Source organism: Eublepharis macularius, chromosome 13, assembly GCF_028583425.1.
Source record: "Eublepharis macularius isolate TG4126 chromosome 13, MPM_Emac_v1.0, whole genome shotgun sequence".
Lineage (NCBI taxonomy): Eukaryota > Metazoa > Chordata > Lepidosauria > Squamata > Eublepharidae > Eublepharis > Eublepharis macularius.
Genome location: NC_072802.1, coordinates 55,974,208 through 56,115,756, shown reverse-complemented (window position 1 = coordinate 56,115,756; position 141,549 = coordinate 55,974,208). Strand labels below are relative to the sequence as shown.

General features: G+C 46.1%; 6 protein-coding genes and 1 gene segment (V, D, J or C); 2 read left to right on the top strand and 5 right to left on the bottom strand.

Moving 5' to 3' along the window:
- Positions 1 to 17,762: 17,762 nt before the first annotated feature.
- On the bottom strand, positions 17,763 to 19,034 carry LOC129340968 (immunoglobulin lambda variable 6-57-like). The segment is given in 3 exon segments: positions 17,763 to 17,876; positions 18,465 to 18,799; positions 18,938 to 19,034. Coding segments are annotated over 3 exon segments (495 nt in total).
- A 6,287-nt stretch (positions 19,035 to 25,321) lies between these two features.
- LOC129340967 (immunoglobulin kappa light chain-like) lies at positions 25,322 to 36,610 on the bottom strand. The gene is made up of 6 exons (XM_054995863.1): positions 36,568 to 36,610; positions 33,514 to 33,848; positions 30,016 to 30,064; positions 29,530 to 29,664; positions 25,956 to 26,285; positions 25,322 to 25,377 (listed from the first exon to the last, which is right to left on the bottom strand). Exons 1-6 carry the CDS (start codon positions 36,608 to 36,610, stop codon positions 25,322 to 25,324), a joined length of 948 nt encoding a protein of 315 aa, XP_054851838.1.
- Positions 36,611 to 47,299: 10,689 nt separating this feature from the next.
- On the bottom strand, positions 47,300 to 54,419 carry CHCHD10 (coiled-coil-helix-coiled-coil-helix domain containing 10). 2 transcript variants are annotated; one of them, XM_054996367.1, is made up of 4 exons: positions 54,234 to 54,419; positions 51,829 to 52,048; positions 48,807 to 48,957; positions 47,300 to 47,573 (listed from the first exon to the last, which is right to left on the bottom strand). In XM_054996367.1, exons 1-4 carry the CDS (start codon positions 54,278 to 54,280, stop codon positions 47,554 to 47,556), a joined length of 438 nt encoding a protein of 145 aa, XP_054852342.1. In that variant the 5' UTR covers positions 54,281 to 54,419; the 3' UTR covers positions 47,300 to 47,553. The 2 variants fall into 2 exon arrangements, with proteins under 2 accessions (XP_054852342.1, XP_054852341.1); XM_054996366.1 differs by having other exon boundaries at positions 51,829 to 52,051; positions 54,234 to 54,412.
- A 4,707-nt stretch (positions 54,420 to 59,126) lies between these two features.
- LOC129341256 (phosphatidylethanolamine-binding protein 1-like) lies at positions 59,127 to 67,724 on the bottom strand. Its single transcript, XM_054996368.1, has 4 exons — positions 67,458 to 67,724; positions 61,665 to 61,774; positions 60,924 to 61,024; positions 59,127 to 59,432 (listed from the first exon to the last, which is right to left on the bottom strand). Exons 1-4 carry the CDS (start codon positions 67,593 to 67,595, stop codon positions 59,215 to 59,217), a joined length of 567 nt encoding a protein of 188 aa, XP_054852343.1. The 5' UTR covers positions 67,596 to 67,724; the 3' UTR covers positions 59,127 to 59,214.
- Positions 67,725 to 75,868: 8,144 nt separating this feature from the next.
- Positions 75,869 to 100,664, top strand: VSIG10 (V-set and immunoglobulin domain containing 10). Of its 3 annotated transcripts, XM_054996606.1 has the most exons (9): positions 75,869 to 75,982; positions 79,022 to 79,306; positions 84,907 to 85,212; positions 89,303 to 89,581; positions 90,827 to 91,120; positions 94,885 to 94,995; positions 95,858 to 95,870; positions 96,947 to 97,080; positions 98,287 to 100,664. In XM_054996606.1, the coding sequence occupies exons 1-9, from the start codon at positions 75,919 to 75,921 to the stop codon at positions 98,349 to 98,351; spliced, it is 1,551 nt and encodes a 516-aa protein (XP_054852581.1). In that variant the 5' UTR covers positions 75,869 to 75,918; the 3' UTR covers positions 98,352 to 100,664. The 3 variants fall into 3 exon arrangements, with proteins under 3 accessions (XP_054852581.1, XP_054852583.1, XP_054852582.1); XM_054996608.1 differs by lacking the exon at positions 84,907 to 85,212; XM_054996607.1 differs by lacking the exons at positions 94,885 to 94,995; positions 95,858 to 95,870; positions 96,947 to 97,080; positions 98,287 to 100,664 and adding an exon at positions 92,745 to 93,010.
- A 2,973-nt stretch (positions 100,665 to 103,637) lies between these two features.
- WSB2 (WD repeat and SOCS box containing 2) lies at positions 103,638 to 116,645 on the top strand. Its single transcript, XM_054996532.1, has 9 exons — positions 103,638 to 103,753; positions 107,226 to 107,397; positions 109,443 to 109,675; positions 110,579 to 110,713; positions 112,274 to 112,374; positions 112,853 to 113,025; positions 115,131 to 115,244; positions 115,710 to 115,817; positions 116,311 to 116,645. Exons 1-9 carry the CDS (start codon positions 103,684 to 103,686, stop codon positions 116,471 to 116,473), a joined length of 1,269 nt encoding a protein of 422 aa, XP_054852507.1. The 5' UTR covers positions 103,638 to 103,683; the 3' UTR covers positions 116,474 to 116,645.
- A 2,649-nt stretch (positions 116,646 to 119,294) lies between these two features.
- Positions 119,295 to 139,471, bottom strand: RFC5 (replication factor C subunit 5). Its single transcript, XM_054996707.1, has 11 exons — positions 139,381 to 139,471; positions 135,198 to 135,262; positions 127,890 to 128,026; positions 126,518 to 126,597; positions 126,262 to 126,335; positions 125,595 to 125,754; positions 125,151 to 125,232; positions 123,951 to 124,080; positions 121,806 to 121,883; positions 121,363 to 121,417; positions 119,295 to 120,784 (listed from the first exon to the last, which is right to left on the bottom strand). The coding sequence occupies exons 1-11, from the start codon at positions 139,434 to 139,436 to the stop codon at positions 120,688 to 120,690; spliced, it is 1,014 nt and encodes a 337-aa protein (XP_054852682.1). The 5' UTR covers positions 139,437 to 139,471; the 3' UTR covers positions 119,295 to 120,687.
- Positions 139,472 to 141,549: the final 2,078 nt, after the last annotated feature.

The window sequence follows — 141,549 nt, the reverse complement described above, 5'->3', positions numbered from 1 at the left end:
TCTTGGAACAGAAAGGGGGAAACCCTGGATCTGCCTCTTCCTAGAAGACCCAAAGACACATGCTGGCCCGGTGAGACGGGAAAAAAGGAAAGCCATAGATGTGGCGGGAAAGAACACTGAGATGAATAGCACTATCTCGATGCCATAAACCAAGAACTCAGCCACAGAGAGACTCGTTCTGGAAAGGGGAGAGAGGTTCAGTTCAGGCGTAAAGGGTAACCATGGTTGACTTTAACCAGGGCTTTTTTTCAGCAGTAATGTGGAGGAACAGAGTTCCGGAACCTCTTGAAAATGGGCACATGGCTGGAGGCCCCGCCCCCAGATCTCCAGACAGAGGGGAGTTTAGATTGCCAGCGGCGCAGAGGGCAATCTAAACTTCCCTCTGTCTGGAGATCAGGGGGCGGGACCACCAGCCATGTGACCATTTTCTCTGAGGGCAACCCCCTGAGTTCCACCACCTCTTTTCCCTGAAAAAAAGCTCTGACTTTAACTATGATTAGTTTATGGAAACAGGATTCAGCTTGCAGACAACCATTTGAATCCTGGGTTGTCTCAACAAATTCTGGTTTCATTGGCTTCATTCTTTTCCCTTCCTACCCTCCCAGCTAGTAACCCAACCTGCACTGCAGTAAATGAAATCCTGCCTTCAAGTCATAGTTGACTTATATTGACCCCTGGTGGGATTTTCATGGCCAGAAAATAACAGAGGTGGTTTGCCATTGCCTGCCTCTCCAACAATGGTCTTTGTTGGAGGTCTCCCATCCAATTACTAACCAAGGCCGACCCTGCTTAGCTTCCAAGTAAGAGAGGTGCCAAAGAGCAGACCAGGATTAAGCCAGAATATTTGCGTTCATATATCCTGTGAAACGATCTTTTAGACTAATTGGCTTTGATAAACGAACTTCAACCTACCATTTTGAATTCTGGTTTAAGGCACCCTAATTAACAACATTTAATGAAATATCCTACATTCCAACAGCCAAACTAACCAACATTAGCTTAATTAAGCCACTGCTTTTGTGTGTTAGATGAAACTGCAGAAGTCCACTTTGCCCTGCACTCTACCACCTTCTACAACAGCATGACCCCCCCAAGCAGGACCAAATAAGTGGCCCCCAGGCTGTGGCCTGAAATATCCATTTTTCTTTCCTCAACTTTTTCTCTTCTACCTGCTACTCTGATTAAGAGTTCTGAAGGACCTCAAAGCTTTTGTGTCATTTTGGGTTGGTCTTAATATATGTTATTACATGGATTTTGTTTGTGGTTTTGTGTGACATCTCAACTGAGCCACAGTCACAGCCAGGGCTATGTAAACGTCAAGTTCCAGAGAATTCCTCAGAGCATCAATGGGCACGAAAGGAGTAGACCTGAGTTTTAGACTAGAGCTGGACAGGTGTAAAGGCAACGATGGGCGTTTTTAAGTGGAGAAGCTGGGCCCTGCAGAGGATGCTGAATGCTTCCCCACCCCATTTCAACAGGGTAGTGAAACCACATCTGTGCCCCTCCAGGATCAAAGCAGATGGGGACGGGGTTGCAAAGGAAAAGGTTGCAGGTGGGAGTTGGGCTCAGCACACACACACCCCACACACACTCTTCTGCTTTCATACCCTCTCTCTGTTTCACATCCGTTCAGTGTGACATGCAGCCTGACACAAGACTCATGAATGGTACCATCACCTCTCACATCTAGTGAACCAGACTGGTCACAGGACACTCTGCTGTTGTGTCAACCAAGCACAACCAATGCAAAGCACATCTGCTGCAAGGAGGTTTTTGTCCCACTTCCCCATGTGGTTGTATCATCGTGTGCTTGCTGCTGCTGTCATAAGATAAACAGTAATAATTGGCCTCGTCCTCTGCTTGAACGTTGGAGATGGTTAAGACGGCGGCATTGGCAGAGCCATCAAGGGAACCTGAGAATCGGTCGGAGATTCCTGAGGCTCTATCATCATCTGTATATATGAGCAGTTTCGGACGACTGCCAGGCATCTGCTGGTACCAGGAGTTAGAGTAGCTGCTTATGCTCCCGCCACTTCTTGTACAGGAGATCTTGACTGTTCCTCCAACAGGGGCTGACACAGAGGGCGGCTGGTTCATCGTAAATTGTGCATGGCAACCTGGAACCAGAATCAGCGGCAAAAATTAAGTGGAATGAAAGAATCACAGTGATTTTCATCAGTGTTGCCTTTAAAAGGGGGGCACAGAAAGTAAGGACAGCTGGCAAATTAGGTATTTTAATTAAGCCTCTGTCTTACCCCAAAAGTAAATGAGAAATAGGAAGAGTACTGAGGCGTTGGCCATGATGATTCCCAGCTTCCTTGAACAAAGAGGATCCTGGCTATAAGTATCCCAGACTCACTTCCACAGCTGAGTTAAATTCCCTAAACTTTAAGATGTTTCCCTGTATGCAAATATTGTCAAAGCTCATTGGCTGCTATTGGATAACTCATTTCCCTCCTGGGGCATGAAGGGCCTGCCGAAAATCTCCTCCCAAAACTCTGAAGAAGATCCTTATAAAGGTTAATTTTGCATCCTTGTGATGTCAGAGTTTGACAATCCACTGGCCAGAATTGCTAGAATGAAAGTATTGAGATTCGGCAACCCAGATTGCGTGACTGGGGAGGGGATGGCATCTATAACATTATTGAATTCCCTGAATTATTTCATGAATGCTGAGAACTGAGGGGGGGTCCCAAACTGAGGAAGTGGAGTGGAAGGGATGTGTGAGTTTATGACTTGTGTCTGTAGTAGGAAAGGCATAGGAGAATATTGGGCCAATACTGGCTTCTTTCACTGCAAGCGCTTTATCTTATTCTATTAGCTGAGGGGCAAATGAGGACCAAGAGGAGGGCCACAGCCCAGGCCGTGGAGAGGAGTCCAGGCACACGCTGTATGCTCAGTGAGACAAAGAGGTCTGTGCTTGGGACTCTCTGATTTGCTCTTTAAAGGGGCAGGGTGTTTGCCTCCCTGTCCCCCACCAATCACTGGGCTGTTCAGCCAATCAGAATGAGGGTGAAGTTCCCCTGCAAGCGGCTCCAATACGGTAATTTAGTAGGTTCTGGGAATCCCTTCCTGAAGGATCAGAGGAGAAAGGTGACCATGAGGAAGATGCTGATAAATGTAAAGCAAGAATGCAGGAAGGAAATAACCTAAGTAGCCACTCCATGGCTGCTTCCACACACATTGGATAATCCACTTTCAATACTCTTTAGTGAACATTTGAAACTGATTTTCCATGTGTGGAACAAAAAATCCTCTTCAAAAGGATTGCGAAAGTGCATTGAAAGTGCATTATTCAATGTTTGTGGAAATGGCCATTGTCTCATGCTAAGAACACAGAAACGGTTTCCTCAAGAGAAAAGAGGTACAACTGGAGCTACAATCCTATTATATGTCTACCTCAGAATAAAGTCCCAATGAGCATAAATTTAATGGGGCCTATTCCAGAGTAAAACATGTGAGATCCAGCTACAAAGCTATAACCCTTTGCATCATTAAGAGTTCTATTGAACTCGGTGGGGCTTACTTTTAGTAACTCGGTTGATGTAACTCTCTTCAAGGCTTTGCCTTGCTATGGAAAAGCAGGTCATACTAGCCGCTGATCCTCATAACTTTTCTTGGGGTGTCTTTGCACTTACCTGTTGACTTTTCTCCTCTGAATGGTGTGGTTGATATGCATCAAGCAGTCATGTGAATGTGTTCGGCATACTCACAAGAATCAAATGTTACCAAACTGCGGTGTCAGTCTGGAACTTGAAATTGCAATGGGCACAATTTGCGTACAAATTCAAAGCTGGCTCATATGGAAAGAAGCCAGCCTCATTTGACAATAGTCCAAGAAAACGTTCCTCAAAGGGCTTACTCATCCATTCCACTTTTTAAAGTTGTACACTTTTTTACATGTGGCCTTAAAATGTAACACAAGAATGAGACTCACTTTTGGATCCAGGTGGTTTGTACGGGAATGATTGTCAGAATGCCAAGACTGGCTACAGTTCTTTGTTTGGTGGCCATTTGATGGGTTAATTTCCGATATTTGGAAAAAGCCCGAAAAGACTCAGAACTTGGTGCAATACAGCCACATTTATTAACCACTTATTTTATTGAGTATCAGGGATATAAATATTTTAAATAAATGGATATTATTTGAGTTCACAGAAAAGTGACGATTTCTTCAAATAGCAAAATTAAGAATATATGTTATGGAAGAAAAACTTCCAGTACAGGAACTGGAAGGTTCAAATTATGGTTAAACAATCAAGGTACAATTGTATTCTGGTATAGTGGACTATTTCTGACATTATGACCTCTGCTGCCCCCTGTTGACAATTTTAGGACAGTTGAATTTTTTAAAAAAAAATTAAATTGCTGTTTCCAAGGAGAAGAATAGAAAAGAATAGATTCAGGGGCTGGAGCAATGAGACTATTTGACTGCTGACTGCTGTACTCCCATTCTTTCTTGGATCCTCACAAGTCAGCAAGGTGTAGTGGCTAGAGTCACTGCCGGTGCCAGGGTTTCTGGAACCCGTGGCCGCCCCCCCTGCGCATGCATGCAGTGCACGCGCATGCCCCCAGACTACATGATGATGTCACCACATGTCATAGTACAGCCTGAGCTTGACGAGTCCTCTGAGGAGGAGGAACTGGAACAGCTGACGCTTGCTGACAGCCTTGCTCCTCCTGGGGAGGAGCAGCCTGTCTCCCAGCAGCCGACCACAGCTGAACAGTCAGAGGCTGAATCCCAGCCAGAAGTTCCCCTTCCCCACCCAGAGCCACCGGCCCAGATGCAGCCAGCTTCCTTATCCCCTCCAACATCTCCAGACTACCGAGAGCAACGTCGGCATAGCAGGGACAGAAGAGACTTACAGACCCGACGTCAATCTGCACGTCTCCGGGCTCTGAACAGGCCAGCCTTCTCAGAGGAAGGAGGGGCTTCAGAGGAGGAGACTTGAAGCAGCTGTGCGAGCTGACCGAATGCCCTTAGATTATAAAAGCCAGAGGGAGGGCTCCCTTCAGCGTGGCTTCAACGAGTTCTCTAAGCTGCTCCTGTACTGCCTGTGTTTGCTCCTTGGAACTGTCTCTCTGACCTCCGACCCGGCCTGTCCTCGACTACTCCCTTGATTTACGGACTTTGCACATTCCTCGCCTTGCCAGCTGGACCTCGTTACCTGTCAGCAGCACTCTTAAGACTCGGCAACCTCTGGAAGCAGGACATCACATGATGTCATCACGCAGCAAAGCCGGGCCCATTGGCTGGCAGGTGGCTGGGGCAGCGTGTGGAGGCTGCCCATGCTCCACACTCCACCCGGCCGCCTGCCATGCCTGACCCATGGCTGCTGCGCCTGGCTGGGGGCATGTGGCGGCAGTGGCAGCAGTGGCGGCATGGGACTGGCCAGCTGCAGCAGCTGCAGGCCAGCCATGCCAGCTCCGTGGCATGTGCCTCTGCGGCACCCCCCGGCGCCCCCTCCAGCCCCGCGGCACCTGCGGCGCCCACCTCACCACCGCATTGGTAGTGCTGACCCTGGCTAGTGATAGATTAGGTGCCGGGCAACTCAGGTTAGATTCTTTAATCTGCGATGGAAGCTTGCGGGTGATCTTGGGCCCGTCAGTCTCTCAAACTAACCTACTTCACACATTTCTTGTGAGGGAAAAAATGGAGAAGAGGAGAATGATGTAAATCACTTCTGGTCCCCATTGAGGAGACTGGTGAGGTATAAATGAAATAAAATGAAAAATAAAATGAAAACTAAAGTCCTGGCTGGGGTGGGGGTGGGGGCGCTACTGCTTACAGACGACTTTTCTCTTGAGCTCTGCTTTTTCAGAAAAAGGGTTTATTATGGGCAAAAACTTACATGTCTTCAAAGGCCAGTGGGTTTTCTTTCTGCAACAGTTTTGCAGGGTGTTTGGCTAGATAGTGGAATTTTAAGAATTCAAAGGGTGGAAAACATTCAGTGCTGAATGGATGCTGCTCAGCTATTTTAAACCATCCTTGAATTTTCATGTAGTTTTATCGACACCCTGTCTAGGGTTGCCAACCTCCAGGTGCAGTCTAAAGATCTCCCAGAATTGCAATTGATCTCCTGAGCACAAAGCCCAGTACCCCTGGAGAAAATGGCTGCTCTAGAGGGTGGACTGTATGGCTCTATAGCTATGCTAAGTTCCCTCCCCTCTCTACGCCCCACCCTTCCCAGCCTCCACCTCCTAAATCTCCAAGAATTTCCCAACCTCGAGTTGACAACTCTAAACTTCACAGTGTAATCCCTAAATAGAATTAGAATGTTCAATGGAATCAGAAGGGCGGGGCTTTTTTTCTGGGAAAAGAGGTGGTAGAACTCAGGACCGCACAATGATGTCACTTTGGGTCAGCTGGAACAAGGGGGGGGAGTTTTTAAAAGTTTAAATCGCCCTCTGGGAAAGTGGTCACATGGCCGGTGGCCCTGCCCCCTGATCTTCAGACAGAGGGGAGTTTAGATTGCCCTCCGTGCCAGTGGAGGCCAGGGAGCCTTCAAAGATGAAGGCTCACAAATGTTTAGGTGTTTCCCAGTCCTGCTCCACAAGGCTGCCAGGAAGTGATAACCCTCTGTCCTTCTCTCCCTGACAAGTTCACCATCCCTCTTTCAACCTCTCCCTCTCTGGAACCTCTCAGACCCCTCCCAACAACCTCTCCTGTCCTGTCTGTCCCATCCTTTCCACAAAGGCAGGAAGGTGGGTCATGTCAGCTGCCAGCGCCGCAGAGAGCAATCTAAACTCCCCTCTGTCTGGAGATCAGAGGGCGGGGCCACCAGCCATGTGACCATTTTCAAGAGGTACCAGAACTCCGTTCCACCGCATTCCTGCTGAAAAAAAGCCCTACAGAAGGGTATAATTGCTTGGGATTACACTCTGAGTTACTTATACAACCTTCAGCTGCATTTCAGTGGCCCAAATCCTGCCTTGGCAGATCAGCTCAGCAATCTTTCTTAGCCCTGCCTCTGTCTCTAAGAAGGACCCTATTAAAATCCCCTCAAATATTCACCAGTGTGCAGTAAGGGAAACCATTCATGCTGCAGCAACTGGATATTAGTACTATTCTTCCAAACCTAGATATATGAAAGGATGGGGCTGGGGAAAGGAAAAATTAGGGGTGGGGGGCTTATTTGCCAGGTTTCTTTCCTTGTTTTTCCAATGGAAAAAGACATTTAGGGAAGTTCTTTGCGTCCCCCCATTATGGAGGAAGGTGGGGTATAAATATTGAAATAAATGGTCAACGTAAGTAATATGAAGATTTTTATATAAGACAATATTCAGCATAAGATGATGACTCTTATTGAAACTGTAGACATACAACATATTTTCAAGGATATGTTTGCTGGTTAAATGAGATTAATATTGTTCACAATTAACTTGCTATAATGTTAATATAATGTTGAAGATTTCAATGTTTTCAAGTTAAAGTTAATATCCAAATATGCCATTAGTCCTATAGTGATTCTATAAGCCAAATAACACACTTTCTTTTCTTTACTACAAAATTTCATTTTTCTATTTTCAACAACTTTCGTTTTTTCCTACTTTCATGCAGCAGAAATTAATGTGTATGTACAAAGTAGCAGGTTTCACTCTCACATATTAGATATATTCATCACGTTGCTTGTAGAAAACCAAGGATCCTAAGGACATTTTGCTGGGCGTAAGCTCTATGGAATAAAAAGGGCTTACAGCTGAGCAGACCTGCTTAGAATTGCTCCCTAAAGCATCTATAATTTTAAATTTCAAAAGTGAAACAAACAGTACAATGTTACATGCTATGTTATAAAAGATGTGATTTATGTAGCTTAAGCAGTAAAACGCATTTAAATTTTGATAAGAAAGTATTGCATATATTTTTCATTTCCCCCAAACACTCCATTCTGCACCTGCAAAAAACCCTTTTATTCAGTGGCTTACAATTTAGTGAGAATTTTACATCACCATGCAAGTAGTCAGCAATAAAAATCCATGGTTCAGTTCTCTAAAACATGTGGAGCTTTTCCCCCCACTATAAAGAGCTTTCTTTGGCGATCTTGCACTCTGTTTGTGGTACTCCCCAGTCTGGATTATGTGGCTTGACAGGTGGCAGTCTTCACTTTGGGAATCATTCAGGTCTGAGTCTGTCCCTTCCAACCTTCAAGATTCAAAGAACTTCAAGCACAAATCAGTGTTACAAGTAAATTTTCTCCACTCTCAACAGTGGAGGATTTTGTCTCCCTCCTCTGAGATCAGACTTGATCGTTGTGAAACCAGAGTGGGCTACCGTACCAAGTGCCACAGTAATACTCAGCCTCGTCTTCAACCTGGACATTAGCGATGGTCAAATATCCAATGTTCCCACAGGTAGAACCGCTGAACCGATCTGGGATCCCTTCTCCCCGCGTGCTGGTACCATAGAGCACAAAACGAGGGGCCTTGCCAGGTCTCTGTTGATACCAAGAAATTACACCAGTGTTGCCACTGACCAAGCATGATAATATAGCTGTTTCTCCCTGGGACACAGAGACCAAGGCAGGCTGAGTCAACGTTGCCTGGGAACTGACACCTTTCCAAAAACGAAAAAAAATGAAAATAATACTTAGATTTTAATTCTGTATTCTCAAGTACCTCAAAAGCATTGGATCCCTATTATAAACCAACAATATAAATGTCTTTTCTAGATAATTTGTAGGCTTATGTGCATCAAATAAGTTCTCCACATCCTTACCTGGGCAGTAACTGAGAACTGCAAGGGAAAACAGGGCCCAACCCATGGTGAGCTCTCTAAAGGAGAATGACTTTCTGAAAAAAGCAGATCGCTAGCTGAGACCTTCCTCCTCCTTTCTGAAGCCTTCCACAGCCCCCAGTACATCCACATGCAAATTTGTTTTATGGTCACTGGCTCTGCTAGAATTTCACTTCTTCATTCAGAATATGTGACACTGAACACAGGGCAAAGAAGATTTCTAAACAATAAATAAAGAGACACTTTGGCCAGGATAAAAATGCAGCAGCAGAGGAAGGCAAGTAAGGGAAAGGGGGGAAAGATGTTTTCTCCAGTAAGGTGTAAAGTCACAAGCACTTAAGTTTAGCCTTGGAAGTGCCACTTAAGAATATCCTAAAATGAGACCTGGAGAGGAGGAGAGCTAGTTTGAAGCCAATTAGGCAGGATACGCTGGCCTTTATTCAAGAAATAGGAAAAGAAACACAGAATCAGGGCTTTTTTCCAGCAGGAACACGGTGGAATGGAGTTCTGGCACCTCTTTAAAATGGTCACATGGCCGATGGCCCCGCCCCCTGATCTCCAATTGCCCTCAGCGCTGCTGTGCGGAAGGCAATCTAAACTCCCCTCTGTCTGGAGATCAGGGGGTGGGGCCACTGGCCATGTGGTCACCAAGGGCGTTCCACCACTGAGTTCCGCCACCTCTTTTCCCAGAAAAAAAGCCCTGCACAGAATCCATCTAAAGTGTCATTCTAAGTTCAGTTAGACCCTTTGGTGTCAGGACAGGAGGATTAGAAAGCCCTTTGGGTCATCCACTGTGCCCAGGCTGCAATGCATTCAGATCTAAGCCAAACCAGTCACAGACTATATTACAGGGCAGAGAAAGTTGTTTCCATTACAACTCACTATGCAAGAGTGAGCTGAAAAACCACAGAGAGAACCCATGTCTATTAAACTTTCTCTTGCATCACTTCACACCACAGGTGTGTCTGCCCATGTGGGGAGACTGTGCCAACAGCTCCCCCTAAAGGTTAGAGCTAAGATAGTCACCATCACATAGAATTCTTACAATCTTTAAAAGGAGTGATACAGCATTTTTCATTCCCATTTATTTCAAAGGGAGAATTAAACAGATGTTTCACATCCTTCCACTAGAACCACTGAAAAGAAAAGAAAAACCCTTCATTTTAGGGCATCTTGCACACCCTGACATTTTGAAAATTTATTTACTGGGGCTACGTACCAGAATTAGTTTATAGTTTAACAACTGAGTATGAACCCTGAGTTGGATATTTGTACTATGATGCAAAAAAAATAATAATTTGTTTTTAATGTTAATAACATCAAGTTTTATCCAGCTATCCCCTGGATGCTCAAATCGTTGCCAAATATTATCGAGAATTTGGCTGGCTTTATCATTGAACAGGTGTTTAGTACTTTGGCAAAAAGTTTATGATGTTCACCAGTAGCTGCAGATGATACCCTTAAGAGGCCATTCTTTGGCAGCAGTAGGCTGAAGCAGTGCCTGCTTGTCCCCTCTTGTGTCCTTCTAGACCTGTAGGTGAAAAAGGCATTACAAAAGGCACCATATAAATCTTCAGTGCTCTGTCTCTGTAGTACAGTCCCTCAAATTTCATGATGTTCAGGAGTATGTGAGGAGTGTAACAATTCTATTTCACTATCTGGCTTGCACTTGACATTGATGATATTTTATTTTGGCCTTTGACATTTCACAGTCAATATTCAACGTTATTTGATAGGTGATGCGTAACACTGTTTGACTCGATGGTAATAACTGTTACAAAGTACATAAATATTTGACAGATAACATGGCAAAGGGGCCCTGACTGGAAGCGCTTTAAGATATTTCTGACTGGATACCTGCAGAAATTAAAACAATTACAAGGTCCCAAGTTCTAATGTACTTACGTTTTTAATTCTAAGTTAAAATTTCACATCCAAAATTCAACGAAAAATCAGAATTTGGAGTGGCTTTTCTAATATTGTTCTGAATATCTGCTAGGCCTAACCGCATCCCTCCCTGTCTCTCAGCCTTAACTTGAGGCCTTATACACTGCATGAGAAACAGAGAGTTTGCCTTCTGATGCATGAGGAGAGGGAAACAGTGGAAACAGTGGAGGGTTTTTGTCTCACTTCCCCACCTGAATGAGTGGCTGTGGTTAGTGCTCCCAGTCCACAAAGCACAGTAATAATCAGCTTCATCTTCTCCCAGGGCCCTGGTGATTGTCAAGGACATCATATTCCCAGACCTCGACCCACTGAAACGGTCCGGGATGCCAGGCAATCGGCTGCTGGTGCTGTGCATAAGAGCTCGTGGTTCTTGTCCCAGTCTCTGTTGAACCCACCGAGGATAATTGCCATCAGAGATGGTTCCACTACTAAATTTGCAAGACAGGGTGACAGTCCCCCCTAGAGAGACAGTCTCTGAAGTCTTCAGGGACTGCAGTTGCTGGAAACTTGGACCTGAAAGAAAGCACAGGGTGATGCAGCAATTTCACAAAGGGCAAGGTCAAATACTGGCACAGCTGGCGATCAAGATTAGGAAGTACTACTGGGTTTCCTTTAAGTATGATTTATTTCATTCAGCCAAGGAATTATTCTCACCAATACAGACAAGGATTGCAAGGAGAAGCAGGGCCTGCGCCATTGCAGAGAAACCTGATCAGTCAAATCAGCAGGATGGATCTCTGATCGTCATCCTTTTGTTCTCTCTTAAGTTCCCCAGATCAAGAGCACATCCCCTTCATGCAAACGAAGTGCTCATTAACTGCTGTTCCCTGGCACAAGTCAGGCTTCAGAACAAGCAGTGGGCTAGGGGCTGTACTGTGATGGACAGTATTCACAGCTGGCTATTAAGAGTAGGAAGTATTTCTTATTTCATTCATCAAAGCAATTATTCTCACCAAAACAGGCAAATATTGCAAGGAGAAGCAGAGCTTGAGCCATTGCAGAGGAACCTAATCAGTCAAATCAGCAGGTTTCTAGTTGGCTTCCTCCCATTCTCTCTTAAATCCCTGAGATCAAGAAAGCATCCCTTTTATGCAAAAGAGGTGCTCTTTAACTGCTGTTCCCTGGCACAGGTCAGGCTTCAGCTCAAGCAGTGGGTCAGGGGCTGTACTGTGATGGACAGCATGCATTCTGGTGAAATAAGCTAAGGCACCAAGTTATAACATCATCACCTGAAGCAAACATTTTTGTCACAAGGAAGCTGATACTTCAGCAGCTACCCTGTTTCTTAAAAACAAGGGTTTAGCGGTACCCAGTCCAGGGTACCACCTTTCCCCAAGGGTTAAGCACAACTCAGGTCCACGGGTTCAGACAATTAAACCACGAGGCCTGGAGGAATTCAGGATTCTGGAAGCATGGCTTCCCCCCTCCACACACACACCATGGAAGAAAAGCTCTCTAGCTTGGGAACAAATGGCTTCTGCTCTCTCCTCCTCTTCACTTTACAGGCAGAGGAATTACACCTGCTGTTTGGAATAGTTGGTCAATTCATTTTTAAGTCATATGAATAGGATGGGATCCCATGCAAAACTTGCAGGCAGCATTTATTCCCACAATGTCTGCCTCCTTTTTTTCTGGCATAGCAGAAATTCAACAGGCAATGCTTCTCCTGGCATGAGGAAGGTATAGTGAAGGAGGCTGTTTTCCTGTTAAATTTCTGCCTGGTGCTCTACAGAAAAAGCCTCAGTAGCCTTATCAAAGGAAATGCAGTGGCTGTCTACTTTTAGAGATTCTAGGCCAGCCCACTTTATGGACACCATGGTTTGGGAACCAGAGTTCCAGTCACATATCGAGAACACAAGAGTTGCGTGTCTCTCCTTTTATTAATTTTTCAGCCTAAATTGAAAATCCTTGAAGAACAACACCTTTTCTCCTGGGAGGAAACAACAGCAGATGCAGCGGGCATTTTTCTCACACTAAATTCAGCTGCCAGCCTCCAGGGGAGGCCTGGAGAGCTTCTGGGATTGCAAACAATGTCCTGATTACAGAGATCAGTTTCCCTGAAAAAATGGCTGCTATGGATGGTGAACTCAATGGCATTATACATCTCTAAGGACCCTCCTCTTCCCAAACCCCATCCTCCACCCACCCCAAATCACCAGAAGTTTCCCTACCTAGAGCTGGCAAATCAAGTGTCACCGCAGTCTGTCGCAGCTACAAAAAGCAGCCTTGCTGCAGTTTCCAGCTAACAGTTCTGTCATGGTTCACACACAAAAAGAGTTAAGAAAAGTAGAGACTATTTCTCTTCTTCATCTGGCTGTTCACACAACGCAATCCTAGTCAGTTTTGTCTTTTTGCCAGGATCTCGGTGATGGTCAGAAACATTGTGTTATCTAACAGACAAAGGAATTTGGAAATCACAGGTAGAGTTGGCAGGTGTTCAGTTTTCACCAGGAAAGTCTGGTATTTGAGGGGACTGTCTGGGGGAAATGTTCCCCAAATACTGGACACCTGGCCCAGCCCCTTTCCCTCCCCTGTCACCCAGCATGTCCACCCAGTCTCTGCAGCCACGCAGTGCTGCCAGCAGCCTAGGGAAGTGGCAGCCAGCCTGGGTGCCCAGAAGTGGGTCATCGTGATGATGTCACTTCCAGCAGTGATGTCACCGCACCAGCCAGGAGCATGTGCGTGCTTGCGCAAACGATTGTTAAAACAAAAAAGGGGTCGTCCACACACTCCTGCCTGGGGTGCAGTATTATTCTGGACCCCACCTGGCAACCCTAGTCACAGGTGACATTTGAAGACATTTCAGATCTGATGTCTTCAGAAATCAAACCATTAAGAGGTCCCAATAGGTTTAATGCACTCAGGGTTTTTTTCCTTCTAAGGGTAAATTTCACATTCAGGAAATAATTAGACAGTGGAGTAGCTGTTCTAATATTTCTCTGAAATATTAGGCCCTAATTGCCGTCCTCCCTGTCTCTCAGACTTCACTCAAGATCTCATTCACTGACAGGGAAGACCAGGGCTTTTTTTCAACTGGAACGCAGTGGAATGGAGTTCCAGAACCTCTTCAAAATGGTCACATGGCTGGTGGACCCACCCCCTGATCTCCAGACAGAGGGGAGTTTAGATTGCCCTCCACGCCACCAACTCTGTCTGGAGATGAGGGAGCGGGACTACCGGCCATGTGACCATTTTCTCCACGGGCAACCCACTGAGTTCCACCACCTCTTTTCCCAGAAAAAAAGCCCTGGGGAAGACAGTCTAATATAAGCAGTTCAACTTCTATTAATGCATAAGGACAGCAAAAGGAAACAGTGGAGGGTTTTTGTCTCACTTCCCCATCTGAATGAGTGACTGTGTACAGGACTCCCTGTCCACACAGCACAGTAGTAATCAGCTTCATCTTCTGCCAGGACTCCGCGGAGTGTCAGGGACATCGTGTTCCCAGATCTTGACCCACTAAAACGGTCCGGGATGCCAGGCAGTCTGCCGCTAGTGTTGATTATGATAGTTCGTGGAGCTTTCCCAAGACTCTGTTGGACCCACCGAGGATAATTGCCATCCGAGATGGTTCCACTGGCATATCTACAAGACAGGGTGACGGTCCCCCCTACAGACACAGTCTCTGAAGGCTTCAGGGACTGCAGTTGCTGGAAACTAGGACCTGAAAGAAAGTACAGAGTGTTGCATCCATTGCAAATATCAATTAGCTAGCTAACAATTAAGACTTCTTTGAAGTATTTCTGCATTTCCTTCAAGGATGTTTTAGTTCATTCACCAAATGCATTGTTCTCACCAATACAGACAAGAATTGCGAGGAGAAGCAGGGCCTGAGCCATTGCAGAGAAACCTGAGGAGTCAAATCTCTGATTGGCTTCCTCGTTCTCTCTTAAACTCCTAAGGTTAAAAGAGCATCTCCTTCATGCAAATGATGTGCTCATTAACTACTGTTCCCTGGCTATATAGAACAAGTAGTGAGAAAGAGGCTGTGCCCTGTTGGTCAAAAGGGTCTTGTCTCAGAGCTCTGGAACTTCAGCGCCATTAAAGACGGCATCAGTTACAAAACCTGCTTGAGCTAGAACAGGGGGCTTCAGAGGTGGGAGAAGCTCTCAAATTAAGGGAGAACTGTCCAGAACGCAGATCAGAAATGTGGTTTCAGTCCCAGGGGTTGCATATGCAAAACTATGCTTCTGTGCATGTGGTTGTCCCTTACTACTGCCTAACCGCATCTAGCCATCACATATAAGGGGTCAGAGATGTTAAACATCTTCTGAACTTCACCCCCTGGATTTCTCATTTTATAAATTAAGTTCTGTCTAAGAAGTATAAAATAAACAGGAACAAAATAAAGCCCTCCAATTCAGTGTCCTCGGTTGCTGGGTCACAGGTTGGAGGTCACTGTTTTACTTCGAAATGTTGCAATTGGGAGATAACCATGACTTCTCCCACCTCCTTTTCTTATACTTCCATTATCCACCCTTTCCAGCATGCTGTGAGAAAGGATGAAGGAAAGGATGGGGAGGGGAAATGGATGAATCTGTGGCTGTCTCAACCCTCACTGCAGTGTCAGATTTAAAGAAAAAGGGATTCCCCCCCCCCCACCAGGTTGTCCTCATCAACCTGGTCTGTCCATCCCCTAGGATGGTTGCTTTCCCCCAGCAGTTTATGAATGCCGATCGTCTGGAACAGATAATGGACAGGACCAGTGTTAGCCTTCTTATTGGAGAATATCATTGCCACAATGGGGAAATCTTTTTAAAAAATTGTATTAGGCATGTGCCTAAGTGGTAAATGCATGGCTTTTAAAGGGGAAAGGGGGAGAAAATAAACAAGCATATTTTCAAGAGGTGTGTAATTCGAACTGGCATGGGATGAGGGGCACATTGCATTGGTTCCATGGGTGATGATGACCAATAAGCGCTTGAACAGCATTTTAAAAAGAAATTTCCATTAGATGAAATCAGTTCGCAGGCTCAGCTACTCAGGTGATCTTTGAGCACGACGGGAAGCAACATGACATCACAATCATGTGCCATCAGAATCTCATGACAGGAAGAGGTGGAGTCTTGTCTGTGTGAAAACGGAATCTTCTCCACCACTGAATATCACGTTTTCTCACGCGAGTTTTGCGCGACGTCATGCGACGTCGCGCAAAACTCGCGTGAGAAAACGCGATATTTCGCGTTTTCCCCGCAACGTGGCGCGACGTTCCGGGGGCCAGTAAGCCGTCTGGAAACGGCCCTTGTCATGCACTTCCGCTCTCAACAGATGCATACTAGCAGCAGGGCCTTTCAAAAAAGCTGCAGAAAAAAAATGGTGGCTTATTTGGGGCTCACATGCCAGAAGGTAGAGGTCAACAACTCGCTTGATGGGTTAAAGATCATTGATGTAGCCCACTGTAATGACCAGCTCAAAGCCACCCAGTGAACTTCATGGGGGAATAATGATTCAAACTTGCGTCTCCGTTCTCATGCAGCACTCTATAACCTCTGGACTACACTCACTTTCTTTAATGGACTAAGAAATCTGGGATCAGGGAACCTATAGGACAATCTGCTCCTGTACAACAATAAAATGTGTCATAGTTCAATTGTTCTATAATAGGAATGTAAAGGCGATTGCCCCAAATGCCTGTTTGCATGACAAAAGCCCCTCCTCTGCTCTTTTTCCTCTGCATGAACAGCAGGAGGGTTAACATGGAAGGACTGGAACTCTAAGATCTTTTCAAGCATCGCTATGAATATTCTCTAAGACTTTCCAGGGGACGGGGAACAGAATTCACCCTGTGTTAACTTAAGATATACAGTTCCCTCTCCATGGACAACTAAGGAAGGTTTTTAATCGCAAGCCTGCCCATGGAGTACACCTCTCTATTGCCTTTCTGTTATTCCCTCAATTTCCATGCACATTCATAAGAATATTTAATAACAATCCTGCAATATAGTAGGGTGCTTTTTAAGAGCATTCCAACTTCCCAAGTGTTCCTTGTACTGGTGAAATTAATAGATAACAACAACAATTAGGGTGTCAATTTGAGTCCAGAATCCCCCTCCCCATTTGCTGTCTCTTCACATCAGGTTTCTCTGCCCACAAAAGCTAAAGGTTTCTGGCTCAGTTCCCCATGAGGATGAATCACTGTGAAACGAGTTAAGCTTATCATCCCATGCAACGCAATAATAATCAGCATCATCTTGGGCTTGAACTCCTGTAATGACTAAATTCCAGAGATTGCTGGAAGAATCAGGGGAGACAGAGAATCTTTCAGGGATCCCGGAGCCCCTGCCTTGGTCACTGCTGGTGTAATAGTGGTATAGAAACAGTGGGGCACCCCATGACTTCTGCTGGATCCAGGAGACCCTCTTTGTACTTATGCTGTAGCCACTGCTTAGAGCACGAGATCATGACTGTCGATCCTGGAGCTTTGATCACCGAGGTTGGTTGGGTCACCACTAGTTGGGACGAGGAACCTGCAATAGGATAACAGGCAATGTTACTAACAACCTGGGTTGACATGTATGCATCCCTCTAAAAAAACAGCAGCAACTGATTTGCCCTCACCTGAGAAAAATGCCCCCAGGAAGAAAACCAAAGGAAACCACATCACGGTCATAGTACGATAGCATCATACTGATCACCTTCTTTAGAGTTGCCAGGTCCCCCTCTAGTAAATGGTGTGTGGGGGGGGGGGTAGGTTCTTCCTTAAAGTTGAAGGGCTTACCAACAACATCATTACATTGCCAGTGATGCACTACCATCACTCCCCATGTGCCCAGAATTTGGGGGAAACACTGTGATTTAACCATAGAATTTTTCTGAAATGCTAGAGTGTCCCCAGCATCCCTCCAGCAATGCACTGACATGACTTTCAGGCACATGGAGAGTGGCATCAGTGCATCAGGCTGCCGATGACATGCTCCCCCACCCCCCACTATTCCTGACATTTCCCCCCCCCCCTGCCAGCCAGCTGAACAACAGCAGAAAGGGAGTGGGAGGTCCCCTGACCTGGGGGATGGCAAATCTAGCCTTTCTGGGCTGGGGACTGGAATTTTGCATGGGTTCCTGTCTTACCTGCAGGATAGTTTCAGAAGGTAGTGATGGGGGGCTGCTGCTCAGACCCTGGTGTTATGGTCAATTCATAGTCCAGGCCCACAGGCCCAAACCGAACAGCAGCCATTTTTCTTTTACAGAAGTTTCTCTAGCGATAGCAAGAGAGAGCAATTCACAGTGTTCATCAATTACTCAAAGCCACAGTTGGCAGCCCAAGAGCTTCAGCCTCCAGCACATTTTACAACTTCTTTGGCCCCAGTGAGCCTGCAAGGCACTCAGAGATCAAAGGAAGAACAACAGGGCACTGGTTTTCTTATTGATAGGTATCAAGGTGCGCTGTACCTTTCAGAATCCTCCCTAGAGACAAGGGGCAGATCCCAGCCTCTCAGGTGACATGGGCCAATTCAAGGTAAAAAAGGCAGGAAGCCCTAGAAAGAAGATACAAGAGCAGCCCTTTGTTCCAGGTTCCCACCCTTTCTTTGGGGCACCCAGCTTAAGCTCTTACAGTGCTTTCCTCTATACACCCCACCACCATAAACATCTACTCTTATGTATTTAAATACTTTCCCTGTTTCACATCCGTTCAGTGTGACGCACAGCCTGATACAAGACTCATGAATGGTACCATCACCTCTCACATCTAGTGAACCAGACTGGTCACAGGACACTCTGCTGTTGTGTCAACCAAGCACAACCAATGCAAAGCACATCTGCTGCAAGGAGGTTTTTGTCCCACTTCCCCATGTGGTTGTATCATCGTGTGCTTGTTGCTGCTGTCATAAGATGAACAGTAATAATTGGCCTCGTCCTCTGCCTGAACGTTGGAGATGGTTAAGACGGCGGCATTGGCAGAGCCGTCAAGGGAACCTGAGAATCGGTCGGAGATTCCTGAGGCTCTATCATCATCTTCATATATGAGCAGTTTCGGACGACTACCAGGCATCTGCTGGTACCAGGAATTATAGTAGCTGCTTATGCTCCCACTGCTTCTTTTACAGGAGATCTGGACTGTTCCTCCAAGAGCGGTTGACACAGAGGGCGGCTGGTCCATCGTAAACTGGGCATTGCAACCTGGAACCAGAATCAGTGGCAAAAATTAAGTGGAATGAAAGGATCACAGTGAGTGAGATGATTGTCAATATTGCCATTAAAAGGAAGACAGTAAAGACAGCTGGCTAATTAGGCATGTTAATTAAGCTTCCATCCTACCCCCAAAGTAAGTGAGAAACAGGCAGAGCATCAAGGCCTTAGCCATGGTGAGAGATTCCCAGCTGCCTTGGAGAAAGAGGTTGCTGGCTACAAGAATCCCCTTCCTCAGCTGAGTTCGGTTCCCTGAACTTTAAAAGGTATATGCAAATATTGTCAAAGCTCATTGGCTGCTACCGGATAACTCATTTCCCTCCAGGGGCATTAAGGACCTACCACAAATCTCTTTATAAACAAGATCCTTATAAAGGTTAACTTTGTTTCCCTGCAATAAAACAGTTTGAAAATCCATCAGCCACCGTTGCTAGAATTAAAGCAATTAGGAGGGAAACCATGTATCACATTATTTAATTCCCTTAATAATTTCAAGAATGCAGATAATTGGTCCCCCCCCCCGCAAACGAGAAGGGGCTAGAGTGGAAGGGGTGTGTGATCATTAAGGGTCGATCTATGTATTGGGGAAAGGGGGCTGTGGAGCCACTCACTCCTATTTGCTTGGTTACAGTTTCCTTAAATTGCCCCGTTTGTATTTCCTCCCCAGGGACCCTCTGGTAGAAGCCTTGTGCTTCGGACGGTGACACCAGGTGCTGGCTCACCGATGCACTTTCCGCCCAGCCTTTGGAGAAGCTGGTTACTGCCAATAGTTCATATTGCATCACCTGTACTTTCTCCCTAAGTACATTCCACCGGTGCCCGGTGGGCTGGGTCGCGTCACCTTCCCACATCGTTCCGACAGAGCTTATATCCACATTATCCCAGCTTAGTAGCTCGGTGCGGGGAATTGACCAGTCCTGTGGCGTTCCCTCTCCGCTCTCCATGAGCTGAGGTGCTTCAACTAGACACCCCGCCGCTTCATCCCACACGTATTGAGAGATCACGCTAGTCCTAGCATCATAAGAGACTTCCGTAGTGGGCCCCCACCACGGATCTCCACTGATCCTGGTCCCTTGGACCTCCAGCACGGGGGATAATTGGGCCTCCTGGCCAAACACTCCAGACGGGTGCAGAAACATTAGTCCCAAAGCTCCTCTCCCGGCTTTCCCGGGGTCAAGGTCCCCACTGGAGAGGCACTGGTACCGAGGTCACAGGTGGAGCACCTCTTCCTATGCTGCTTCTAGGACGGGCTCCAAGTGCGTTCCAGGGTACTCCTCCTAACGAGACCACCTCGACATCAGTTTGCAAAGGAGTCTCTGCACCCTCCGTTCCAGGAGCAGGAGATTCATTCGGATTAAATCCGGTATCCATCCTTCCCAGGTGGGGGTTAGGGAGAGAAGATAAGATTCTCAACAGAATGTCAGTTTATGGAAATCAAGTTACTCTGATTTTATCTCCCACCCCTTCTGCAAGAAATCCAAGGTCTCTTGAGTCAAAAGGTTCTTTATTGAAAGATTATATTCAAAGTACAGGTGTCCATAATTAATTCAAAGGCATGAGAGCTTCTGGCTGACCATGAAGCTTTGTTGAGAATGACGTGTTAGTTACATGTTGCAATATATCAAAACCTCCGGCTATTCTCCTCCCCCCCCCCACTACCCATCTACAATGGAGGCCTGGGAAGGCTTGAGATAGACTCCTCCAAGGTCGTCGTCTACTGCTGGTAGATAAGGCCTCCCTGGGAACACAGCTGGTCCTCTGTGAACCTGTGAACAAATAACACTGGAAAACTTCAGAATGAGAAAGCATCAGAAAGCAATATGGCATTACTGTGGCTAATCCTGACACCTATTTGCATGACAGAAGCCCCTCCTCTGCTCTTTTTCCTCTGCATGGACAACAGCAGGAGGGTTAACATGGAAGGACTGGAACTCTAAGATCTTTTCAAGCATCGCTATGAATATTCTCTAAGACTTTCCAGGGGATGGGGAACAGAATTCAAGCTATGTTAACTTAAGATACACAGTTCCCTCTACATGGACAACTAAGGAAGGTTCAGTGTGACACACAGCCTGATACAAGACTCATGAATGGTACCATCACCAATCACATCTAGTGAACCAGACCAGTCACAGGACAGACGGGCGCGGAAACATTAGTCCCAAAGCTCCTCTCCCGGCTTTCCCGGGGTCAAGGTCCCCACTGGCGAGGCATTGGTACCGAGGTCACAGGCGGAACACCTCTTCCTATACCGCTTCTAAGACACGCTCCAAGTGCATTCCAGGGTACTCCTCCTAACGGGACCACCTCGACATCAGTTTGCAAAGGAGTCTCTCCACCCTCCGTTCCAGGAGCAGGAGGTTCATTCGGATTAAATCCGGTATCCATCCTTCCCAGGTGGGGATGAGGGAGAGAAGATAAGATTCTCAACAAAATGCATGCTCAGAGGTACTTCTTTATTAGTGTATTACTGTATTTATTACTGTACTTTATTACTGTAGTATAGATCTTAAGGCCAGTAGTCAAGTGCCTCCAAACATGTGCAGAATGTATTTCCATTTTCCAAGCTACAGCTTTATCCCCACAAGTCTTGCCACCTTTTTCTGGCAGAGCTCCTGAGCCTTTTAACCGCTACAAGGCAAGCAGAAATTCAACAGGCAGTGCTTCTTCTGGCGTGGGAGCGAGATAGTGAGGGAGCCTGTTTTCCTATTAAATTTCTGCCTGGAGCTCTGCAGTTAAAGCCTCAGAAGCCTTACAAAAGCAAGACGGGTGACTATCTGTCAACATTTAGAGACTCTGGGCCAGCCCTCTTCATGGACACCATAGTTTGAGAACCAGTTCATCGAAATACAATCCTGCCATCTTGTGGCAAGAGTTATGCGTGCCTCCTGTTGTTAACGGCCAGTTGTTATGAGGGTCGCTTCACTTTTTTCAGTCCCTGAAGAATATCACAGTTTCCCTTGGGAGGAACAAGAGCAGGTGTGGCAGAAATAATGTATGCTGGTTGCAAGGTGCATGAATAAGAACAGTTTCTATGCCATCTTACTGACATTTGGCCAAGCACGCATAGGAAACAGGGCCTAGAGGGGCACGCAGGCCTGATCCTTCCTGATCTCCCATCTATGTACTGACTGTTCAAGCATGCATATAGCCCTTCTCTCTCCCACACAGATACACATGTCCAACTTAACAGTGGCTAGTGTTGCGTTCCCCACAGCAGTGAGCCATTTTCCTCTCACAGGATCCACCTGCCAACATCCAGGAGACTATGCAAACAAACGGGAATTCAACCGGTAAATCAGAAACTGACAAAACAACAAACCGGAAGATACAATAATTACAAAAAGTGCATATATTCTTATAATGCAAAGTGCAAGGTGCAATATAAATAAATACAATTGTGGTACAATAAAATAAGAACAAGTTCACAAAGTATTCCGTCTCCAAAGTCCGTCCATGACAATAATTATACCATTTTCAGGCTTACATAAGCAATTAATTACAGAAGGTACATCGCTCCACAAGGGTACAGATGGGCGCAGCAAGGTGAATGTAGATGACTCAAATTAAGCGGTCACCAGTCCCGTGTTGGGTTTAGTAATGCCGATGGGCCATATGCCAACGGGATGATGCGGGGCACAATTTCCAATTCCCATTTCGCATGTCTTCTTCTCGGGCCATTTTCCTCTCACAGGATCCACCTGCCAACATCCAGGAGACGCCAGGAGATTTTACAGAATTGTAACTGATTTCCAGACTACAGTTTGTCTGGAGAAAATGGCTGTTTTGAGGGTGAACTCTATGCATTAATCTCCCCAAACCTACTCTCTGCAGGCTCCACTCCAAATCTTCAGAAATTTCTATACCTGGAGTTGGCATCCCTAGCGGTCACAGCAGTTTGCTGCAGCAACAGAAAGGGGCCTTCAGGCACCTTCTAAACTAACAGATCTGTCATAGTAAGGAGAAGAATATTGCCAATGGTGCCCCTTCTTCACTGGTTTTAAATACTGGATTCTGCAGGTGTTGTGTTTCCCCACAAATTCATATCTATCACTCTTCTGTCCAATACCACACGGTTCAGCTCCTGCCTGATTAGTGAGGGTTTTGAAATTAATTCTGATGAGACACAACTGGATCTTCCCATCATTTCATTAATTAACTAAAACAGCCGTGAAGAGGCACAATCAGAATAGAAACGAATGTGGGCAAATTCTCTCACCCCAGGATAACTTGGTTATGTGAGCTTTCCTGCCAAGTGGAAGGTTCTGTGTATCCAGGGCTTTTTTTCAGCAGGAATGTGGTGGAACGGCGTTCCGGCACCTCTTGAAAATAGTCACATGGCTGGTGGCCGCACCCCCTGATCTCCAGACAGAGGGGAGTTGAGATTGCCCTTCGTGCCAGCGATCTAAACTCCCCTCTGTCTGGAGAGCAGGGGGCGGGGCCACCAGCCATGTGACCATTTTCACAGAGGGCAATTTAAACTTTTAAAAACTCCCCCCTTGTTCCAGCGGACCCAAAGTGACGTCATTGTGCGGTCTTGAGTTTCCCAGAAAAAAAGCCCTGTGTGTATATGTGGTACAATATATGATACAGTGTGTGGTAAAAGGGCCAGCTGTCTACTCTCAAAGTGGGCCAGAATCTATAGCATAATTTGAGGGACAGGGGGTAGCAACACCACCTTATCAACAGGAGCTGGTGGGATAAGAGCCCTGCCAGATCCAACTAATGATCCGCCTGTCCCGGCATCCATTTAGCCACAGTGACTGTTCAAGGGGAGGAATAAGAATGGAAAATACAGAATTGGAAGAAGTAATGCTACAAGAAGGCAAGAAACAAATCTCAAAGATCTATAAGATACTTCTAAAATGGTACACTGAGGATGAAACAGTGAAAGTACAGATGGTGAAGTGGGCAATAAATTTTCATAAAGAAATAGCAATGGAGGCATGGGAGCACTTGTGGAAGAATACAATTAAGATTACAACGTGTACGAATATTAAAGAAAATGTATACAAGATGATATACAGATGGTACCTAACACCAAAGAAAATTGCGCTGGGGAACGCTAAAATGTCAGATAAGTGCTGGAAATGCAAAAAGCACGAAGGATCATTATACCATATGTGGTGGACTTGTGAAGTAGCAAAGCAGTACTGGGGAGATATAATAGAAGCAATTAATGAGGTGTTACAAACCCAAATGAATAAGAACCCAGAACTGCTGCTACTAAACTTGGGAATGGAGAATGTTCCAGTGCAAAATAGAACATTGTTATTTTATATGACAGCTGCAGCAAGATTACTGTATGCGCAGAAATGGAAAGTGCAAGAAGTACCTACTGTAGAGGACTGGATTTACAAATTGCTGTACATGGCAGAGATGGATAAAATGACAAGAAAACTTAAAGACCTGGATCCGGGACAGTATTTGGCGGACTGGGCGAAAATGAAACAATTTTTGGGAAAAAAATGGGATGTGAAAGGAGAACTGTGGCAGTTTGAGAACTTTTGAAACAAGACATTTTAAACAGAAGAGAGAAGTGACTTTACCATTAAGAATTTATATCTATTTTAATCTAAGATTGGATTATAATATAGCAGAAGAGGGATGAAATTTAGAACTGATTTTTTAAAGAATAAGATAGGGAGGTTATGATAAGTAATACCTTTATCAGAGTATATGAATAAGGGAATAGTTAAACAAATATACTGATGGGGCATACTATATATACTATTATGTTGGTAGATTAGATTGTATATTATATAATGAATGTGCAGTATGGTGCTGTGTGCGGTGCCACATTGGTGGCAGGGTGCACAGTAGGGGTGTTAATACATATTATAATGACAATAGTATATTTGATAGAATATATGTTTAAAAGAAATAGAATATGTTTAAACTAAGACTTTTGTTATATATTATATTATATCATACTGGTCTATATTGAGGGGTATAAGATTTATACTATATTGATAGTATAATTGATAGATGTATATTATACTGATAGAATATTTGATAGTATAATTGATAGAAGCATGCTATATTGATAGGGTATTTGATATATATGATAGAATACCTGGAAAAAAAATTAGAATGTGCTTAGACTAAGGGAATTATCAAGTAATAAGAGGGGGTAAGGGTTGGAAAGCTGTTGGAAGTCGATAGAGAGGGGGGAGGAAAAGGGTGGGGGATAGGGTTAATTAGATATTGAGGGAATGTATGTATTGAATTTGAAAAGTATACTCACCAATAAAATTTTCTAAAAAAAAAAACATTTAGCCACAGTGACCAACCAATTGCCACAAAAGGTCTGCAACCAGAGGAAATCCTCCTTCTCTTTTTGCCACCAGCTATTGCTAGTTAGAGGTACGTTGCCTCTGAGCATGGAGGTTCCATTTAAACATTCGTTATCCTAAGAACAGAGGCTGATATATGAAAGCACTCTTGATGCATACAAAAGGGAAGAAAATCAAGAAGATTTATCCTCCTCTCTGTTCTCCACACAACACAGTCCTAATCAGTCTCATCTTCTGACAGGGCCTCTGTGATGGCCAGAGACGTTATGTCATCTACCAGAGGTACAAAGACAAAGGTATTGAACACTGACAGTTGACACTTTAAGATATTTTACCTGCAGAAATAAAAAAATTTAAGAGGTCCCGAAAGAACTAACAACAACAACATTCGATTTATATACCGCCCTTCAGGACAACTTAATGCCCACTCAGAGAGATTTACAAAGTATGTCATTATCCCCATAACAAAACACCCTGTGAGGTGGGTGGGGCTGAGAGAGCTCCAGAGAACCGTGACTAGCCCAAGGCCACCCAGCTGGCTTCAAGTGGAGCAGTGGGGAATCAAACCCAGATCTCCAGATTAGAGTCCCCTGCTCTTAACCACTACACCAAACTGGCTCTAATATACTCATGCTTTTTATTCTGAGGTAAAATTTCATATTCAAAATCCTAGTGAAAAATCAGAATTTGGGATGGCTTTTCTAATACTTCTCTGAGTAGTCACTGGACCTACTGCAGCCCTTTTTGTCTCTTAACCTTAGCTCCAGATCTCATTCAGTGCAAGGGGAAGAGTTTGGCTTCTATTGATGCAGAAGCACAGCAAAGGAAACAGTGGAGGATTTTGGTCTCACTTCCCCACCTGAATGCACAGCTGTGCCACCCGCTCCCAGTCCACACAGCGCAGTAATAATCAGCTTCATCTTCTCCCAGGGCCCCGGTGATTGCCAGGGACATCGTGTCCCCAGATCTCGACCCACTGAAACGGTCTGGCATGCCAGGTACTCTGTTGCTGGTGTTGTATATAATTACTCGTGGAGTTTTCCCGAGCCCCTGTTGAGCCCACCGAGGATAATTGCCATCAGAGATGGTTCCACTACTAAATTTGCAAGACAGGGTGATGGTCTCCCCTAGAGAGACAGTCTCTGAAGACTTCAGGGACTGCAGTTGCTGGAAACTTGGACCTGAAAGAAAGCACAGGGTGATGCAGCAATTTCACAAGGAGGCAAGGTCAAATACTGGCACAGCTGGCGATCAAGATTAGGAAGTACTTCTGGGTTTCCTTTAAGTATGTTTTATTTCAATTCAGCCAAGGAATTATTCTCACCAATACAGACAAGGATTGCAAGGAGAAGCAGGGCCTGCGCCATTGCAGAGAAACCTGATCAGTCAAATCAGCAGGATGGATCTCTGATTGGCATCTTTTGTTCTCTCTTAAGTCCCCCAGAACAAGAGAGCATCCCCTTCATGCAAACAATGTGCTCATTAACTACTGTTCCCTGGCGTACATCTGGCTATAGGACAAGCAGCGAGAAAGGGGCAGTACCCTATTGGTCAAAGGTTCTCATCATGTCTTCGCTCTGGGACTTCTGTGCTTGTAGAGATGGCATCAGTTACAGATCTACTAGCCCCGTGGCGCAGTGGTAAGCTGCAGTACTGCAGCCCAAGCTCTGCTCATGACTCGAGTTCGATCCTGGCAAAAGCTGAGTTCAGATAACCTGTTCAAGGTTGCCTCAGGCTTCCATCTTTCCGAGCATGGTAAAATGAATACCCAGTTTCCCGGGGGTAAAGTGTAGATGACTGGGGAAGGCAATGGCAAACCACCCTGTAACAAAAGTCTGCCAAGAAAATGTCATGATGCGATATCCCCCCATGGGTCAGTAATGACTCGGTGCTTGCACAGGAAACTACCTTTACCTTTTATCTAGACCCAGATCAGGGGTTGACAGTGGAGGAAGCATTCAAATTGAGTGAAAGCTGCCCAAAACTCATCCCAGGAATGTGTTTTCAGTCCTAGAAATTACAGTATTTATCCACATGCAAGAGTAGGTTTTTTCCAGGTACGACATCAAAAAAAGAACGGTTTTTCTTAAATTTGCATACAGTCATGTCCAATACTAAAATCAAACATTTTGTGTACAACAATTTTGGTGTACGGGTTATCTTACATTCAGGATCATCTGCTTTTAGTAAATATGGCAGTGCAAGAATATTCAAATCTGTAAGACACTAGAGTGTGCTTCGGTACATGTGCAAAGTGGTTTTCCCCCACACCATATCTACATAACGACATCTAGCAGTCACATTAAAGAGTTTAGCGATCTGTCAGGAGCCCTCCTGCTTCTCCACCCTCCCAAGACCCCCATTCCCTCCCTCCCTGCCATTCCTCCCCAGACCCCTTCTGCTTCTCCCCCCTCCCCCATTGCCTCCCTACTTGCCATTTCTCCCCATATCTTCTGCTTCTCCACCCTCCCCAAACCCCCTTTGCCTACATGCCATCACTCCCCAGACCCCTCCTGCTTCTCACCTCTCCCTAGACCCCCCCCTTGCCCCCCCTGCCATCCCTTCCTAACCACACCCCCCCTCCCCAGCCCTCCCCAGCCCCAGCTTTCTGGAGCCCTTTGTATTTATTTGCACAACGAGCTCTGTTTTTTAGTTAATTATAGTATCCTACTGATCACCTTCCTCAGAGTTGCCAGGTCCTCCTCTAGTAAACGGTGTGGGGGGGTAGGTTCTTCCTTAATGTTGAAGGGCTTACCAACAACATCATTACATTGCCAGTGATGCACTACCATCACTCCCCATGTGCCCAGAATTTGGGGGAAACACTGTGATTTAACCATAGAATTTTTCTGAAATGCTAGAGTGTCCCCAGCATCCCTCCAGCAATGCACTGACATGACTTTCAGGCACATGGAGAGTGGCATCAGTGCATCAGGATGCCGATGAGATGCTCCCCCACCCCCCACTATTCCTGACATTTTTTCCCCTGCCAGCCAGCTGAACAACAGCAGAAAGGGAGTGGGAGGTCCCCTGACCTGGGGGATGGCAAATCTAGCCTTTCTGGGCTGGGGACTGGAATTTTGCATGGGTTCCTGTCTTACATGGAGGATAGTTTCAGAAGGTAGTGATGGGGGGCTGCTGCTCAGACCCTTGTGTTATGGTCAATTCATAGTCCAGGCCCACAGGCCCAAACCGAACAGCAGCCATTTTTCTTTTACAGAAGTTTCTCTAGTGATAGCAAGAGAGAGCAATTCACAGTATTCATCCATTACTCAAAGCCACAGTTGACAGCCCAAGAGCTTCAGCCTCCAGCACATTTTACAACTTCTTTGGCCCCAGTGAGCCTGCAAGGCACTCAAAGATGAAAGGAAGAACAACAGGGCACTGGTTTTCTTATTGATAGGTATCAAAGTGCGCTGTACCTTTCAGAATCCTCCCTAGAGACAAGGGGCAGATCCCAGCCTCTCAGGTGACATGGGCCAATTCAAGGTAAGAAAGGCGGGAAGCCCCAGAAAGAAGATATAAGAGCAGCCCGTTGTTCCAGGTTCCCACCCTTTCTTTGGGGCACCCAGCTTAAGCTCTTACAGTGCTTTCCTCTATAAACCATGGCTATAGAGCTAGCCCTAAGTATGCTCTGGTCTGTAATTGTGGACGTGTGTGCCTGAATAACATCCTGGGTTCACCTTGTCTCTGTCTTTGTAGCATACGAAATCTTTGCCTTCTCTTATGTGCTGTGTATTTGTACCATCTCTTGCCTTCTCCCAAAGCAGATAAGACTCCTGCTTGCCTCTCAGAACTTGGACTTGATCTCCGCAGGCTTTGAACGAAGGAGCTGAGCACCAGAGATTAGCCAAGAGCCCTCTTTCAAAGTTCACACTTGCCTTTCCCAAGGAGTGGTTTTACATAGAAAAACTGAGCCCTGTGGGGGATACTAAAGGCTTCCCCACCCCGTTTCAACAGGCAGGGATGAGACTGCAAAGGAAAAGGCAGCAGGTGACGGGTGGGTTTAGCACCCCACCCCCATCCACACCTGCTCTTCTGTATTTAAATACTTTCCCTGTTTCACATCCGTTCAGTGTGACGCACAGCCTGATACAAGACTCATGAATGGTACCATCACCAGTCACATCTAGTGAACCAGACTGGTCACAGGACACTCCGCTGTTGTGTCAACCAAGCACAACCAATGCAAAGCACATCTGCTGCAAGGAGGTTTTTGTCCCACTTCCCCATGTGGTTGTATCATCGTGTGCTTGTTGCTGCTGTCATAAGATAAACAGAAATAATCCGCCTCGTCCTCTGTTTGAACATTGGAGATGGTTAAGACGGCGGCATTGTCAGAGCCGTCAAGGGAACCTGAGAATCGGTCAGAGATTCCTGAGGCTCTATCATCATCTTGATATATGAGCAGTTTCGGACGACTACCAGGCATCTGCTGGTACCAGGAATTATAGCTGTCGCTTATGCTCCCACTGCTTCTTTTACAGGAGATCTGGACTGTTTCTCCAAGAGCGGTTGACACAGAGGGCGGCTGGTCCATCGTAAACTGGGCATTGCAACCTGGAACCAGAATCAGTGGCAAAAATTAAGTGGAATGAAAGGATCACAGTGAGTGAGATGATTGTCAATGTTGCCATTAAAAGGGAGACAGTAAAGACAGCTGGCTAATTAGGCATCTTAATTAAGCTTCCATCCTACCCCCAAAGTAAGTGAGAAACAGGCAGAGCATCAAGGCCTTAGCCATGGTGAGAGATTCCCAGCTGCCGTGGAGAAAGAGGTTGCTGGCTACAAGAATCCCCTTCCTCAGCTGAGTTCGGTTCCCTGAACTTTAAAAGGTATATGCAAATATTGTCAAAGCTCATTGGCTGCTCCCGGATAACTCATTTCCCTCCAGGGGCATTAAGGACCTACCACAAATCTCTTTATAAACAAGATCCTTATAAAGGTTAACTTTGTTTCCCTGCAATAAAACAGTTTGAAAATCTGTCAGCCACTGTTGCTAGAATTAAAGCAATTAGGAGGGAAACCATCTATCATATTATTTAATTCCCTTACTAATTTCAAGAATGCAGATAATTGGTCCCATCCCCCCCAAATGAGAAGGTGCTAGAGTGGAAGGGATGTGTGATCATTAAGGGTCGATCTATGTATTGGGGAAAGGGGGCTGTGGAGCCACTCACTCCTATTTGCTTGCTTACAGTTTCCTTAAATAGCTCTTTTAATTGCAACTCTGCTGCTCTGTTGAGAAATAAGTGGTAGCTGCTCTTCTCCTGGTCCTATCATCTTCCCCCTTCCCTCAACTGCTGTGTAGCATATCTGGAGTCCTCCCCAGGCCCTGTGATGATAATCTTTTCCTCTCTCATTTTATTGAAAGTAAAGATTGTTTCCACACATACATTTACCATGTAAACTGAAAGGTTTTTTCCCCCCGAGCTTCCACACAATATTGTAATGTAATCATTCACAGTCCAGGCTTTCCGCTGCCTCACTGCATTATCCCCCCAAACCTGTTGTGGTAAAATCTTTCTAGAAACATTGTACTCAGAATTCTTGGTCATGGTGTAGACGGGAAGGTACACATTTTTTAACATTCCAACCCATATTGGAACCATTCTCCCTCAGTATCCACCCACACCAACTGTTCCCCACACCACCAGCAGGCTTTATGCTGCCTTTTTAAATAAAATAGTAGTACCTATATTTGTAGTGTTTTAACACTAGAGCGATACATCAACTACTTTTTTTTAAGTCAGAAAATACTCTTATTTAATTAGTGTTTATTTTACTTTCTGTCAATTTCACCTCCTCTTTGGGGAGACGAAGATGAAATTAACAAACACTCTGAAAGTTGATCTCTGCTGACTCTTATCTTTTTAAACTACCCTCCTGTAGAGAGGTGAATTTTTATACTACGCTTCCCAGCTAACAGTGTCTCTGCTAGTCTTTCACTTCTTCACTCAGAATATGTAACATTGACCAAATAGTAAATTTGCAAAAAAGAAGTTTTGTAAAGAGTAAGTAAAGAAACCCTTTGACCGGGATAGAAATGCAACTGTGGAAGAAGGTAACTAAAGGATGATGGTGATGGGGGTGTGATTTCTCCAGTAAGGTGTAAGGCTGCAAACACTTTTTAAAGTCTTGGATATGCCACTTCTGAATATTCTAAAATGAGGCTTGGAGAGCAGGAGAACTCTTCTGAAATCAAATGGGCTAGATATATTGACTTTATATTCAAGAAACAGGAAAAGAAACACGAAACATGAAATCTATCTACAGTGTTATTCTAAGCTTAATTAGACCCTTTGATGTCAAAGGACTTAGGAAGGCCGTCTAGTCATCCACTGTGCCTAGGTTGCAATGCATTCATGTAAATCAAACCAGAATACCAAACTCTGAGCAGAACCACAAGTGACAAAAGGCACAGATTGGACACTTGTCTGCTTCCCTCAAGTTTTGATGGGAAATGTAGGCATCCTGGTCGCACAGCTTCACTCTCTGACTGCTGTCCAATGGACTTTTCAACTGTCACTTGTCCAACATTCCGCCAAGCTGCCTACATTTCCCATCAAAACTTGAGGGAAGCAGACAAGTGTCCAATCTGTGCCTTTTGTCACTTGTGGTTCTGCTCTATATTACAGGGCAGAGAAGGATGTTTATTGTCATGACTCACTATGCAAGATTGTACAGAAAAACTGCAAAAAAGAACTCCTGTATCTCAATCTTTCTCTCACATCACACTCCAGGTGTGGGGACCACCTGCCTCTGCCCATGTGGGGAAACTGTGAGAACAGCTCCCCCTATGGATTAGAGCTAGGATAGTCACCATCACATTGAAATTGCTTGGAAAGAAGCTGCCGCTTAGATGTGTTGTTGTCCTTGTAAAATTTGTCATAACAAATGGCTTACAGTTCCATATAATTTATATGGGTCTAACACAAGGGGGGAAAGTTACTGCTGCTAATTGACTTGGGCAGTGGAGAGCCTCTATGGATACCAAAGATATCCTCTGCCACCCTGCCACCCCCCATCAAAATGCCATATAGCAGCAAATCATATGACATGGGGGACCATGGAGCCATAAACCTCTACGGTGACAGGGCCACTGGAATTGTGCACCCCTGTTTCATAAGGGCTGCGGGGAGAGCAAACCTTAGTGAGAACCAGGATCAAATTCAGAGGATGCTGTTAGCTTCTGTTGCTTGGATGTGAATTTTCAGGCAGGAGCATCATTTATTCCAAACCTGCCCCCTCCCTTCTGTTCCAGAGTTCACACCCATTGCTGGCAAGGGGAAAACTATGTCATGTGACTTCACACCAGTCTTTCCCAATGGGAAGCTATTTTGTAGCTGCATGCTTTCTCTTACGTAGAAACGGCATTCATATAATGAAGCTGACTCCAGGTGTTTCCTGTGGGTACCACCTTATACTGGCACTGCCATCTTTTTTTCTGCCCTCTTTGCAGAACAGCATCAGGGCACATCAAAATTTAGGAGGGAAATCTTCCCCAGGTAGTGAAAGAAATAGTGGGATAAGCTTTATTTTCTTCTTTGCTATGTGACTAACTGTTGATATGAGTGCAAGAACGGCCAGTGAAAAGGAGGATGACCTTATAGACTCCTAAATGAAAATGCTGTTACAGGAAGAAATTCCGAGAGGGTGATCCGGGAGGATACTAAGCTAACACTATCACCTGGATGTAAAGACACCAAAGTTCAAACAGAATCTGTTTCAGGAATTTAAAAGGATCTGAGACAGGCTTCTATAATTAGGGACAGTGTTGCATAATAGTTAGAGTATGCAACTGTGGAGAGTTGGGTTTAAATCCTGAACCTGCCATGAAGATCACTGGGACAGTCAACCATTGTCATACTTATCTATTCCCTAGGGTGGTTGCCCTGAGAATAAACTAAGGAAGGGGTGCCCTTGCCCGGAGTTACTTGAAAGAAAGAGGGGACGAAAATCTACATTCCAGGGCCTTCTTAAGAAGTTAACTAGATGTGATGGCAGTCAGACACATCACAGAATACAGTCAAGGGAGTGGGGTGATGTAAAGTAGAGAAACAGTGGGCAAGAAGGAACTCTGAACATTTCTCTACCCACCACTTTTGCTTGCAACCACCTTCCCAAACTGCTCTTCCTCCAAGGAGGCTCCAAGCTTGGAAGGAAGCCCATTCCTTCACCAGAGGAAAGCGCTGAGAGGAAAGGTCTGAAAGCACAAAGAAAAGTTTGAACCCCTCCCTTGCCTGACTCCTCTTTGCTCTAAATTGCTTCCCTCACTGCAGTCGTATTTAACCAATAATGTGTCACACTGCACTCCCAGCTGGTGAGTCCCTTCAAGTAACCATATGAACTCATCAAGCAACCATTGCGTAATGGCATGCATATGCTGCACAGAGGTCTTTGTCTCACTTCCTCATGTGGTTGTATCATTGTGCGCTGGTTGATGCTATAATAAAAGAAACAGTAATAATCCTGCTCATCCTCTGCTCGAACATCGGAAATGGTTAAGATGGCGGCATTGGCTGAGCTGTCAATGGAACCTGAGAATCGGTCAGAGATGCCGGAGGCTCGGTAGTCTTCATCATAGATAAGCAGTTTTGGAGCACTGCTGGGCTTCTGTTGGTACCAAGAGACATCATAGCTGCCTATGCTCCCACTGCTGCTTGTACAAGAGATCTTAACAGTCTCTCCAGCAGAGGCAGACACAGAGGGTGGCTGGGTTACCGTAAACTGGGCATCACAACCTAGAACCAAAATCAACAGTAAACATTAAGTGGAGCATCAAAGCAAGAGTTCTCTCTTAAAAGCAGAGAACAGAATGTGGGGAGAGTTCGAATCCACCACTCTACCTACCCCAAAAGTAAGCAAGAACCAGAAAGAATAATGAAACCCTGGCCATGGTGAGGGATTCCCAGCTTCTTTGCCCAAAAAAGTTGCTTGACAGAACTGCATAGTTTGCATTTAAATCCCACAAACTCAATCAGTATCCCTGTATGCAAATATCTGCAAACTCATTGGCTGCTACAGATTACTCATTTCCCTTCAGAGCCAATATGGAGGATAAATCTAAAGATTGTCCAACTTTAATAGGTTGGCTTAAGTGCATCCAGGGAGAACTGTATACAAGATACATGACCTTATACCTTACAAAAAAGCAATTTAAATTCTGTAACCATGCATACAGTAGTTGGTGGCATGCAGAGTTCTGAGTGGGATATCAGGGGGGAAATCCTGTCCCTTCAACAGGACAAGATTAACAACTTTAGGTTTATGCCTATCTGGAAGCTGGATCGAGGGCAGCACTGTGCTTGCTTCTCCCTGAAGCCAGCTCAGCAGGGAAATACACTCTGCATATGTAGCCTTGTTTTCTTCAGCCAATTAACAATCTGGTAAAACTAACTTCAGGGCTGCACATTTTCTGTCAGCTTACAAATCAGAGTACAGTGAAATAACTTGCTTCTTTCTTTGTTCCAGCCATGGAAAACAAGCCACATTAGCCTGACTGAGATATTATGTTGAGACTAACTAGGGTTCCTATCTTCAGATAGGGCCTGAAGAGTTCCCAGAATTAGAATTGCTCACCAACTACAGAGATCAGTTCGCCCGGAGGAAGCAGCAGCTTTGGAAGGTGAACTTTAGAGCTTTACACCACACTGAGGTTGGCAACGCTAAGACTGGTTGGAAAAGTTGCCAACATTTTTATTGCTCCTACTCATATCCACTTGCCCTGACCTGGATTGCCCAGGTGAGCCTCATCTGGTCAGATCTCAGAAGCTAAGCAGGGTCAGCCTTGGTTAGTAATTGGATGAGAGACCTCCAATGAAGACCAAGGTTGCAGGGGAAGGCAATGGCAAATGGCATCTGTTCATCTCTTGTGATGAATACACCACCAGGGGTCGCCAGAATTCAACTATGACTTGAGGGCACTGTCCACCGCCACCACTCATATCCACTTAACACCAGTCTGACAGACAAAAGTAGACAAGTTAGGCTTTCCCCTCAACTAATATCAGGAAAAGGTTCTGCAGGCTAAAGTTCTGCTATTAAATGCATACGGGCAAGACCAATGAAAAAGAGCCAGGTTACATAGCAGCATCTGGAAGAGAGGCTCGCAAGAGCTGAAAGTTTGCCTCTCTCTAGTCAACTTGGTGTAATACAGTGGTTTATCTTATTTCATTTATACCCAGGTTTCCTCTCCAAGGAGGACCAAAAACAGCTCATATTGTTCTCCTCTCTTCTGTTTTATTCTTCACAACAACTCTGTGAGGTGGGTTATGTTGAAAACATGGGACTGGCCAAAAGTCACCCAGCAAGCTTCCATATCAGAGCAAGGATTTGAACTTGGGCTTTCAGAGCGTAGTCCAATACTCTAACCACTCACCACCACTGCTGCTAGACTACAGTCTGGGAGACCCAAATTCAAACTCCCCCCTTCACCATGGAAGCTTATTGAGTGAACATGGGCCAGGCATAGTCGCTCGGCCTCACCTACCCCACAGTACTGTTGTGAAGGTAAAATAGAGAAGGGAAACTATCACACACCACCCAGAGCTTCCTGGAGAAAAGGTGGGATAACAATCTATTAAATAAACAGCATAACAACTCCATCCCATCCCATGTTTGATGAAGGGAGTTCTGACTCTTGAAAGCTTACACTCTGAAAATCTTGTTGGTCTCCAAGGAGCCACTGGACTCAAATCCTTCCATCCCAACTAAAATGTTTAATCTGTCCAAGGTCTGAAAGAACGGAGGTGGTGCGTTTTCTTGCTCTTGCTTGCTTATGTGATACCCTCCGATGGCCACAGAATTTGTTTCACTTCCACATTGGACTGTATCAGTGTGCAACCCGCTGCCATGCCACACAGCACAGTAATAATCTCCCTCATCTTCCTTCTGGGCCCTGGCAATGGCTAGCATGGCTATGTTGCCAAAAGTATCTGCAGTAATGCGGTCAGAGACACCTGAGGCCCTTTGTTTGGACTCGTACACCAACAGTTGAGGAGGATTCCCTGGTCTCTGTCGATACCAGGCTGGGTGGTTGGCACTGATTTTCTCCACACCTTGCAGAAAACAAGACACTGTTCCAGTCCCTCCTGGAGCCACCGATATATGGCTGTCGGTCTGAGTCAGTTGTGAGGCAACAAAGCCTAAAATGAAGGAGAGGGAAATCACAGAGCCACACATCGCATTCCGATGGTTGCCATTTATGATACAGGAGAAGGCTTCTGTGCCTTACTGTTAAAAGTAATTTCAGAAGGAATTTGTTCCTGTGTTATAAAAAGCAAGGAGGAGTTGCTTCTATCAAAAATCCTCTTGTCTCATCAGTTAAAGCAGAGGAATTTAAACTACCCCTCTCAGAAGCTAAAGGAGAAATTATGGAAATAGAACAGAATTTCCAGCCAGATGTGTCATCAGCGACTCAGACTGGGAGCCGTTGCCATAAAACTTGTCCCAAATTCTCACCGGTGCAAGAAGCCAACAGGAGGAGAAGTACATTGAAGGCCATGGCTGAGTATGTAAAGCAGGTCCAGTTAACCCAATACTGTCCCTATCGTTGTCATTTAAACTCTTGTTGGGCTTAAGAAATGCTCCTATATGCAAACCTCCATTTCCTGTCTCATTCTTGATCTCAGAGCCCTGAGGATGCCGGCTGTGTTTTTATGAATCAAGGCTCTGAGACTTTAACAGCTGCATCAGTGGCAGGACCTTTTTTCCAACTTTGTAAGCCTTCCCAGTCCACCTTTCCACACAAACAGGTTCAAAGCAGTTTCCAAGATATATAAAAAAGGACAGATAACAACAGCTACCTCTAAATCAACTAAAATCAGCCAGTACATAGTGAGTACCCCAAGATTTTAACACACACACAACGTTCTCTGGAATAAAATGGCCTTATGGTCTCTCTTAATAACTAGTAGGAAGGATACGCTCCCTGCTTCCACTGGTATTCAGATATTCCAGAATATCTGAATAATCACCAAGAGCCTGCTAGAATGAGCTGACACCATCAGCCACCGATGGGAACGGACTGGGAAGATGCCGTTTCTGGACAGGTGGTCCTTTCAGGAATGTGGGTCTCTGGTTAGTAAAGGCTTTGTAAGGTCATCTCCATCGAAGGTGGCTGAATACCACTTCTTCCTCAGAAGATAGCTCCTAACCAAGGACTGCCATCTCCATGTTGGGAATTTTCTGGAGAATTGGGTGTGGCTCCTGAGGAGGGCAGAGTTTGGAGAGGAGCTCAGTAGGGATGAGATACCATACACTCTGCCCTCCAAAGTGACCATTTCCTGGGGGGAGGGGGGACTGGTCTTTAATATGGAGACGAGTTGTAATCAATATTGTTAGTATAACTGCTTTTATAATGGGGAAATTAGCTTAGCAGTCTGGAACTAAAATTAGCGCAGATCTAACCAATGTTTACAGAGGTCCCGATTCCAGACACTCTAGTGACAAAGAGGCAGACTACAAATAGTTTCAATAAACACGTGTATTTACTAATAGTGTGGCGTAAGCCTGAACTTGCACATACATACAAGAAAACATACAAGGACTAGGAAATGCAGAGTAAGAAATACAGAGACGATCGCATGAGCAGGTACCCACGATGATAAGGGCGATACTTACAATCCTGAAGCGGAGCAGAGGCACAACAGCGAGGTGATCCAATGCCAGCAATGGATCCACAGACAGACAGCAAGGGGGTCTGGACGGGAATGGTGTACGCACCATGCGGTCTGAGGGACCAGTTTAAAAACCCCAAAACGTACCCTGGGGCTGGTGCTGTACTTGGTGGTTCTCACAGAGTAAAACAAAGGCTTTAATGGGTTACTGAATGTCGTAGGAATCTGATTGTGTTAAGTGACACCTCAGGAAGAGGGGACAAAGGAGGGAGGGGGAGATCCGAGCGGGCTGAATGGATGTTCCAGTGTACAGGGCTTGTCCTGATGTCATCAGCTCTGGAATGCGGAGGTTTCTTTGAGATGCATTCTCTAAGTGCTTGGGATGGTCGGCACTTAGCTTCTTCTCCGGGGCAGCTCCTAAGATATGCAGAGCGGGGCAAGGTTCTCCGCTTCGCTGAAATGGCTTCTCAAAGCAGGCTTCTTCTCTCAGTCTTCTGGCTGCCTAGGAACATGGTCACCGGCTGGGCATGGCGGGGGCTGGTTAGCAGGTCACCCGGTAGCGAGGGCAAGCTCGGGGGCCGGTTCATGGGAGGCTCCAAGCGGGAACTGACCAGGGAGTGCATGGCCAGGCTCGCTGGAGGTTTCCCCGGCAGGCGCCCGGCTTCTAACAGCGGCTTGGGCCCAGATGAGGCAGGCTCCCATGGAGGCAGGGGGAACAGCACGTAAAACACAGTCCATAGCTGGGAACAGGCGCAGTCCGTGGCGGATGGCAATGCAGGCACAGGGCACACTTGTAATAGAGTCCAAACACACACACTGGGAGGTCCAGATATAGGTCTAGGCAGGGCTGCCCAGGAATAAAGTCCTTTGTGGAGTCATCCAGACAGGAAGTCAGGAAGCTAACACAGTCTATTGCAGCAGCAAGGTAATTGACAAGCAGGCAGGAAACTGACATGTGTATTAGAGTACACACGTGCATAGCAATCTTGGTGTAGCAGTGAAACAGCAACGCAGGAAACTGGCACAGTCCATGGCAGGCCTGAAAGCAGGAGAGGGGGCCTACTTGGCAACAATATGCAAGAGTGACCTGAAAAACCACTGAGTGTCAGTGTCTTTTGGTGCTACACCTCTGAGAGATCTCTGTCTTTTGGTGCTCCACCTCTGAAGACGCCAGTCACAGCTGCTGGTGAAACAGCAGGAACTACAATGACAAGACCACAGCTATACAGCCCGGAAAATCCACAAGAACCAAAAGAAAACTGTTTAAAATGTTAACAGCATCAAGTGTTCTCCATCTATCTTCTGAATGCTCACATAGTTGCCGAATATTCTTGAGAATTTGGCTGGCTTTATCGTTGAATGTGTGTTTAGTATTTAGTGGCTAAGAGCAGCAGGACTCTAATCTGGAGAATCAGGTTTGATTCCCCACTCCTCCGCTTGAAGTCAGCTGGGCGACCTTGGATCAGTCACAGCTCCTCGAAGTTCTCTCAGCCTCACCCACCTCACAGAGTGATTGTTGTGGGGATAATAACAACATACTTTCTAAACTGTTCTGAGTATGAGTTAAGTTGTCTTGAAGGGCAGTATATAAATTGAATTTTGTTGTTGTTACTATTACTACTACTACTTTGGCAAAAAGGTTATAATGTTCACCAGTAACTGTGGATAATTCCCTTACTGGGCCATTCTTTAGCAACAGTAGGCTAGAGGAGTACCTGCTTGCCTCCACTTGTGTTCTCTTAGAGCTATAGATGAAAAAGGCGTTACAAAGGAAGAGAAGCTTTATTTTCTTGTCTGCTGTGTGACTTTTTGTTGATATAAGAGTAGGGCTAGGGAGAAGAAGAGTGAACTTACAGACTCCTAAATGCAAAAATGCTGCTAAAGAGAGAAAAATTCCTAGTTTAACATCAGGGGAAGATGCTGAGATAAGACAATCATGTGGATGTAAAGACACCAAAATTCTACAAGGATCCATTTCAGAAATGTGAAAGAATGTGAGACAGGCTTCTATATCCAGGGACAGTGTTGCATAATAGTTAGAGTTGGAGTGGAGAGACCTGGGCTCAGATCCTAATCTATTTCCGAGGATGGATGTTCTAAGAATAAAATAGGGAAGGGGTGCCCTTGCCCTGAGTTACTTGAAGGAAGGAGGGGACGAAAATCTACATCTCAAGGCCTTCTTAAGAAGTTAACTAGCTGTGATGGCAGTCAGCTACAGCACAGAATACAGCCAAGGGGGTGAGGTGATGTAAAGTAGAGAAGCAGCGGCCAGGAAGGAACTCTGAATGCTTCCCTACCCACCACTTTTCCTTGCAACCACCTTCTCAAACTGCTCTTCTTCCAAGCAGCCTCCAAGATCAGAAGGAAGCCCCTGCCTTCATCGGAGGAAAGTGGCTGAGAGGAAAGGCTGCAAGCACAAAGAAAAACTTGAACCCCTCTCTTGCTGGACTCTTCTTTGCTTTAAATTGCTTCCCTCATTCTAGTTGTGTTTAACACAACCAGATGGGCAGTCCCGTCTGGTAAGCTCCTTCATGTAACCATATGAACTCATGGTTGTTGTGGATTTTCTGGGCTGTATAGCCGTGGTCTTGGCATTGTAGTTCCTGACGTTTCGCCAGCAGCTTCATGGACTGGGAACCTTCCTTCAGTTTACAAATCAGAGCACAGTGACAGAACCTGGTTCTCTCTTTGTTCTGGCTATGGTGAACAAGCCGCATTAGCCTTGTTGAGAGTACATGGGGAGACTTATATCGGTTGCCAACACCCAGTTAGTGCCTGGAGATCTTCCAGAATTACAGCTGATCTCCAGACAACAGAGATCAGTTTCCCTCAGAGAAAATGGCTGCTTTAGAAGGTGGAATGTACGGAATTATACCCCAACGAGGTCCCTCCCTTCGTGAAACACAACCCTCTTCAGGCTCCAGCCCCAAATCTCCAGTGATGGCAACCCTAAGATTGACCTGTTGGTAAAATTGCCAATATTATTATTGCTCCTACTCCTGTGCTCTTAACCCCAGTAAGTAAGGGTTAAGCTTTCATCATAGCTAATATGAGAAAAAAAGTTCTACAGGCTAAAATTCTGATTTAAATTCATAAGACAAAAGGGAAGGCAGTGAAGAATTATATACCAAATTACAAAAGCACGTTTTATCTAGTCAGTTTTGTGAATCACATACAAAGTGTAAAGTTCCCCAATTTACAAAATCATTTACCTGAGATGATTGATAATCATTATGTGCACAGAACACACAGGACCAGATTATACAAATACATACATTGGTTCAGTCCACAAATAAATTATAGTGCTCAAACGTGGGTGGTTCTCCCAATATCAAAGGCAGAATAACTCCGTTCGAAGAGCCTACGGGTTCATGCCTGCACCATATACATTCCCGTTTCACAAGCCAACGCTTCTTCAGGGCAATTCTTGAATACCACACACACTAGAAATTCCACAGAAAAATTCACCGAACCAACAAAATCACAGCCTCAATGGGAACAGTCTGACGGAGCAATTGCGGCATTTCTCCGTCGGTCCGTTCCCATTGAAGCTGCGATTTTGTGGATTCGGTGAATTTTTCGGTGGAATTTCTAGTGTGTGTGGTATTCAAGAATTGCCCTGAAGAAGCGGTCCGACGGAGCAATTGCGGCATTTCTCCGTCGGTCCGTTCCCATTGAGGCTGCGATTTTGTTGGTTCGGTGAATTTTTCTGTGGAATTTTTAGTGTGTGTGGTATTCAAGAATTGCCCTAAAGAAGCGTTGGCTTGTGAAACGGGGATGTATATGGTGCAGGCATGAACCCGTAGGCTCTTCGAACGGAGTTATTCTGCCTTTGATATTGGGAGAACCACCCACGTTTGAGCACTATAATTTATTTGTGGACTGAACCAATGTATGTATTTGTATAATCTGGTCCTGTGTGTTCTGTGCACATGATTATCAATCATCTCATGTAAATGATTTTGTAAATTGTGGAACTTTACACTTTGTATGTGATTCACAAAACTGACTAGATAAAACGTGCTTTTGTAATTTGGTATATAATTCTTCGCTGCCTTCCCTTTTGTTTTTTTGTTGCTTCTTGGCAACAAAGTCTGCCCCTATACTTGTTGTTTTAAATACATAAGGGCAAGACCAGTGAAAAAGAGGACTATCTTAATTTAGCAGAGTCAGATTACAGAGGAATAACAGCATCTGAAAGGGAGGCTTGCAGGAGCTGAAATCTTGCCTTTCTCTAGCAATCTTGTGGTTTTATCTTACTTACTTCATTTACACCCTTCTCCCCAATGCGGAGCCAAAACAGCCTATGTGGTTTGCCTCTCCTCAGTTTTAATCTTCACAACAATCCTATGGAGTAGGTTAGACTGAGAGCATGGGACTGGCTCAAACTCACTCAAGCAAGCTTCCATGGCAGAGCAAAGATTTGAATTCGGGGCTCTCCGCTACTAGTCTAACACTCTGGCCACTACCATCATACAGCTGCTAGACTGCAGTCTGGGAGACCTCGTCTCTATTCAGCACTTCACCATGGAAGCTTGTTGGATGACCTTGGGCCAGTCAGTGTCTTGGCCTAGGGAAAGCATTGCACGCCATCCTGACCTTCTTGGAAAAATGGGGCAGGGGGGTTAAATAAATAGCACAAGATCTCCATCTCAGCTAAAATATTTAATACAAGTCCAAGGTTTGATCTGGTGCATTTCCTTGCTTTCACTTGCGTATGTGACACTCCCTGATGCCCACAGAATTTCTGTTTCACTTCCACATTGGACTGTATCAATGTGTAACACGCTGCCATGCCATATAGCACAGTAATAATCTCCTTCATCGTCTGCCTGGACCTTGGCAATGGTTAGCGTCGCCCTATTGCCATAAGTATCTCCAGAGAATCTATCAGGAATGCCTGAGGCCCTTTGTCTGGACTCATATATTAGCAGCCGAGGAGGATTCCCTGATTTCTGTTGATACCAGGCTGGGTGGTTGCCACTGATAAACTCCACACCTTGCAAAGTACAAGTCATGCTTGTGGTCCCTCCTGGAGCCACCGATTCTTGGCTGTTGGTTTGAGTCAGTTGTGAGGCAACACTGCTGAAGCCTAGAACGAATGAGAGGGAAATCCACACAGTCACACATCACATTCCAATGGTTGCCATTTATAATACAGGAGAAGACTTCTGTGCCTTACTGTTTAAAGTAATTTCAGAAGGAATTTGTTCTTGTGTCATAAAACACAAGGAGATGCTGCCCCTATCAGAATCTTCTTGTTAAAAGTGGAGGAGTCTAAATGACCCCATTCTCTGAGAAACTGAGGCAAGTAAAGGAGAAATTACAGAAACAGAACTAAAGTTCTAGCCAGATGTGCCATTGATAACTCAGACTGGGAGCCTTTCCAGTAAAAGCTGTCCTAAGTTCTCACCCATGCAAGATGTGAGCAGGAGGAGAAGTAAACTGAAGGCCATGGCTGAGAATTTGGAGCAGATCAAGTTAACCTAACATTGTCATTTAAATTCTCATGGGGCTTAAGAAATGCCTCCCATATGCAAACCTCCATTTCCTGTATCCTTCTTGATCACTGAGCACTGACAGTGGCCAACTCTGTGTTTAGGAACCAAGGCCCTGAGCCTTGATCATCTGCAGTAGTGGCAGAAATCGGTGGATGACCCTTTTTTCCAGCAGAGCTGAAAGAGTTCCAGGCTATCTTTCCCCATAATCATGGGCTCAAAGCAGTTTACAATATACATTTTAATAAACAGGTAACAAATTTGCTGCATCTAAAACAACTTTAAAAGCCAAAATACACTATTTCAACAACAGAGTAAAAATCAGCCAGTGCACAGTGAGTAACCCAAGCATTTATCATGTGTGCACGTATGCGTGCACTATTGGAATGATCTCCGAGAACCTGCTGAAATGGACCAATACCATCTAGGCCTCCTACGGAAAGGGACTGAGAAGATGGGGTAGATGTTCAAACAGGGATTGGCAATACCCATTAGGAATGTGGGCCCCAGGCCAGGAATTGCTATGTAAAAACATCACAGCCCTCTTGTATCTTTATCTCAGGTGGGTGAACACCACTTCTCTCTCCAAAGATAGATTTGGACCTAGGACTGCTGGCTCTGGCCTGGGAAGTTTTGGGGAGATTTGAGCTCGGTGCCTGGGAGGACAGAGTTTAGGGAAAAGCTCAGTAAGGGTGGAATGCCATAAAGTCTGCCCTGCAAAGCTACCATTTCCTCCAGGGAAAACTGGTCTCTAGTCTAGAGATGAGTTGTAATTCTGGGAGAATTCCTGGACTTACCAGCATGTTAGTCACTGAACCTTGACCACTTGGGAGTCTCTCAGAAATTTAGTATACCAGGGACTGGTATGATATCATATTTAATCCAGAAAATTGCTCCACAATCTAAGAATGACTGTGGAAACCCAGATTTTTCAGACGAAATGTTTGTGCATACCACAGATGGAAAATACACTCAGGGCTCATTTTGAGGGGGAACATGCAAGAACGCAGTTCTGGCAGTTCCTCAAAGAGGTCACATGACAGGTGGCCCCGCCTGACAGCCATTTTGGGCCCATTTCGGCCTGCATTGGGGCCAAAATGGCCCAGATCAGGCCTCTGACAGGTGGTGGATTACTCTCCTTCTCAGCAGCAGCCCGATCCAACCATTTTGGACCCCTTTTTGGCCACTTTCGGCCCCTTTTTGCCATTTTGGGCCCAATTTCAGCTCTGAATGGCCAGGATTTGGTCCAAAACAGCCAGGATAAGTGATGTCAGGGGGTGTGGCTTATACAAATCAGTTATGGCAATGACACACTTCTGGTGATGTCAAGGGGTATGGCATATGCTAATAAGTTATGCTAATAAGACCCTCCAGCTCTTTTTCTACAAAATGACCCCTGCATACACTTGTTGCTCTATTCGCATAAAATGGCAACAGCATGTGCAACACATCAGGTTAGAGTGCCAAGAACATAATGATTGAAAGGGATTTCTGTTTACCATCTTCTCCCACCTCACAGGAAAGTTACCATTTAGTTATTTCTGCCTCTTTTTTCTGAGGTAAAACAGCAAATGAAGAAACATCGACACCTACTGGCCACTGAAGTTACTACATCATACAATTCTTCACCATTATTGGTAAAGCTTCCCCATACACAAGTACTGGTGCCCCTTGTATGGCCTGAATTTTTATCCTGTTCTATGCATATGCATACATACATTCAACCCTCTCTGTAGCTAGGGTATATGTACATACATTAAACATCTGACAAAAAGGACTTGGGACCCCCATAAGAGTCCTGAAGGCACCTAGGATTTGCACACCAAGTCAGCAGATTCTATGTTGTTGAATGTTTATGGAGTCAAGAATGCTACTATCTGAGTAGCAACTTTTTTTTTTAAAGTATCATTTAGGAAGCAAAAGTAGGAGTAATGGAGAATTTCACCTTGCTATGCAGACATCTAAAAAACACAGCAGTCGACTTTGTTGCTGTAAGCTGACTGCCACGTAACCAAGAGATAAAACTGCGCATTCAAAACTGCCTTAGATCAAGTCCACCCCCAGGTCTATTTCACTCAGTATTTTTCATTTTTGCTTTCTGGAAGTGGCCAAACTTGGTTCTGGAAATAATGCACCACACTTCTTATATGTATCACAGACTCGGCGGCTTTTTGTAAAGCCAGAAGACACACCCAGTCATGGACTGTTTTCAGTTAGCATCAAATGAAAAGCACTGTACTCTAAACAGATCTGACAAGATCATTTGCAGTCTGTCCTCAGCCACAAGACCCATGGCAGGCCCAAGGGGTTCATAGAGGCCCACTGAATCTCAGAACTGGCCAGCAGGCCATGGCATGCACAAATGGAAAAGCACTTTGTCTCCAATTGCAGTGCCTTTTGCAGACCATCAGCATCAATGGCCCTGGGTAAATTATGTCAGCAACTAGCTAGCTGCATCCACCTTTAGTGCTCCAAACCACTCAGCAACTAATTGAACCAAGCTCCATGCACTTAACCTGACTCTGATGACCTTCAGCATATTACATAACCTGCTAAGGTCTAAAATAAGAAGCAAGCCACCTGAGTCACGCAAGCTGAGCAGATCACATTTCCTTCTTCGGCCTCCTTCCCTGTCTATAGGATATTAAGGATTTACAAGAGTCCTTGTTATTGAGTAATTCATTCTTCTTGGGTGATTTTAGAAATTATATCTCTATATATAGATATAGAAGACAACAGCCTGAAAAAAAGCACTGACTTTTTTAAAAACTTTTTGCTGAGTCACATAGGCAAACTCAATATACCTAGCTTCTTAACCCTATTTCTAGGACTGCTGCATGAGAACGTAGATCTCTCTTATGCTGTCTTCAGCAGAATACACGCCATGGTAACTGGATGTTCTATCTGGTGGAGTATAGCACTGTCTTGTGTACAAATAAAGAGGAAAAATCCTGCAGGGGGCAGCAAGCTCTAGTTAGACAGAACTGGGGGGAGGGTTGTACTTTTTTCTAAATGGGTTTTTCCTTGTCCGTCTGCAGAATGCAGCTTTTATTCTAGGTCTCTGCACGTGTTCTCCATCAATAAGGGAGACTTAGAGCCAATCACTGTCTCTCATCCTAACCTACATCACAAGGCTGCAGACTGGACAAATATATATATGTATAGATATACACACACAACCCAAAGATACTGGGAGGATTAATGTGTGTTACAGGAATCCACACAGGGCTTATAAAAATATCTGTGGGGTGGAGAGTGGAGAGAGAACTTTTTCTCCCTCTACTAAAATACTAGAGGGCGTCCAATGAAGCTGATGGTCAGTAGAGTCAAGACAAAAAAAAGGAAATATACTAGTGATTAAGATGTGGAATTCACTGCTAGAGGATGCAGTGAAAGGTATAAACCGCTTAAAAAGGGAATTAAATTCTTTGAAGACACATCTATCTAACAGCCAAAACAGACATGACGAGATACCTAGGTTCAACTCGTGTTCTCTTACCTCAAGGTTTGTCAGGAAGCGTAGGCATCCTTGCAGGCTAAAGTTTATGCAGCTCCGAGTCGCGCGGCTTCAGGTGGGGGCCAGGCTAGCGAGGGGGAAGATGCAGCGATGCCCTCGTCCAGCCCCCGCAGAGCGATGCCAGGCTGCATGGGGAGAGAAGGAAAGGTGCCCAGAGCATTGCTGCATCTCCCCCCACCCCCCGCTCACCTGGCCCCCACCTGAAGCCGCGCGGCTCAGAGCCGCAGAGCTCGCCGTCACTCTGTGGGGGCTGGGCAAGGGGTGGGTGGAGCAACAGTCCGTGCGATGAGGGTAAAGGCAGAGCACGCCAGGCTATGCTGCTCTGGGCCATGTGGCTTTGGGCAGGGGCCAGGCGAGTGAGGGGGGAGATGCTCTGGGCGCCTTTCCTCCTGGCTCTCCCAGGGCAGCCAGGCATCGCTCTGCAGGGGCCAGGCCCGAGGGGGGGGGGGGGCGGGGAGGATGAAACAAATGTGTAAGTCTTTTGGTCCATTAGTTACATCTTCCCCTTTTAAACATCCAGGATACTTTTTTAAAAAAAATGGAAACAAGAAACCAAGTGGTAGATTAAAATAAACCATCTTTTATTGCACATTTCTCTCGAACATGCCACGTCTCATAAGCGGCATTGTAAGAATTCAACCGGAATTCTTTTGACTTGCTAATTTACAACTGAGAACAACGCTAAAGAGATTTTGTGATCTGGTTGGATCCTTTCCCCTTCTCGTCTGCTGCTTGCTAGCCCTTCCAGTCCTTCTTGGGTTTCAATGGCTCTACTCCAGGATCTTATTTTGATGCGTTAGTGTGGGAAATGTCTTCACAGGAGAGAAGAAACACCTGAAAATAAGGGGAAATGACAGTCATTCCGTTGCAGCAGAGAACAGCTCATTCGCTGAGAACCAGGACTCAAAGGCTGACCAGATATGAAAATCCCCTTCAGCACTCTGGAGTTAGTATAAAGAAGTATTTCCCATATAAATTCTAGCACGCTGGTAGGAGGAAGGCTGCTCTGCTTCCCTAGTGCAGGGAAGTGGCGCATACATTCAACAAGAAACACTCAAACTGAGTCGGACTATTTGCCCATCTATTTCAATGCTACCTTCTCTGCCTGGCAGTAGTTTTCCAGGTCTCTGGCCAATCTCACCCGCTACCTTGTAAAATGGAGATGCTGGGGACCGAACTTCAGATTTGCTGCATGCAAAGCAGGCATTGAGCTGCCAAACCACAGCCCCACCCCCAAGCTATGACTCCTCTCCTAAATCCCCTTCCAATTTTTTCAGAACTACATGTCCAACTTAAAATTGCAGTGCAGGGATGGGAAGGTTACTTGGGAGTAACCGGTCACTCTCCAAGCAATTAAAATTAGCTCTCCGACCCTCCTCCAGCGTGGCTGTATTCAGTCCCTTATTCTTCCCTTTAAAGCCACCACAGTAATTTCTTTCTTGTTTGTGTAAACAAGGCAGCACATCACGCATGGACAGGAAAAGTGCATGATATCGATTCTTTTCCCCTTCCTCAAAGCTTCTATTTGCCACTTACAGGGAAAATAGAGTTAACTATATATTTTTTCTCTGCATGGCAAGTTACCTTTTGGAGAAGAAGTGGGGGATTGTTTTACAAAAACAGCAGAGGAAAGGTTTTCCCACTCAAGCACTGCAGACCTGCTCTGAATGCTGTAATTTTTGTGCAAGCCGCTACATTTTTGTGCAAGCTGCCACCAAGCTATCATTTTGAAACTGGTAGCTCCTAAGGTTCTTGGGAAAAAATTAAATAATTCCAAGAAAAAGTCTGCCTTCCCCTCTTGTAGTCTCCTTCCCTGCCCATAAGCCTCTCCTCTTTGAAAAAAACTCTGACTACCACAGTCAGAGATAGGCTGTATGGCTGCTGTGGCCATGCACGAAACAGCATTGACAATATGGCCAAATTTTCAAGGCTTCATCACCAGTGTGCAATTGCTGCTACTTTCAACAGGATTTGCTCAAAATACATTCTCTGTGCATCAAGCACAGCACATCACCCATAAACTTCAACCGAGGTGGGTCACAAAATGCTTCCTCCTACGGTGCTCACCGCTGTTGTATTTGCACTGCTTCAGGGCCTCACTAAAGCCCTCGCACAAGGTCAGGTCGCTCTGGTTGGTAGCACAATCCAGGAATTGCTTCATCTCGTAGTGGCATGGTCCATACTGGGATTGCTGATACGCCGGCTGCTGCCTGGGCTCCTAGAGGCACAGAACAAAAGAGCGCATCAGGCTCAGGATGTATTTGGACATCAAATGAGTGGAATCCAGCTGGCTTTTTTAATTCCCCTTCTTACTAAAACCACTCCCCCCCCCATGGCTTCTATCCACGCAGGTCCCATTATCCCCAGCATAGCCTTTTTGGTGATCAAAGGAAACGCTCTCTTGGCACTTTTTAACCAGTGCAAAAGCCGGTTGGGTCCAACCCAACATTTTAATATTCTTGACTTTTTCTCCCCTCTCAGGATGGCAATTATATTTCAGTCGTTAACTAAATGGTAGCCAGTTTCCGCAGTCAGCACAGTCTGTTGGCCCACTCTTTGGTTGGCCTGCTTAGGCAAAACTAGAGATTCCCCCCTCCCCACCGCTGTCCCAGCAGGACTGGGCCCCTGCAGCATTTGGAAAAGTAAAAATTCCAGGTTTCAAAATGGAACTGTGCCCCTGTGGCGGACTCTGGGCCATGGTATCATCTTGTTTGGCCCCAAGACAATACACCGGAGATACACAACCAGTCTCCCAACAGTTTAGTTAAAAAAAAAAAAGCAGCCAGTATCAAAAGAGGAATGTCCATATGCAAGATGGAGCTACTTAACCCTTTCCCCTCCCTCCTCATCACTCAAAACTGGCCTCCCACCCCTGTTTTTTCCCTTAATGAAGACATGACACTGGTGCCCCAGATCTTTTTCCTCGTGAGTGGAAAAGCAAAAGAGGAGAGCGCAATTTTGAGTGGAAAAACTGGCAGGAAGAGGAAAGATTAAATGGGCCCTTTCTCTCCTCACTGGTTCGCTCCTCCTAGTCACAGCTTCCAAAGCTGCTTTTCAAAGTAAAACAAAGCACAAGGAGACCATTTGTGAATGTATGAAAGAGGTGAAACAGATACAGACCAGTGAAAGAGGAACAGTTCAAAGCCAAGGCAGAAACAGAGGCAGACGGTCCTACTCACAAAAAAGATAGGGGGGAGGTAAAATCACCATCTTCTGATTCTTATGCTCTATCCTCTCATCTCTCCCCAACCTCCAGAGACATTCACAACATCAGTACCCACAATTCCACTGAGAGTCAATTAATTCTTTGGCATCGTACCTACACCTTCCTCCAGAGCACCCTTCGTGAGGGTGCTGAAAGGGGCAGGGCAGAAGAACACATGAAGCTGCCTTATTCTGAACCAGGACATTGGCCTATCCAAGTCCGTATTGTCTACCCACTGGCAGCAGCTCTCCAGGGTCTCAGGTAGAGGTCTTACATCACCACTCCCAGAGACTGAGCCTGGATATTTCTGCATGCAAACCAGATGCTCTGCCACTGAGCCACAGCTCTTCCACTGAGAACAATAACCAAGAAACGAGAAGGTGGACAAATAAGTCAATTTCTGTGAGGTTTGTATACAGGACAGCATAGCCTAAAAGGACCCAGGTGACTTGGTCGCCATCATATTTCTGCCACAGCACCTCATTCAGCCATTCCTTCTACAGTTGCAAGAACTGCTCATCCATTTCCGACTTCATACTCTGTTCAGCTAGTTGGAATCCTTGTGCTGTTACTCCTTTTCTTCATTTTTGTTTTGGATACGTGTGTGTTTGTTTCTCTGGAGTTAAACATCTAGTTTAATTACTAGATGTAATTCAGAATACAAAAGCCGCTGGTGAAATATTAAGTCTAATGGGGCAGAAACACTTCCACTGGCCACATGGCCAGGGCACATTAGCGCCACACTTGATAATAAATTCCAAACAGGCAGCAGTGTTTGTCTGTTGCAGCAAAACAAAAAGAAGATTCCTATAGTGCAATCCTAAATGGAGTTACACGCTTCTAGCCCACTGACTTCAACAAAAGTGTAAGTCGGCTAAGGACTACACTGTTAGAAGACTAACAGGTTTACTGTATCCTACGTTTTTAGGGACTAGAACTCACTTCATCAGATGCAGGACGCAATCCACAAAAGCTGACAGAACAATAGAATGTGAATCTTTAAGAGCCACAAGACTCTTTTCTGATTAGTCTTGACGATAGATTTTTAAGGAAGATGCACCATGCCTTCCGCTCAGGATAGAGCTTTGAAGGCGAACATCTTGTAACAAAGTATTTAACAACACCCTATTGGGCTAATCTTGAGAAGAGACCCGGCTTAAAACCAACACCAAATCATGCCGTGTCAACTTCTACTTTTATATGATGCAATAAGCAGAGTTCATTGCAGAACTTGGCTGTCAACAAGTACAGAAGACTGGGAAAAGAAAGCCAAGCTCCTGCCATCTGTTAAGTGACTCATTAAGTGCAGGGAGAGGCCACTGCTCAGTGGGAGGGCATCTGCTTTGCATGCAGAAGGTCACAGGTTCTGTTCCTGGTGTCTTCAGCTGAAAAGAATCTCAAGCAGCAAGTGCTGATAAAGACCTTTCATCGACCCAAGACCCAAAAGGAGACTGTCCATCAAAAGAATAATAATGAGATAGATGGACCAACAGAAAGAAGCTCCAAAAGTTACTCTGCTACTGAACTTCACGGCTACTGCCTCTGAATACAGTTGCTCCCTTAAGTCCCACAGCTAGTAGCCATTGAAGGACCTATCTCCCTTGAAGCTATCTAATCCCCTTTTGAAGCCTGGGATGTTTACAGACTGCTCAATCTTTTCCCAGCCAGTTATTTTCCATTTAATATCATGCTTCCTTCACTGCTTTCCCCCATGTAGACAGGGGAGGAGAGATAAAAGGGCCACTCCCATCTACTGCTTTCAAACAAGGAACCAAACTGACCAGCAGAAACTCACACTACATGTGCTCCAAAGGCTAGCAGTCATTTTCATCAGCCCCACCACCCATCCAGCCACTTACAATTTGCCAAGGATTCCACTCTCACCTGGACAGTACTGGCTGGTTTCGCTGGCTCCGAGCTGCTACCTCCACTGAATGCCCCGGTGAGAGCGCCGCCAACCACGTGGCCCACGGCAGAGCCAACAGCCACTCCCGCTGCAGTGGTGGCCATCTGGGCCATCAACCCAGGCTGCTGCGGCTGAGCTGGGGCTGCCACGGCTGAAGGTGGAGGGTGGGCTGGGGGGTGGGCATGAGATGGTGCTGGGCTGCTAAAAATAAGAGAAGCAGAACAGGTGAGTGTTTCCATCAGTGCAATACTTCAAACTCTTTGACACCAAAGATTTGTATTTAGGGGAGATCAGCTGCTTTCCAGTACTAAAACTCTCCTTGTTGAAAACATAAAAGAGCTGATGAAACACATTTTGATCGTCAGTGTAAATACCCAGTGTAAATACAGGAGGGCAACACTTAGCTCTGGAGTTACTGGTTGGTTGATTACTTCCCCAATATGTAAATGAATTTAGGTCCAGTTCTTGGTTTGCACTTCCACTATGTATAGAAGAAAGAGCTTGTGTGCCCTAAGAAAGCTAATTATTAGGTGGAAAGTGTTATCAACAACAAAATGTGGTCCATCAACATCACAAGCCACCTACAGATATTTAAATGAATGCAACGCTTCAGAAATGCAGGCTCAACACACTTAGTATAAAGTAACCATAAGCAGAATCATTACCCCAAAATTCAGCTAAAGTTAGGCCTGGTCTACAGATGCAGGATAATGAGGTGGCAGAGTACTTGAACAGTAGAATGGAATACATCACTTTAGACTGGTGGATTCCATCTTTGAACGCACAAAGAGTTTTCATCCAAAAAGAGAGCTAGCAGAGCAGGGGAAATGTTCTAACACTGCTTGCTTGATGTGCTGCCCTTTTATCTGCAGGGAATTTTTAAACATTCAAAACTGTGATACTCTACTTTCAGCCCATTGTACCACCCCGTTTTCCTGCATGTGTGAACCAGATCTTAGTGTTACAAAGTCCTACTGAATGCAATGTGATTTAAGTGGTTCAGCTATGATATTCTATTCCATCTTTTCACCAGGGAACTAGGGACAACATGTGTGGTTCTCCTTTCCTCCATTACAATATTCTTTAGAATTAGAGCTACCAACCTTCAGATAGTGGCTGGAAATCTCCCAGAATTACCAGACCTGAAGCTTGCAACACTATGGAGTCAGATTGTTATGCTGAAAGACTGTCACTGGCTCAAGGTCACCCCATGAATGTCATGCCTAAGTGGGAATTTGAATCTCGCCCAACTTTAACCACTACACCACAACTAGACTCATTCACAACTACCTTTAGATGGACGAAAGCCTTCTGTGGTTGGCCAGCAGTGCCGACCGTAAACATGGCCTTTGATCTACTTACAACCAATCACAGACCAGAGTTCTATTTCTTTCAAAACACCCTAAACCAAAAGGCTGGCCTAACAGGACAATTGACCGCCCCCCACCCCACCCCCAGGGTCATCTTGAGATGCCCAGTTCTCTTTGCCACAAGTGGCTATATCTGTAAAGTGTATTCATACTCATATCTGGTTGTTCATTTCAGATTTCAGAGGAAACATCTGTATGCTTTGGGAAAATATGGTGCCCAGTTGGGAGAAGGGAGCTTTATGCACTGCCATTTGCAATAAAACCACAGTACTAATCACTCACTGTCCTTGGCTACCTGATGAGAGGAGAACTGTGAAAATATGGACAAAGGATGCCTGAAAACTTCAGAGTGCCCAAAGAATCAATTAAAAAACAAGACTTTATAATACATATTTTTTTAAAAAAAATTATTAGCAGATCACGATTTTTAAAAGACTGCCAGATAAACCTAACATTTTAAGTTTTCCAAGAGAGCTCATTAAGCAGAAACAAAACTTGAATTTTATTTTTAGGTAGGTTTTGTTTTTCTTAAATGCAACAGATCCATCCACCTTCCTAACTCCTCTAATCCAATGAATAAAAACAACCCTGGGGGTCTTCCACAACCCACACCCAACAACTGAATCTACCACTTCCACGATGCAGAGAAAACGATACAAGAATTGAACGGTCAAGAACCTCCCCTGGCTTCATCCTTCGTCAACGCTAGAGTTTAGCTTACTGAAATAGGAAACCAGATGAAGACTGCGCTCCTGAGCATGTACAGAGAGCCCTTTCTTCTTTTCCTCCTTGTTAGCGCCAACCCCCTCCATATCCAGGAGGGGATCTTCACAAGAAAGGAAAGAAACCTCCAGCACGGAATAAGATCCTTGCTATTTACAAAGAACCTTAAACGGAAAGCTCCGTAAAGGTGTGCGCCCGGGGGGGGGGGGGGGGGCTTCTTTTACAAGCAACGCACTTTTCAAAGAAAGGAGAATTTTGCCAATCTAGCTCTTTTCCTGCTTGGTTCCTACCTGGCCGCGGGCGACCGAGACCCCACACTCCTGCTCCCCCGGGGCATCTTGAGCCTTGAGCGTCTTGCACCTGCTCCGCTCCGATGGCGCCTTTGCAAATCGCGTCCGAGTCTCCTTGAACTCGCTGCTTGCGCAGCCGGTTTCAACGAGGACACCCACGTGGCCCGAAGGTTATGTCTCCAAGCGGTCGCGAACGTTGCTTCTACGCAGGCGCAGGAGCAGCAAAAGAAGTCCTTGCCCATACATAGGTTGAAGACGCCGTTTCCGTGAACGCAGGCGCAGTAACAGTAAACGAAGTTCTTGCCCATAGGCTGGAGGCACGGTTTCCGTCTGAGCAGACGCAACCAGCTCTAATCTTTTCCTTTTGATTTCTTTTGTCCTTCCAGAGCTTTCCAGAAACTGCATGGGTGACAAGGACAAAGGGCATAAATACTAGCTAGGCGGTTCTATTTCTGGCTGATGGGATTTCTGGATTATTTTGGAAACGTTGGTGGAAGCTTTCAGACCTGCTCATAGGAAATCATGCAAGAATGTATTAATATGCCAGGCTTAGAATTGCTTATGCTGTGTTTCAGCATTTCTTCATCTCTGTATTGGATTTTCGCTAGTTTTAAATCTTTGCGTTTATACACTGTTACAATATTTATTCAATGACTTTGAAATTGACCGTATTGAATCATATTATAATCCTCGAGTCCCAGTGGGAAAGGCAGACTATAAAGTAAATTAAAAAATAAAATTCATTTACTGTGTATTTCCTCTGTTCCCCCACGTATACAAAATACTTACTTTTATTAATCTTTCACATTCGTATCTTCATTGTGTGGAGGGGGGAAGGTAAACTTTTTGCCTGTGTTAAAAACTGGCTTGAGAGAAACCAGTTTTCACAATTTCCCCTGCAGTCCCCTGCAATTGTCCCCTGCACAATTTCCCCTGCAGTCCCCTGGTTGTGTTTTGATGGCTCCTGTTCTACTTTATTTAACTGGCCACTTGTTTTAAATAATATGATTGTATGCATAAGCATACATTAAACACCTTTAAATAATTAACTAATTAATATTTAAACAAACTAGACCTGTTGCCCTCAAAAACACACACACCAAGGGAGCAAGATTCGGGTCCAGTAGCACCTTGAAGACCAACTAGATTTCCAGGGTATAATTTTGTTGGTCTTAAAGGTACTGCTAGACCCGAATCTTGCTCTTCTACTGCTGTCCAACATGGTTATGAGACTTCGAGAGTAATCCTAAGCAAGTATACCCAGAAGTAAATCCCATGTTATCCAAGTTCCAAGAAAGTGTCCTGAAGATTGTAGCCCAAGTTTAAAGAAACACAAGATCACATCCCCACTCAGCCATGAAGCCATTTGGGCCAGTCATTTTCTTTCCTATCCAAGATTTGCCTCCGTTCACAGCAAATTTTTCATTAGCACCCTCACTGATCAGGGCTGAAGACATTCTGAAAAACAATTCCTATGGCTTCGACAATAGCAGATGATTAAAGGGGATATGAAAGCTACACTTTATGTAAGGGATGTATTCCTCTTAATAATTTTACATTTCATTTACAATAGAAATACAGTCAGTCAAGAAACTTCTAGAAGTTTCTGTCCGTTAGGAAGAATGGCTATTTCAATGTGAGGTCTTTCCTTCTGCAATACCCGTGGGTATTTACTTAATTTAGACCCCACCTTTCTCAGCAGGGACCCACAACAGGTCACATCATTCTCCTCTCCTCAGTTATATCCTCACAAGAATCCTGAGGCAAGTTGAGTGTGTGTGACTGGCCCAAAGTCACTCAGTGAGCCTCTGTGGCAGAAGTGGGATTCCAACCTGGGTTTCCCACATCCTAGGTCAGGCACTGTAACTCCCACACCACACTGGCTCTCATTTATTTACTTACAAAATATATACTCTGCCTTTCTGCCTACATAAGGCCAACCAAGGCCAACCGAGATGGTAACTCGCATCTTTATAAACATTAAAAAAGGCACATCATTAAAAGAATTTAAAACCAGAGCTAAATACAAAATACAAAAACATAAAATGCAAAAACTAAATACAAAATATGTAAAATACAAAAACATAAAATTAACAGTTGAAACACTGGGCAAGGAGGGAGGACTGAAAGACTACCAAACAAAACAAGAAAATCTTCACCCACTGGCAGAAGAGGGCAAAAGAAGGGGACAAGTAAATCTCTCCTGGTATAGATGTCCAGAATTTTCCCACCTAATATCCAAAGGCAGGGGCATCCAAAGCAGGGCCTTTAAACATGACCACAGAGTGGGATGGGTTCATAAGAAAGCAGGCGATCTTTCAGGTATGTTTATCATAGGGCTTTAAAGGTACAGCAGCGCCTGGAACTGTGCCACGAAACAGAGTGGGAGCCAGGGTAGACAGACCAAGAGTGGAGTGCTATGGTCCCTTATTTAGCATCTGCACGGCCATTTTTTATTTATTCATGTTATTAATAGCCCATCTTTCTCACTGAAACTCAAGGTGGATTATATAATGCAATTCAGCACAATCAATAGGATGATACATCTAATAATGTAAAAGACCGAGAATTGCAATTTAAAACAAAGCCGTCATCTCAACAAAGCTTATTTAACACTGTAGAACATGGTATTACATCAGTATAAACACCGGGCATTTTCCTAGGCCAGTCTGTTATGATGTAGCCCTATTTGCTTTATATATTTTTTAAAAAACCACTAAATTCTGCTTTAGTTTATGAAATGTCAGAAGCACGCAAGCCTTCTTGGTCTCCTGACAGGCCACTCCACTGGGTTGGGGCCACTTCAAGAGAAGGCACATATACAGGTTGTTGGACTTGCCCATCTTCAGGGTGGCACTTATAGAAGGTTGTGCTTAGATGAGCGAAGGTGTCATGGCAGAACACAGGAGAGGCAATACTGCAGATATGAGGGGCCAAGGCCATGACAGCCATTACCTTGAACTGAGCTCAATACTTGCTGGGCTGTCAAAGGAGTGACTGCTGTATGGGTATAATATGCATGCTCTGCCTAGCCCCCAATAAAGATCAAGCTGTGACATTCTGTACCAACTGGAGTTTGAGTTGACTTCAAGGGGAGACATACATAGAGTGCATTACAGTAGTCTAGTATCAGTGTTACTGTAGCATGGATTCAGGCGGCTAGATTAACCGTCAAGGTAGGGGGCCCATCTTCAAGACTAAACTAAATCTGATAAAATCATATTATTTAGCTGTATTAACTTGCTTCTCCAGCAGTAATGCTGCTGTAGCACAGTGGTTAAGTGGTTTGGCCACAAATCAGCACTCTACTGGTTTGAATCCCACTACTACCATGAACTCAGTTGGTGGCCTTGGGTAAGCCACTCCTCTCAGCCCCAGCTCCCCAGCAGCATTGTAGGGATAATAATGACACTAACTTGTTCACCGCTCTGGGTTGGGCATTAATCTGTCTAGAAGAGCAGTATATAAACAGTTATTATTATTACAATATACTCCCTAGGCTCTTAAGTGAGTGAACAAGTGTCAACTGAGTCAACAATGGGCCAGTAGGGAAGTAACCTTTTCCACACTTTCTCTATTATATAAAAAGGACAAGGCACCCATAAAAGTAAGCTTGAATTCCTGCTGAGTTACTTATTGCCAACGCCACTCTTTTCAGAGGAGGGCAGGTTGCTTCCCATTTCGGAAACGCTCTTGAAGTAACAGCGGCTGCTTTTCATCCACCAGGCTTGCTTTTGCAGAAGAACGTCCCCCCCAAAAAGCCAACACTGTTCTTGAATGAAACACTGTTTTTAATTGAAATACCAAAGAGAACAACTGCAAAAACCACATCCCAGCACTAGCAGAGGTCGTACAAGTGGACAGTTTGCATTCCGCGGTATTTAAGGTCTGCCTAACCTGTGCCGTCCCCTTTGCGTTAATTCTGGCAAAACAAAAAAGCAGCAATAAAAGACTTATTATCATCCATGAAATACTGGTGAGTGAGATATATAAACAAGGAAAAGGGGAAGCGAACAGTACCCTGAACAGAGTACCAGAGGTCAGGATTTTCCAGTTGTGACCCCATTACGATATACTAGACTGCCATTCTAAAAGCAGAGGCAGCTTAATTTTAATCACAGACGAGGTGAATCTACATTATGTTGGCTCTACTGGGAGATCCCAACGACACAAACAAGAGAGAGATCCAATGTGGGGATCTCAGAACTAAGGACATCATCCTAAAATGAATGCACTCAGCACTTTAAGCCAATTCATATATGGCCTCTGTGGCTGCAGCCACAAAACCGCTCCTCCACTGGGGATATTTCTGTCACATGGGTAGATAAAACATATGGATACTTCTCATACTAACTAGTCGTCTGGATGCAGTGGAGACCCTTAAAAACAGCCACAAGGTATCAGTGACAACCATGGGGAGGGGGGTTCCAGGAGAAGAGGCACTGCCGAGGCCATTTGCGGGTTGGCTTGAAGTCCCACCCATTTTGAAGGGAATTCCTTCCAAATAAGGATGCTTATGATGCCATCTTAAGCAGAGTTACACCCTTCTGTCCACTGAAGTCATGGGCTTTAAAGGGTATAACTGTTAGGATGCCATTGTTAGCTCACAGTCGTAAAAGCAAAGCATTAAAAAGAAGGAAAAGTGGCAACCATATTTTTGTGACAAGCACATAAAATGCCCAAGTTCTGCCATCAGGCTTTGCAAAAAGCAACTTTTGTATAGCCAAATTTACTTCCCCCCAAAACGGCCATTTCAGTGCTTACTGGGAAATTCTGAACAGCAACAGCAGACAATTCTCCGAGCGAGCACCGTATGATAATTCTGACTACAGCTGCTGCCCCCACCCCCACAACTAGCCAGAACAAGCAAGAGTTTTGCCAAGTGAACAGCACTAAGAGTGGCCCAGGTATCTTTATTGGTATTCGTGCAACTCATTTAACACTACAGGGGCGGGGAAGAGGGCAAGAAAACAGGGCAGCTCTACTTCCCAGAGAGCTGTTCATAGAGCTTTGGCACGTAGTCATCCCACTCGGCCTGGTAGCACGTGCCAGCCACAGGGGGGCCCAACTTGTACTTCTTGCGGAAAGCTGCCACTTGGAAATTGCCACGTTTATCACCGGAGCGATTGCTGAGGATGGGTTCATTGCAGTTCAGTTGCTGCGGCTGCTCATAGACCAGCCAAACGTAGCGATGCAGCCCTGCAGGCATACGGAGAGACAGAAACGCAGGTGCACTTTCAAATGCAAGAAATCATGATGCAGCTGCCCAGCGCTGATTTTTTTTTAAAAAAAAGCATCAAGCTGGGCGTGCCTGCAACAGTTGTGCGAAAACTGAAAAAGAAACTGCCATAATCACACAGAAAGTAGGGATGAAGTACAGATATCAAGTCCTGGGGAAAAACTGGCAGGACATTTTTTTCCAGACTCTCCCCCACCCCCACCCCCACCCCTACCCTCCGGCCATTTTTCCAACAGAAAAACTAGAAAATTTGGGAAGAACTGGGGGGGGGGGACTCTTGTAGAATTTTTTGTCTTTTAGAAAGACTAAAAACGGAGGCAAAGTTTTTCACACTCAGAAAGTAATGCATGAAAAAGTCTGCGGACTTTTCCTAATGGAAAAATTGAGAAATTTGGGATAGCACAAATAGTAAACTCTTGAATAACCTATTTTCAATGTTATAAAGTTTAGCTTAATATCCAAACATACTGGCAGTCCTACCTACTGTAACTCTGTAAGAGAGTTTCTGTCCAAATAAACCTCTTTCATTTACTACAAGATTTGTTTTTTATCTTCAACTTTTATTTTTACCTACCATTCAGATGGGAATTCATGGGCTAAGATAGCATGGGGTGCAGTAGTCTGCAATTCTCTCTCAAGTATTTGGGTATACTTGCAATTTTTCTTACAGAATATGAAGATATTTTTAAATTCTATAAATATGCTAAATAGTACAATTTTATATATCAGCCTTCCATCCTCCCAAGGTCAGTAAAATAAGTACCCAGTTTCCTGGGGGTAAAGTGTAGATGACTGGGGAAAGCAATGGCAAACCACCCCGTAAAAAGTCTGCCAAGAAAACGTCGTGATGCGATGTCCCCCCATGGGTCAGAAATGACTCAGTGCTTGCACAGGGGACTTACGCTAACTAGGTTATAAATGATGCACGTTATATTGTTCAATCAGTAAAAAGTTTAATTTGACAGGAAATTACTGTATATATTTCAATTTTTCTCCTCAAAATGCCAGGGACTGAACTTGGGCCCTTCTGCATTCAAAGTCAATGCTTGATTGCTGGGCCACAGCCCCAGGTTCAGTCTCTAACATATCCAGTTAAAGGCTCTGCCAACAGTTAGCTGGATGGACCAATCGCATGACTGTGAAAGTCAGATTCAGAGGTCTCAGCCAGAGGCCTTTCCTGGAGGCATCACCAAGATCACCTTCAACTGGTGACACCAGGGAATGAATCGGGGACCCTCCACAGGCACAACAGGTACTCTGTCACTGAGCCAAGGCCCATCCTAAGTGGGTCATCACAGAACAGTTCAGCTTTGTCATTCTTCCTGGTCCTCCAGGACCTCTAGAGTTTCCTGGGGACCAAACTGAGACAATCAACTAACCAACCATAGCAGTGCAAGCATCTACATGTGCAAATGGAAAACCAGGAGAAAAAGCAGCTGCTGATCATCTACCTGTTCCTTTGGGAGGTCCGGAGCCAACGTAGTCAGACAGGACGCACCCACTGCTGACATCGTTGCCCTTCATGTTGGTCACCAGGAAATGGTGCCACTCCCTGGAGAAGGAAGAAGAGTACAATCTAGTTTAGCTTCCCGATTCTGAAGCAACCTCAAGAACTAGAAAAGGTGCCATCAAGCTTAGATGCCACAATGCTTAGATGCATAAGGTTTTGTCCTGCCCTTCCATCAAGAATCACAAGAAAGCTCTTTAACACATTTAATTCTCATTAAAAACCTTGTGGGGTAGGTTCAATAGAGAGAGAGTGACCAGCCACTGAGCTTTATAGCAGAATGGGGAATCGAAGTCACAACTGGACTGACATTCAAGGATATTAGCTCTTAAACCCTTCTCTCCGGGATCTGAGACAGAAGATTTTGCCTGTCATTATACCAAAGACTAATACGTTAGGCTGCCAGATTAGACTGTCAGACTAGAACCTTGGAGACCCAGTTTTAAATCCTCACTGAACCACCAAAATCACTAAATGGCCTTGGCCCAGTCATTCTCAGCCTAACTTATCTTACAGGGATGTAAGGACAAAACATGGCATAAAGTCCATTTGTACTAAGATAATTAGAGTCATAACAACTAGTTTATACTTTTGTTTATTATTGGACTGGCATCTCCACAAAAGTACACTGTGATGACCTGTGGCTTTAAGCCAACATGTTCTGAATGAATCCTGCCCCTCTTACCTAAACTTGGGGGTTTTCCTGCTGGGGGCATCAGGGTCGGTTAGAACCAAGGTGTAAAGTTTCTCTGGGTTACAGTCATCCCATTCAACGGATGTCGGGCGATTCTTAACCTGTCACAGCAAAGTTGAAAGATATCAATTATCTACAGAAAAGAAAAGACATCGACCTCAATAGGAACATTCATCATCACCCCTCGAGGTTAAGGATCTAGGTTGTCTCCCAAAATGGCATCTGTGCCTTCAGCAGCAGCAATTTGGCAGACGAAGTTTTCCATTACCTATTTCTACTAATGCCAAAGGAGGAAGGCATGACACAGTCAAGTACCTAAATCTTTATATTATGTACAGAAGCTCTTAGTAGGAAAAAAACCCCAGGAAACCTTATCAATAATCCAATATGATAATGTGTGACTTTCTAGGATAACAGAGATCTTTCCCCAGTCCTGCTCCCAAGACAGTTTTTTTAAATAAAGGCATTCTATGCCTGAGCTCTGCGAATGAGACAATCACAACAAAGAGCAAGCCACTCGGAGGAGCACTAAACAGCAGGCTGGAACTTTGGGGAGCACCAAGTTTTACCAGAAGGTCACAGAAAGACGGTGGGCCAACAACTGCTCCATTCCATTTGCAGAGATTCTGTAAGCGGTCGGCCTGGCCTTTGCCATTTTAATAGTGCTGTTTTTTTAATAGTTAAGTACTTAACTTAGCTCCGGTAGACTTCATCAGCAAACTGTCCTTTTTGTGCAGCGCTAGAACTAGTTTTACATTTGGATTCACACACCCCAGCAGCTGCCAATCAAGATACTCAAGCCTTTTGTCTAACCCAGGAACTAACCGCTGCAGCCTTTGTTCTAACGGCTAGGTGGGCTCTTCCACCTCAAGGCACATTTTACCTATAAAGGTAGAGCTCTGGCCCCATTCAAATTGTTCACACTTCCGGATCCATAAGCGCTGTTCCCTTGAGGTTTGCCCAAGCCTCTTGCTCCCTTGGCCAAGGACGCTGGCGTTCAAAGCTACCCTCTTCTCCACGGACTGGACCCCCCCCCCTCCAGGATAGGTAGATATACTTACTTCCTCTCTCTCTATTCCCAATCTCTGGCTACATTTTCTAGGACTCTCTCTCTCTCTCTCTCTTCCCCAGTAATTTGTGTGTATGTGCATGAAGTTCTTGTGTTCAATAAAAGTTATTGTTTGATATTAAGCACCAGGCTCACTTGTTCTATTTCAGAAGGGACCTGGTATACACCGGTGATAGATTCCAGTTACCGCCTCTCGCGTAGCTGTCTTCCTTGCTTACTAATTCCCCCACAAATCATATTTATTGCAAGGAGACCACTTCTGGTAACAATTCTGCTTCTCTACATTCCTCTTTTGTCTCCAGAGGTTGGCAACTAGTTTCCAGACAGTACCACTAAGGGGATCACATTTTGCCTGACTGCCAGCCACTGACCCATACTGTAGATTAACATCAGCCATCAGGTATTTAGGGAGAGCAAGAAATATTTATTTGGGGCACATTTTGTCCGATCCTTAAAGCTGCTTCATCAGATGATCTGCATCCCAGTGAGTTGAATGTGCATATACCCAATGCATACTATTGCAGTTCAAGTTCACTTATTTTAAGTATTTTTACCAACTTTGCAAAGAACAACAAAAGCAGCATTTTTAGTTTAGAGTTTAACAAACCCAATAGTGCCCAGCAGCAGGTCAGAAAAGAAGTGCTACAGGGATACACTGCTCTCCTCCACCCTTTGGAAACCTCGAGCATTGCCATGACACCAGCATATGCCTTAAGTAACCACAATTAAACTACAACAAGGACTCTGACGGAGAAAGGAAAAATCATAGCTCTGTAGACATGGAGGCTACAGTTATGCACTGGTCTGACCATATTTACAGAGTATCCCATTCCAAGGGCACAGGATGAATACAAAGGTTTAACACGCAACACATTTAAAACAGGGGCGTACCAATTTCCAATGCAGTATAAGCCATCTTAAAGAAAGATCGCTTGCACACATTTCCTTCGAACTGAGTAAACAAAGGGGAATCTCGTAGCAAACATCAACACCGACTGATTTGTTGTTGTAGGGCTGCATCTAACAAGCTTTTCCACTGGTGAAAATGTGAGCCTTTGACCACCCAAAAGGCTATGCTGGTGATCATGGGACCTGCATTGACAAAAGCCATACGGGACGGGGACTAGCGAGGGAAATTTGGGGAAATTGGGTGAAAAAAACTGGTTTGAGCCAACTTTTAGTCTTTAAGTGCTGGAAGGCTCTTTTCAGTTTTGCTACAACAGACAGTCTGCATTCAGATATCAGAATAAAATGACATCTATATATCATGGTTTGAGCAAATCTAATTTAATTTGTGATATCTGAGTGTCCCATCAAACTGGGACAGGGGAAGTGCTGTTTGGCACCAAACTTGAGATTTCAAACTAAGATTTTTACATGATTTGTGCTGGTCTTTGACTGTATTAATAAAGTCATTCATTCATTCATTCATGCATTCAAACTATGATTTCAAAATGATTTGTTAACCGCCTTTTTCATGAACCGTAGTTTGTTGTAAGGCCTGAATTCACAACCCACACAGTACTGTCCCTTTCAGACCCTAAACAGCAGGAAAGACCCTTCTTTGCCCAAAATAGATCAATGCTAAAACAACTTTGTGTGCTGAGGTTTCTAGCTGAATCAAGGTTTTGACACATGCGGGCCAGTGGATGTCAATATCAGCCCCCAACTGAATTCTCTGCTCACCTTCCTAGTCACCTCTGGATAAAAGGCACCTGCACAAGGTTACAGAGAAACAGGAAACGCTGTGTTTCAGCAGTTGGGAATGCAAGTGTTGCATCCTGAAGGTCTCGGGGTTTGTTCAGTTCTTGGCATCACCAGTTAAAGGGGGGAAGCATGCATGCAGAATGCCCTTCATTTGCCAGAAGTCCCTGAGAACTCCTGCCCATCAGTCAATAAACTAGTTGTAGTGGATCAATAATAAATCAAGTGCTGTGAAAATCAGCTGCTTAGACTCATGCTTGCTGAGGTTTTGAAACACTGATCACTGCATGTCAAGATCGCTCCCAGGCTGACCTCTAAACTCCTCCACCCAAGTACAGCCACCCCAGGCATTTGGCTTTGCTTGATGGCCTTGGCAGTTATCTCTGGGACAACTCCATACTGCTTCAATCCTGGGACTTTGCACTGCAAACTCTCCGTTTACGCAGGCAACAAAATCAGTTCAGGAATATTCCATTTCAAGCTGCATTTTGCAGGGGTCTTTTCCACAAGGCAGTTATTTGAGCTTCCTAATCCCCCTCCTATAGTATGAAGCAGAAAGAAGTAGGAATGAGGCAGTTTCAGACAGCAAATGATGGGCCACACTTAATACTCCCCTATATTGTTGATAGAAAGCTAGCATTTCGGAAAGTGGGCTGAACTCTCACAACTCTACATGCTTGCTTTCTGCTTGTGTAGAATTAGTTTTACATTGGGGGGTGCCATTCAAAAATGGCATCCCCTCAGGTGCATGCTAGAGAGGTACAGTCCACTCTTCCCTCCTTGTATTATACTTGGACTCTACCAAGAGTTTCCTAAGATTCAGAACTACATGGCTTGGGAGGGGGGGGGGATGGATAAAATGGTGCTAACATAATGGGCATCCATAAATGTTGAGCACCTGCTCTTTATTAACACACCATCACAGCACATCTGTGTATTCTCCCCTGTGCCTTCTCATGCTCTTTGAATGCACTACCCATTCCTCATCTACATGAATAATCACAGCTGTCCTTACTGCCAATTTATCCAATTAGTAGTTTCCTTGGTCCCTTACAGGCAGAGAAAAGCCTCTGAATGCATAAGCAGAGTGCATTTCTTTCCTCATTAGGGAATAACCAGTCATGCCAAAGAGGACAACAACCTGGAGACAATAAAACCTGTCCTGCCCCTTTAACAGAGCCTGACTGGAAGGTTATTTTCCAGGTCTTGTTCCATGTCACGAAAAAGTTCAACCGCCTATTTCCATACCTCTGTTACAGAAGCAGGCCTAGTTTTTCTCCAGGTTGTTGACAACCAGGGCTTTTTTCCAGCTGGAACAGAGTTCCAGCACCTCTTGAAAATGGTCGCATGGCTGGTGGCCCCACCCCCTGATCGCTAGACAGAGGGGAGTTTAGATTGCTTTCTGTGCCAGCTGCGCAGAGGGCAATCTAAACTCCCCTTTGTCTGGAGATCAGGGGGCGGGGCCAATGGCCATGTGACCATTTTTGCCAAGGGCAATTTAAACTTTAAAAAACTCCCCCCTTGTTCCACCTGACCCAAAGTGATGTCACTGTGCAGTCCTGGGAGCGTGCACGCACTTTGTGCACGTGCAGGTGGTACCAGGGGCACTACCTCCCGCCAAGAGTTGCCCCCTGTGCTGGCAACCCACTGAGTTCCACCACCTCTTTTCCCAGAAGAAAAAAAAAAACGTTGACAACCCTAGGATTAGGCCAGCAGATGTCACAACCATACAAAAAATGTGGAGGCACATGTGCAAGAGCAAGAGATGCACACCACAGATGCTTGCCGAATTAAAAAAACATGTTTCCTATTCAACTTCTTTTGTCTGACTAGAGATTCAGAATGACACACATTTCTGGACAGAACTGAAGAAACTCGTGATTAAAAACTACACATTTAGGAGCAAGCCTAAGAGAAGTAGTGTCACCACTGGATTCTGCCGGAGAGGTAAACACATGTGGCTGTAGGGGTTGCCCACCTACAGGTGGGGCCTGGAATTAGTGCTGAGCTCCAGAGATCAAGTCCCTTGGAGAAAGCTTCAGAGAGTGGGCTCCACGGCATTACAACAGTGTTGAGATCTCACCCTCCCCCAGGCTCTGCCACACACACACACACACCCACCCACCCACCCACCCACCCACCATCTGCAGGAGCTGGCAACCCTACTTCTGCCAGGGCGCGCAGTCTCCGCCGGGCACGCGCTTTCGGGCCAGGGGGCGCGACTGCAGCCTGGCATCGAAGGAGGCGGGCCTACTTGAGGCCCGCGCAGCTTGGTGCACATCCAGGCCTCACCCGACTTTTCAGTTTAATGCTTGCTACTTGCAATGGGACGAAGCCATTTGCATCTACCGTTTTGCAAACGTTCTCCTTTTGCGATCCTCCTGGGGCACGCCAAGGAACCTCCTTTCTTTTGCGAAAGGTCCCCCGAGATACCACCAAAAACAGCTTACTGGATCTAAGAAGAAAGAGATAGTGGGATGCAACCCGTCTTGCAAACGCCAACCCTTTCCTCTAATCCAGAGTGCACGCACTACTAAAGGAGAAGCAACTCTCTGCACACGCACCGAGTCTTCAAGAGTCCTTCTCCCCTCCCTCTCTGCATCTGTCGAGCTCTAAATGGACGGGCCCGGGGCTAGGCCAGGCAGAGCATCTAACGGGTCTCCTCTGCTCCCTTCCTCTTGCAGGGGGGCAGGGGGCGGCTAGGGAATTTTAGGGAGAATGGATTTGGAACTGGATTATGCTGGGGAGCGATTGTTCCTACCTGCAGTCAGTTGAAGAACAGGAGGTCGCTCTTCCAATGGGGGGGGGGGCGCAACGGGAAAAAACTCCAAAGGGGGACTGACGGCATTGCATTTTGCATCAAAGACCAGGGGCGGGGTGCAAACAGAAAAAAACCCAAAACCGACCGGCCACTTGCGCAAAGGGGGGTAGTGAGATTGCATTTTGGAGAAAGATCAGGCGCGTCAGAGCGCATTTGCAAGCGGGTGGGCGAGCAGGAACGCCTCCAATACCTGGGTGGGAGTGAGCACTTTGCCCAGCTCGTCGATTTCCACTCCCCCAACATAGCGGACCCGCATCGGCCTCGCCGGCTTCTCCTCCACCTCGCTGAGGCTCAGCGGGCCGCCCCACGCGCCGAGATCCACCGACATCTTTGCAAGGCACAGACGCGCAGCTCCCCTCGCCGCGAACCCGCCGAACAGAGCGCGCGCGCCCAAGACCTCCAGCTCCAAACTGCGACCCTCGCGGCAGGTGATTGACAGCCGCCTCCAGTCACGTGGCCTCCCTTCCCTGCATTCTTATTGGCTGTGGAGGGGGGAGGCAGTGCGTGTTCTGGGGGGTGTACTTGCTGGAAGGGGGGGCAGGTCCAAAGCTCTGCACCGTAGGCAGAAAGAGAGAGAGAGAGAGAGAGAGAGAGTTCTCTGCGGGTGAGCTGAGTTGTCTTTCTGCGTACTCCTGTGCCTCTGCTCATGTGCAGAGTCCCCATTGCGCCTCTTAATAACCACAGCCTTACTCCTTATTCCTTTACAGTGATTTGCTCAAAGGTCAGGGAGAAGGCAATCTGAAAAATGCCCCAAAGAGGGGCATGAGGGAGCTCAAACAATCTCTTTCTTTCCCCCTTTTTAAGAATCTGGAATCAGTTTTTAATCGATTCGAGTTTTGATCAAACACAAATGAGGAAGGGCAGGAAGGGAAGTTCTACAAAATTTCACTCGGTAGATGCTCAAAGGCAGGCAATGTCTTCCCAGACCTTCCTATCCCCCTGCTAAAGCACCACCCTATCAGTGTAATCCTAAAAAGAGTTACTTCCATCTAAGCCTTCTGATTTCAATGGGCTTAGATTGGAGTAACTCTTCTTAGGATTGCACTGTATGGTGTGTAACATAAAGGCTGAGGTTGCAAAAGGAGAGCATTGATTTCCCTACAAAGAGAAATTCCTCTTAAAAGAAGCAAAAGAGAATAAGTGGAACCCATGGCTATATCTAAAAGTGAATTTTGGAAAAAGGATTCCCTTCTCCATAGATAACAATGCTGGTTGGAGGGTACAGGTTGATTGGTCTGAGCTACAGAAAGGAAGGACAGAATACAAATAAGAGGGGGAAAGACTGTTGTTTTGCTTACTCCGTTATTATCTTGCATGGAGGAACTGTATTCTTAACAGGGCTCTTCTGCTTTTAACAATGGTATTGCAGGCAGAAACACATCCAATGCAGTCTCTCCTAACACGGAGGAATAAAATGTTTCACAGTGAACAGCTGGAGGCTGTTGACCTGAAGCCCCTGCCAGAGAAAACCTTTCCCATTTCCTCTCTGATCATATCTGGCAGTTGCTCCAATGAAGCCTTGCATGGGATTCGCCTACCTGATACTCTTCTTGCATTCAGCATCTTTCTTCTTGTGCGTGTCATATGGAGAGCTAGAGGAGTTAGCCGTGTTAGGCTGTAGTAGCAAAATCAAAAAGAGTCCAGTAGCACCTTTAAGACTAACCAACTTTATTGTAGCAAAGTTTGTATCATGCATCTGACGAAGAGAACTTGATTCTCGAAAGCTTATGCTGCAATAAAATTGGTTAGTCTTAAAGGTGCTACTGGACTCTTTTTGATATGGAGAGCTGTCATTCTTCTTGGAACTGGTTTCTAGAAAAAGTATAAATGTGGGTTTTCCCCCCAGCAAAAAAACCAATTGTGTTTAAAACTGACTCATAACATAGATGTTGGAGAACAGTTAGAGATGATGGCCTTATTCACACGGCTCTGTTGTTACGAAATCCCCTGGAGTGAAGTGACATGCTCTGAACTGGCTGCCAGCAGCTGCTAATATCCCCTTAAAAAAATGAACCAGTGTTAAGCACAGTTCTAGAGGAGCAGCCATGCTAGTGTATTGCAGCAAAATTAAACAGAAGTCCAGTAGCATCTTAAAGACTAACAAAATGTATGCCATAAGCTTTTATGAGTCAAAGCTTAACTTCATCAGATAATGGATTCCTATTTAGAACAGTAGAAAAGAGCAAGAGTCCAGTAGCAGCTATAAGATTAACAAAATTTTTGGTAGGGTATGAGCTTTTGTGAGTCACAGCTCACTTCTTCAGATACTGTGGGCTGTTACTCACGAGAGCTCATACCCTACCACAAGTTTTGTTAGTCGTATAGGTGCTACTGGACTCTTGCTCTTTTCTACTGCTACAGACAGACTGACACAGCTATCCATCTCGATCTATTTAGAACAGAATTATGACATTCCTGAGACAGCTAATGCTTTCATTTATTATTAATAATAATAACTCTACTTATATACCACTTTTCTAGAGCAGTGAAGAAAGTCAGTTTTACTGTTATCTTCACAATACAGCTGGGGAGCTGGGGCTGAGAGGAGTGACTTATCCAAGGCTATCTGCTGAGCTCGTGGCAGTAATGGGAGTCAAACCAGCAAAGTGCTGATTTACAACCCAACCATTTAACCATCATGCAAAAACAGCTTATTTATTATTTAACAAGATAATAAACATTATTTACTCACTTAGATATTAATACCCAGCTTTTCTCCCCAACAAACATCCAAAACAGCTTACAACATCATTCTTCTCTACTCCATTTTTATTCTCACAGCAACTCTTGGCACAAGATCCCCCTAAGTAAGCTTTCATGGCAAAACATGAATTCAAACCTGGATCTCAGAGATCCTTGTCCAATGTCTAAACACTACCTTGTGGACATGGTCTGAGACACAATAAAACACTATGGCTTTTGCACAAAGATGTTCAGGGTTCTAAAATGTTCAAAAACTCCTAGAACTCCTCAAATTAAGGCATTTCTAGCACTTTAAAAACAGGAGACAAGCATTGGTATAATTGCTTGGAGGTCTGCCACCTTGTGGCAGCAGGAATGTAATGTCTGGTTTTTTTCGCAAGGGTTTATTTATCAATGTTCAGCATTGAAGAACAATTTTTTCCTCATTCATACATCCTTTCTCTCTACAGCAATTTCATAACTCACATGATGGGATGTTACCATCCTCACAACACTGAACAACATGGTTAGGAAAAACCTGTATGCCAATGAATTCCATCAAGAACCATGGAACAATATGCTCCCACCAGCTCACCTGCTTATTGCCATCCGCATCATATGGCTCCATTTATCAGGGACAGTCCCTGATTTTTACCACCCATTTCTGGTAATTTACCAGCCCTGTTTTTTTCCTTATCTATATATCAAAATGCTATGCCTCGCCATTCCAGGGATATATAACCTTAGTATATGTTCCTGTGCAGGGCTTTTTTTCAGCAGGAACGCGATGGAACAGAGTTCCGGCACCTCTTAAAAATGGTCACATGGCCAGTGGCCCTGCCCCCTGATCTCCAGACAGAGGGGAGTTTAGATTGCCCTCCGTGCTGCCAAGCAGCGCAGAGGGCAATCTAAACTTCCCTCTGTCTGGAGATCAGGGGGGGGGGCGAAGCCACCAGCCATGTGACCATTTTTGCAGAGGGCAATTTAAACTTTAAAAAACTCCCCCCTTGTTCCAGCTGACCCAAAGTGACATCATTGTGAGGTCTTGAGTTCCACCACCTCTTTTCCCAGAAAAAAAGCCCTGTCCCTGGGATATATAATATATCCTGGTATATATCGCCAGGGATATAGACCCTTAGTTTGCAGGAAAATATGAAAAAAAATATTTTAATTGGGCATCCCTCCAAAAAAATTACAGCAATGTCTGTGCATGCACAGAACAGCAACATCTACACATGTGCAGATGTAACAGTGGGAAAAATAAGTTTGAGCATCATGTTGTATTGCCATAGCTACCCAAGATGCCATGCAAAAAGTCTGTGGCAACAGCAATTTCAAGCAGACAACATGAAGAAGTTACAGCTGGCTATGGCCTGCATCCCCGGCAAGCCTGCTTCTTTGCAGTACTATCTGGAATTGGAGAGGTAAGTGGGTGAGAGGGAAAGCAGAAGAGCAAGTAGCTAGCTGGGCAGATGAGGCACCAAGAGCAAGAAGAGTAAACAGAGAGTGATTCTGCACACGTCGGATAATGCACTTCCAATCCTCTTTATAGCTCATTTGGAACGGATTTTTTCGTGTGTGGAACAAAAAATCCACCTCCAGCGATTGATAAAGTGCATTGAAAGTGCATTATCCAACATGTGCAGAATCAGCCAGAGTGAGAGGGAAAGAGGTAACATTGGGGAGGGGCTGTGGTTCCGAGCAACCGCCTTGCATGGAGAAAGTCCCAGCATCTCCAATTAAAAGGAAATAAGAGTAGGTGACATCTAAGACCTGAGATCCTAGAAAGCTGCTGCCCGTCTGAGTAGACAATACTGTCCTAGACAGCCCAATGGTCTGACTCAATATCAGGCAGAGCTGGAGCAAAAAGGGGGCGAAATAGGATCTCCCCTCCCTCATTGTTATGCAGTTTCAGCCTTTACATCAGGAGAAAGACAAGGCATATTAAATATTCTAGATAACTAAATAAGCCAGTTTGGCCAAATAATACATCTCAAACTCCAATCGCAGAACTCTACCAGCAAATGTAGCTTGGCCTCAAGCACTAGATAATTTGGGGCTGATTCACACACACCATTGGCTAGATCCTGCGTATGCATGGTGGAAAAGTTGGGAGGTGGGCAGAAACTAGAAAGCCAGTGGAGGCGTTCCAGTTTGCAAAGAGTGAAAAAGAAGGCCCTCCAACAGGTGCTCAAAAAGAAAGGGTAGACCTTCGCAAAAGAGCTGCTCCGGAGTGGAATGCCTAATGCATTTCAAGCACAACTGGCCTCTTCTCCTGAGGTGATGAGGAAATTAAGAAGCTCTTCTCAGTCCTCCTTCTCACGCTTTGGTCCTTCCTTGTCTCCTAAATGAGGTGTTCTTTCCATCAGCTCATTTAGGAGAGACAGAGGCAACCAGCACTTCAGGAAAGAGGAGAGAGAGCTACGCACCTCGTGATTTTTGTTGTGCCCCTGAAGAAACTATCCTCAAAACACAAGAGGACAGGAATGGCACCTTTTCTGGCAACTTTTAAAAGGCATGCTGGCCTTTAGTACATTTACAAAGCAGGTGGTTCTGAACTGGCACAGTTATTCCCCCTCAAAAGTAGAAATGAGTCTCTGCCAATGGGGCATATGAATCCTGCACACCTACAAATGCACCTGCCACATCATACATTGTCTTGCACACACAGTGGAAAGAGGGACCATATGTCTGCTCTCCCAGCATGTATACAAGATCCCCAACGCATGCATAAATCTGCTGGATTCCTTATTCTGATTTCTCTGATGTCAAACAACTGATAAGGAGATCTGGAAGATGGCGAAGCGCGTACTTAACAAAAAAAATCTCGAATACAAAAGTCTAATGTTTATACCTCACATGCCAAGAATACCTCTGATGGTCTGCATTTGACAAGCATCCAGAAACGCTCCGTTGCCTTGGACCGGCTGGAGAGGTAATTCCCATTTGTTGCAAATAATGTCTTGTTCTTTTCTTCTCCACCTTATAAGGCAGATTGCTCCAGGCGTTTTTGCATCTTGCAGGCAACATAACTGTCTTTTTTGCTCTTGGCCTGGGTCGGCTTATGTTCCCTGGGGAACTTCTATGATGTTTGCTCACAATTGTGCCACAGACAACTGTGTGTGTGTGTGTTGCTAACACATTTGCTTAGCCTATTCTCTGCTTTGGATTTCTGGGGAATATAATCTTTCCCTAAGGATGAGGAGGAGACTGTTGCTAAGGAGTTTTACCAAATGCGCACCTGGATGAGGAAGAAACACAATAGATGCACAGGAGCAGAAATAACTGGCACAAAAATAGAGCTCTCGTTTGCTCTCTGGCACAGGGGGCAGAGCAGCAGGGACAGGCGGCAGTGCCAGGTGACTGGTGGGGAAAGTATTGGAGAAGTCACTTGCTGTACAATCCTAAACAGAGTTACACCCTTTTAAGTCCAGTGAAGTCAGTAGGTTTAGAAGAGTGTAACTCTGTTCAGGATTACACTGTTAGCAAGGCCATCTCTCCCAGCTTCAGCCCATGCCCCACCCACTTGCTTCAGTTTACAGAGGTATTTGGAGGATTACTCAGAGAATGAATGTGAATGCAATCAATCATCACCATTACTAGCTTGGGAGCCTGGGAGGAAGGGGGAGGATCAATAACCAGGAAGGTCCCACCCAAATCTCCCCTTCCAATCCTATAACCTGATTTCAAACAAGCCAATTTTCCCTCCCATCCTCTTCCCCCCCCTCACCCCCATTGACTCACACTCGGTTAACTATCAGTATGGTGTAGTGGTTAGACTAGGACCTGGGAGACCCAGATTCAAATCCCCACTCTGCCATGGAAGCTGGGTGACTTTGGACCCATTGCACACTCTCAGCTTCAACCTACCTTACAGGGTTGTTATGAGGATAAAATGGAGGTGGAGAAAAGAATGACGTAAACCACTTTGGGTTCTGATTGTGGAGAAAATGGGGTAAAAATTAAGTAAATAAAAACCCATGCCTCCTAGAGGGCAATGAGCATCTGACCATGGCAGGGGAGGTCTTTTTAATTTACAAAGCTGTATTTTTTTTTGCATAAATTGGGACATACTTTAGGCATGCAGCAATCCCTTTCTTGTCTATGCCCCACCCATAGGCACAGGGCCATGCCATGAACACACTCTAGAATGTGGAAAACAAAAGAAAAGAGATAGATTTTGCTAAACTGTCTTCTCTGGAAAAAATGCAGAAAAATAAAACTTAATCATTTAACTGAAAGAAAAAAAATTGTAAACAAGCTGACGAGGATTGTGCATGCACCAGGAGGCATGAATGTTGTCAGCAAGAGCCAATTAAAGGGGGAATGAGGAGGAAGAAACCAGTCTGCTTAAGCTATTAATAATGTATGGAGCCCTGGAGGGGGAGAATAAGAAGGAAGAGATTTCCAAATTGTTCTGTACCCCTCCCAGATTTCCTTGTCAGCCTCTAGGTTGCTATTAATATTATCAAGAGAGTTTGTCAAAACGATATCCCCTTTGGAATCAATCTGGACACTACACAAATTTACACAACATCAAAGAGCACACCACAAGACATGCAATCAGACACTTTTTGTGCCAGGGGTGTATGCACTCTGGTTCTTGCAGTGGAGTCGTCACTCAGGGCACATCTTATTACTGCAGGTCACAACTGGGTGTAGCTCCTGCTTTTCTAAAGTAGATTGAGCTGGGGGGTGCAGCATTGCAGAATGTGATAAATGTGCCAGAAAGCTGCTTTGCCATGTGCTGTATGCAAAAGGGACAAGAAATCAAAGATTTCAATCAAAGCTGCCCCTCCCCCAACATTGTGCCTGTCTAAGGGATGTTTCCCCCGTGATTCCTGAGATGCTGACCCATAAAAAAGCCCTGTTGCCATTAATCAGGGAAACTAAGAGCCACACTACAAGAGACGAATTACAGGATGAGGGGCAGGTGAAGGGAGTTGCAATGTTAGCAGGGGAGCTGAATTTTAAAAGAGATGGGAAGAAGGCTATGTCAATTTTCCTTCTCTACAGAGCCAGGGATATCCCTGCTCAGCGGGTTTGTTAATTTCCTCTTTGCCTCCCGAAGGCTCTATCAGTTTCACCTCCTCTTCTAGGAGGCAAAGAGGAAATAAACAGACCCTCTGAGCAGAGATATCCCTGGCTCTGTAGAGAGGGGAAATTCCGATCTCTTTTAAAACTCAGCTTCCCAGCTGACATTGCAACTCTCTTCAGGTGCCCCTCCTCCTGTAATTCGCCTCTTGCAGCTTAGCTCTTAGGCCCCCATGTAAATGCTAGTGCATGCCTGGTGAACCAAATTCATGGAAGAATCAACACACATTAATGGTTGATTCACTGGATCAGGTTGTTGTGAGGATGAAAGGGAAGCAGAAAGAGGTATGTATGTCATTCTGCGCTTGAGGACCAAGTGCGTTAAAAGTAGGGTTGCCAACCCTGAGTTAGGAAATGCCTGGAGATTTGAGGGTGGAGCGTGGCGAGGGGAGACTTCGGGGGTATAATGCCGTAGACGCCACCCTCCAACGCAGCCATTTCCTCTAGGGGAACTGAACGCTGTAGTTTAGAGATCAGTTGTAATTCCGGGAGGTTGGCAATCCTAACGCGCTAGGAAGAGCACAGCTGCAAACGGAAGCGATCGAGCAAGAGATGGCGGGGAGGTCGGTCTTTTTGCATCTGGGAAAGGCTCAGAAGCCCGCGGGGAGTTAAGAGGGGAAAAATAAGAGAACGGGCCCGAGGCCACAGCCCTGGAAAACGCGCATAGCACGTTACCGGTCCGATCTCTATACCTAAAACCGACGCTAGGAGGTGAAAGGAGGAAGCCAGGCGGGCAGCGCCGTCGGCGTGGAGGGCTGTGCTTCCCGCAGGTCCGCCTCCAACGGGGCGGAGACCTCGCCCGCCTCGCCTCGCCTCCTCAGCGTAGCCCGAGGGGGCACGGCTGGGTCGCTCGGGCTCCTGCAGTCCAGACTGCCATGGCGAGGTCTCTTTTCGCGGGGCTCTGCGTCTTCGCCCTTTGCGTCTTCAAGGGCGATGCAGGTATGGGGCGCTCACGGGCTGGGCGCCGGTCAGAACGGGGCGATCGTGTTCGCGAGGCGTGTCTCTCTGGGCTGGGATTCTCAAACGGGCAACCAATCCCCGACCCTAGTTACGGGGGGAAGGGACTGAAGCAAAGGTTAGTACCCCCTCCACTGACAGCTCGCGTCGTGCTAAATGGGGACTCTCCAGAAAGTATGGCATTACTTTAAAAAACAAACTTTCAATCTACTTATTTCCCGGTCATACTTTGTTACTCGCGCGTAAATGACCCGCCTAAACTTTTTTTTCCTCAAAAAACAACCCTCTTAGTCAATCCAGTCAAAAGTAAGCACTTTAAATCTCGTTGCTTACTCTGGAAGCACACGTTTAACGCTGGCATTGCAATGGATGGGACACGCAGCCGGCCCCTCTGGGTACATACTCAGAAGTAAGGCTCGCTGTTCCAAGGGGTTTACTTCCCAGAAAGCATGTCTGCGATTGCAACCATAAACGGACTTCGTGGATGAGGTTCATCCAGAGATGAGCGCCAGGGTCCTTTGTGTGCTTACTCACAAGGAAGCTCTACTGTGTTTAGTGGGATTTGCTTTCCAGAAAGTACTGATAGCTGTAATCTCAAATTGTGCTTCATTGTGGCTGTGGTAGTTACATGCATGCCAGGGCAAGTTTACCCGTGGATAAGTCTAACAGTGTTCAGTGGGCCTTATTCTCAAGTGACTGAGCACGGCGGCAGGCAGGCAGTATGTACAGCAAAAGAGTTTGCTGCTAAACGTAAGGAAGAACTTCCTGACAGGGAGTTTCTCAGTGGAATAGGCTTCCTCAGAAGGTGGTGGTCTCTCCTTCCTTGGAAGTATTTAAGAAAAGGCTAGATGGTCATCTGACAGCTATGGCGATTCTCTAACTTAATGTGAATGTACACAAATCAAGAGAGAGGGAGTACATGAAGGGATGAGCCAGTGCTCGGCTCTGGTGGCCCTTTCTCGTATGCCCAGGGTAATGTCGATCACCGCTTTGGGGCCAGGAAAGATTGGCTGGGGATCCTGGAGGTTTTTTGCCCTTCTCTGGGCATAGAGCAGGGGTAGCTGGGGGAGATTGGCAGGGGGGATAGCTGTGAATTTCCTGCATTGTGCAGGGGGCTGGACTAGATGGCCCTTGGGATCCCTTCCAGCTCTATGTTTCTGTTACTTGCTTTTTAGAATCATTGTCTGTTTGAAATGATGATTCAGAGGTTGAGGCAGCAATTATAGGCCTTAATTCCCCCTGGGATCCTTAGGGCTTACTTTGGAGTAAACATGGTTAGGTTCCAAATGGAAGGCAATGTGGTAAGAAGGCAGAATTAAGGGGAACGGAAATGTATTTCTTGGCATCGAGCAACAAGGAATCCATTTATGTTTGGAGAAAGCAGTATGGACATTTAATGAATAGATAAATGAATGTACCAAAACCGTGTGCTGGAGACGCTAATGCACAAAGTCACTTTTTCAGTCTGTGTATCTTCCTTCCCCTGAGAATAAGCCCTGCTGGATCAGACCACAGATCCACTGGGCCTGCATCCTGTTTCCTACAATGGGCATCCAATGCTTCTGGGGAGCCCATGAGCGGTCCACACCAGCAACAGTCTTCTCTCTGTTCCCCCCCCCCCCTGCAATTACTGGTAGTCAGGTACACTGCCTCCAAATATGGAGGTTCCATTTAGCTATTGTAGTTAAGAATGTAAAAAGAGCCTGCAGAATCTGTCTGAGGGTCCATCTAAAAGCGTATCCTGTTTCTAATAGCAGTCAGTGGGGAAAAACGTACCAGCAGACAAATCAAGGAATTGGTCACTATAATACTGTTCGCCCTTAGCATCTGGCAGTGTTGTTTTCTTGTTTAATGTCCTTTAACATTGTTTCCCCTTGCTGATTCATGGAGAGGAGATTCATCAGTGATATCAGGGAGGAGGCCTTGCCCTCTGTGCCCAGGGTGTTGGCCCTCCAGGGTAATCGGTTGGCCACTTAGTGAAAGAGGATGTTGATGGACAAGTGGTCTGATCCAGCAGGTCTTACGTTTTTATGAAAATGGAGTTTCCTGTGTCTGTTTTTAATTTTAAAAAATAGATCCAATTATGGATCTCTGTCCTCACATCTGTTTCAGCCTTAAGTATCAGAGATGAGTTTTTTGCAGCAATGATTACGGCAATGCTTTCTCAATTAATGATTTTGCGTGCGTGTGTGGAATGGGAATGCTTGATGTATTGCCAGTGGAGGATAGGGAGAGCAGAGGTTATATTGGGTAGGCAAACCTTTTTGGCCCAAGTACCAAAAAAGGCAACATGTACTCCTGAAGCTGTAAGTTTACTAGTAAACAAGGAAGGGGGGATAGTTAGTGGCCTAACACACTGAGAGCAGCCTGACTTCTGAGTGTGGTTTCGGCCGGGTGTCCCTCCAACCAAGCCATGCTTAATCTGAAGCAATGCTAATCAGAGCTCAAGCCTCATAACAGTCTTTTGAGGCTGTTTCAAGTGGGTAGCCGTGTCAGTCTGCAGTCAAAGAAGATCCATGTTCCATGAGCTTTGGCTTTGACACTTGAAAGCTCATACCTTGGAAATCTACTTGGTCTTTAAAGTGCTATCAGATCTGGATCTTGCTTTTTGAGGCTTTATCTAAGTTCTAGGTTGTGTGATCTGTTTATGTGAAAAAGAAATGCTGAATGTACGTCCACCCTACAACAGTCCTTTCTAGAGTCCTGGGGCTTTTTCCTTGCTTCTTTGGCCTAGGCTGGCATTGTCCCTAATTGGCATAAAAGCACATGCTGGTCACACAACAAGTGTGAACTTGGGCCTACATGCCTGGTTCTTGAAGAAGAGAGTCTGTGTGTAAGTGCTTTACTCTTGGTTCTGTTGAAGCCATAACACGTAAAGAGCCCCTTTTGTTATTAATTCACACCTAATTCTCTTTTGGAACATGGAGAACCCTTTTCTGCTTTTCTACTGATGCCTGAAAGAGGGCTGTTGATGAATGTGGTGATTTGTATTGGAGGTAACCTGCTCCTTTTCTTTTGCAGGGACAGAAACACTTGTGATTGGGATAGCAGGCAAAGATGTGACCCTGATGTGTCAGAATGCATCAGAGCAAGCACTTGTGGTGGAGTGGTTCCGTGGGGACCCTAGTACTACCCCTATTCTTTTCTCCTCGGATGGTGAGGTCCCGGACGATGCTCGTTTCTCGCTAGTTGGGAACACTTCCTTGCACATCTCAGAGCTGCGCCTGCAGGACGAAAGCAACTACACCTGCAAGGAAGTGCTGAACGAGACGGCTCACTTGCACCGAGTCCAGTTGCTCGTGGCCAGTAAGTTATTTCGTAGGACTTGTTTTGTTCTGCAGCCAGGCAGTGCATGAAAGCAGCTTCCTTGTGAAATGTGCTCTAGGATGAATAGCTAGAACTGCTGCGGGGTGGGGCGCACATGTAAGTTTCAGTCTGAACCATTGCTGCCAAATGCTGGCAAACCAAAAGAGAACACAAACTAGATCTGAAAGGGAAGGCGAGGGAAGAGAAGACCCGGAGATGGGAAGTAGAGCAAAAATGAAGGCAGTCTGGGGAACAAAGAATGCGTGGGGTGTGGAAGGGTAAAAGAAGGATCAGGCAGGGGGGATAACTGGGGAGTGTATTTGTGGAAGAATGAGGCCCACTTTAAACATGAAACTTGCAACACAACCTGTGCGCAGCAGCTATGTGTGCTGACTTGGCATGCCAGAGATTTGTAGCCCTCGTGGGTATCGTGCCGGTGTGCAAAATAAGCACACACAGCTACTTTGTCTGGCTTGGAGTGCAGTGTAAATAAGAAGCTGAGCCTGTGCAAAGTTGAACTGGACTGCCCTTTGCCTTGCTAATGTCATATTTGAAATCTGGCTTCAAAACTGGTCAGGGTCCAGGAGGCGCCTACATGCCCCAGTCCCCTTCCCTTCAGCCAGCCCAACCTCCTCTCCCCCCATCACAGCCACCCTCCCCCATCTCTTTTCTACAAACTAACATTCCCTTTCGTGGGGGAATCTGTTGTTTTCTTTCTGGCTAGGCGGCCTCTTGCGTCTGCAGTACCTATTTTCTGGCTGAGTTCCCGGCAAAGCTCCCAATTTGTTTTCAAGGTGTGGTCAGCAGGCACTTCTGCAATGTGTGCGTCCGGGCCAGAGCCGCACCCATTTTGTCCAAGAAGCTCTATAAGGATTTCAATCAAGGTGCAGCCTTAGGTTGTGGGGGACCTCTGCCAGAACCCATAAGAAGAGTTCTGCTGGATCATAACGAAGGTCTCTACAGTCTGGTACCCTGTTTGCTCACAGCTGATGTTTCTTGGAAGCTCACACACAAAGCACGAATAGCCTGCTCCTGTGGTTGCCCAAGCTATGGGTATTATGGGTATACTGCCACTGAACCTGGAGGTTATGTTCATCTAGCACAGCGTACAGTTATCAAGTGACTTCTCCTCAATGAAGTTGTCTAACCCCCATTTTATAACATCGAAACCAGTCAGGGCTGATTCTGACATGGAGCCAAATGAGAATGGGGTTCAGGCAGTGGATTTGGGGGCAAGCAACCCCCCCTCCATCCTGTCTGCTGCCATCTCCACCTGGGAACCGCAGTAGCGAATCCTTGCGTCCCACCTTTCCTTAAAAACAGCACATTGAGTCGCGCTTGCCCACAGGACTCCCAGACTCTCGTGAGAGTTTGACTTGAGTTGTGTAACCATGGCAATCAGAGTTGCCAGGGCAACCCAAATGATGGACAAACTCCTGGGAGAGGAAGAAATCTCAAGCCATTTTGGAAAGCTTATGGGGCAAATTTGGTTTGCTGCTGGCTTTTTTTTTTTATTAAAGAAGGCTGGGGAGGAGGGCTGCTCTGGGATGGAGGTGAGCACAGCCTCAGGTGACAAAATGTCTTAAGCCTGCACTGGAACTAGTGGTTGTTGCCCCAGAGTGGTAACATGCCAGTGTAACCTGATGCAATCGAGAGGAAGGGCAATCTCTTCCAAGCAGGAGGTACTCTGCCTGAATGCTCTAGTGTTGTTGTTGATTTCCAGCCACACAATTCTAAAGGGCTGATAATGGCAGAAAAACACACAGTGGGATACTTGCAGGATTTCTTGACTTTAGCATTGGAGGCATCATAAAAATGAGGATTATTAACCTCAGGAAAGGAACTGGGTTGTCTATACAAACAAGAGTTTGATAGAACCTTTGATCCTATGAGCCCCCACCTGAAGCGGTATAATTCTGAGACTGCCTCAGCAGTTGTTTTTGTGAGAAGTGGGCTAGAGACCTGGACTTGGTCTTTCCAGGTGCTACATCCACCTGGCCCTTAATCTTTATGAACATCTGTGGAGTCTCTAATGCCTACTTCATTGCAGTCAGAGAAGGCTGGAGAGAGTGGAAAGGAAGAGTGAATCAGAAGAGAACAGGAAAGAGAGAAGGAAGTGGGTAGACAAACAGAGAAACTTCAAGGGGAGATTGCAATGTGTGATTGCTGAAATGGAGTTTATTCTCAAATCCGGAACAATGGAAGCCCCCACCTCCTACCCCAGAGCTGAACAGAGACTTAGGATCCTTATCTCACTACAGATGCTAATTTCTGCTCTAATCAGCTGCATCGTACCTTTACATCCTGATGCCCTCCCTTGTAACACCCCACCCACCTTTGACTGGGATATAAAGAATCAAGGATTTCCATTCCTAATCCTATCTGAAGAAGGGAGCTCTGACTCTCAAAAGCTTACACTCTGAAAAATCTTGTTGGTCTCTAAGGTGGCACTGGATGAAAATCCTGCCGTGGGTAAACAGGAAATCAGAAAGCAGTTAGGGGCCAACAGAATGTCTTATGTGTGCCGACTGTTTCTATTTACCAGGGACAGACCCAGATACACTTCTTGGTGTCCCTCTTTTTGCCTTTGGGAGATGCCTTGACAAAATGTTATCTGAGCCACTAAAATTGTCCTTTGTCAGGGTTCAGCCTTGTTCAGGTTCTCTGGAAGTTTAATCTCGGAGTGGGTTGGTAGATGCATCTTCTCTCTTCATAGGCAAGCCAGGTGTGATATTAGGAGTTTTGAGAATGGGGCTCTCAGTGTAAATAAGAGGCACGCATGGACCCGATTCAGATCTGGAGTGTAGCTCAAGGGGAAGGGGAAGGAGTTAAGCCTCCCCTGTGCCATTTTCCCAACATGAAATGGTCCTAGAGAGTTAGCAATTGCCCCATTGGGACAAATGTTTAAGTACCCAAAGGAGTACCTGTGTGCTTCTCCAAAGGGCACATAGTAGGGTGGATCCTACCCCTATCCTGCCACTCTACTGAGCAAAGTTGATTTATTTATTAAAATATGTATACCCTTCTTTACCTTTTGGTTCATGTTTGAAGCCTTCCTCCAGTGGAGGTGGGGAGAGGTCCATCAAGTCATAGCTAACTTACGGAGACCCCTGGTGGGGTTTTCAAGGTAAGAGACTAACAGAGGTCCCATTGCCTGCCTCTGCAACCCTGGCCTTTGTTGGGGGGTCTCCCATCCAAGGCCAACCCTGCTTAGCTTCTGAGATCTGACGAGATCAGGCTCACCTGGGCTATTCATGTCAAGAGCCACTGAAAGAGGAAAGAGGCTACTTGAGGAATGGTTGGATCCACCCCAGTAGCTCAGCTGGGCTATTTGCAAAAACGACACCAACGATGGCAGAACTCCTAGCGTCACTGTTGGTCTGGCTCTGTGACCCTGCTGAATCAAAGCTGAGTCACATTTTGCTGATAACATTGTGTGAAGAGTGATGCATTTCTGGCACATAGTTAACCCAAAGAGCAAACATTGTTTAAAAATAACTCATAACATTTAATAATAATATTTGATTTATATACTGCCCTTCAGGGCAACTTTATGCCCCCTCAGAGCGGTTTACAAAGTCTGTTATTATCCTCATGACAATCACCCTGTGAGGTGGGTGGGGAGAGCTCCAGAGAGCTGTGACTGACCCAAGCTCACCCAGTTGGCTTCAAGTGGAAGAGTGGGGAATCAAACCAAGCTCTCCAGATTAGAGTCCTGCCACTCTTAACCACTACACCAAACTGACTATAGCAGATGGAGTAGAGCTTTTGGTGATATGTAGTGGGGGAGAGGAGCAGCTTGGGTAGTGATATTTGGCCTGAAAACTGGGATGCTACATGCATGTACATCAATGAAATGTTGAGAGGGTGAGTCAAACTCCAGGCAACCAGCAGTGACTTCAAGTACAATCCTATGGAGAGTTATTGTGGTCTAAGCACATTGATTTCCATGGACTTACACTAGAGTAGGGAGGGAAGGCAGCATGGTATAGTCCAATCTCATCAGAAGCTAAGCAGGGTCAGTACTTGCATAGGACATCACCGAGGAAGACTACCGGCAAACCACCTCTGCTTCTCACTTACCTTGGAAACCCCTTGCTGGAATTGCCGTAAGTCAGTTGTGACTTGACGGCACTTTACACACACACAGGAGCAAAGTTACATAGGATTACACTGTGAGGCTGTGATCCCTTTCCTAGGAGTAAGACCTATTGAATAAGATAGGGCTTACTTCAGAGTAAATCTGTTTAAGCTTGCTCTCTGAAACTGTTATGCAGCTGACAGTGGCCTGAGGTAGATTCATTTGTGTTTCATCATTAACATTTAAATCCATTGCATAAAGTAATATTGTTTCAGTACCCACTAGATTAGACTGTAAGTCCTCTGATCATCTGTGATAGGGCACCATGTGGATTAGCGATGTCATCTTGTACTCAAGGCTGCTGCTTTCCTGCTAATATGAGGAAGTTCCATTGGTGCAGCCTGGTTTGAAGGTGGATTTGGGGCAGGAGGTCTTGGTATAGTTCCTTCTTGGCTGTTGATACAGTTAAGGCATTTTAACCCCACTCTTAGCTAGCCCGTTCTTGTCAGATATGGGAAGCTAAGCAGGCTTGACCCTGGTTAGTACATGGATGGGAGACCACCTAGGGACTCCGGGGTTGCTATGCAGAGGCAGGCAGTAGCAAACCACCTCTGATTGCCTCTTGCCTTGAAAACCAAGTTATGGGGTCACCATAACTTGATTGCATCTTGACAGCACTTTCCATTGCCTTCAGCTAAAACCTTCAAGCGTATATATTTAGGCTGTGATCCTAAGAATGGTTTCCTACTGAAGAAAATGGGGCTTATTACTAAGCAGACCTGCTTAGGATTGCTGTCTTCAGTGTGCTTAATGGTTTAAAATAGACTGAAATCACAAAATAAAAAGGTCATCTAAGATAGCATCTATTTCCATATGAACATCTCCCACACCTGCCTCCATGTTCTAACATCAGTTAGTGATGCCGTGCTTTGGGCTGTACTGTGAAAAAGCCAGTCCCGCCTCTATATGCTGTGGGGCCTTTTCAGTGGTGGCCTCAGACCTGTCGACTGCCCATTCCCAGTAAGTTCACCTTGCCCCCTTTTTTTCAGTTATTCCTAAAGGGCTTGAAAAGTTCTTATTCAGAATGGGCTTTTCACTGATACCACTGAGATTCTGATTGCCAGTCTTTTTTATAACTGCTTCTGCAACAGCATTTTATAACATTTGTTGTTTTCTTGACTATATATTACCGTGGTTTTTTAAAAAAAATCATATTCTGTATTCTGCTTTGAAATTGTCGAAATGCAGCCTATCAAGTTTGGAAACTAAATTTCCAAAATGTGTTATGAAAATCACAAGTAAATGAGACGGACTTTGCCTAGTGTTTAAAAGACAGCAGAGATGGCAGTAGCAAGCTTGCAGGTGGAGGGAATCCTTCTGTTAGGGTGCCCCCCTGGAAAAGATTCTTTGGCATCTTTCTACCTACCCTCTGGAGGCGGGGTAGTCAATGAAGATCTTAGTTGATGGGTAGATTTATATAGCCTGCTGTAAAATGATGTCTTTTTTGCTCTCTTTCCAGGCGGCCCCGACAATATGAATGTCCAGATTCATCCCACCACAAAACTGCCAAATGGCACTCTCTATGCCAAGAAACACGACATCCTCAACTTCACCTGTACCAGCATCTCCCGGCCTGTACCCACAACCAAATGGGATTTCTACCCATCCAGTTCTACAAATGAGCTATTCACAGAAGTTAACAACTCCCAGAACTCCTTCATCCTGCATCACATGTCACCCGGGTACCAAGGAAACTATACGTGTTCAGCGAAGAACCCGCTCAGTGGCTTCCAAGCAACGATGACGCAAGAACTCCTGGTCTACTGTATGTACACTAAAGGATGCTTACAGAGGGTAATTGTGGATGCTTCAGGGGAATTTTGCTCTGTGTGTAAAGCACCATTAAGTCACAGCCAACTTATGGCAGCCCCATAGGGTTTTCAAGGCAAGAAATGAGCAGAGGTGGTTTGCCATTGCCTGGTGTTAGGGAACTTATAATACTTATAATGCTTTAGTTATAAGCAGGGCTTTTTTCAGCAGGAACACGGTGGAACGGAGTTCCAGCACCTCTTGAAAATGGTCACATGGCCAGTGGCCCTGCCCCCTGATCTCCAGACAGAGGGGAGTTTAGAGCAATCTCAACTCCCCTCTGTCTGGAGATCAGGGGGCGGGGCCACCGGCCATGTGACCATTTTCTCCGAGGGCAACCCACTGAGTTCCACCACCTCTTTTCCCAGAAAAAAAGCCTTGGTTATAAGCCTTTATTTCTCAGGGTTCTATTCTAGGACAATATGGATGTGAAGCTTAGCTGCCAGAATTGCCTTTCCCCCTACTTTTACTGTTTCTCTCTAGGAACTGCAACATAAGTCAAAAGATAAGTAAAACAAACGAGGTGTTTGAACAGGACATAGCAGCCAAACGTTTTGGATGCTATGGCTTTGATGTGCCAGCATTCTTTTAACATGTGCCTCTGCGTAGCAACCCTGGAGTCCCATGGCCAACTCTGCTTAGTTTCTGAGATCAGGCTGTCCTGGGCCATCCAGGTCGGGGCAATTATGCTCTGCTGTTGATATATATCATGGCCAGGAGTCAGAAAAACTGTGTGGCTATGTCTAGCAGCTGCCCTTCACCCCCAACACAGCATGGCACACTGAGGGTCAAGCTGCATGGCACGGGTCATTGGCGTTCCAGTGGTGCACTTAAGTTGTTTTAGACTGTGGTCTTATGGGGCCCTCTACAACCTCCTTCTGTCCTCTCAGTGAGCTGGGCCCCTGGACTTCTGTCCCAAAGTCAGTCCCTGAGGATACCACTGCTGTAGATGTGTACTGTAGTCCTAAGAAACAGCCATGACATGGAGAGAGAAACACACCAATGTAAACTGGGTTTAGGGCAATCAATCAGAGGAGGTTTAACTCTTTTCCACCCACCTGCACCCATAGTGTGCTTATCTTATCTCTCCTTCTCAAATGGGAAAGAGGAGAATCAAATCTGACAGCCTGAGTACTTTGTTGGAAGGGCAGGATTTTTTTTAAAAAATAAGGCTCATAAATAGTTCATTTGGGAGGTTTATGTGTAATAGGCACCATTTTAAAGTTGGCTGAGTCCACACCTTAAGTGATACTGAGTATTTTGAAGTGGGTTCTCAAGCTCATGGGCAGCCAGTTGATCCTGTCCACAGATCTTTGTTCCCTCATCTAAAGCTTCCCATGGGCTTCGGGAGAAGCCCCACACGCAGGGCGCTGCAGTCTTCCAACCTGGAGCCTGAAGGCATGAGTTCAGATCTCGCTTATGGAGGAAGTGTCCCAGTGGGTTTATCGGCTGAGGGCTGCTGATAAAAGACACTGTTCAGCACAGTACCTGCTATGAAATCTGCTGGGAAGACTCTGGCCCTGCTTTTTTCTTCCTGACGGCAGGACCAGTTCGCTACCCAAGTTGGGCAAGCCGTTGCTTGGTGCAGTGTAATCCGGAGGCTGATAAATACACCCCCAGGGGCTCATCTCCCTTTCAGCTGCTGGTGACACAAGAGAGGGAATGGGAATAGCCTACAGCTGTGGTCACCTCTTGGGCAGTGTTGCAACTGGCCAGGTCCAAACCAAGCTCCCATCAGCACTGCTAAGGCTGTGAGGTCTTGGTTTGCTCAGAGCCGGCCGGAGGGCAGAAGGGCATCCATTTAGGGGTGTGTAATTTGTATATCCAGTCTGAATATGTACCCGAAAAATACCTTATTGGTATTTTATGATTATATTTGGGAATCCCAATCAAATTTGGTATTCTCAGATGTACTGGTATTGGCTTCCTGGTTAATTCCTAATATATAAGAAATTAACCAGGTCCATTATTCCCTATGGGGGAATCTGGGGGTGGGTGGGTGGAGGGGCTGTTAAACTACACCAAAATTGCAGTGTAATGCGTGCTGCCAGTCCTTTAAAGACTTCCCAAGTTTCAAGTGAATTGGACCTCTTGGTTGGACAGACACCACGCCAGTTCCCTCTATCATGTTGTGCCATTCATTTTTGAGAGTCACCTCCCTGGAAAGCAAAGCAAGGGAGTAAGGGGGGAAACCCCAACCTGCACCTTCAGGACAAGGAGTTATGCAAGGTTGTTCTGCTGGTATGCTCTTGTTCTGTTGGGCTTTGTTAGTTTGGGTCAGTGGTTGCTCTTCTGTGTTTGGGTAAGGCTTCTTTATTCTGGAGAAAGCATGTGATTCTCCACACACACACACACACACACACACACACACACACACACACACACACACACACACACACACACACACACACACACACACACACACACACAGAGACTGTAATAGAGAGTGGCTGGAAGGACCTTGTGCGGGGGCCAGTAAAATTGGCCCCCCTTGGTCTGGTTCACCTGAAACTTGGGGCCTCTGTAGTGGAAAAGAAGGAATATTTCCTGAAATTTGATGGAGTTTGCTTAAAAAAATCCCCCCAGATAGATCCCCCCGTAGGGAATAATGGAGCCAAATGTATTCCGATTCCCAAATAAAATCAGAATCCAAATACTAATAATTATTTTTGGACCCTAATATTCGGAGTACCGAATATATACAGTTTTCTGGGTACCTGGATCTGAATAATACACCGTTTTTTTTAAAAAATACACATCCCTTAGTTGGAATGACAACATATATTGAACTGACCCTGTCTGAAGATTTGGACTTCAATTGGGGTATAGGTTCCAGACTAGGTTTTCTCAATGGCCACTAGAACAGTAGCCTCTATTGGCTGTTTTGACTATTTGTATTTCCTGCTTTCATCCACCTCTTGAGTACCGCCTGAGGGGCCCTCAAGCCCAGCCCAGTTTCCCTTCATGTTGACTCAGCTCTGTATGTAGTTGGAGTCAGTTGGCCAGCAAGACAGTTTACCTTCTTTTTTTTTTTTAAACAACTGGCCATGATGCTAGAACTTGGGGTTACCCAATGCCTGCCAATTAAGGTCTCTCATGCTCTGCTGTCTGAGCGCCCAACTGCAGAGGTTAGGCAGGTGGCCACCGGAGATGGGTTTTTTTCCCCCAGTGGTGGAACCTTGCCTGTGGCATGGCCTTCTCTTAAGGCTCACCTGACACCTACTATACTTTCTTTTAAGTGCCAGGCCAAAACATATTTTTTTTAACCCAGGCTTTTTACTAAGGAATTGAACTTTTAAAATTGTTTTTATACTCTTCCTCTAGCCTGTTTTTTATAGACTCATTTTGTGCATTTTATGCTCTGGCTAGCTTTTTAATAGTTCTTTACTTTGCAACAACTTTTAATCTTTTCTGTTATTTTTTTTACCATGTTTTACTTTGTAAGCCACCTCGAGCAGGTTCTTTGTAGAGGAGGCATATATATTTTCTGGCTCAACTGAACAATAAGAATAACAAATTAATTGGTAATAAGTTCAGGAGAGACAAAAGGAAGTACTTCTTCCCAAAATGCATTATTGGCTTGTGGAATTTGTACCACAGCATCTAGTTTAGATGGCTTAAAAGGGGATTAGACAAATTCTTGGAAGCAAATTCTATCAGCATCTATTAGATATAATGAAATGTATCCAACCAGGCTTTTCCACTCAATCTTGCCCAATTCCCTTCCTGATTACAGCCCCTGCAGCTTTTATTCCTGCTGGTTTCAAGAGTCTCTACATAACGTTTTTGTGTGGTCAAACCATTCCACCTGTCTTCATTGGTGGAAAAGCAAGACCCAGAATTAAGACTCCATGTTAAGAGGCATGTTAAGTTCTAGGGGGCAATATATTGCTTTGTGGACTCCTTCGAGGCATCTGGTGGGCCTCCAGCTAGGTGGACTAAGCCAACAGGGTTCTTCTGACATTCTTACAGCTTCTGCCTAAGACCTTCCAGGTGGCAGAACATCTCCTTGTCTTCCTGTTAACCTCCAGATCTTCTGCTTGCAGATCCTCCACCAGCCCTGCCCCAGTGTTGGGTTCAGACCTCCAATGAAAGCACCAGAGGGGTACAGTTGTTCTGCCAGTGGCCTGGAGGTTACCCACACCCCACACTCCACTGGAGAGACAAAGAGGACCTGAGCGGCAGGGAGATCAACACTACAAGCCTGGCAGACTCCGTGGTGGCAACGCTGAACAGCTCGCAGCTACTCCACGAGAAGGAGTTCATGTGCCATGGAAGGCATGTCTTGGTGCAGGAGGCAAAGGCAGCCTGCACTGTGCAGTTGAGTAAGTGGCAGAACTATAAAGCCAGCAGGGACTGTCCAATCCAACCTATCTGCCCCCCCCGCACCCACCCTGCAGGCTAAATTCTGGAATCCAGTATCAGCCATGTTGTAAGAGGTGTTTCCATAGCTTCGGCTGACCCATGCAAGTAAAGGTGGATATAAATGTACCTAATGATGTGCCTGCAATAGAAATACTCATGTGTTTAATGTGTGGACCCCTCTTCTCCACCCTTGATCAAGCTTGAGGGAGATTTCGTCTTATGCCCTTAGAGCAGAACTGGGATTTGCCCAGCGCTCTTGAGCTAGTTTGTGCATCGTCTGTAAAGCCACTTTCGTTTTATTTGCTTAGCAGGGCAGTGAATAGCCCGAGTTAGCTGGCCATTGATTAGCACTTATTGGCTGGCCTTTGCTTCAGTCACAAAGCAATCTTTGCTCCCTGCTTGGAGCTGTTTTTAAAGAGTTAAAAAAGTGGCGGAGGGGGGAGTTAGTGAATCTCAGAGAACCCATTCTCTTTCTGCTCTATCCCCTCCTTCTGTCTGTTATATGGTGATAGTATCATGCTAACTACCTTACAGAACACTTGTAAGTACAAGATACTGGAGATAAAGCACTTTTAATATTCAATACTCTATTCGATATTAATAACAACAAATATTAATTAATAATTACTGCTGGCTAATATTAACTATATAATATCAACTATCATCATAACTTCAATATTATTACACTTTAATGCATTGTGAGATTGATCATAAATAAGCCCTAGAACCTATTTGCCACAACCACATCAGGTTCTCTAAGCATATGCAGAATTTTCTCTTCTCCCATAAATAAACAAAATTTGTCCCCATACCTCTACAAATAATGGGGATTCTGAATGTAATTTCGGGGGTGGGGGGAGAAAGCAGTGATTGATTTCTTTTTGCGATAGCTGTGAGGTAAGCCAAGTTTGGGACAACAACTTGCACAATTAAGTTATTTATTTTCTTTATCTTATATCAGCCATGTTGGCTTTTCTGGGCAAAGGTGAAGGAGACTTTTTTGTGAACCTGTGAGGTCGCTTAAGCTATGAGTTGGCAGTTCATTGAGTTGCCATGACTGGGATTTGAATCCAGATCTCCTTGGTTTCAGCCGGACACTTTGTCCCCGCGATCTAGCATCACAATGGTCTGTATAAGTGGAACAAAAGTGGACTAAACCAACAGGGCTCTTCTTACATTCTTGCTACTTCTGCCTCTTGGTTTAGCAAACCCTTTGGTCACATCCGACCCTGTGAGGAGCTGTTTTGTCGGGAAGGCTGTGGCTCTGACCTGCCAGTCGATCGCTGGCAACCCACGAGCCAGAATCACCTGGCTGCGCAACATTTCCCAGCCAGAGAGAGAGATCCGGTCCAGTGGGAGGTTCCGCATCAGCCAAGAGGGCAACACGTCCACCCTCATCATCCAGAACTGCTCCCGCAGCACGGATGAGGGTTACTACGTCTGCAAAGCCGAGAATTCTGTGGGGCTAAGAGAAATGTACATCCATCTTACTGTGAATGGTAAGATATAAAAATAACACAGATCACGTGGGAGGGACTTGTATTTTTGAACAGCCACTTAGGAAGACTTCAGGTGAAATATGTACAGCACTTTTAACGAAGTCTGATTTTGGCAGCTCTAATGCTTTTTAAACGTTATATTGGATACTTTGGGGATTTCCTTTGGAAATGAGGATATGACAGTCATGAATGTTTAATTTCTCTGAGTAAACTTAAGAGCCAATCCTGGTGGGTCAGACCAAAGGTTCCTCCTAGTTTAAAAAGGTAAAGGTAGTCCCCTGTGCAAGCATCGAGTCATTACTGATCCACGTTGCATCATGACGTTTTCTTGGCAGACTTTTTACAGGGTGGTTTGCCATTGCCTTCCCCAGTCACCTACACTCTACCCCCAGGAAACTGGGTATTCATTTTACCGTTCTCGGAAGGATGGAAGGCTGAGTCAACCTTGAGCCGGCTACCTGAACCTGGCTTCTGCCAGGATCAAACCCAGGTTGTGAGCAGAGCTTGGGCTGCAGTACTGCAGCTTACCACTCCGCACCACAGGGCTCTTCCTCCTAGTTTAGCACCGTCTTTTTCCCAGTGCTGAACCAGATTCCTCCAGGAAGTGATCACACATGAAACTGCCTTATACTGAATCAGTCCATGGGTCCATTAAGGACAGTATTGTCTACTCAGACTGGCAATGACTCTCCAGGTTCTCAGGCAGAGGTGTTCTGCTTCACCTACTGATTGGTCCTTTTAACTAGAGATACTGGGGATTGAACCTGCAACCTCTGCATGCATAGCAGATACTCTACCACTGAGCCACTGCCCTTCCCTGCATACAGGGCATAAAGGCAGCAGCTTTTCTCCATTCCCTTCCCAGTAATTGTGTTCAGATGTATACTGTGTTTCATTTAGTGATCAGGGCTAATAGCCAGTATACCTTATCCATCATGAATTCATGAGAGAGTTGCTGCAGCATAGTGGTTAAGTGGCTGGACTGAGAATCAGCACTCTGCTAGTTCAACTCCCAGTACTACCCTGAACTCTGCAGGTGGCCTTGGGTAAGCCACTCCTCTCAGCCCCAGTGCCGCAGCTGTATTGTGGGGATAATACTAACGCTGAATGTGGCACTAATCTGCCCAGAAGGAAGGTATATAAACACACTGTTGTTACTATTATTATCTAACCCTCTTTTAAAGCCATCTGATATGGTGACCATCTTGTGGCAGTGAGTTCCATAAGCTGATTCTCCATCATGTGAAGAAGCACTGCCTTTTTTGCCAGATTTGAATCTCTTGTCCATCACTTTGATTGGGTGACAAACACTGCAGTCTAAAGCAGAGTTACACCCTTCTAATTCAACTGACTTCAATGGACTTAGAAGGGTATAACTCTGTTTAGGATTGCACTGTCAGAGTTCTAATAGTATCAAGGACAGAGAGGAAAAGATTCTCTCCTCTTTCTTCCCCCCAAGCACAACTTAATAAGCTGTGATCATTTCTCATATTTTTACCCTAGACTACCATGTATCATGAATACATTTTGAGTGATGTATTGTAACAATTGTCTACACTCTAATAAGAATGCTGAGATAACATTGTTTAGAGATAAGCTTCTTGTCTTTCCACTTACACTTGAGAGTCAAAGATTCTATCTTCTATGAACACTGGGGAATGGAACAAGATCGGATCCCTGGCAGGAACAAACTACAGGTGGTCCAGAGGTTTGTGAACTTTTTTCAGAAACAATCAAAGTGCTTTAAAAGCCCTTAATCGTGCCTGGCTGTTAAGACTGTTGCCAAGAAGGCACTCACAATTGATTGTAGGCCCTCCCCATGTCAGCTGAACACCCCAATAAGATGATCCAGAGTATCAAAGGCTGCTGATGGGTCCAGGAAGAGCAGAAAAGAGCCACGGTCCTTTTCTACGTTCAGACGGACATCATCTAGTCAGGCCACTACCAGCATCTCCATCCCGTAGCCTAGCTTGAAACCAGACTGAAAGAGACCTAGAGCAGATGAGTCAGCCAGGGAGGCCTGGAGTTGTTCTGCACCCATTCTTTCTAACTTCGTAGGAAAGGCAAATTAGGGGGGGGGGGGCAGGGACACTCCGCATGTGAGAAAAACCCAAGGTCCTTGACCCTCTCCTCCTCCCATCGAAGTACAGCGCATCTATTTATGTGTTCTTTGCTGACCTTCATTGATAATGGCACTGCCTGTCCATCACTTTGGAGTCATAGTCGGCTCTCACATGTCACCTTCCATTTGGGTGGGGAGGAGGAGCTATTTCTATTGCAGACCCCGTGGGGCTCCAGCATCAACAAGCAGAGGGTTGGAGAGAAGACTGGTAGAGTGGGGGCTATTGAGAGGGCTCAGAGGGACACCTTCCTCTCTAAGAGTCATTCTTTGCCACCATGGCTGTCGAAGAGGAGTAGGGCTGTGGAAGTGAGATATGCCTCGATCTGTATTCTACCAAGTCCTTTCACTCCTTCTATCGAGAAATTTGTAGAGTGTGCCATCAAGTCTTTGCTGATTTCTGGCAATCCCTGGCAGGGTTTTCCTGGCAAAGGACTAACAGAGGCCATTGCCTGCCTCTGCAACCCTGGTTTCTGTCAGAGGTCTCCCATCCAATTACTAACCAAGGATGACCCTGCTTAGCTTTCGAGATCTGACAAGATCAAGCTTGCCTGGACTATCCAGATCAGAGCATTGAGATATGTAGATCCCACTTTCCTCCCCTACAGGAACCCAAAGCTGCTTATAACATTATCCCCATATCCATTTTATCCTCACAACAGCCCTGTCAGGTGGGTTAGGCTGAGACCGAGTGACTGGCCCAAGGTCACCCAGTGAACTTCCATGGCGAAGGAGAGATTCAAACCCAGGTCTCCCAGTTCCAACACGCTTAACTAGTACACCATGCCATCTCTCTCTCTCAAGTCAGACTGTTGATCTGTCTAGCTCAATCTATTGTAACTGACAGCTGCTCACCAGGTTCAAGGCACAGCAAAGTATTTTCTCTGCTTAACTGTGAAGATCCCTTAATGGGAGATGCCAAGGAAGTGAGCCTGGGAAAAGCCTGTTCTCTGCCATTGATCCATAGTCCCTTCCCCAAAAAGTCATCATCCTAGGTTTGTTAGATTCCATCCACAATAGCTGGCATTTCAAAGGCTGATCTATTTAAAAATTAAACAAAAAGCTTACCACCCAGAAATTCTTTCATGCCAACAGGATATTTGGGGCACAAGTAGCTGTGACAAATACCATAACTCTGTTGCTCTTTACAAGATAAATTTCCGGGCAGGATGCACAGCTCTGATTTGGATTTAGAGGTAAAAAGATTTTTAAAATCAAAACCAGTCAGTTTTCCTGGACTATGTAGGGAACCCAGTTTCTGTTAGTGGAACCATTCAGGAGTTGAAGGATTAAATCTCCTTCCCCTCCCTGCACAGCTTTGATCGGAACCAGATCCAGGTTCCCTGGCTGTCCTCTTTACATTTGAAAGTCAGAGGGAGATCTGTGGTCTCCTTCAGGCCTGTACCCTCAAAGGGTCTTATCTAGCACTTGCATATAATTCAGTGGATTTGTCATTACCATGGATTGCTTGGGGGAACGACGACGGTTGATGAGCTGTATGAATTAAATACTGGGGCTTCTCAGAGAGACTGATTTTTCTAGGGAGGTTCATGCCATGATGACTGCACATTTTAGCAGATTTTCGACATGTGCATCTGGCACTCGAGCGTAATTCATGCTTTCTGTTTCTTCTCCTAACCCACAGAACCTGTTAATGTTGGTGGCATTGTGGGAACTATAGTGGTCCTTTTGCTGCTGGGAATTCTGGTCTTCTTTGGAGTTTTCTTATATGCTGGTCCTCGTTTGTGCCCCAAAGGTAGGAGCCACCTGGAGATCTGTTCTTAGCCAGGCTTATAGATAATTCCCACTCTCTGCAGCCTGTGAGCTGCCCAGTGGGATGAGCTTGGTGTCATATGAACCCATGAAGCTGCCTTATACGGAATCAGACCATTGGTCTGTCATGGCCAGTATTGTCTGCTCAGATTGGCAGCTGCTCTCCAAAGTCTTTCACATCACATACTACCTCGTCCTTTTAACTGGAGATACTGAGGATTGATCCTGGGACCTTCTGCACGCCAAGCAGATGCTCTACCACTGAATCACAGTGTCATTAGTTACCTGTGCTGGAATCTGGCACTTTTTGTAAATGAAGCAGAGGAGATAGCAGACAGGCTTCCTGGGGGAGAACATTTCCTAATTCTGGGGGCCACCACAGAAAAGGTCTTTCTTCTGGTAGATGACATCCAGTCATTCCTAAACATAATTTGAAGAAAAGGGAGATGAGTTTATAATTGCATTTCAAGCTGCAGATAGAACCAGCACTTTGAATTGGACTCGAAATACACTTGGTAACAGGTTTTAGAATTAGTAAAATATGTGTGTACCAATGTGTACCTACCAGTAGTCAGGCAGGCTCCTTTTATACTGATAGAAGCTTCCAAATCTTCAAGGACAAGGGTCCTACAGAGCAAAAAGTATCCCAGTACAAAAGCTGGACGTTCTAATATCAACTGCAGGGCAGAATTCTAAAAAACCCATAGAAAAGGTACATTGATTTTAGCTTAATGTGGGCTAAGGTTAGGTGCCTTACAACATCCCGTTGAGTTGTTTTTGTGCAGTTTGGATATTAACTTTTCTTCTCTCTCTCTCTCTCTCTTTCTCTCCTCCTTCCTGCCCAGGCACCCTGCTCAGGTGAGTATCTGTCCTTCTTAAGTGGGAAGACCCCATCCAGGTTCCCTGTCCCCAAAAAGCATCTTTGCTGGGAACCTCAGCCTCATTTCATGTACAGCCCTCAGGAAACTCCAGTCCAGCACCCCGGGCTGATTCACACAGTGTTGAGGGTGTAGTTAAACAGTTGTTAAGCTCACTGCCTAATAATATGCTGAACTCAACTGGGAGGTACCGTTTGTGTAAGTAAACAGTGCCATCCTAAGCCGAGTTGATTCCTTTTTGAGCCCATTGAATTCAATGGTCTTAGAAAGATGTTATACTGTTTAAGAGGGCAGTGAAAGAAAGCCATCTCCATGGTCACTGATCTGTGACAGCTGTTTTGCACAAGTTTAGATGTATCTGCTGTTTATTTTTCTAAAATATCACTGCGCACACATGTTAGGAGAATGCTAAACTCAAAACCCTTCTCTCCTCAATATCCCAGCTCTCATTTTAGCTCGGTTCACAAGTGATAGTGAACACACATGCAATCTGTGTACATTGGACACTTGATTGTTTTAATATGTGTGTTGAATAATTCTCATGTTACATCAATGCATGCACAGCTGAATGTGCAATACAAGCCTCTCTTTTATCCCGGTACTGGTCCCTGGTCTCAACTGCTGAGTGAACACACGTTGGCTCTTTCCTACAAACAGCATGCAGGATGTACATGCATCCACTGTAACATGTGAACAGGGCTTTTGTGTGTGTGCGTGCGCATGTGAGAACCGGAAATTCACAAATGCTCTTACTCCCAGTTTGCAGCCTCCAGTAGTGCAGTCCAGCAGGCACTGTTTCTTGTGAGTTTGCTAATAAAATCTATCTCAGTTCTAAGCTAGCCTTTGGGGCTTGCAAAGGCAATGTTCCCATGGGGTTTAACTTTCTCCATAACTGAGGTTAGTGAAACACAAAAGATCTCCAGGCATGTTGCATTTTAATTGGGGCAAGCCAAAAGCAGGCAAATATTTACCTGGTGCAGAGAAATGCCAGCAAGAAAGGGAAACAGGGAAAGCCTCTCTAGCCATTCCTTGAACTTCCTGGCTTCCTGACCACAGGACTCGAGATTCAAGCGACATCCTTGTGCTGATGGATTCGGAGGATGAGGATGTGCCCACAGAAGCCCCTGGGGACCCGGCTTGGCACAGAGCAATGGTGCGGGCAAATGGACACGCTACCAGGACAACGGAAAGTAAGCTCTGCAAATATATTGTTTCTTTTTCTAATAAATGAGTGGGTTGGACTTGATATGTCTCTGGTTTAAGTCCCCATTCAACCGTGAAGCTTGCTAAATGACCCTTGAGCTAGGTCTGTCGGTCTACCAACCTTACAAGGTTGTTGTAGGAATCAAATGAAGGACTAGAGAACCAGGTATGTCACCTTGAGCTCTGTGGAGGAACAGCAGAATAAAAATGAGACAGATGGTGAGTAGCTCAAGGCCACAGATATTTGAGCTTGGATCACCCAGATCCTAGTCTAATACTTTAACCACTATACTACACTGCACTGGCTCTCCAGTGTATTTTTTTTTATTTTACAAAATTTATACTCTGCTTTTCTGCCCTCATAAGGGCCACCAAGATGGCTAACAAATTTTAAAAAATACATTAAGAATCACATCTTAAAAACCATTAAAAACAGAAGATGTATCAATAAAACCAGAGCTAAAATACATATTAAAAATATAAAAACAGCAATTAAACGCTGGGCTGGAAGGAGGGATCCCTAAGAGAATGCCAAATGACACACAAAAGTCTGTAATACTTTGCAAGAAAGTTGGGAGGGGGGTCTCTTTGCCTTTGCCTATGGGAGGGCACTCTAAAGAGAGGGGGGAAGCCATCTGAAGATCACAAGCTGATGCACAGGTGTATAGTGGGAGAGGTGGTCCAATAGGTATGAAGGGTCCAGGCTGATAACAGACTTCAAAAGTAACAAGTTACAACCAACTCTTTTAATTGGATGCAGAAGCAAACAGACAACCAGGGTACCTGCTGAAGTAGGATAGTATGTGGCGCAAGCAGCTGGCCCCACATAAAGCCTTCTCACCACGTTTTGTAATCAACTGCAGCTTCTCAGTCGTCTTCAAAGGCAGCCCCACATAGAACATGTTAACAGTAGTCTATTCTGGAAGGTGCAGTGGATTGAATCTGAGTGGCTAGATGGGTTCGAGTGCCCACCCCCACTCAGTTCCTGATGGTTCACTGTACCAGGTTGACGGTTGTTTGAGTAAACAGATCCAGCAAATAGTCAAGGATACAGGCCTAAAGGTGGAAGGGATTCTTTGGTCTGAACAAGAACGGACTGTGTCTCCTTCACCAAATGTCTTCCTTTTTTCCAAACTATAAATATGTCTGGATCAAGAGATGATCAGGCTGTCATCAGTTTTGTCTGATTTCAGGTTCCCATGCAGAGAAGCCCAGTGAATTCGACTTGGAAGAAAAAGAACCCAGAACCACAACGTAAAGCACCCCTCCATTTTTTTCTTCTTATTTATGAGAAGACAAAGCATCATCATGACGTGGCTGCATCTGGACCACAGGGGAGGAGAAGCGCTTTCAGCAGCCATCTTGTTCTCTTCTTGTCTGTCTTCGCCCACTATTGCCCGTCTTTTCCACGTGTCGTCATTCTCTCTTGCGTTGTTCCTTTCCTCCAAATCCCTGTTGAACATTGAGATTGAAACCTAAGCCTATAATGGAGGAAATGCCCCATGGTGCAGAGAACCCAAAGTGCGGTGTCTTTGAAGCAAGATAAAGACGGTGCTTGGAATTGAGCTTCCAGAGGCTCAAAGTGGCCCAGGACAGCAGGAAGAGCTGAATTGGGGAGGGGGGGATTGGCTAGAAACTGGCGGAAGCTGATGTTCAGGGTTCTCAGAATTAAGGTGCAAGATCTTCAGGCTTGTTCAGCCAGTACCTAGGGTCAGCTTGTAAGTGGAAGCAGCCAAGAGGATACTTCCTCCGTTAAGCAAGTACATGCCGGTCTTTCCTCTGATCCCCAGTAGTAAGTGAATTTCAGGATTAGCAGTATCATAGGCCTGTGCGTATCCTGTGCTGCTCAGGACTGATAGAGTGGCAAAAGAAAACTGTGTGTGAGTGTGAGAACCAGCCTTTTCTCTTTCCTTAGAGTAAGGAACACAGGTCGCCGTTGCAGATGAGAAGCAAGCTGACTCAAAGCATGTGTATCACGTAGTGCTTTTCAGCTCCTGTGTGTCTATGTTAAAAATCTGTAAGGCAGTTCTAAGTGCATTGGTGCCTGAGAAGCAGAAGGGTGCTTTTAAATGAGCTTGTGTCTGGTTTCTAAATTGATTTATGGCTGGGCACAAAACAGTTTTTTTTATATTATAATATGCAGACTTCCTGCTCTTTACATAGCACATATGATTTAGGCCAATTTTATTTTTTATACATTAACACCGTGGACAATTAACACTTATGAAGAAGCAACAATACCACACATGCCCCTAGCCCAAACACTTTTGATGCTTGACAGAAGAGGTATTGATTGTCCCTTCTTACCTGCATTGCATTCAGGCTCCGTAACAGTAAGTTTTGTTCACTCTATCCATGTTCAGTTCTTCTTTCAGATGACCTCTGGTTCTCTTCCTTTTCCCCACAAGTGTTATCTATATTTGTGCCGGCCCCTCCCTTCTATCTATTCCATATCCTGTTTGAAACAGGAGTTGCATTTGTTATATTTTCCAAAGTAGGGAAGCTCGTGTCCTTCTGGGCACATGTTTACCCAGAACACCATGTGGCATCCTTATCCGGGCACATCTCAGGTAAGGGTTAGGCTCTGCTTAGGCTGAGTGCAAACTCAGCCATGAAGAGGACACTGTAGAGCAAAAGTTTTCAAACTGGGAGACAGACACATTGAAGTTACACAGTATAGATCTAGTTAGGGCTGCCAACTACTGGCTGGGAAATTCCTGGAGATTTTTAGGGGGGAGCTTGGGGAGGGCAGGGTTTGAAAAGGGAAGGGACCTCACCTGAGTGCTATGATTTAGAGTCCACCTTCCAAGGTAGCCATTTTCTCCAGGGAACTGATCTGTGTCACCTGGAGATCAGTTGTAATTCCAGGAGATCTCCAGCCACCACCTAGAGGTTGGCAACCTTATCTGGAGAGACCCAGTTTCAAATCCCCTCTTGCCATGAAATTTTCTGGGTGATCTTGAGCTGTCTTTCAGTCTAACCTACCTCAGTGGGATCTTGGGAGGATAACATAAAGGAAGGCAGAACCACATATGCTGCCCTCAGCTCCTAGGAAGGAGGGTCAGATTAAACATTGTAGATAAGGAGGCTCAGGCAGGCGAGATTAAAATACTGTAGATAAGGAGGCCCAGGCTGTTGCTAGGGGAGGCCTCAACAGAGCTGAAAAGGGGCAGGGACCCTGAAGAATGCATAGAAAACACAAGAACAATCAGGGCAGAAGTGCAAAATGAAAAAAAAATACACTAGTTTTTTCCACCAAGTGCTCCTTACTGCTCAAATTCTGTTGCAATGAATGGGAACCAGGCAAAAGCACCTATCAGCTCCCATTCATTTCCATGGGGCAGGCTGTTAGATCATGCCCATTTTCCAGCCCACCCACTCAGTTGCATGTGCCTTCACGTCTCGGGCTGGCTTGGACCTGGCTAGCTGTCCTCTTGGAAAGACTGGTTACTTAATTCTCTCTGGCTTTACAAGCACGATTCCCAAAGAGCTATCAAGAAACAGTCTCCTGTCAATGTGTCTGTGGAGATGATCTTTTGCTTATGAAATAAAATTTGTATTTTGGCTTTGAGGCTACTGTGTGTGTGCGTGTGTGTGTCTTAGGGTTGCAGACAATATGGGATGTGAATAGTAGTTTTCAGGCAGGTATGCTTATTTCTATAGCTTAGGAGCTGGTGTAGTGCAGAGGTTAAAAGACTGGGGAAGGGGGACTGCTTCAGATCTGGTCACTTCCATGACTCGCTAGGTGGCCTCAGTCAAGATTTTTTTGTAGCGCTCCTCAACGCACTTGAAGGGCTGTCATGTGGAAGAGGGCAAAGGTTTGCTCTCTGCTGCTGCAGAAGGCAAGAGCTAAATTTAATAAGCTTAAGTTACGTGGGCAGGCCAGTGTCAGCGTACAGCGATGTGGGGCAGCTGCCAGGGCCTGTGGCTTTTGGGGGACCCTCTTGCTGCTGACTCTGTAGTGCTCTCCTCCATTGCCTGCACTCGCACCCATTCCCCTGCCGGCTTGTGAGTGGTTTGTCACCTGTTTCCAGCTGTATAAGCTGCCTAGCGTGGCTGGAGAAGGGCACGTGGGTGGTGCACAAAGCATTGGCATTCCTGGTGGCCCTGGCAGTGCCACTCCTAGCTGCATCCACCACTCAGTATCATTGGGGAAAGGGTGAGCAGGCAGCTGTGACTGCAGGTTGTGGGAGAGCTTGCAAGTGGGCAAAGGCAGGATGCACAGGCAGGTGGGGCACGTGGGTAGGAGGGCAAGAAGGTGAGCCTAGTAGAGGGTATAAGTGGATATAAGTGGAAGCCTGCACACTCTCTGCCCAGGGCCCACCAAAACCTGGAACCAGCTCTGATGTGTAGGTAGATTTCAGATGAATGTTAGAGTGAAATCAAGATGGGTAGTTACGTTAGTCTGTTTGTAGCAGTAGAAAAGAGCAAGAGTCCAGTAGCACCTAAAAGAATAACAAAATGTGGTAGGGTATGAGCTTTCGTGAGTCACAGCTCACTTCGTCAAATACAGCTAGAATGTGAGTCCATCTGTCCTTATATCTTGGGAGAGTGGAGTGATTTCAGATGCCAAATGACAATAGTAGGTAAATGAGAATAGCCAGTTAGGGGAGTGGTGAGCTCTCCCTACCTTGCTGGCTGTCTTCAGCTGAAGCTAAACAGCCATCTAATAGGGATGCTATAGATAGGATTTCCTGCACTGAGCGGAGGTTTGGAATCTACTACCTGGCTTAGAAGACAACTTCCACCTGCAGACAATCTGACAAGCCATCAAAGAACTTAGAAAGATGCAACTTTGCTTGGTATAGCACTATATGCCACTTCCTCTTTCAGCTCCTCATATTTTAATACAAGGATAATAATACTGACCTACTGTACAAGGCTGTTATATGGCTACTAGAAAAATGAAACATTCAAAGTGCTTTGGACAGTGGAAACATTGCATATGTGGATTAAAATTGGAAATGCATTTTGCACTGCATTTCTCAATCAGTGCCCAACGCAATGGGCAGGCATTCTCTTTGCTGTAATTTAATACTGCCTTCTGGTATCTTGTCTGGCCTTTTGGCTCATCACAGTTAGGTTTGAAGGACTGGACCCTGTTATCTGGGCTCAAGGGATGCTTCTTCAGTTCCTGGGCTCCTACTAGGCTCCCACAAGGACTGCATCGGGGGAATCTCACTGCATCCTTACTCTGTCTGGATCATGTACTAAACTGTGTTATATTAAGTCAAAAGAAACTTAAACTTACAGCTAGGATGAACCACCCAAAAAAATCTTGCTCCAATTAACAGACTTGCAAAAGCAATTAAATTAAAACTGCAACACAGCACTTTGTATGTTGTAAAAATGTTCTAAATATAACTATTACACAATGTCGCCTTTGCAACAAGACTACACAGCAGGAGAGATGAGAGCAACCCAGAATATCACACACGTTAGAATTCTGCTTGCCCCACTAGTCAGGAAGAGAGATTTCCCAGGTCTGACCCCTGAGATCACGAGACGTTGGGGATTGGACATAGGATATTCTCCGGGGCAAAGCATGGGTACTAGTTCTGGGCTGCAGCTTCACTGCTGTTGGCCAGAGATAGGAAAGGGGGGGGGGCTACCTTCCTACACAGCTATTCACTTCATTGGTGAAAACAGATACCCTGCATGTTTCCCACAACAGGGAAAATCTGGGAATTTATGAGCAACTGCCAATCAGAGTAGACTATAACTGGGTGGAGACCTCATTTCAGATCCCCCCACTCATCCATTGCTGGGTGACCTTACACCAGTCACTTGCAGCTTAAGATCTCACCGGGCTGCTGTGAAGGCAAAACGGAGGACTTAGGTTTGCCATCTTCCAGGAGGGACCTGGAGATCTCCTGGAATTACGACTGATCTCCAGACAACCTAGAGCAGTTCTCTTGGAGAAAATTGCTACTTTGTGGTGCGGGGAGGGGGGGAATCTATAGCATTATACCCCACTAAGGTCTCTCCCCGCTCTCCATCCCCAAATCTCCAGGAATATCCCAACCCAAAGGTGGGCAACGCTAGAGGAGACCGAAGTATGCTGTACCCCTGAGCTCCTTGGAGGAAGGGCGGTATAAAAATGCACGAAACGCACTGGATAGGTACAAAGGTTTGGCCCCAGCTGGAAAGAAAACCATCCCGTGGCCATCGCGGTGATGCGCCCAAGGCGCAAAGGCGGCGCCCAGCAGCAATCCGAGCGGCGCTCTTTTCCACCCTCTTCCTCGGAGGAAAGTCGGGGTAAAAATACACTAGCTAATCAAACATGAGAAATGCACTGGTTAGGCGCCGAGGGTCTGCTCCAAATGGAAAGAAAACCGTCCCGTGGCCATCGTGGCGGTGCGCCCAATGCGCCAAGGTCGCGCCGAGCAGAGACCCCCCGAGTGGCGCGCTCCCCCGTCTACTGCCACGACTTTCCCGGGCTGGAACCCAGCCGGGCGTCCCGCCCCCTCCCCGCCCCCCTCCCCTCCGCCGGCTGGGCTGTCATGTGACTGGCGCAGGCCAGAAACGGGAAGAGGAAGCGGCGCCGTTGCCCGCAGTGCCGGCCTCGTCCGGGCCCAGATGCGAGCCGGATGGAGACGCCTCCGGGGGACCCTCGACGGCACCGCCTGCTGCTGGCGAAGGAGGAGACGGCGGCGGAGGGTGAGCGCTTTGCCTTCCCTCGTCTCCTTTCCTGCTGCTTCGATATCCAGTGCAAACCGCCTGGACTGGAGGTCGATTCGGAAATTTCACCCGACCTTTCCTCCTAGGGACTTAAGATTTTGATTTCCCTGTTGTGACTCTCTTAATCAAACCTAGGACTTTCTCTCTCAGTCCCCCGCGCCGTTAATTTGTTTAGCGTAGCTACTCAAGGAGTTTTGTATGTTTCCGGATGATATTTGAATTTCATATAATTATATCTCGCATCAAAACGCAGGCAATACGAGGCTCTGGGTTTTGCTGTTGGTTTACTTCTTTTTTCGGACCTACGTAAGGTCTAGTGAGGATCCACTATCTGTATCTGACCATTTTGGTTCTAGCGCAGGGAAGTTTATGCTTGAAAACATTAAAGTGTCTTTGCTCCGATGCTGTTTAATTGTATTGTTTAACGTAGTCCGGTAAAATGAGTTCGGGAGAGTGGAAGGGGTCATCGCTAGGACTGCCAAGTTCAAGTCGGATTTTTTTGGGAGATTTGGGGGATGGCGCCTGGAAGAGGGCTCGGTTTGGGAAGGGGGAGACCTCAGCTGGGCATAATGCCATGGAGTCCACCCTCAAAAGCAGGTATTTTCTCCAGGTGAACTGATCTCAGTTGTATTTCAGGAGCTCTTCAGACCCCTCTTGGAAGCTGGAAGCTGTAGTCATCTCTGTTTGCAAAAGATGTTATGCTACTGCCACTTTCCTAGTTTCTTAAATTGCAGGCTGGCCCTCAGAAACGACACTTGGGAAGTTTCTCTCTCTGCCATTGTTGAACAGTGATAGGAAAAAGTATGCTATTTAAATTGAATTGTATTCAAATAGGGTTTAATTGGGACTATGGGTGTCTTTCACACCAAAGATGCTAAATTGGCATAGTTAAAAATATAGTGGGAGGGAGATGGATTTCTTTCTGTGTTCTATGATTTCAAATACAGCTAAGCTACTTAGTGGATTCAGTGGTGCTTTTAAAGGCACAGTGTAAATATTTTGATTACTTAATGTGGCATGCCACAGGGTCCATGCTGTTTTTACCTTCTGTACATCTGTCCTCTGCAAACTCTTTTGGCTCCGTTGTTTACAGTTTTGTGGATCCATTTTAGTATAAGTGTTTGCCAGCTAAAAGCTGCTTTAGGTGTAGAACGGGGGTCTCCAACCTTTTTCAGTCCATGGGCACCAATGAATTCCAACACAGAGTGGTGAGCGCATCCTGAAAATGGCTGCCATAGAAGGCGGAACCAACCAGAAAATGGCTGCCAAAGGAGTGTCAGAGAGAGGATTCCAGTCGTTATTAGCCATCATTAAATTCTATTGAAATCATACATTGATAATCTTGACGAAATCTCAGTATTTTGCTGGGATTGTGCTTTGTGTGTTCTGACATTACCTTTCTTGAATAATTTTAAAATGATCTTACTGTTAAAAAAATATTTTCTTGCATACACAAAGAAAATATAACTAAGAAGCCCACACCAGGCAGTCTCTGTCTTCATTTTGCAGGCTTGTTATACAGTTATGTACCCTGACCTGGATAGCCCAGGTGAGCCTGCTCTCATCAAATCTCAGAAGCTAAGCAGGGTTGGCCTTGGTTAATAATTGGATGGGAGACCTCCAGGGAGGACCAGGGTTGCAGAAGCAGGCAAAGGCAAACCATCTCTGTTAGTCTCTTGCCATGAAAACCCCACCAGGGTTCACCATACATCAGCTGTGATTTGAGGGCACTCCCTACCACCAACAGAGTTATACAAGAATAAAAGAGAGGAATGCTTCTTCCCCTGGCTATCCCCTTTACATGAGCCTATATATACTTTTAACCTGTGCTGTTACTTGCACAGGTAATGTACTTTATATCAAACCACTGTCTGCATTAGACCAACAACTCAAACCAGATCTGTGCCATGGTATAACAGAGAGGATACAATAAAGCTCCACAAAAGTAGTTAACATTGGCACATAATGGGCAGGAATCCAAAAGGGATGAATGATAAAAACAAAGAAACCCAAGGAAGGAGGAGAATAAAACACACATTTACATAACAAGAAGCTGAAGGGGGGGGAGAGAGAAGGGGGATTTTCAGAAGAGAGGGATAGGCCAAGGGAGGGGAATCACACATAAACAGGAAACCCAAGTGCAGGGGACAGGAGGGGGAAATTTTAAACATATATAACGAAAGGCGATGTGGGCGGGGGCAGCAATGAAAGCCACACAACATGGGATCGCGCACATGCAGAGGAAACCCAAATGTAGGGGATGGATTTTAAAAAACCTGCAAGGAAAGGAGGGGGAGAGAAAATAAAAGCAGCAGGATACAGAGGGGTGTGGAGGAGGAAAACGGAGCAAAGGCAGGTTTCCTTTGCCAGTTTCCTTTGCCCGCTTTGCCAGTTCCCATCCATGCCTCTTCAGGCTGGCCAGCTTGATTCCAAGCTGCAGTATCAGTGCTGGGGATAAGAGGAAGCAGTGGGCTGAGAAGGGAGAGGCAGGGCTTTTCCTCCCTGTGCATACTTGGGTTGCAGCAGGAGATGAGGAAAACAGGCTTGGTTTTTCCATGCTTGCTTGCTGACTTTCTTCTGTCCTGGGCTTTAGCAGTGGTGGCTGGAGTGAGAGGAAGCCTGCATGTTTGGGTGAGAAAAGAAGGGCCTTTCTTTCTTTGCACATGCCAGCTGGTTTGTTCTCTTACTAGTCTGCAGTGGTGGAGCTCAGGAGGAAAAGAAGCTGGCAGGAAAGAGTTTCTTTCCACCATCCCCCTGAATGGTTTGGAAGGAGGAGGGTAATGGTCAAGGCTGGCAGCTGAATTAAGATGATCCTTCTCCCCCCCACCCAACTTTGCTAGACATAGCTGTAATTTGAATGCAAATGTAAGATGACCCTTTCTCTTTTTTATGGCATGCTTGGGGGGAAAAACCCTACTATTGTATTGAAGTAAATATTGTGTTTGCGTGGCTTTTTATTGTGTGAAAGTTGCCTGTATGATGTAACAGTTAGTGTTAAACTAAGACTGGAGAAGCCTCAGTTCAAATCCAAACTATGCAACAAAACTTTCTGTGTGACCTTGGGCCGATCTCTCTCACTTTCTTGCCCTGGTCTACCTCACAGGGGTGGTGTGGAAATAAAATAGAGGAAGGGGAAACCATGTAAGCTGCTCTGAGATCCTCAGAGGGAAAGCAGGATAAAAATGGGATTTATTTGCATAATCTATAAGCAAACCATGGCTATTGATATCCTTGGAACTTCTCTGGATAATTGATTGACGTGCATACTGGTTTTGAACCAGGTGTCTGAAGGAAGAAAGGCCGCACAAGTTGGACTCACAAACTGCATGCAAGCCAGCCTCTTCCTCCTTTGATTTAGTGGGAATGATTGCTGTCCATCTTTGCAAGTGAATTTTGCTGTACATGTACTGGGTACGTGTTCAGTTCTGAAAAAATTTCTCTCCTTCTCCAGGCGAGCCCCTCCTAGTGGCAGAATTGAGGCCTGGGCAGCCTCAGCCGTTCTACTGGAAATCGACTTGCGAGACATGGAGTGTGGCCTTCTCCCCAGATGGCGCTTGGTTCGCTTGGTCTCGAGGCCACTGTGTGGTCAAGCTGCTCCCTTGGCCTTTGGAAGAGTCCGAGCAGTGAGTGTACTTCTGGATGGTCTTTCTACTGTTCCCTGGCCTTTCCTCTAGTGCATTGAGATCCATGCACAGATCAAGACCTGACCTAACAGGGGTCATACTGCTGGTGCCCCTGGATCTTGGTAGCAGCTCATGTGCTTGGCAATGTATAACATTTCAGATTCAGTCCCTGGGAACCCAGTTGAAGGCTGTCTGGTAGCAGGTTACAGCAGGGAGAAGCCACCAGGATCAAATGGTGGGTCTGGGGAGGCCAGAAGTAAAAACAGCCTAGCTGGGACAATGTTTGGGCCATTTATGGCAGCACCCGTAGCAGTTACCTGAAGTAAGGGCAGCCTAGCTGGGACAATGTTTGGGCTGCTTATGGCGGCACCCGTAGCAGTTACCTGCTCAACGTGATCCATAAAGGGGACTGGATGCCCTGTTGTGGGTTTCTAGTGTTTCAGCTGTCTTATGGTAAAAACTTGATTTAAGGCTTGATCTCAGGATCATTACTGCCCTCGCTTTAATTGTATAAATCTCACAAGCCAATAGGAGTTAGCAAAGCCCATCCTGCCTTCTAGACAGGAACAGATTTTATGAGTACGAAGTAGACAGCTAGCTTGTCCTGTCATTGGGGGCTGGCTCTTCTGCAAATTGCACCACCCAAAACTAATGGGAGGTGGGCTCTATTCTGAATGCTGTATGTTTACAAATTTAAAGAAGTAAATTTTTTATATAAAGAACCTGGAACTTTGGCTCTAAGTAATGATTCCTCTGTTTATCTTGGCACTCAGCCATTGAAATTGGTTACGGGTGTTGTCACATACCCTTGTCTAACTCAGAGATAGGCTGACCTTTCTGTACCCTGAAGTAAAACTTCTCTAAACCTATGAAGCTGAATACTGGGCTGGAAAGCCTTTAGTAGTGTGGTTGAGATTTAGCTTCAATTTTCTTTCTTGTCCTACCCTTCAGGAACATATAAGTGGTATGGTTACCCAGCCAAGTCCAAGTAGGGGAAAGATCAGGGGTTTACACTTCCCTTAAACAGAAACTGGCACACAAGGCTTGTGGAAATTCAAAATGAAACAAAGTTTATTTACAGGTAGGGAAGATAAGAAGGCACGTAGGCAGGTGTTTAAAACTGAAGTAACGTAGAGGTTTATAAACTGAACACTTCACTGGTGTGAGGCACAAAGCACTTGGTATGGTTCTTAGGTTGCTGGCTTGTATGAGAGATGTTGGTGTTATCAGACTTAAAAGTTGTTACAGTAAGCTCTTTCTGAGGTTGGCACTCCAAGTTAGGTGCTCCTATTTTCACACACACATACACACTGCATGACTTCCCCTTTCTTGCAGACCTTAGGGTAGGCCACTGAGTCAAACCCTTTCAAGATACTGGGCAGGTGTTATAGTTATGCCCCAGCTATAACCCTGTTCCTGTGGCCAAAGGGGAGACTCCTTTCTACCCACTTCCGTGGCCCACTACAATTCCCAGATCTCTTGTGTCTACACAGAAGTTAGTGCTGTCTTTCCCACTTTAGTCCAAGGACTACAAGTGCTTAATGAACGTATTGATTTTCCCTTAATCATTACTTGAATAAAATTAAAAGGTACACCGTCTCCTTCTTTCCTCACACAGAGGACTCTCTGGCTAATCCTCTCTGGTCAGAAGCCAGACTCCAACTCTTCACTCTTCAGTTTACTCCAACTGTCAATCCCTCCCTCTGGTAGCACCAACTGTCACCTCAGCTTTCCAACACCAACTGCCATTTCAGGCTAGTCACAGAAAGGGGGGGGCATGTCAATCATCCTCCCTCTTTACTGCCTGGTAATCCCAGCATTTGAAGCTGAGTCCGTCACAGGTGTTCCCATTTTAGGCATATGGAACTGAGGCTGAAGATTGACCGGTTTGTGTTTTTAGCATGCAGCTTGTGGTCGCATGATGTGTTCTGGGTTGTGCCGATGGACCAGGGAGAGGGTGTCCTTTTGAGACAGGAGGAGGAACGAGATGAAAGGCTTTTTGATTTCTCCTTCGCATGCCTCCCTCTTCCGTTTTGTCTTCGCAGGAGCTGCAAAGCCTTGGAGCGCAAAAACCACTGTGCTAAAAGCGAAGCCAAGGGGCAAGGAGGGGCAAAGGAGAAGATGCTGGAATGTGGTCAGATTGTCTGGGGACTGGCGTTTAGCCCGTGGCTTTCTCCTGGCACCAGAAAACATGCTTTGCGGATACCAGGGGCTTCCTCCTTGGTTCTTGCCACAGGGTTGAAAGATGGACAGATTAAAGTCTGGCAGGTGGAGACAGGTATTTATTGAAGGGAGCCAGTGTGGGATAATAACGGTTAGACTACTGGGCTAGGACTGGGGAGACCCAGGTTCAAATCTTCTCTTTGCCACGGAGCTTATGGGCCAGTCACACACTCACAGCCAAACCTACCCCACAGGGTTGTTGTGAGGACAAATTGCAAGGGAGGCACTGCTCGAGTTCCATGGAAGAAAGGTATTTTTCAGCCGGTAAGGGAATCAAGGCTGGTAACATTGTTAATGAATAAACCACCAATTTGCCCCAATTTTATCATTGCACATTGGATTCACACACTGTCAGGAGGAAGCAACGAATTGGCCTTCTGTCCTGGAGCCACAGCAGCCATCGGGCTTTAAAAATTTTTTTGACGGATTGAAACATAACTTTCACAGGTTACTGGACTGTGTAGGAATAGGACTGGGTATATATCTGAATACACAAATGAACTGAGAATTCACATTGCTGATGATATATATTTATTGTATGCATTGTACACATTTATTGAATGGAATATAGAGATATTATTTTGTACACCTTGTAGTGTTTTTTTCGGGTTCAGAGATTTCTCTCGTTTGGGTTGGTTTTGGGCAGAACCCCTCCGCTTTTTTGTTGTTGGGAGTAGCAGAAGATAAACAGAAGGCCCCATCCAAAGGATGTCAGCCTTTTAAGTGTTGCTCTATTCTGGGAAATGGGGGCGTTGGCTGTGGAAGTGTTCCCCTTTCTTCTGCTGTGCCTAATAGGCCTGCGACCCATTTTCCTCACTACAAGACCTCCAGTCTTCTCTATGACCAGGAAGAAGCAATTCAGCCCCTACCCTCCCACCCCGGGTTCCTGACCTTGCTTCCCCAAGCCCTTCCAGCTCTTCTGCCTCGCTGGGCTCAACCTGTGTCCTGCCATTTGTAGGGCATTTGCTGTTCATCCTCTCAGGGCACCTGGATGTTGTGAGGGACCTGAGCTTTGCACCTGGGGAGAGCTGCTCTATCCTCGTCTCTGCTTCCCGAGACAAGACCCTCCGTGTTTGGGACCTGAGCCAGAATGGTACGGCTGAGTACGGCCTCTTTTTTATGTTTCCTTCTTTTAAAACGAATCTTAAACCTAGAATGTACATGTTCCTAAAGAGGAGGCAATTGGGCAACAACTTGGGGCAGTTTGGGAGCTGAGGGCATTTGCATTCAGCACACAAATGGCATTTTTATCCTCACACAGTTCCATACGGCATACTTGAAGTGCTGCAGCATAACGTGAGAGTGCTTAGAATGTTGGACTAGGATCGTAGAGGCTTGGGTTCAAATCCCCACTGTACCATGAAGTTTGCTGGATGACCTTGGGCCACTTCTTGCGCTGTCAGCCCCCCCTACCTTACAGGGTGGTTATACAGACAAAACAAGGAGGAACTTTGTCTTCCATCGTGAGAAAGATGTGGTGGATAAATAGAGAGCTTCTGCCCCTGGCATCCAAAATGTAAAACCAAATTCTTGGCTCCTTGGAGCACAGTAAAAAAAACCCCAAAACACCCAAGTTAATAACAACAACAACAACAACAACATTCGGTTTATATACTGCCCTTCAGGACAACTTGATAACACACTCAAAGTGTGCTATTATCCTCACAGCAATCACCCTGTTGTGTGCCAATTGTTTGAAAAGCTGTGCTATGAATTGGGAAATCCCCCATACAAATCTCACCAGTGCTGGGAAGTCCCTAGGTGGCATTAGGGAGGGCTTACTCTCTTGTGGACATAGTGATTCTGACATATGTTGCATTGTAAGGATTACAAGAAGAGAAATTGCATGGAGCAATTCAGACTACTTGTTTTGTGAAGCCTGCGTACTTATTTTGAGCCTCCCTTGAATAACTGAATGTGCAGGACGTGGCTCGTTATAGCATTCAGTTATGTGGAATATAGAGTCTCTACATGAGATCTTACACAGGGATGCTCACGTGTAGGGAGATGTAATGTTAGCTGGGAAGGGTAGTTTAAAAAGACAGAGCTGGCAGAGATCGCTCCTCAGAGGGTTTGTTAATTTTATCTCTGCCTGCCGGAAGGCTTTGTTCATTTCAAGATAAAGACCAGATGGAGAAGAAAAAAGAAACCACACTCACTTTAAGAGCATAAAAGGCAGCAGTCCCTTTAATCTTGAGGCAGTACCTGGTTGTTCCTCTGGGACCAGATGAAATTTGAGGACCAGATTTAGCTCAGGTTGACTGTCCACTGCCCATCAACCTTGGAAGGATATGTGGCAGAGAGTACATAGAGAGTCAGCGTGGTGTGGTGGTTGGTGTGGGCTAGTGTGTCAAGCTAGCCCCTGAGAGAGCTGGATTTGAATCCCCAGCTGTCCCAGAACTTCCCTGGGCGACCTTGAGCCAGTCATTTTCAGCTCAGCCTATCTCACGGGGCGGTTGCTGTGAGGATAAAATCTCTAAATAAATATTTATTGAAGCTCAGTTATAGTGAGCAATAAGATAAATACCACTATGGTATTGCCTGAGCAAAGAAAATGCTCGTTTTCCTCCCACTGGTCTGGGGATAATGGCAAACCTGTTCCAATGCTGTGCTGATGTTTCTCTTTTCTCTGTCCCCCTCCCCCCTCCCCCAGGAAAGCAACTCCAGGTGCTGTCTGGCCATGTGCAGTGGGTCTACTGCTGCTGCATCTCCCCCGACGGCCAGATGTTGTGTTCGGCGGCTGGAGAGAAATCGGTGAGCCTTACCTGCAGTAGGAAGGGGGTGGAGGAGGACTGGGTGGCCTGGAAGTTAATGTTGGGAGACTTTGGCTCAGTTTGTAGAGCACATACTTTGCATGGAGCAGGTCCGAAGTCCAGCGCAGTCATGGGCAGCAGGGGTGGTGAAAGACCTTTCTTTAGCGGAGGATCTAGAGACCTGCCATCAGTCCAAGATGATCCTGAACTAGAGAGACAACTGCCGTGACTCTGTATGTAGGACAGCTTGCTAGGTACAGCAAGGGAAGGCTGTGGCTTAGCGGCAGAGGGCCTGCTTTGCATGCAGAAAGCTCCAGGTTCAGTCCCCAGAATCGCCAGTGAAAGGAATTCCAGTGAACAGGTTTTAGAGAGGACTTTTGCCTGCCTGGCGTACATCCATGTGCCTTTTCTGCCCTTTAACCACGCTCACTCCTTACTCACTGCTTTGATCCCCCTTCCTTCCTCTTTCTCCTTTGCAGGCACTCCTGTGGAGTATGCACTCCTACCTCCTCCTGCGGAAGCTGGAAGGGCATCAGGGCTGCGTCGTGTCTTGCGAGTTCTCTCCAGACTCAGCTCTTCTTGCAACTGCCTCCTATGATGCCTCTGTGATTCTCTGGGACCCCTACACAGGGGAGCAACTGAGATCCCTCTGGTAAGGGAGGTGAGAGTCCTCTAGGGCCAGGTGATGGGGGGGTGGCACAAGCCCACCCTTCCCCCGAGGCAGTCCCTCCTGCTTGCATTTGGAGTGTCATTTTCCAGTTTTGACCTAAGGGCTGGGATTGGCTTTCCTGACTTAAAAACTTCAAAGCAGTGACAGGATGGTGCCAATTTTTGATCAGAACAACAGCGCTAGAGGATTTCCCAGCATCGATTATGCTGTTTAAACCCACAGCACAAAACAAACAGGCATGGCAGTCAGTCGGAACCGCAGCGTCTTGCCACTCCCTCTTCCCCGCGCGGCTGCGATCCTCCCACGTCATACACGGCTTGGTGCTCTGTGCACCTTACTTTAAGGAGAACACTTCACTTTGTGACAGGGAAATGTTACATGGACGTCCCTTCTAAAGGCTGTTTAAATGGCCTCAGATGAGCCTCAGAGGCTTGCTAAGCAGGGCTGTGGCTTTTGAACCGTTCTTGAAAAGCTTTTAATCCTGCAGCTGTCAAGCTCAAATTCCTTTCACCTAAACCCAGGTGGTCCCTGTCAGCCAGTCAGCTAAGAAGTCTAAAGGTGTGTCAATGGTTGTGTGTGCCAGTCCAGCTGTAGTTCCCTGATCTGTCAGCAGGTGGAGCCTTCAGTTGTTTGAATTACATGCTTCATTTTTCCATGAATCAGGTCAGAGTTCAGTCACAACGCTTGTAGACCCACAGTGGGGTATGCTACGCTCTTCAGGGCCATCTTGGGAAAAGAGGGGGGAGATTTGAAGCTCCCTCTGCACCAGTTTCAGTCCAGTTGCGCGTTAAAGACCAACTAGATTTTCAGGATATAATCTTTCGAGAATTAAAACTTCCTTCTTCAGATACTTGAGGTTTATACCCTGAAATCTTGTTGACCTCTAAGCTGCCACTGGACTCAAATCCTGCCTATACATCTGGCTGGGATATAAAGGCTCAGGGATCTCCATTCCTGCTTGTATCTGACAAAGGGAGTTTTGACACTCGAAGGCTCGTACCCTGGAAATCTAGTTGGTCTTTACGGTGCTACTGGACCTGAATCTTGCTCTTCTGCTACAGACCAACATGGCTACCTGCCTAAAATCCTCTGCACCGAGGTCCTGATCCCAATCTGTTCCTGGGGTGTTTGGGGAAGTAAGTTTTCCACAGCTGTTCCGTGGTTGCCAGGAAAGCAAGTCAGGTTGGGAGAACCACAACCTGACTCATGGAGAAATAGTTTGCCCTTAGAAAAAAAGGGACAGCCAAAACAAAGGAATCGCTGTGACTTTCTGACAACACTATACTAAAGCACTCTTTTTTAAAAAGAAGTGGACTAAACGAGGAGAGTCTTGGTAACGGTTTGTAAAATTCCAAGCGGTGTGGATAAAGTGGATGGAGAAATTCTTCTTCTCCACCCAAGAACCAAGAAATGGACTGGTTGGTTGCAGATTCAGGACAGATAAAAGGAAAGGACTTCTTCACACAACACACAAATTATGTAGAATTTGCCCTCCTGGAATACTGTGGTTGCTTCTGGCTTTAAAAGGGAATAGGGCAGGTTTATGGAGGAGAGATCCATGATTGACTGTTAACCACGATCACTAAATGGAGCTTCCCTGTTCAGAGCTGTTACCTGAACTGAATGCATGAATCATACCACTGGCCTATCCAAGCCAACATTGTCCTCTCGGACTAGCAGCTGTTCTCCAGTGTCTCAGGTCATCACCTAACAACCATCATCACCTAATACTTCATCCTTTTAACTGGACACGGCGGGGATTGAACCTGGGACCTTCTGCGTGCAAGGCAGATGCTCTACTACTGAGTCACACCCCTTCCCAGGGCAGGAGAGGAACATTATTTATTAAACCATTATTACTCTGCTTTTCCTCGTGGTTCAAGGTAGCTTATACGAAGGTTAAAAATATTTAGTTAAAACCAAATATAAATACAAGCCCGTTTCCTCTTCCTGTTACTTTCAGGCCATGTCTTTGGGCTTCCCCAGAAACATCAGGATTCTGGACTAGGTGGACCTTTGGTCTGATTTGGAGGGATGGTTCCTCTGGCTCCAAACTGACCCAGCTTTTCCCTTTTTTTCTTCCACAGCCACATTCCATTGCAGCCATCCCTGGAGCACAGCAGTGACTACCACGCCAGCTCCTTGAGGTCTGTGTGCTTCTCCCCCGAAGGCCTTTACCTTGCAACAGTGGCAGATGACAGGTGAGAGCCTTGGAGGATGAGTGAAGGATTCATACCGTACATTTCGCAAAGCCTTTTCCAGTCTTGGGGCAGGTGCTTAGCACCTGGTCCAAGGTTACCCTGCAAGCTTCCATGGGTTGACTGGTATTCAAGAGTCGAATGTTGTCTGTGCATGGGGGGTGAGCAGGCTTGGTTTGAGAGTACTGGGTTTGAATGTCACCTCTTCCCATAAACTCATTCACAACCCCACAGTGAGTGTTTGGCTCAATTTCCACATTTGTAAAATGGAAGGAAGAATGGTCCACTTCCTAGCGATGTACAAGGTTAAATACTGAGTAAACTGTTAAGTTTGGTTTTTGCAAGTCAAAGGTGCAGAGTTAGAACTAGTTTGGGTGGTCGAGTGATCTCAGTAGTTCAAGTATTTTTCAAACCACAGGTTCGTTTTTTTAATTTCGTTCTCCTGTATACCTCCCATGTCTCTTCTAGGCTGCTGAGGATCTGGGCCTTGGAGTTAGGGAGCCCAGTTTCCTTTGCCCCGGTGAAAAACGGACTTTGCTGCACTTACTTCCCACATGGTGGAATCATTGCTACAGGGTATGTTCTGGGCAAGTCACACTGCTTCTCCCTCTGCACAGGGAACCACATAGACAGGATCTAGGAATCCCATGTGGCTTTGTGTCATTAAATTCACTTAATTGAATGGCCCGGCCAAGTTTCCAGTTCTCAAGAGCAGAGAAAAACAAGACCAGAACCACCAGCTGTTAAGCCCTTAAAGAAACAAGCAGTTGGGGACTGGATAAGGCATCTGGTAACTGAGGAAAGATACTTATTTCCCCAGGCCCTCTCCATAGCTCTGTGGAGTGTGCAGATGCTTGGTTCCTCACTCATCTATTTGGGAAGCAGGCCAAACACTGCCTCATGACAAAATGCAGTTAGAACAGTACAATTAATGTCCCTGCTTCAGGAACAACTTTGAGGCAGTGTAGCTGGAGAGGCAGTCCTTAATCCAGTACTAGCTCATTTTGCTTGGAATAACTTCTTCTGTACCTTTTTCTATCCCCCCCCCGCCCTTTCTTCCGTCTTGCAGGACAAGGGATGGCCATGTCCAATTTTGGACTGCACCTCAGGCCCTCTCCTCCCTCAAGCACCTGTGCCGTAAATCCATCCGCCGCTTCCTGACGACTTACCAGGTTCTAGTACTGCCCATTCCCCAAAAGGTGAAAGAGTTCCTCACCTACCGGACTTTGTGAAGTTGCTATTTGAACTGCAGCTAGGAGTTGAACCTTGCAGCGTGTTGGGTTCCTTTTAGCCAAGGAGAGGCGGCTGCAGCCGAGAGACTCCATGTTTGGCAAGATGGAAAAAGAGAGGGGTTTTATTTTTCTTGGATGGGGTTGAAGGGCAAGGGGATAATGCCGACAAAGAAGATGTTTACTGTATGTCTTATTCATTGCATACATTGCTTAATAAACATGCACATGTTTAAACCAAAGCTCAAAGTTCTTGAAATTAATCACAAAAGCAATCCTGTGTCCAAGTGGTCCAAGGTTTATATTCCATTAATCATGGGAGTGCTGAAAAGTAAAGTCCGGGCCGTGCGCCCAATCCGGGGCCGGCTGCACATCAGATTTCGTGAATTCCTTCTTCAGGGGCGTGGCCTAATAATGATAATAATGAAACAGTACAAAGCAATCAACATCTCCCCCATTAACATTATCCAAAATCCGACCAAATCATTTACAATACTGACCTCTGTAATACCTCTTAAACGTTTTACACAGACGCTCCAAGGACAAGGCGGCCGTATCTTCAATAGCACGCCCAGAACGCCGTGTGAGAACCAATATAAGTATATTTCCCCCTTAAATTCTTAAAGGGAACGCATCCACATCTCACATCCCATTACAAAAAACAAAGCAAGGATAACTGGTATACTGGTGGCAGTATTAAGTGTTTTACAGAAAGGGGATCACAAAAGGCTGCTACAAAGAGAAGCATTCTGGATACACACGTTACAAACTAAACATCCGTTGGGTCTGAATCTTGATTTATCCTTGCTTTGTTTTTTGTAATGGGATGTGAGATGTGGATGCGTTCCCTTTAAGAATTTAAGGGGGAAATATACTTATATTGGTTCTCACACGGCGTTCTGGGCGTGCTATTGAAGATACGGCCGCCTTGTCCTTGGAGCGTCTGTGTAAAACGTTTAAGAGGTATTACAGAGGTCAGTATTGTAAATGATTTGGTCGGATTTTGGATAATGTTAATGGGGGAGATGTTGATTGCTTTGTACTGTTTCATTATTATCATTATTAGGCCACGCCCCTGAAGAAGGAATTCACGAAATCTGATGTGCAGCCGGCCCCGGATTGGGCGCACGGCCCGGACTTTACTTTTCAGCACTCCCATGATTAATGGAATATAAACCTTGGACCACTTGGACACAGGATTGCTTTTGTGATTAATTTCAAGAACTTTGAGCTTTGGTTTAAACATGTGTATGTTTATTAAGCAATGTATGCAATGAATAAGACATACAGTAAACATTAAGTATACACAAACAGTTGAACAATTTTTACTCTCCCTTGGGGACTCCTCTCTTTTTGTGCTAGTAATTACGGGAGAGGCCATCCATTTTCTTTTTGACAAAGAAGATGTGACAGGGCTAATTACTATGGACTAGGTTGCTTTGGCACCAGGGAAGAAACGGCCATGGCTTGGGAAGTTCCCGCCCAGAGAGTAGGCTTGACGTTTGTCTACATGGTTTGAAATCCATTAACTCTTTCATGTGGGGGAAACCCCCAATACATTTCAAGACTCTTCTTACACTGTAGGTGGGAACTATTTTTGCAGACAGATTATAATCAACAGTGTGCAAAATGCTTTCTCGTTTCCTGCCTGGCCATGAAGGAGGTTAGGTTGGTCCGTTCAGTAGAAGAGATGAAACAGATTTTTCTTTCCTGAAATCATGCTGAACTCGAGCGCCCTTTACAGAAATCTATACCCCAAAGCTGTAGGTGTTGGGCTCAGAACAAGGGAGGCCTCTGCCTTGGACAGAAACATTTATGTGGCCCTAAGGGACTGTTATGTCATTATGAGGCGGCTTTCCTTTGGAGGGGGAGTGGAGGCTAAAATCTGGTGTTGAGACGTGTTTACAGTCTAGCTTTGTTTTGATTGGATACATTCTCAGATTTTATATGAAGTAACTGTGATGAACGCATACACTAAAAAATTTATCATGGTCCCCAAAGAAATTATATTGAGGCAAGTTTCAGCTTAAATATGATACTGAGAAGTTCTCCTGTATGCACACAAGGATTGGGAACACAAACTAATGAAGGAAGCTTGAATTTTCTATCATCGGTGATGGAAGCATTGCTTGCTGGAGTTAGGAACCATGGGTGTAAAGTAAATGTGCATTTGAATGTGGATTCACCTATCCTGCAGCGCTTTTGCTGCAATATGCAACTTTTTGAGCTAAAAATGTTATTTTAACTACTGGGGTTGGATCAGGGCATAAATAGCAAACTTGAGGTGCTAAAAACTGACACATGGGAGAAATAAACTGATAATAGTATTTACTGATTTTTTTTTGTGCTATCCTATACAGGCCCTGACCTGAATAGCCCAGGTTAGCCTGATCTTGTCAGATCTAAGCTAAGCAGGGTCAGCGTTGATTAGTAATTGGATGAAGACCAGGGCTGCAGAGGCAGGCAACGGCAAACCACCTGTTAGTCTCTTGCCATGAACTCCCCCCCCGGGGGGGGGGTCACCATAAGTCAGCTATGACTTGAAGGCACTCTCCACCACTATAAACAGGCAGGAGTTTCACTAGGTTTTTAGATGGCTAGATTTGGGTGCCTAATTTGAACAAAATGGTGCGTTAGCTGAGCTTTACATACTTGCTGTTGTATGAGCATACATGAAAAAGAAATGGGATGGGATAAGTGGAGGATTGTTGGCGGCGAGGAAAAGGCAAAGCTTATAGGGAGTACGGGTGGGATATGCTCAGAGGTTTTTAACAGGAAATATTTTCCTGAAAGCAGAACACCAGGAGAACACCGCCAGATGAGATCATTGTAAAGCACTTTTATTCTGTAACAGTCCGCTGGGCAGTGTGGGGGCTTGTTCATGCTCCGAGAATCGTAGTAGCCCAGTAACTCTCCCATGTTGTAGGTTAACTCACCTAGCTGCCTTGGCAATAAGCAGCTGTAATCTCAGCCAAGCTGTTGTTCCCTCTGTATTACATTTGTGCCTTTTGCCTTCACAAACATCTCAGGGTAACAAGCTCTACCATCGGTAGAAAGGGACAGTTTCCAATCTATGCAGCTTATGGTTCCTACACAGAAGATAAGAAACGTAACATTCTGGCTTCTGCCTTTAAGGAAAGCTTAAATTGTCAGAGGCAGTAGGCTGGTTTATTCTGACAGCCTACCTGCTGTGGCTAGAATAAGCTTCATTTTATCTGCAACAGCAAAAGGCTGTCCAGGAGTGTTGATCAGGCAGCTTTCCACCTCCACCCCTCAAGGATTACCCTTATCACCTCTCTGTTTCTCAAGCAAGTAATAAAGGCACTTATTAGTGCACATAATCTCAGTGGGTTGGCTCTGATTACTCCCTTCTCTTACATTCCTCTAAGAGAGAATCAACCCAAGTTGCTTACAGAGCTAGAAAACTTATAGCTGCTCCGTATCCATAGATGTAGCCCAAGGGTGAATAAGCTGCATCACTTCAAGCAAATGCACCGCACTTTTAATGTTCACATACAGCCTCCCTGCAAGCAGAAAACAAGCACATCAAACGAAAGTTTCCAACTTTGCCCTTCTCCTGTGGTGCTAGTTATCTACAGGCAGGGATTCACTAATATTGGGAAGCCCTCTGCTGCCTAAAGCAGTAGTCCATTGTGCTGCCTCATTCTGCAGGCCTCAGAGGCAGGGAGTACCCAACTTGACAAAAAGAAGCCAATTACTGCCTTTCCATTAGTTGAGCTTTAATAGGCGCTACTGAAACTGCCACTGTTTAGAGCAATCCTTCGATTAAAGTCCTAAAGCTTAACCAATGGGCCTCAATGCTATAGAGCAGCGGGTGTATATACACACACCTTCCCAACATAGTTTCAAAAAAAAGTCTCTTGCTAAGAGTACGATTTGGCTTCTGTCTACACCTTCGAGACCAAATGTAAAACTGAGAGGACAAACAGTGATGGTTATCGCTGGAAGCTGGCCCAAGCCCAGACAATTAAGGCCTCATGAAACAGGATGTGAACTGAATCCTGTGTGAGGTACGTGGGAAGCAAAATGTTCACGGGTTCGAATTGTCATCTTCAAGCACCACTAAAATCTCTGGCTCCAGTGAGCACAATAGGAGATGAGTGGAGAAGAGCCAAGCAAGAATCTAGTCTGCTTTCTGCAAAGAAAAGGGCACCCCTTGAGACCGGCAATGAGCTGCTGGAGAAACTGCTGCGGGCCTAGGCCTCGGCAACAATCAGATCTCTGGTGACTTGGAAGGCAGCAACGAGGGCTCCCAGCTGGATCTTCTCGCTTGTTCCTGCAGCCAGACGATGCCTGAAGAAAGAGCAGCAGAAACAAGAATGCATACAGAGGAAGAGGCATCTTCTACCCTTACAGTAACTGCACTTGCAAGTCGCAACCACGTATACAAAAGCACTCTTGAGCTACCAACACAGCTTCTGTTGGGAGCCAGACTTAACAAGTCCATTAAAGCAGGTTCTCTTCAGATGCAGCAAATTGTGCCACTCTCGTGTCCAGCCCAATTTGTACTGCTGACCCAGATAAATCTCAGTGTTCCCTAAAGAAACAGCAAGGAACATTCTAGGACTTGTGAGGGAATAATAAAGGTTTTTTTCTGAGCTTATCCTTGTTTCAAGTCTTTCAGAGTGGGCGAAAAACACCAAAACCAAAAATTTCATATTCCAAACAGTGCAGAAGTCAGGTGTCCTACATATTTTTAAGGGGGGGGGGTTCGCTCGCTGCTGAGAAAAAACCCACTTGGAATAACTGGACACAGACCAAAGACAAATCGCTTCTAGCCCCATAAGTGGTTTTTGCCCAGCAGTGAGGAAGTGGGGGAAAGAGAATGTCAAAAACCCCCTTTGGGCAGCCTCCCTCCCAGAGACACTCACTCAATATCTGCCATCTTGATCAATAACTGGATTCGTATAGATGATGGAAAGTCAACTGGAGAGCAAAAAGTCCATCAGGAATATGTTAAAGGAGAAAAACAAATCTGGTTATTCCATCCACGTAGCAAAATGATACGCTTTCAGTCTAGCCCAATGGAACATGAATTCTTCTATAAAGTGGCATTTAGATTTGGCACCCAAAGCGCTCCTCTCTCATTTTGTTTGGATTATTCCAGCCCGTCCCCCTCAACTTTTTCTTTTTTTGTGCAAACTAAGATGTGAGGACCTGCAGCAAGGGTACACAAATAGTTATCTGTCCTGCCCCGTAGCCAAGATTTTCCTCTTCTGCACAACTCCAGAAATCGTTTCCCACAAGCTGACGGAAAACTGCCAGCACGATCAGCAATGGAACATGGTAGAAACGTTGCCTTGAAGTGCTTTACCTCGGTGGACGAACAAATGGATCTCCGTCAGGATGTCATGAAGAGCCAGGCCCTTCAGGGTTTTCAGTTCCATGATGTCTGAGCAAGGTGTCAAGGTGAGGAACACGAATCAGGGCGCGGGAGGGTTCTAGCGCTTGTGGACAGCTGTTAGCAGAATACCCTCCCCTGCTGACTGATCTGCAGAAACTATATCCCAGCCTCCAATCCGAGGCATCCCTCAACATGTCAAGGGCGGGTTCAGGCTTTTCCATCTGGGGATGTCCTGTACACAGAACTGGGAGCAGGTGCATGACTTCTCACTGGGGGAAGAGCTCTGCTGTCCTCTGCCTTTGTTCTTGAACCACTGCACATACCTGGATCGGGAATAAAAGCAACTGGAGCATGGGAAGAGGAACAGAGGTCAACCAGTTACTTTTGTTTCATTCATGCTCAGGGCATGACCATGAATTTAAAATAATTCTGCCCCCTCCCACCCAGCAGGGTGTTTTTTCCCCTCCTTAGCAGTTTCAATTCATCTGTTGGTGGGAGAAGCAGCTTCCTGAGTGACACAGAGAGAGACACGGTGCAATTAGCACGGTGCAAATACCATTTTTCTGGGGGTGGGGGATTCTTCAAGCCTGCGCAGAAGGCTGGATGTGTGTGGACACCGTGCTTCCATAGCAAGCTTGTAGTTGGCACCTGATGTGAAGAAGCTCTTTAAAAACGGTGAGGAGAGCATGTGTTAGTAATGCAAAAAAGAAAGGTGGCCTGGTCTGTGTCTTCCAGCAGGGAACCTTCTGATCTGTAATGCCACCTTCCTCTTCCCCAAGAGGCCACATAGTTCCTGCTTCCATACCATCATGTATGATCCATTCTTGCCCCAAAGCAGCAGCCACCTCTCAGGCGAGGCTGGCGGAGATGGATCTGACCCAATGGAGATACAAACCACCAGTGGGTTCTCCTTTGCAAGCCCCACTGACGTGAAAGCCAGTCGTGCAGAACCAAAAGTTCCAACTTCTGCCAAGGACCTGATTCAAAGTAACCCATTTCATTTAACTGCTTCATGCTTGCAAACACCTCTGTTTCCAGTGCATGACCTAATTTCATTTCAGGGCACACTTGTCTCGGTGCAGACACTGGATTGGGAGCAGAACAGTCTAATTTCACGAGCAAAATGTTGCTGCAATAGAATCATGACACGCCCCTCCCCATTCTATTAGTTGGCACTGCATCATTCATGAGACACTTCCAGAGACTGAGGTGATCTCAGAGACAGGGTTGGATCCAGCAAGACTTGCCCCTGGTGAAGAAAGGAGGTGACAGGTCCCCCTTTCACTACCAAAGAAGGCGAATGGGACCTGTAAGGGCAAAAGCCAGGTGTGATGAGGAGGGGATTTGGGTGCAAGTGAGTGGGAGAAAGCTAAAGACAGGTAACGTTTCTAGTATCCACAAGAACAGCCAAGGAGGGAACTAACTGAGCCAGCCTGGCTGCAGCATCGTAATCTGTTTTTGCTTCCCTTCAGCAGTGACTCACAAGGTAGATACCATCTTTTGGCTTCCTTGAGGACGACTAGATGACCTGCTGCTGCTCTCTTCCAATTTCTGCTTTCTAAATAGCTCGGCAGAGCATCCCGGTAACATATAGGAGAGGCGGTGACAATTATCAAGCCCAGTATTGCTGCGCCTAATAAATATGCAGGGTGCTAAAATCCTATTTGCACAAACAACAGAACAAAATGTAGGAGGGAAGACTGACGTCAGCTGTTTTGGGTCCTCAAGGGGGATATAAATATCTAAATAAAAGCCGGCTGGATCCAAGCCATGCTCTGGAAAGATAAGAGGTGTTATCATGGGAACGGCAGGGAAGCAGATAACATTTCCAGTACCTTACTGCTATCTATGGTACCCAAGAATCTAAAGAAGTTGGGGAGAAAGCACTGGAACCAGCTCGGGTAGCAGGTATACAATGGTCTAAAAGTTTAGGAAAAGACCAACCTGTGATTTGCTCTCCACCAGTACTGCTGGTGAAGCTCCAGAACTCTCTTCTCGCCTTGCAACTCAAGATCAAAACATTTGGCTATTTAGGGGTGGCCAGAGGAGTGTTCCATATGAACACAGAGATCCCAGCCGTACGGGGGTTCGGGGGGAGGACACCATCAAGGATACTGCGATAGGCAGTGGTGAAATCTTGGTTCAGCATCCAGTCCAAGATGTTGGCAATGTCAGACTTGAGTGGCTGCCCTGTGCAGGTGTAGACGGTCTCCTCCGTCACCTTCCCAAAGGCCATGTTAGTACTCTGGCATGGAACAAGGAGAGAAGGAAGACAGTTTGTTCAACTGAGATGCCTAAGTCACAGCCTGGAAGCCGGAACCCCTTTGGCCCGAAGAAGAAATCAAAGCAATTGTTTGTCTTCTTTGGGTCAAACAAGCCAAATGTATTCTCCCCTTCAACCCACACAGAAGATCCACTCTGGCCCATGTGAATTTGGCAGCAAGCTTTGGCTGATGATCTCCCACAAGAACGGCCAGAAATGGAACTGAACTAGTTAAGCTACACGCTTCCAAGTGATGAAACTACCTTTCCTCTGCTCTCATTTGCTTTACACAGGAACCAGAGGCTTGGTGAACAGAGAATCAACCAGCCTTGTTTATCAGGCACAGCATCCCAAAGGAGTTGAGCCCCAGCCCACATTTTGAAACAGGAAGAGTTGGTTGGACAACATGAACCTATTACAGCAAGTACAGCGACCTGCACTGTTGGGAGGGGAAAACCTATCCGAGCACATGTGGGCCTGCATTTCTCACCTAGGAGAGTCCCAGCTTTGCTCAGAGGGGCACCGCTCAGGTTTTGCCCCCGACAAGCATTGCACAAGGGCAGGGAAAGAAAAAAAAATAGGAAGTCCAAGAGCCAGAATGTTGCAGAAGAAACCAGGGGTCTAGAAGGATTACACATCCTATACTACAGATTACTGGGAACATAGAGGACAACAAGGAGTGAGCCAAGCTTCTAGTGTCAAAGGGCAAAGGCGGACAGCTACTGAAAAAGTTACCCTTTCAAGTAACACACACTGGGAGGGACACGGAGTTATGGAACATGAAGCAGCCGTGCCCACTGAAGCCATTTTGGGTAAACAGAGCCTCCATGTCCAAGGCAGTACAATTCCGAATACCAATGCTGGGGCCAAAAAAAAGGCCCTGCTTGGAAATTCCCCTGAAGCATCTGGCTGGCCACTTCTGGAAATAAACCACTGTATTATACACGTCTTGGGAGTTGGTCCTACAGTGGCTTCCTCCTGTCCTCTGGTGTAGCAAGAGAGCAGAAATGGATCTGGTCAATGGCCAGAAAGTAGCACACAGGCTGGCTTACCTGTAAGATGTTCAGAGCCCTGCGCATATCGCCGTTAGACAGCGTCACCAGAGCCTTCATCCCATCTTCGCTTATGTCAACTCTGAAAGGCAAGGTGGACTTCAGTTGGCAGGCTGGAGGAACACCCGCTCTAGGGGTCACCCCAAAGATGGAACCCACTGAGTCAGCCTGACTCCAGCATCACAATCTCTTTTTTGCTTCTGCTCCCTACAAGGCAGAAACAACCATTTGGGCCCCCCAGGAAAGACTTGCTGGTCCCTTTCAATTTTAGCTTTCTACATAACTCAGCTGAGCACCCCAGTAACATATATAGGAGGCAGTGACAAAAACCAGAAGCAGTATTGAGGTTCCCAGTACAACATGCAGGGCGCCAGCATACCATTTGCACAAACAACAGGAGAAAGAAGCAGGCACTTCAGCCTCGATACAGGGCTTTCAACTCACTTTTCCTCCTCTACAACATGCTGCAGGCGGGGAACCATAAGCTCTGGTGTCAGAGGCCCGAAGCGGAATCGGGTGCACCTAGACTGCAAAGCTGGGATGACCTTGGAGAGGTAGTTGCAGATCAGGCAAAATCGGGTGTTCTCTGTGAATTTTTCAATCACTAGAAAGACAGCACATGGAGGGGGAAGGGGAGAGTTGAACCAGCTTTAGGCCAAAGTCCAGTCAAAGATTTATTTAACTGATTACATCTGACAACAGTATTCACAGACAAGAGAATACCTACTATCGTCAACTACTCGCCACCACCACACACCTATAACCCTCTTCTCTGCTGCCAATTGGACTGATCATTTGAATCCTATATCCAGACAAATGGGCATCATTCTGCATCTCCTCCAGAACAATCTCAGCAAGCAGAAACCCCATCACTAAGGGAGATCAGGGTCGGAAATGTTATACTTTCTTGAAGGACTCTGGCTTAGCTCTTGCCAAGCCGGTACACCTGAAAGGACGACCTGGAATGCAAAACGGCAACTGTATCCTGCAGGCGTTAGACACCAATGCCTGCAATTGCAGAACAGGAACAGCCTGGCTAACTGGTGCCCTCCTGAGCTGCTGAATCTTCATATGGTCACACACCTATGCTCGCTGCCTGAGATGTGCTTACCACGACGGAGGGCATTCTGGGCATCCTGTGTCATGGCATCGGCTTCATCCAAAATCACCAGCTTAAAGCCCTTCCTAACAGAAGACATGGAGACAGGGAAAGCGAGGACTATACATTCATCCAAAGCTTTAAGACAAAGCCTGCCGCAAGCATAGCATAAAACCCCTGCTGCTTCATAGCTTTTGATTTGTCGTTCTTCCTCCCCCCTCGCCACCTCTTTCAGGAGAAGGAGCTTAGGAGGCCTCCTGGCACTTACTTAAATATTGTCCTCGTACTGGCAAAGTTCAGGATAGGCCCTCTGACAATATCAATGCCCCGGTCGTCTGAAGCATTCAACTGTCAAGAGAGATGCGGAATATTAAAGTAGGGCAGCAACTTTCCATCAACCTGTTAGATGAGGTCAAGTGAAAAACTTTCTGGTCCACCCAAAAGGCACCCCTATTTAGTTGGACAATGGATTTTAAAAAATTAATTTTAACACATGTACTAATTTAAAAAAAATTGCAGCCAGTGGCGCCATCTTAGAAGAGGTATTCCTCCTCTTATCCCATCTTAGAGGGAATGTCTCTTCTAAGCTAGCATCTGCTGTGACACCTACATGCAACATCTTTAAAAAACCTATCTCAACGGAAAATATGCTTTTCTTCTAAACTACTGTTTTGTTCAAATGCGAAGACGTGCAGATTTAATCACAGAAATCAATATTATTAGCCCATCAAACGAGTTTTAAATTAATTAACTGGTTGATAGTTGCTATCATTGAGAAATAGCCAAGAGGACATTGGAGTTGGTGTGCCAAAGGAGATATTAACAGGTTTTCACCTGGCATCTGGGTAGACACAGAGATACTACCATAAATGTTGCTAGACAAACAGTGGCATCTTAAGAACAATTTCCTGGGAGTAAGATCTATTAAGATTCTGAGTAGACCTGCACAGGATTGCTCTCAAACTCTCTAGCCTGTAAAGTCCTCTCATTGGAATCCCATCCTAGGGCTCTACTCTAAAGTAACACCCTAACTTATGGGACACTGATTCTCTTATGGTGTTAAAGAAAGCCACACAACTGTCTTTAAAACAAAAACATACAAATTAGTGTATTAAGGAATGTGGCTACATATGATACCCGTATTTTTTCCCTAATAGAGATTAAAACAACTTGAATTTATGCGATTGGAGCAGGGACAGTATGCCCTCCATCCCAGTCTCCCCCAGAAAGCCACAGTCCTATCGGCTGCACTCTGTAAAAGAAAACAGCCCTTTAACGTGAACACAGAACTACAAAGAATACATATTGTCGAAGGCTTTCACGGCCGGAGAACGATGGTTGTTGTGGGTTTTCCGGGCTGTATTGCCGTGGTCTTGGCAGTGACACTGTGACACTGAGAGATCTCTGTCTTTTGGTGCTACACCTCTGAAGATGCCAGCCACAGTTGCTGGCGAAACGTCAGGAACTGCAATGCCAAGACCACGGCAGTACAGCCTGGAAAACCCACAACAACCAAAGAATACGTAGTTCCATCAGGAGTCTTTGGGGAGCCGCAAGGTCAAAACCATTTCTCTCCCTCCCCCTAGAAACAGAATTACCCGGAGCCTGTAGAAAGCACAGGAAGTTCTCCATTCCCTTACCTCTAGAACCATCGACCCAAACTCCTTCTCTTTGTAAAGCTGTTTCGCGCAGGCCAAAATGGTGGAGGTCTTGCCAGTCCCTGGAGGTCCATAGAGGAGAAGATGAGGCAATCGATCTTCACTAATGAACTTCTGAACTGGAGGAAGAATTGAACGGATACCTCTGCTTAACATTATAACTGTATTTATTTATTTCTGCTGATACATTTGAAGCAGTTGACCATTTAATATAACAGCTCAGAATCACGAGACACCATCTTTTACATAATGGTCACACATAATGGCCATGTGGAATGGCTACTGCAGGAGATGGTTCTGAAAGAGGAGTAGCTAAATGGCAGTTGGTTCAGGCCAATGGAGAGGGACGCGCTGTCTCACTTCTCCCTCTGATACAGCCTGATGGAATGGGCCACATGTATGGTTATCAAAAACTGTAACTGGTTTAGAAAGCAGCCTGATTATTGTTAGGGGCTAGCTGGCAGGAACGTACCTTACCCATTCTATAATGGCCAGCAGCCCATTTCCAACCTCAACTTAATGGTTACTACTAATGGTTTTAAATTTTTTTAAAAAAACCCTTGTTCATCTTCGTTCTTCTGTGCCTCCACACATGGGGACTGAGCAGGCGCAGGCCAGCCGCCGGAGAATCTTCCATAGCTTCTATAGCTCCGAAGGGGCCGTTTGTCGCGCGCCTCAGCGACCGTTTTCCCGCCCAAACGGTCACGTGCTCCTCCAGCGACCAATGGCCCCTTCCCTCAGTTCTCTTCTTGCCGCCGCTGGGAGAGAACGTTAGCTTCGTTGCTCTGCGCTTATTGCTTGTGATTGATCTTCTGGTTTATTTGGACATCGGTTTGGACTTCGGATTTCGCTTTTGGATACTGATTTGGACGGTAATTAACGAACGGTTTCTGACTCGGACTGGTTGACCTCTCTTATTTGCGCGCCCCTGAAGATGGCCTCAAAGGCGCTCTTCAAGCGTTGCCTGAAGTGCCATACTAAAATGGCGCAGACCGATGGCCACGACCAGTGCCTTTTTTGTCTGGGGGAGACCCACAATGTGACCGCCTGCAAAATCTGCCAGGGGTTCACGAATAAGGCCCGTCAGGATCGGCAGGCCCGGCTGAATTCCTCCCTCTGGAAAGCGGTCATGTCGACGGCAACACCGCTGCCCTCCCCCAAGGCTGGCCCAAGCCCCTCTGTCGGAGGGCGCTCGAGGGCGGGTTCTGTGTCCTCCGCTCGGTCTGCACGCCCCGCAAGTGCCGCGGCGTCGAAGACAACCTCTCCAGCGCAGGGTTCGGCGCGGCCGCCCCGAAGCGCTTCTTCTACCGCGTCGGATCCGAGAGCTGCCGCCTCGGGACCGAAGATCGTGGTTCCGAGCCCTCGGTCGGAACCGACGGCTGGGTCGATTCCGGTGGCTAAGCCGCACTCGTCGTCATCCAGAGCTACGTCGGTACCGAGATCTTCTTCAGAGCCACCGGCAAAGAAGAAAAAGACCAAGCACCGTCATCGCTCTCCACGCTCGGTTCCGACGGAGGAGGTCATCCTGATTCCGCGCACACCGTCTCCTCACCTGGGCTCTCCGGTTCCGGAGGATGTGCCGGACCCGGGCGCGTTCGAGGTTGTACCATCGGCGCCTTCCCCGGTAGCTGATCCAGGCCCGCCTCCGAGTCGCCAGGATCGGTCGTCTTCTGGTCACCGCTCGCCAGCAGCTGCTTCCAGTCGTGAGCGACGTCGGTCCGAGGAGGGGAGTGTCGGTTCCGTGCGCTCGTTGGCCTCCCGTCATCGTCAAGCTTCGGATCTGCCTCCCGCTTTCCATTGCCAATGGGAAGGGGCTCCTGGTTTCGCATACTCGGAACCGAGGCCCTCGACCTCTAGGCAGGCATGGTTCCCTCCGCCGGCCCGGGGAGAGGAATCGCACAGTTCCGAAGGGGAGGACATCGGCAGCGTCGGAGATTACGGTTCCGAGTCCTGTTCCGAGCCTTCACCAGACGACAACGTGGCGCCGAGCAGTAGTTCTCCATATGAAGATTTGAGAATCTACGCTGATCAGATGGCTCGGATGGCTCAAGCTTTAGAAATGGACATCTCCTCAGCCGTTCCCCAAACCAAGGACAAGCTGCTCAGGAGGGTCTATGCGGACAATCCTGCAACCGTTGGCTTCCCTATGCTTGAGGGGATAGAGGAAATTGTCGAGAAGGTGTGGAAGGTGCCCTGTGACCAACCTGCCACCTCGAGGAGGATTGAGCAGCTTTATAAGATTAAACAGGGCACCTGGCCGTCGTTGTTGAAGCACCCTCCGCCTTCATCGCTCGTCACGGAGGAGTTCCAGTCTCGCCGCTCTGGAGCACCCTCAGCGCCACCTGACAAGGAGGGGAGGAAGCTAGATGCCCTGGGTAGACGGCAGTATTCCATCGCGTCCCTAGGGCTGAGGATTGCCAACTACCAGACGATTATGGCTGGGTACCAGCTCTACCTCTGGGAAAAGTTGGCATCCTATGTTGGCATCCTCCCCCCTGAACAGAAGGCAGTGGTGTCGCTCCTGCAGACAGAAGCTGTCCGCCTGTCAAAACAGCAGCTAAATGCAGGGAGCCATGCGGCCGACACAGCAGCTCGTGGGATGACTTCCGCCATCGTCCTCCGACGCCACTCATGGCTGCGGTCTACGGCCCTTTCCCAGGAAGTGAGGTCCCGGGTGGAAGGCCTTCCTTTCGAAGGGGAATCACTGTTCTCTGCGTCCACCGATGAAGCCTTAAAGAAAAAGAAGGAGGACAGGCAGACGGCACGGTCCTTGGGCCTAGCTCCCACGGACAAACCCGCCTACAAGCCACGGTACACTCCCAGGTACGGCCCTTACCACTACCAGGGCAGGTACCAGCAGCAGCGGCCGGGTTACCAACCGTTCCCGGCTTATCAACAGCGACACTACCCTCCTCAGCAGCAGCCCAAGAGGCGTAGGCCGTTCAAACCTCGTTCCTCGCAGCCTCCGGCCCAACAGAAGGAGCAGCAGGGCCCTGGGAGGCAGTACTGACGGGTCAACCCAGCCGTACCACCGAACTTCTCAGACAGACTGAGGCCATTCCTCTCGGAGTGGGAGTCAATAACATCTGACTCATGGGTCTTAACTATTGTTGAGAAGGGGTACGGGCTGGAATTCATTGAACTGCCGAGATGCTGTTCACCGCTGACCGCTGTCAATAACACTATGGCCGAGCTGGACACTGAAATAACATCGCTCTTGGCCAAGGGAGCTATAGAGGAAGTGCCCTATGAAGGCTCTGTGAAGGGGTTCTTCTCCAGGTTCTTCCTAGTCCCCAAAAAGGACGGGGGGTTGCGTCCCATTCTGGACTTGCGAGGCCTTAATGCCTATTTGAGGGTGACTAAATTTAAAATGGTAACGTTGGCAACTGTGCTTGCCCTGCTCAGGAAGGGGGACTGGTTTGCGGTCCTGGATCTGAAGGACGCATATTTTCATGTGGGGATACGTGAAGAACATAGGAAATACCTGAGTTTTGTCTACCGGCAAAGGGTCTTTCAATACAAGGTGCTCCCCTTTGGCCTGTCCACTGCCCCACGGGTGTTCACTAAGTGTGTTGCTCCTGTGGTCTCCTTCCTTCGGGAGCAGGGTTGTTCAATTTTTCCGTACCTTGATGACTGGCTCATCGTGGCTGAGTCTGAGCCCAGATTAGTCCAGGACCTTGATCTGGTGCTTACCACATGCGACCGATTGGGCCTCGTGGTTAATCTAGAAAAATCTAAATTGATTCCCAGTCGTACGGTCTCCTACATTGGTGCACTTCTGGACTCTGTGAAGGGTAAGGCTCTGCTCCCCCAGGAGAGGGCTAGGTCCCTAAAGGGTCTTGTGTCCATGTTTAAGAGGAACCGTTTTCAACCGGTACGCACTATCCAGTGCTTGCTGGGCCATATGGCTGCTGCTACTTCTGTAATCCCCCTCGCCAGGCTGCATTTGCGGCCTCTCCAGAACTGGTTTGTACGAAGGTATGATGCTTTTCAGCACCCTCCGTCCCTCAAGCTCTCCGTTCCTAGGAGCATACTGTCCTCGTTGGATTGGTGGTTGTCTGAGGGCAATTTGTTTGGAGGTTTCCCGTTCGGTTATCAACATCCTGACATCACGGTGACCACTGATGCCTCTCTGGTGGGATGGGGGGCTTACTGTGGGGATGTCTGTGTCCAGGACGTCTGGACTGAAGGTGAAAAGGCGCTGCATATCAATGTTTTGGAACTAAGAGCCATTCGTTTTGCGCTTGTGTCCCTTACAGCTCTGCTGCGAAATCGTCACGTGTTGGTACAGACAGACAACACCACTGCCATGTACTACGTGAACCAGCAAGGGGGCACTGCGTCCATGACTCTCTGCCGGGAAGCCACGCTCACCTGGCAGTGGGCAGTCAAGAATGGCGTCACTCTGCGAGCCATACATGTGGCTGGGTCAGACAACGCTCGGGCGGACGCCCTGAGCAGGGTTCGGTTGATAGACCACGAATGGGAGCTCAACGACGGGTGCAGTGGGCTGATCTTCCAGATGTGGGGACGCCCGGTTGTAGATGTGTTCGCTACGGCGGAGAACGCCAAAGCCCAGACATTCTGTTCCCGGGCAGGGAGCGACCCGCTCTCTATTGGGGATGCCTTCCTGTTTACGTGGAACCGGGGGTTGCATTACATGTTTCCGCCCTTCCCCTTGATAGCCAAGGTCCTGTGCAAAATAGAGGAGGACAGGACAGACTGCATCTTAGTGGCCCCATTTTGGCCGAGGCAAGTCTGGTTCCCACGGCTCCTGCAGCTATCTCAGCGGACCTATGTGAAGCTGCCCCCTTGGCAGGATCTTTTGAAGAACGGGGACATTCTTCACCACGACCCCGGGAAGCTGCACCTGGCAGCTTGGCGGATCGTCCCTCCTCGTTGACTTTTTCCACGCAGGTGGAACAGGTCCTCCTGAATGCCCACAAGCCATCTACCCGGCGCTCTTACGAGGCCAAGTGGCGGAGGTTTGAGACCTGGGCACGTGAGAAAGGGGTGGTGCCTACAGATAGCTCCCTAGGGCTAGTTTTTGACTATTTGTGCCTCCTGAGGGACCAGGGATTAAGGGTTACCTCCCTCAAGGTTCACCTGGCAGCTATCTCTGCTACCCACTCTCGTGTTGATGGTAGCACGGTTTTTTCCCACCCAAAGTCCTGCCAGTTCCTTAAGGGGATGTTCAACCTCTACCCACCGGTGTCGCCTCCTGTACCACAATGGTCACTGTCTTTGGTGCTGGCACGGCTAATGTTGCCTCCCTTCGAACCTTTGGCGACTTGCCCCTTGGACCTGCTATCGTACAAGGTGGCATTCCTAGTGGCTATAACCTCTGCCAGGAGGGTCAGTGAGCTCTCTGCGCTAAGGTCTGATCCCCCCTTCCTTTTATTCCATCCCAATAGGGTGGTATTGCGTCCCTGCCTGGGTTTCCTGCCTAAGGTAGTGTCCACTTTTCATCTGTCGCAGGAAATATCGCTTCCTGCATTCTTTCCTCATCCCTCTTCCAAGGGGGAAAAGGCGCTGCACACTCTGGATTTGAAGAGGGCGTTAGCTTTCTATCTGGACAGGACAAAGGGCTACCGAAAGTGTCCTCACCTGTTCGTGTGTTTTGGGGCCAAGGACAAGGGCAATAGGGCTTCCTCGCAGACTCTGTCCAGGTGGATTGTAACGGCAATTAGTAAGGCTTATTCCCTGGCCGGGGCGAGCTGCCCGCTGCAGGTTAGGGCCCATTCCACACGGTCCCAGGCTGCCTCTTCGGCTCTCCTCCGGGGGGTTCCGTTGGCTAGCATCTGTAGGGCAGCCACCTGGTCCACGGCTGACACCTTTGTCAGGCATTATGCTGTGGATGTGGATACAGGGCGAGATGTGGCTGTGGCCAGGGCTGTATTGCATTCCCTCTTTTCCTAAGGGGTTCTGGGATGCTACGCTATGATGCTACATTTTTTTGTAGTTGTAGGTTTTATATGTATATATGCTTATATATATATTTATTGAATATATCCTTATACAAGTGGTGTATATATGGGAGTCGGTTGTATATATGTACTATTTTTGTATGTGTATATTTTTGTGTATAGTTATTTGTTGTTTACACTTGCTGATGGTTCTTGTGTGATACAATAAAATTGTGTTGGACTTCACCCCACCTTCCTTATTGTGTGAAGCTTGGTACACTCCCATGTGTGGAGGCACAGAAGAACGAAGATGAAAACAGGGTTGACATACCTGTAACTTATGTTCATCGAGTTCTTCTGTGCTGACACACAACCCTCCCTCCTACCCCGCTGTGAACTCCAATGCACAATGCTGTGCGGGCTGTAACAAATATTGGCGTCCATGCAGGTGGTGACTATGTGTATTGGTTAAGCGGCGGCAAGGAGAACTGAGGGAAGGGGCCGTTGGTCGCTGGAGGAGCACGTGACCGTTTGGGCGGGAAAACGGTCGCTGAGGCGCGCGACAAACGGCCCCTTCGGAGCTATAGAAGCTATGGAAGATTCTCCGGCGGCTGGCCTGCGCCTGCGCAGTCCCCATGTGTGTCAGCACAGAAGAACTCGATGAACATAAGTTACAGGTATGTCAACCCTGTTTTCCAGCTGACCCAAAGTGTTGTCATTGTGCGGTCCTGACTTCCACCACTGAGTTCCACCACCTCTTTTCAGCAGGAAAGCGGCAGAACGGAGTTCCAGAACCTCCTGAAAATGGTCACATGGCTGGTGGCCCCGCCCCCTGATCTCCAGACAGAGGGGAGTTTAGATTGCCCTCTGCCCTGCTAATAACAACATTCGATTTATATACTGCCCTTCAGGACAACTTAACACCCACTCAGAGCAGTTATTATCCCCACAACAACAAACACCCTGTGAGGTGGGTGGGTCTGAGAGAGGTCCCAAGGTGACCCAGCTGGCTTCAAATAGAGGAGTGGGGAATCAAAGCCGGTTCTTCAGATTATAGTCCCGCACTCTTATCTACTACACCAAACTGGGCTGACAGTGTGTGACCAGCCCAAGGTCACTTGGCAAACTTCCATTGCAGAGTGGGGATTTGAACCTGGGTCTCCCCAACCTTAGTAACTATTATACCACAGCTTACAGGACCCCTTAGGATGACAGCAAGTAACACCAGCTAAAAAGCATTTCCTTAGGAAAACCATCCATCTTCCTTTACTTCATCTGGGGAGTCTCGCTATGCAGAAATCCCAGTGGAGAGGCAAAAAGCATGTCTGCTACGTGCATTGAGATGAATCACTCAAAAATAAAATTCCAAGAATTCAGTACTTACTGGTACTCAGAATATCCTGATGAGAAATCAGATCACCCAGCGTCTGAGGTCGGTATTTTTCTACCCTAACAATAAAAAAATTTAAGGCAGTCAGGGCTGACGTCTGAAGCATGTGGTATAATCATAAATATATTTATACTTGCTTTATCACAACAAAAGAGATCAATGCATGGGAGCAGCTTGCTGTGTGTGCTGTTCTCATGGAGCACTAGGGAAATTTCAAGTGCTTAAGCACTAGAGTTCATATAACTAAAAAAAGTTCCCAGACATTAGGACATGCATGTTCTTGGGATTTCTGAAGAACTTCCAAGGTGGACCAAACCAGTGGTCAATCTTGTTCAGCAGCTTTCCTCCCACAGGAGCAAACCAGATGCCCCTGACAGGCCTATAACTGGGATACAAAGCCATCTCCAGCAATGGCCAATCTGCTCCCCAGCAATTGGCATTCAGAAGCATACAGCCCCTAAGGCACAAGGTTCCATTTAGCCATCGTGGGCCAATGGCTCTATTTCCAAGCCTTCTCATACCATGAGTATAAGTAACATCCCATGAACCCTTGATTAAAGGGCCAGGACCCCTTTCTCCAGGCCAGCTGTTAACCCTAGACGAAAAACATCCTTCTAATCCTTGAGGGGAAATCTCTCTCCTGTTCTCCAAATAGCCCACATTGTTCCAGTCGACAGCTCTCTGGGGTAAAAAAGGAAATTTCAGTTTCTTATAAGGTAGCACAAGGCATTCAGTAAGTATTTAATATTCCTAAGTGAAAACATATACATTTTTATGTACCTGAGAGACCAGGCTTAATTTCCCCAGCCCTGAACATTCGACAGACAGCAGCAGACTGCTTATACACATGCAGGAAAAAGACGGTGCTGAGAGAAGTAAACAGCTTGGTTCCTCTGAGCAGTTATGTATGGTTGAAATGGCTCAAACATCTTCATAAAAACCACACTTAAGATGTCACGGGGCGTTCCAATACAGCTGGACAATTCTGAGTCTGTCCAGTTTTTCCAAGACCAGTTATTCTCTAACCTCTTATAATCCAGGGTGTTTTTTTTTGCCCAAAGAATCTCTGGGAACAATCCCCATTTATACAAGACACCAAAGTTCAAACTAGACATGAGTGAGATTATGGATCATGGTCCATCTTCAAAAAGACAAATCTCAGTTACACAGTGCCCCAATTTGGATGCGGCTGGGTGGGAAGGGTACAGGGAAATTAAACATTGGCACCTCTAAAAGATTTCACTAATTAGACCCCTTGCCCTGTTATTAGTTTCCTAAAAGGGAAATGATATACAGCCTTTTTTCTAAAAAGTCTGCACTGTGCAGGAAGCCAGGTTTAGATTCGCATGGCAGTAGTCAGGTCCCATGTATGGCAGTGATTAAGCTTAAAGAATCTGGGAAGATGAGCTGATGGTCTCACAACATCTTATCTGTTTCAAAGCTAACAGCATTTAGAAATGGCTACAGGTGTGAGATCCTTCTCTTACTATCATTCATGAATTTAAGTGGGGGAATATTTGTCCTTGACCTTGAATTCTTAAATACATCACCATCTACTTGAGACTGCCCAATTTTGAACTTTCTACAGCCGCAGGAAAGACTACTTGAAGAAACTGTAACACCTCAGCAGGGAAGACATTTTCTTCATTACATGATATCGATTATAGCCTTTTTTCCAGATATTGTGTATCTGGCCCATGATTAAGTGGTTATGAAACAAACTAGCTGACAGTCTCCTGTTGAGCCGTGTCATATGTAGCATTTGGGCCACCACACTGCTTTTGTGGGGACTGTGTAACAATATTTGTTGTGTTGTATTTTATTGACTTTATTAAGTGTGCAACTACATCTACAGATTGGCTTCAGTGGGTTGGATTTGAAATTGATGTATTTATGTCCCATCAGATTCTGTAGTACACTTAACACATTTCTTATTGTTCCGGTTACACAATCAAGCACACCTGGACATACAAACAAACACCATTCTCTTCATTTGGGGCTTTATGTGTGTTTTTCAGTTCAGGAAGGATGATCTTGTTTTTCTCGGTATCCTTTCTGGACAGTATTTTCAACAAAAACCAACAGGCAGAGACATTATTTGAAAAAGCACAGGGCTTTTCCCTTCCAAGTTGTTGGGGTTCCTTTATTCTCTTGTAGAGGTCTTGATTAACATTTCTTTAGTACTCATTATACATCTCCAGAGAGATTTTGATTTGCACAGATCACCTTAAAAAACCACTCCCCTTTTAAATTATTTTGCCAAATATCAAGATCAGTTTCTTGTTTGCATATGGCTACTAAGGCATCCCTCGATCCTTCTGCAAAAGGTGTCTGGAGTGGACAGAGGCCCGAACTTCAATACTTAACTTCTTTTACAGAGCTACATCTAAGATTGCCAATGCTAGAGACTTTGGGGGAATGGAGCCTGGAGAGGGCAGGGACCTTAACAGATATAATGCCAAACAGCCCACTGCAGCCATATTGTTCAGGAGAACTGATCTCTGTCAGCTGGAGATCAGTTGTAATGATCTTCAGGCCTCACCTGGAGGTTGGCATCCCTAGCTACGCTTGTTTCCAGACATAGCATTCTGTTTTTTTTAAATTAACATACTTGACTCATACAAAACAAAGCATATTTAGAATCAGTTCAATTATTATACAAGTTTTAATTATATCAAGTGAAACATCCTAGTTCTTTAGTATTTCTGCATTATTCATTTGTTTCATATCAAAACCAACCCGATCCTTTAAAAGAATGTATGCCCCTTTCTTCTTTTTCTGCTACAGGGGAGGGGGGATTCTGTCATCCATTTCTTGAATATACCTGCTCTTACCTTCTCTAAAGCTTAAGACAGAAAGAATTTGGGTGGAAGATGCTATCTTGTTTAAAACTGACAACACATTTTTACCTCCTATTCCAAGAGATGGTTGGTTCTCCTGTTCTTGCCCTTACCACCTTTCCTTTCTTCTCCCTAGATTCTTTTTAAAAAATCTACCCCAACATTCCTTTATCCAGAAATGTATTCCCCTTCAATATTGAAGCAGCAATACCATGCAATGTTAATACAATTTTTTAAAGCAGCAGCACCGTGGTTCAGAAGCACACACACACACCCCTTTAATGTACCTTCCCAGGCCCTGATGTGAGGAAGCTATATATTTATTATTAACCCTTCTGCTCTTCCTTTGTAGTGGAATTCAAAGCAGCCTACACAGGATTCCCAGTTCCTCTAGGCACTGACCAGATACAATCCTACTTAAGTTCAGCATCATATATTTCAGATAGGCTTGCCAGTTCCAGGCAGGGAAATTCATGGAGATTTGAGGGTAGTGGAGCCTGGGGAAGAGTGGGACCTAAACAGAGTATAATGCCAAAGACCCATCCTCCAAAGCAACAGTTTCTCCAGAGGATCTGATCCCTATATTTATTTATTTACATCACTTATAGGCCACCTTTCTCACGGAGACTCAAGGCCAATTACAAAGTGTGGGTTAGCACAGTCACTTTCAAGGACATTTCAATAAACAATGTAATAGGGTCTATAAATGCAAATTTGCAGAAGTTTAAAGCAGAAATCCAATACACTGTGTTGAGGAATTGTTGAAACACAGCATTAGCAATTCTAAAATCAAAAAGAGTCCAGTAGCACCTTTAAGACTAACCAATTTTATTGTAGCATAAGCTTTCGAGAATCACAGTTCTCTTCGTCAGATGCATGGAGGGCAGAAAGAAATTCTAAGACTGACATATTAAAGAATACAGAACAACAGTCTGGAGATATAACTCTGGTAGATTTCCAGGCCCCACCTGGAAATTGGCAACCGCAATTTCAGACCCCCCCCAACCCAGGACACAGCGTAGCTGGGGGGAGGAAGCACTCTGCACATGCCCAAGGGAACTATCACTACTTGGAGAACGCTTTGCAAAGCCAGCTCAAGCTTTAAAATTTTTGTCCCGCCCTAGCATTGACTGAACCACTAAAGTAAAGAACTTGCTATGCACATAAAATAACAATAGGAAAAGCTGAGTAGGGAGAAAATAAAATCAGAAATCAGCAACTGACAGCGCAATCCTAAACAGAGTTACACCACTGTAAGTCCATTATTTCAATGGGTTTAGACTGGAGTATTTCTGCCTAGGATTGCTAAGTCTCCTACCAACCATCTCCCCTATTACCAGGGCAAGTTCGCGGCCACCGTCCTCCCCGAAGCAGCCGCGCGCTCCGCAGCCATCCCGGCTCCACTTTAAAAGAGACACTACAGCCTCCTTTTCCTGGGCGCGAAAGGGACCAAGTCCCGCCTCTCGCGAGACTTGCGCGTCCACGACCCCGCCTCCTCCTGGGTTTCTTCCTCTGTCCCTGCCGTTGCTAAGGCCTCTGGTTACCAAGGGGCGGGGCCTGCAACTACCTGGATGGGGAAAGCAGGGGATTGGCTGCCAGGATGGCGTAGCGGGCGAGCAGCCCCAGCGGAGGGAGGATGCCTGCCTCAGATGCTCCTAAGCCAGGGTTGCCAGCTGCAGGCGGGGCCTGGAGATCTTCTGGAATTACAGCTGATCTCCAGGCAACAGGGGTCAGTTGTAGTGTTGCCAGCCTCCAGCTGGTGGCTGGAGATCTCCTAGAAGGACAACTTATCTCCTGGTGATAGAGATCAGTTTCCCTGGAGAAAACGGCTTCTTTTGAGGGCAAACTCTATGGTATTATACCATTCTGAGTCCCGTCCCATCCCCCAAACTTGCCCTTTCCAGGCTTCACCTCCAAAATCTCCAGGAATTTCCCAACCTGGATCTGGCAAACCTAGTCAGTTGCCCTGGAGAAAATGGCTGCTTTGGAGGGAGGCCTCTGTGGCATTATCATGGTGTATTTTATTTCCATGGATATTTTATGGATTTTATTTTGTATAGATATTAGTTGGATTTTTTTTTAAAAGATGTTGCTTGCTAAGGCTTTGAGCCAATGCAATAAGGTTTATGATGATTCTTTAATAACATAATAATAGTGTGTTTATATACCCCCAACAACCAGTGTGTTTATATATTGCTCTTCTAGACAGGTGAGTGCCCAATTTAGAGTGCTGAACAAAGTCAGTGTTGTATTGTCGAAGGCTTTCACGGCCGGAGAACGATGGTTGTTGTGGGTTTTCCGGGCTGTATTGCCGTGGTCTTGGCATTGTAGTTCCTGACGTTTCGCCAGCAGCTGTGGCTGGCATCTTCAGAGGTGTAGCACCAAAAGACAGAGATCTCTCAGTGTCACTGAGAGATCTCTGTCTTTTGGTGCTACACCTCTGAAGATGCCAGCCACAGCTGCTGGCAAAACGTCAGGAACTACAATGCCAAGACCACGGCAATACAGCCCGGAAAACCCACAACAACCAAAGTCAGTGTTATTATCATCTCCACTATACAGCTAGGGAGCTGGGGCTGAGAGGAGTGGCTTACCCAAGGCCACCTGCTGAACTCATGGCAGTAGTGGGATTCAAATCAGCAGAGTGCTGACTCACAGCCCAATCACTTAATCACAATGCCACAGCAGCTCTATGGCAATATACCCTGAGGTGGGGTCTACCCTCCCCCAACTCCTCCCTTTCCAGGCTTCACCCCCAAATCTGCAGGAGCTGGCAACCCAACCAGCAAGCCAGGCTGAGCAGCCCTATGGTGCTACAAGCTAGCTCTGCAGGGAGGCAAGGTGGGTGTTGGCTAACCCAGTGCCACCACCTACACTGCCAGCAAGAGGGAGGTCAACTTATGGCAACCCAATAGGGTTTTCAAGACAAGAGATGAACAGGTGGTTTGCCATTGCCTGCCTCCGTGTAACAACCCTGGAACTCCTTGGTGGGCTCTCATTCAAGTATACTGTTTAGCTCCCAAGAACTGATGAGGCTGGGCTAGTGTGGACCATTCAGGTACCTACTATATAACTTCCCCTTAAGCCTCAAGGTACAGGCTATTTTTCTCCAGCTCAGCTGACAACTCTAGTTGCTCCCTATTCAGGGTTATCAGCTGTCTAAGGATAAAAAGCCTGCTCTGCTTCTTTGTTTTTCCCAGTGACCTGATCTACAGAATCTGCAGGTATGGGTTTCTTTTTTTCTTCCATGACATTGGAACTGTTGTGGAGCCAGATACCGTTAAAGGGACAGCTGTATGGATAGGCAGCCCTGCAATTCCTGACTGATTCTACAAAAGTTGTGCCTTCAATTATTTCTGCAGTCATGATAAAACATTGCACACAAAAATAATGCTATTAAAATAAGCTCCTTTTTCCCTTTTATTTTTGTTGGAGGATTTCATATTGAATATGCTCACAATAAAGCATTTGGCTGTTGCTTTAACTTTTGCCATCTCCTGCTAGGG

Excerpts from the sequence above, each read along its gene's own strand:
- LOC129340967 (XM_054995863.1), bottom strand. The coding sequence starts at position 36,610 with ATGGCCTTCAATGTACTTCTCCTCCTGTTGGCTTCTTGCACCG. Across the intron at positions 30,065-33,513 it reads TGATACAACCACATGAGGAA|GGAAACAAAGTTAACCTTTA; the intron begins GTGAGACAAAGA and ends GTTTTATTGCAG. Across the intron at positions 25,378-25,955 it reads CTGTGCATTCAGGTGGGGAA|ATGACATAACGTCTCTGGCC; the intron begins GTGAGACCAAAA and ends TACCTCTGGTAG.
- CHCHD10 (XM_054996366.1), bottom strand. The coding sequence starts at position 54,280 with ATGCCCCGGGGGAGCAGGAGTGTGGGGTCTCGGTCGCCCGCGGCCAG. Across the intron at positions 52,052-54,233 it reads TCTCGGTCGCCCGCGGCCAG|CAGCCCAGCACCATCTCATG; the intron begins GTAGGAACCAAG and ends TCTTATTTTTAG. Across the intron at positions 48,958-51,828 it reads AACCAGCCAGTACTGTCCAG|GAGCCCAGGCAGCAGCCGGC; the intron begins GTGAGAGTGGAA and ends CTGTGCCTCTAG.
- LOC129341256 (XM_054996368.1), bottom strand. The coding sequence starts at position 67,595 with ATGTCGGTGGATCTCGGCGCGTGGGGCGGCCCGCTGAGCCTCAGCGAG. Across the intron at positions 61,775-67,457 it reads AAGTGCTCACTCCCACCCAG|GTTAAGAATCGCCCGACATC; the intron begins GTATTGGAGGCG and ends TTGCTGTGACAG. Across the intron at positions 59,433-60,923 it reads CGGACCTCCCAAAGGAACAG|GGCTGCATCGCTACGTTTGG; the intron begins GTAGATGATCAG and ends GTATGCCTGCAG.
- VSIG10 (XM_054996606.1), top strand. The coding sequence starts at position 75,919 with ATGGCGAGGTCTCTTTTCGCGGGGCTCTGCGTCTTCGCCCTTTGCGTC. Across the intron at positions 85,213-89,302 it reads GCAAGAACTCCTGGTCTACT|ATCCTCCACCAGCCCTGCCC; the intron begins GTATGTACACTA and ends TTCTGCTTGCAG. Across the intron at positions 91,121-94,884 it reads CATCCATCTTACTGTGAATG|AACCTGTTAATGTTGGTGGC; the intron begins GTAAGATATAAA and ends CCTAACCCACAG.
- WSB2 (XM_054996532.1), top strand. The coding sequence starts at position 103,684 with ATGGAGACGCCTCCGGGGGACCCTCGACGGCACCGCCTGCTGCTGGCG. Across the intron at positions 109,676-110,578 it reads AGTCTGGCAGGTGGAGACAG|GGCATTTGCTGTTCATCCTC; the intron begins GTATTTATTGAA and ends TGCCATTTGTAG. Across the intron at positions 113,026-115,130 it reads GAGCAACTGAGATCCCTCTG|CCACATTCCATTGCAGCCAT; the intron begins GTAAGGGAGGTG and ends TTTCTTCCACAG.
- RFC5 (XM_054996707.1), bottom strand. The coding sequence starts at position 139,436 with ATGGCTGCGGAGCGCGCGGCTGCTTCGGGGAGGACGGTGGCCGCGAAC. Across the intron at positions 126,598-127,889 it reads TTGGGTCGATGGTTCTAGAG|TTGAATGCTTCAGACGACCG; the intron begins GTAAGGGAATGG and ends CTCTCTTGACAG. Across the intron at positions 120,785-121,362 it reads ATCAAGATGGCAGATATTGA|GCATCGTCTGGCTGCAGGAA; the intron begins GTGAGTGTCTCT and ends CTCTTTCTTCAG.